Raw genomic sequence first — 109,292 nt, 5'->3', positions numbered from 1 at the left:
TGATTCACATCCAGTGCCGTAGACACTACCAAAATGCTTTCCAGATAGACACTCTATTACACCACGGAGGGGGTCCACAGCGTTTGCTGTTTGTTTGTTTGTTTGTTTGTTGTTTAACGCCACACAGAGCAATATTCCAGCTATATGACGGCAGTCTGAAAGTAAACGAGTCTGGACCAGACAATCCAGTGATCAATAATGTGAGCAATGTTCAACACCATCGAGGTCTGACAGCCAGATCCATTGGATCCCCTCTGATGACCGTTGTCGGGGTCCTACTCTACCCCAGACTCCCTACGGAGGGCTTGGGCTCGAGTCATGAGGTTTAACAGTAATATATAAATAGGAGATTATTAACAAAATCAATCAGTGATTCATCATTTAATTCCTCGTCAATATACACAGGTCATACGGAAGTATATACATACAATATCACAATCACCGTTCATAAAGACACAGTGGGTAAACACAGATCAATCAAACAAGTTTGATATTATTCATCTAAAAACTCTTTATATCATCACACTTCATTCTGAGGTAACACAAGATTACAGAATCATTTCATTCTAGGTGAATTTCAGTGACATCTACTTACAATAAAAACTTAAGTTTTGAGAAAATGAAAAAATGGGACCATTTTTCTGAAAACAGAAATGACTACTTGTATCAAGTATCACCACTGAAAGAAAAGATTCAAACAAGAGTCACATAAAACGTAACAATTCTTAACAATTTCCTTGAGGCTTAAGAAAATAAAAGAATTGGTTCTCAGGCAATGTTTTTTTAAAGTATAGTTCGTGCAGGCGGGGTCTTTTTTTCAGTTGTTCAAATTAGTATGTAACCAAATAAACAATTGTGTACAATAATCCCAGGAAACGACCTCCCTACTTAAATGTATTCCTTGATGAGTAAAATACTGGAATACAGTATTTGACTACCATTTGGACTTGAAATACTTAAGGTTTTGGTTTTTTTAAAATGGAAATAAAAACAAAACGTGCGATGAATTTTATGATTATTCGGGCAGTGCCTGAGAACCAAGACCATTATTTTTTTAGCCTAAGACACATACTTAGAACTACGCCATCACTAAGAGCTTGTACCACCCAACATTATTTACACTATCTCATGATGGATACACTCTCTATTGACAATAATATTTGTGTAGCTTCCATGAGAAAAATCATCACCGGTTGAGGTAGTAAATTCCAACATGATTAAAATCACATTTTCTACTCCAATTTGATACCTCTCTGTGTCCAGAAGTAGACAGCATCCATATAAGGTGTGACCTCATTAATTAAACATATTGATGAAACTAATGGCCACATCAGAGTTTGTATTGGCACTATTGTCTGATAGTGACTTTATTTGTAATATGCCTCTGCTCGCCTTGCTGTGAGTGGGTACCCAGTAGGATGAGATTGTAATGTGACTGTTAACCTTCTATCACCTCACTGTTAACTTGGGTTGTAAGCTCCCCAGGGAGCTGAGAATGAAAATCGACTGCAAACTCATCCACTGACCAGGGTAATAATAATGTAGAGCCATGAGCCCTAGCAAACAGAAAGATCAAACTATTTTTTATGATCCTAAATAGATTATGTGTATCATAAATATAACAAAAACAAAGATAATATCAAAGTGCACATAAATAACAGGATGTATATATATGCAGTCTATTGAGGCTGAGTTTCATCATCTTCCCAAGGCAAGAGAGTTAACTGACTGAAAGTCCAGTTTCCACCCTTGCCGAACTAGGCTGGCATTATGGAGTTACAGTTTGGCTGGACAAACGAGTCTATGCATAGTCCAATCAAAATCCCGCACCGAAATCGAAATCCGGTTCATAAACTGTCGTGCAGATTTCAGTCGATTGCAGGATTTGCAAAGCATGTGCACCGCCAACACGTTGTCAGCAGATATTTACCAAATCTTTTCATGTTTTTAATCAAGGTGCTAACGTGATTTGATGCCTTTTGCAATGTAAGACCCGTTTTATCACAATATAGATCTTGATCATCGATCAGATCGTCCTGATCAGATCGTGCCACCATTTTGTGTGAAGCAAACGCAAGTGATACGAGAGGTGGAATCTGATTGGTCCATAGGAGAGGCTTAGAAGGGACATAACTGGTAATAACCACTGGTGGCGCTACTATCGAGCCGAGTAATTCCAACCTGGTTCGGCAAGGGTTGAAACTGGACTTTATAGTCAGTTAACTCCCTTGCCTCGGGAAGATGGATGTCGAAGGTTACAAAATGCCAAATGTTAAGTTAAATGAAATACAAGAAGTTTAATCTCTGAATGCATACAGAAACACTCAAAACTTGAAATCAGAAAAGATGTGTTTCTGTGCTTCAGCCCATCTCCAAACACATCTAATGATTAAGAATGCAGAAACAGGTCGGACAACTGCCAATTATCATAGCAGACTCTTTATTAAACATGTTAAAGTGTCACACACACTTGAACATATATATGCACAAATTTATGTACAAATCAAGTGTGTAGAGCCCCATGTTGGCTAATGAGAACTAAAAATCAGAATGTACAAGATAAGATGCATGAAAAGTGTGACTTTAAATAATATTTTACAAATTTTTAACAAGAAAAAAAGGAATATCATGGAATATGTGTCACCTCAGTTGCTGTCTTTTAAACATCTTAAAACAGGTGATGCTAAGATTTGTTTGTTTGTTTGTTTTTTTGTTTGTTGTTTAACGCTGCACTCAGCAATATTCCAGCTATATGACGGCGGTCTGTTAATAATCGAGTCTGGACCAGACAATCCAGTGATTGACATCATGAGCATTGATCCCCGCAATTGGGATACGATGACATGCATCAACAAAGTCAGTGATCCTATGATGCTAAGAGATTTTGAAGTGTACCATCATTCATAAGATATTAAAAATGATCTATCAATGGCCAAGTTTCTATACACCAACAACTAGGGGTCCCTTTGAGTGCTGCTTCAGTGATCCTGACCTTGAGCCTTGATAACTGGCCTTGAACTTTAACCTGTGTCAATATACATCAACACTCCCAAGAATGACGATATCAGTTTATTGTCTCACGGCAGAGAAAGCGAAATCTCACTGACAATAACATGATAAATTGAATATAATAAATCATTACACTACCAATATTTGGTAAGATCGCTGTCTTTGTGTGCTGGCGATTAGGTGCCTCACTCCGGCGGTGTGGGTTCAAATCCCGGACAGGACTCAACCCAAAAAAGTACGAGAATCTGTACTTTACTAAGAAAGTGTTATCCCAAATATAACATTTGTTACATTTGACCACTTTCTAAATGGCATTGTGTGTTCATAGCTTTCAGCCATGGGAGCCGTGCCAATTTACACTTGTTAGAGGGGTATACAAAGTACGTGATCTAGACAATCAGTTGTCGGACATTCATTTTGTGGAAGCCTCGGTGGCTGAGTGGGTTAGATTGCTGACTTTGTGTGCTGGCGATTAGGTGCCTCACTCTGGCGGTTTGGGTTTGAATCCTGGACGGGCCTGAACCCCCAAAAGTATGAGAATCTGTACTTTACTAAGAAAGTGTTATCCCAAACATAACATTTGTTACATTTGACCACCTTCTAAATGGCATTGTGTGTTCATAAGTTTGGGGAATATCTCCATTCCTCTCCCATTCCTCTCCCATTGCTGTGTCACAGAGATACATCACTGTGAGGTGACAATACTACAGTGTTGAGGCATCAGTTATTCTTGCGCTGCCATTGTATGTCTGTCAGTCATCAAGACAGGAGTTCATGAGACAGCCTCTTCCTCTTGGCTCTGTTTTCCTCTGGAAGTACAGAAGGTGACAATATAACACGCTTGAATATACATGTCAATATACAGAACAGGACCCACTTGCACAACACGATCTTAGTGCTAAGATGATCGTAACTCCCATAGGCTTACAATAGTCTTAGTGCTAAGATCGCTTTGTGCTAGTGGGCCCAGAAAAAGCTGCAGGGTACTGGGGACAAGCCTTCATATACCCTGTGGCCCTGACAAGGCTAGGGTCAACATGCTGTTGTCTTGTGCTGCTGTGCTGCTGTGCCACTGTGGCTTACCTGCTGACTTCCTGGAGCTGCTCCTCACGGTTCGGCTGTTGTTCAGCTCCTCCAGGTTGTCTGGGTAGACCACCTGGCTCCACACCTCGATTTCATCTGAAACACACACATCCTAACATCAGACCACCTGGCTCCACACCTCGATCTCATCTGAAACACACACACCCTACATAAGACCACCTGGCTCCACACCTCGATTTCATCTGAAACAGGCACACCCAAACATAAGATCACCTGGCTCCACACCTCGATTTCATCTGAAACAGGCACACCCAAACATAAGACCACCTGGCTCCACACCTCGATTTCATCTGTAACACACACATCCTACATAAGACAACCTGACTCCACACCTCGATTTCATCTGAAACACACACACCCTACATAAGACCACCTGGCTCCACACCTCGATTTCATCTGAAACACACACACCCAACATAAGATCACCTGGCTCCACACCTCGATTTCATCTGAAACAGGCACATCCTAACATAAGACCACTTGGCTCCACACCTCGATTTCATCTGAAACACACACATCCTAACATCAGACCACCTGGCTCCACACCTCGATTTCATCTGAAACACACACATCCTACATAAGACAACCTGGCTCCACACCTCGATTTCATCTGAAACACACACATCCTAACATAAGACAACCTGGCTCCACACCTCGATCTCATCTGAAACACACACACCCTACATAAGACCACCTGGCTCCACACCTCGATTTCATCTGAAACACACACATCCTACATAAGACCACCTGGCTCCACACCTCGATTTCATCTGAAACACACACACCCTAACATAACACCAACTGGCTCCACACCTCGATCTCATCTGAAACACACACACCCTACATAAGACAACCTGGCTCCACACCTCGATTTCATCTGAAACACACACATCCTAACATAAGACAACCTGGCTCCACACCTCGATTTCATCTGAAACACACACATCCTAACATCAGACCACCTGGCTCCACACCTCGATTTCATCTGAAACACACACATCCTAACATCAGATCACCTGGCTCCACACCTCGATTTCATCTGAAACACACACATCCTACATAAGACAACCTGGCTCCACACCTCGATTTCATCTGAAACACACACATCCTAACATAAGACAACCTGGCTCCACACCTCGATCTCATCTGAAACACACACACCCTACATAAGACCACCTGGCTCCACACCTCGATTTCATCTGAAACACACACATCCTACATAAGACCACCTGGCTCCACACCTCGATTTCATCTGAAACACACACACCCTAACATAACACCAACTGGCTCCACACCTCGATTTCATCTGAAACACACACATCCTACATAAGACCACCTGGCTCCACACCTCGATTTCATCTGAAACACACACATCCTAACATAAGACAACCTGGCTCCACACCTCGATCTCATCTGAAACACACACATCCTACATAAGACCACCTGGCTCCACACCTCGATTTCATCTGAAACACACACACCCTAACATAACACCAACTGGCTCCACACCTTGATCTCATCTGAAACACATACATCCTAACATAAGACCACCTGGCTCCACACCTCGATTTCATCTGAAACACACACATCCTAACATAAGACCACCTGGCTCCACACCTCGATCTCATCTGAAACACACACATCCTAACATCAGACCACCTGGCTCCACCTGGAACTGGTTCACTAGAGTGCTATACTAGACACACAAAGCTTCTTACCAGAGTCCTCCTCTGCAAGCAGTGGAACTGGTTTACTAGAGTGCTATACTAGACACACAAAGCTTCTTACCAAAGTCCTCCTCTGCAAGCAGTGGAACTGCTCTACTAGAGTGCTATACTAGACAAACAAAGCTTCTTACCAAAGTCCTCCTCTGCCAGCAGTGGAACTGGTCTACTAGAGTGCTATACTAGACAAACAAAGCTTCTTACCAAAGTCCTCCTCTGCAAGCAGTGGAACTGGTTTACTAGAGTGCTATACTAGACACAGAAAGCTTCTTACCAAAGTCCTCCTCTGCCAGCAGTGGAACTGCTCTACTAGAGTGCTATACTAGACAAACAAAGCTTCTTACCAAAGTCCTCCTCTGCAAGCAGTGGAACTGCTCTACTAGAGTGCTATACTAGACAAACAAAGCTTCTTACCAAAGTCCTCCTCTGCCAGCAGTGGAACTGGTCTACTAGAGTGCTATACTAGACAAACAAAGCTTCTTACCAAAGTCCTCCTCTGCAAGCAGTGGAACTGCTCTACTAGAGTGCTATACTAGACAAACAAAGCTTCTTACCAAAGTCCTCCTCTGCCAGCAGTGGAACTGGTTCACTAGAGTGCTATACTAGACACACAAAGCTTCTTACCAAAGTCCTCCTCTGCCAGCAGTGGAACTGGTTCACTAGAGTGCTATACTAGACACACAAGCTTCTTACCAAAGTCCTCCTCTGCCAGCAGTGGAACTGGTTCACTAGAGTTCTATACTAGACACACAAAGCTTCCTACCAAAGTCCTCCTCTGCAAGCAGTGGAACTGCTCTACTAAAGTGCTATACTAGACACACAAAGCTTCTTACCAAAGTCCTCCTCTGCCAGCAGTGGAACTGGTTCACTAGAGTGCTATACTAGACACACAAAGCTTCTTACCAAAGTCCTCCTCTGCCAGCAGTGGAACTGGTCTACGAGAGTGCTATACTGGACACACAAGCTTCTTACCAAAGTCCTCCTCTGCCAGCAGTGGAACTGGTCTACTAGAGTGCTATACTAGACACACAAGCTTCTTACCGAAATCCTCCTCTGCAAGCAGTGGAACTGCTCTACTAGAGTGCTATACTAGACACACAAAGCTTCTTACCAAAGTCCTCCTCTGCCAGCAGTGGAACTGGTTCACTAGAGTGCTATACTAGACACACAAAGCTTCCTACCGAAGTCCTCCTCTGCCAGCAGTGGAACTGGTCTACTAGAGTGCTATACTAGACACACAAGCTTCTTACCAAAATCCTCCTCTGCCAGCAGTGGAACTGGTTCACTAGAGTGCTATACTAGACACACAAAGCTTCCTACAGAAGTCCTCCTCTGCCAGCAGTGGAACTGGTCTACTAGAGTGCTATACTAGACACACAAACTTCTTACCGAAATCCTCCTCTGCCAGCAGTGGAACTGCTCTACTAGAGTGCTATACTAGACATACGAGCTTCTTACCAAAGTCCTCCTCTGCCAGCAGTGGAACTGGTCTACTAGAGTGCTATACTAGACACACAAAGCTTCCTACCAGAGTCCTCCTCTGCAAGCAGTGGGACTGGTTTACTAGAGTGCTATACTAGACACACAAAGCTTCTTACCAAAGTCCTCCTCTGCCAGCAGTGGAACTGGTCTACTAGAGTGCTATACTAGACAAACAAAGCTTCTTACCAAAGTCCTCCTCTGCCAGCAGTTGAACTGCTCTACTAGAGTGCTATACTAGACAAACAAAGCTTCTTACCAAAGTCCTCCTCTGCCAGCAGTGGAACTGGTTCACTAGAGTGCTATACTAGACACACAAAGCTTCCTACCGAAGTCCTCCTCTGCCAGCAGTGGAACTGGTTCACTAGAGTGCTATACTAGACACACAAGCTTCTTACCAAAGTCCTCCTCTGCAAGCAGTGGGACTGGTTTACTTGAGTGCTATACTAGACACACAAAGCTTCTTACCAAAGTCCTCCTCTGCAAGCAGTGGAACTGCTCTACTAAAGTGCTATACTAGACACACAAAGCTTCTTACCAAGGTCCTCCTCTGCCAGCAGTGGAACTGGTTCACTAGACTGCTATACTAGACACACAAAGCTTCCTACCGAAGTCCTCCTCTGCCAGCAGTGGAACTGGTCTACTAGAGTGCTATACTAGACACACAAGCTTCTTACCAAAATCCTCCTCTGCCAGCAGTGGAACTGGTTCACTAGACTGCTATACTAGACACACAAAGCTTCCTACAGAAGTCCTCCTCTGCCAGCAGTGGAACTGGTCTACTAGAGTGCTATACTAGACACACAAACTTCTTACCGAAATCCTCCTCTGCCAGCAGTGGAACTGCTCTACTAGAGTGCTATACTAGACATACGAGCTTCTTACCAAAGTCCTCCTCTGCCAGCAGTGGAACTGGTCTACTAGAGTGCTATACTAGACACACAAAGCTTCCTACCAGAGTCCTCCTCTGCAAGCAGTGGGACTGGTTTACTAGAGTGCTATACTAGACACACAAAGCTTCTTACCAAAGTCCTCCTCTGCCAGCAGTGGAACTGGTCTACTAGAGTGCTATACTAGACAAACAAAGCTTCTTACCAAAGTCCTCCTCTGCAAGCAGTTGAACTGCTCTACTAGAGTGCTATACTAGACAAACAAAGCTTCTTACCAAAGTCCTCCTCTGCCAGCAGTGGAACTGGTTCACTAGAGTGCTATACTAGACACACAAAGCTTCCTACCGAAGTCCTCCTCTGCCAGCAGTGGAACTGGTTCACTAGAGTGCTATACTAGACACACAAGCTTCTTACCAAAGTCCTCCTCTGCAAGCAGTGGGACTGGTTTACTTGAGTGCTATACTAGACACACAAAGCTTCTTACCAAAGTCCTCCTCTGCAAGCAGTGGAACTGCTCTACTAAAGTGCTATACTAGACACACAAAGCTTCTTACCAAGGTCCTCCTCTGCCAGCAGTGGAACTGGTTCACTAGACTGCTATACTAGACACACAAAGCTTCCTACCGAAGTCCTCCTCTGCCAGCAGTGGAACTGGTCTACTAGAGTGCTATACTAGACACACAAGCTTCTTACCAAAATCCTCCTCTGCCAGCAGTGGAACTGGTTCACTAGACTGCTATACTAGACACACAAAGCTTCCTACAGAAGTCCTCCTCTGCCAGCAGTGGAACTGGTCTACTAGAGTGCTATACTAGACACACAAACTTCTTACCGAAATCCTCCTCTGCCAGCAGTGGAACTGCTCTACTAGAGTGCTATACTAGACATACGAGCTTCTTACCAAAGTCCTCCTCTGCCAGCAGTGGAACTGGTCCAGTTTGCTGGTTGTGCTGTAGACCCTCATTCTCCGCAGACTTGCGGGACTTGACAGAAGGTGCCGGTGTGGATGTTGCTACTGGTGGACCGAGGCTTGGGGATGCTGCGGCTGTTGTCACCTTGGATGCACGTCTGGTTCGGGGACTTGTGGCTGTGAGGGTGAAGAGATAAGAGATGTCAAGCATTAGTAGCACTTTCTATATAGAGACTTATGATTAATGAAAATATCAAAACAATTATTCTTTTGTCAAAGACTGTTGATAACTAGGTTTCAGATGGCAGACATATTTTAGAGACAAAAAAACAATATTAAGGCATTACAAATCTCATTTTTGGCTGAAGACAATATTTCAGCACAAAAATCAATTTTTTACCTTGAATCAGATATAAATGATTAACATGTTCTATCAATGCCAAAACCATATTTTTGTCACTAAACATTTTGTTATTTGCATATCTGTTTCTATACCCCTAAGAGACTCTTCTATTGTGAATTCTTACGACCAATGTCCAGGAAATCTGACAGTGGACAAATCTGTATAAGGTCTCAGCTGAAGTTTTCCTAAAGACATGAAACATTTATAGATATCAACTTCTTAGTTGTTGGTAAGGAGGTTGTTAGTCCCTATGTTCTTCTGGACGAAGCTTTTGAATTGATTGATGTCCTTCTGGACGAAGCTTTTGAACTGATTGATGTTCCTCTGGACGAAGCTTTTGAACTGATTGATGTCCTTCTGGACGAAGCTTTTGAACTGATTGATGTCCCTCTGGACGAAGCTTTTGAACTGATTGATGTTCCTCTTGACGAAGCTTTTGAACTGATTGATGTCCTTCTGGACAAAGCTTTTGAACTGATTGATGTCCTTCTGGACGAAGCTTTTGAACTGATTGATGTTCCTCTGGACGAAGCTTTTGAACTGATTGATGTTCCTCTGGACGAAGCTTTTGAACTGATAGACTGCCTCATCTCCATGTTGATGTCTAATCAAGTCTTTGACAGGTACTTAGAAGTTGTAAGAAGTTGTTATACATAAAAATGTCATGTCTTCATATCTTCCAAATGCCTATCAAAGACCAAGTTTTCCTATCTCGATCTTACCGTTTTCCTTCTGTCCTCCGGAGTGTTTGTGCTTGAGCCTGGCCTGAAACTCCTGCTGCTTCAGCTTCTGGCGAAGGATGCGCTCCTGCCGCGCTCGCTCCTCTTCATTCTTGAAGTTCCTGCAACATGCCAAGCATGTTACTCCCTCTTAAAGGTAAGGGCTATCTTCATACATCATACTTATTTACCTTTGAAACCACAAGGCCTTTTACAAAAATGTCAAATGTTATACTCGGGAATACACTTTCTTAGTAAAGTACAAATTCTAGTATTTTCTTGGGTTGAGTCCCATCCTTGATTCTCTCAGTGTGAGGCACCTTATTGCCTGCACACAAAGTCACCTATCTAACCGGGTTACACTCAGCTACCGAGGTTTCCACATAGTCCGACAACTGGTAGTCCAGATTACATACTTTGTGTACCCCTCTGACAAGAGTAAATTGGCACGGCTCCCACTTAGCGGTGCACACTTGGTTGATGCATGTCATCGCATCCCAATTACGTAGATCAATGCTTGTGATGTTAATCACAGTATTGTCTGATCTAGACTTCATTATTTTCATGCCCGCCAAATATAGCTGGTATAACACTGTGTGCATCATTTAGTAGGTAAACAAAGAACCAACCCTCTTGAACAGTATTAAGTTATATTAAGGAGTGACAGCTTCATGTGGGAGGAAAGTCGGAAGTAATGAAGATGTTTGGTTAAACCCATGAGCACAAGTATGGAGCTGACAAACCTAGAAACATAACCCGGCCTTACCAGGATTCGAACTCAAGATCATAGGTTTATGGCATGTCTAAGGGATGCAACTCTGCACAGTCAATTGCAGTGTCTTAGACGAAAGTGCCACAGACACCGTAATTGTGAAAACAGACCAAAACCACCAGACAAACTGATCGGTACCAAAATTACAAAATGCAAAACAAAAACGATTTTGTTCTACTCACATTTGCATTATTTATATACTCACCCTTTGGCTAGCATTTGTTCCACTAGGACAGAAGTGCTGACATATGTTCCATCCCCTCTGCTCTCAGTTTCCATGGTAACCATCTCCAATTCACTCTTGACCTTGTTCTGTTCATCCTCACTGACCTGGCCAGCACCTTCAGCCTCGACATTCTCGCCCTCCATGACAGCACAGGCTGCTGCAACATCCTCATCATCCAAGTTGAATGATGTATGAACCTCATCTTTCCCCGTCCCTGGCCTTGTGTTGGGCACCATCCTGACTGGGGGCTCACTGGAAGGGTGAGGTCTGGAGATCTTCGCTGTGCTGGGCACCACCCCAGCCGGCAACTCACTGGAAGGGTCAGGTCTGGAGATCTTCGCTGTGCTGGGCACAACCCCAGCCGGTCTCTCACTGGAAGGGTCAGGTCTGGGGGCCTTTGCTGAGTTGGGCACCACTCCAGCCGACGGCTCATTACCAGGGTCAAGTCTGGGGGTCTTTGCTGAGTTGGGTGCCACACTGAACGGAGGCTCACTGGAAGGGTCAGGTCTGGGGGCCTTTGCAACACTGGGCCCTGCCCTGTTCACTCCATATGCATATGGGCGGGGAAATGTTGACCTCTTGCGTGACTTTGCAATGGAGTTGTCAATTGTCTGATGCTTCATATCTTCCACCTTGTAAGCTTCTGGGGGCTGAAAGTAGCATGTAAGTGTATATTATGCTAAACAACACAAACACATATACACATAAAGTGTTTAGAGGCTGGACTGATACACCTGCAGGTTTAGGGGTTGGACTGATACACTTACAGGTTAGGGGCTGGACTGATACACCTCCAGGTTTAGGGGTTGGACTGATACACCTGCAGGTTAAGGGGCTGGATTGATACACTTACAGGTAATGGGCTTGTCTGATACACCTCCAGATTTAGGGGCTGGACTGATACACCTCCAGGTTTAGGGGCTGGTCTGATACACCTCCAGGTTTAGGGGCTGGACTGATATACCTCCAGGTTTAGGGGCTGGATTGATACACCTCCAGGTTTAGGGGATGGACTGATACACCTCCAGGTTTAGGGGCTGGACTGATACACCTCCAGGTTTAGGGGCTGGACTGATACACTTACAGGTTTAGGGGCTGTTCTGATACACTTACAAGTTTAGGGGCTGGACTTATACATTTATGTACAGGTTTAGGGGCTGGACTGATACACCTTCAGGTTGAGGGTTTGGACTGATATACTTACAGGTTTGGGGGTTCGACTGATACACTTCAGGTACTCCTTGTCTCCGAGACAGTTGCCCATACAGTTTCCAAAACTCCTGCAGAGAGAAACTTCAACATGAATTAACATGACAATACTGTTAAACATGACTCTCAAATATCACACCTTATTGTTTGAAGTAGTCTTTATTCAGCTAGGGCTGGGGTGGATGCATGTTCATTACCTGAGTATCTGACGTGTGTCAGACATTAGTGTCTACCTTTATTACCTTGTACATGTTATAAAGTAGACACAGTGGACGTACTTCATGCAAGTTTGATGATTGCAGTGAGTCAAGAATCAGTTTGTTTGTATATTTGTTTGTTTGTTTAACACCTCACTCAGTAACATTCCAGCAATATGATGGCAGTCTGTAAATAATCTAGTCTGGACCAGACAATCCTATGATTGACATCATAAGCATCAATCCATTGGATACGATGACATGCATCAACCAAGTCAGCGAGCCTGACCACCAGATCTCGTTAGTCGCCTCTTACGGCAAGCATAGTCGCCTTTTATAGCAAAAATGGGTTGCTGAAGACCTATTCTTATCCAGATCTTCATGGGTGCAAGAATCAGTTATGATTCATGTTGAACAGTGGCTCTAACAAGCAGAATATTTGGATGGATTTTTTTTGCAAATTAATCAAACATCACATCTTTAGAGAACAATATTTACAAGCCTGAATGAATGTTCTTCTTGTCATAATGTTATCTCAACAAACACAATTCCATAGATGACATAGATGACAGTCAACAAAATCATGTGATGTTAGATCCAGGTGCTTAAAATTCAACATGGACAGTAAATTCTGTAACCTGTGCTACCAAATGGCTCTATTCACTCATAGTCTTCAAGGGGCGGTCGGGTAGCCTAGTGGTTAAAGCGTTCGCTCGTCACGCCGAAGACCCGGGTTCGATTCCCGACATGGGTACAATGTGTGAAGCCCATTTCTGGTGTCCCCCGCCGTGATATTGCTGGAATATTGCTAAAAGCGGCGTAAAACCATACTCACTCACTCAAGGTCTTCAAATTAAGTTATAACTCAGGATATAGGCTGCATAAAAAATGGTTCTTGGGCATATTTTTCTCAAAAGTGAGAAGGGCTGTGGGACTTTACTTATATATTTTTTTTTATTGAAAACAAATGTGATGCAGGAGGAACACTTCTTTCCCACCAGAATACCAACAAACACAACTAACACAAATTGTTCTCGGCCCTTTAGGAAAATGGCAGTTGTCAAGTATTTAATTTAATGGATAAGAGAGTATGCTTGGTATCACATGGGAAAATATTTTTTAATGGCAATAAAAATGGCTTACGTTTAAGAATTAATGTGACTCACCATGTCCAATCACCATTTCCTTCTTTGTTTTGCCTTACAAGTGTGGGCGTAATTACCACACAGACAGGTCAAATATAAATCTCACATGTTACCTATGCATCATATCTGTAATGAAGTGAGTTAGTGATGACAGACAAGTACTCAACATGCTCAACAATGTTATAGAATGCTACTGACTTGAGAGCTCTCTTGAGTCCATCAGTGACAGCCTCCTTCCTCGCCTTCTCGATAGACAAAGCCTTAGACCGGAGTCCCTCACTCACTCCATACCCGATGTCCTCATGGTACACTCCATCCTTGACACACGTAATACACAGGGTTAGAACAGGCTGTCCTTAGACCGCAGTCCCTCACTCACTCCATCCTTGACACACATAATACACAGGGTTAGAACAGGCTGGCCTTAGACCGCAGTCCCTCACTCACTCCATCCTTGACACACATAATACACAGGGTTAGAACAGGCTGGCCTTAGACCGCAGTCCCTCACTCACTCCATCCTTGACACACATAATACACAGGGTTAGAACAGGCTGGCCTTAGACCGCAGTCCCTCACTCACTCCATCCTTGACACACATAATACACAGGGTTAGAACAGACTGGCCTTAGACCGCAGTCCCTCACTCACTCCATCCTCCACACACATAATACACAGGGTTAGAACAGGCTGGCCTTAGACCGGAGTCCCTCACTCACTCCATCCTTGACACACATAATACACAGGGTTAGAACAGGCTGGCCTTAGACCGCAGTCCCTCACTCACTCCATCCTTGACACACATAATACACAGGGTTAGAACAGACTGTCCTTAGACCGCAGTCCCTCACTCACTCTATCCTTGACACACATAATACACAGGGTTAGGACAGGCTGGCCTTAGACCGCAGTCCCTCACTCACTCCATCCTTGACACACATAATACACAGGGTTAGAACAGGCTGGCCTTAGACCGCAGTCCCTCACTCACTCTATCCTTGACACACATAATACACAGGGTTAGAACAGACTGGCCTTAGACCGCAGTCCCTCACTCACTCCATCCTTGACACACATAATACACAGGGTTAGAACAGGCTGTCCTTAGACCGCAGTCCCTCACTCACTCTATCCTTGACACACATAATACACAGGGTTAGAACAGGCTGGCCTTAGACCGCAGTCCCTCACTCACTCTATCCTTGACACACATAATACACAGGGTTAGAACAGGCTGGCCTTAGACCGGAGTCCCTCACTCACTCCATACCCGATGTCCTCATGGTACACTCCATCCTTGACACACATAATACACAGGGTTAGAACAGGCTGGCCTTAGACCGCAGTCCCTCACTCACTCCATCCTTGACACACATAATACACAGGGTTAGAACAGACTGGCCTTAGACCGCAGTCCCTCACTCACTCCATCCTTGACACACATAATACACAGGGTTAGAACAGGCTGGCCTTAGACCGCAGTCCCTCACTCACTCCATCCTTGACACACATAATACACAGGGTTAGAACAGGCTGGCCTTAGACCGCAGTCCCTCACTCACTCCATCCTTGACACACATAATACACAGGGTTAGAACAGGCTGGCCTTAGACCGCAGTCCCTCACTCACTCTATCCTTGACACACATAATACACAGGGTTAGAACAGGCTGTCCTTAGACCGCAGTCCCTCACTCACTCCATCCTTGACACACATAATACACAGGGTTAGAACAGGCTGGCCTTAGACCGCAGTTCCTCACTCACTCCATCCTTGACACACATAATACACAGGGTTAGAACAGGCTGGCCTTAGACCGCAGTCCCTCACTCACTCCATCCTTGACACACATAATACACAGGGTTAGAACAGACTGGCCTTAGACCGCAGTCCCTCACTCACTCCATCCTCCACACACATAATACACAGGGTTAGAACAGGCTGGCCTTAGACCGGAGTCCCTCACTCACTCCATCCTTGACACACATAATACACAGGGTTAGAACAGGCTGGCCTTAGACCGCAGTCCCTCACTCACTCCATCCTTGACACACATAATACACAGGGTTAGAACAGACTGTCCTTAGACCGCAGTCCCTCACTCACTCTATCCTTGACACACATAATACACAGGGTTAGGACAGGCTGGCCTTAGACCGCAGTTCCTCACTCACTCCATCCTTGACACACATAATACACAGGGTTAGAACAGGCTGGCCTTAGACCGCAGTCCCTCACTCACTCTATCCTTGACACACATAATACACAGGGTTAGAACAGACTGGCCTTAGACCGCAGTCCCTCACTCACTCCATCCTTGACACACATAATACACAGGGTTAGAACAGGCTGTCCTTAGACCGCAGTCCCTCACTCACTCTATCCTTGACACACATAATACACAGGGTTAGAACAGGCTGGCCTTAGACCGCAGTCCCTCACTCACTCTATCCTTGACACACATAATACACAGGGTTAGAACAGGCTGGCCTTAGACCGGAGTCCCTCACTCACTCCATACCCGATGTCCTCATGGTACACTCCATCCTTGACACACATAATACACAGGGTTAGAACAGGCTGGCCTTAGACCGCAGTCCCTCACTCACTCCATCCTTGACACACATAATACACAGGGTTAGAACAGACTGGCCTTAGACCGCAGTCCCTCACTCACTCCATCCTTGACACACATAATACACAGGGTTAGAACAGGCTGGCCTTAGACCGCAGTCCCTCACTCACTCCATCCTTGACACACATAATACACAGGGTTAGAACAGGCTGGCCTTAGACCGCAGTCCCTCACTCACTCCATCCTTGACACACATAATACACAGGGTTAGAACAGGCTGGCCTTAGACCGCAGTCCCTCACTCACTCTATCCTTGACACACATAATACACAGGGTTAGAACAGGCTGGCCTTAGACCGCAGTCCCTCACTCACTCTATCCTTGACACACATAATACACAGGGTTAGAACAGGCTGTCCTTAGACCGGAGTCCCTCACTCACTCCATCCTTGACACACATAAAGAGGACACGGATGGCCCAGTCGTTTTAGGCGCCACAATTCTCTGTGCAGAGTTATGTCCCCTGAGCACGCCAGAAACCTATCACTGTGGGTTCGAACCCTGGTTCGCCCCGATTATGTTTCTATGTTTGTCAGTACCATACCCGTGCTCGTGGGTTTCACCAAAGTGGTAAACGTCTAAGACCTGCATCACTTCAGGCTTTCCTCCCACATGAAGCTGACACGCCAGGATATAACTGGAATACTGTTAAAAGGGGCGTTAAACCAAACTCACTCACTCATCCACACTCACACACATAATACACAGGTTTAGAACAAGCTGGCCTTAGACCAGAGTCCCTCACTCACTCACTCACTCACTCTATACCTGATGTCTGCATGGTACACTCCATCTTGACACACATGATACACAAGTGAATGAGTCTTGTTTTTCACCCTTGTCAGCAATATTTCACACAGATAACAGAGACAGAGATAAGAGAGACCATAAACAATCAAATGGGCGAGCACTACAAAACCGGCTTTTGTCCAGACAAGTTCAAGCAGCCACACACATGTGCATGCACATTGTCAGACCTTCACGCAGAAGGGGGGCGGTCGGGTAGCCTAGTGGTTAAAGCGTTTGCTCGTCACGCCGAAGACCCAGGTTCGATTCCCGACATGGGTACAATGTGTGAAGCCCATTTCTGGTGTCCCCCGCCGTGATATTGCTGCAATATTGCTAAAAGCGGCGTAAAACAATACTCACTCACTTACGCAGAAGGTATTGTACTGAGATTGGTTTGGGCTGCCCCTGCCCTTTACCATGATTCTTGATGTTTCCTCACCTTCAGCTGAACTTTGACCAGAGCACTGACACCAACATAAAAGCGGCCATTGTTATGATCAACAAAATCTGAAAAAATAATTTGAATTCCTTGAACATTATTTCCTCCTAAAGGAATTATACAAAAATTCAATCTCTATTGCAAACTCCATACAAGTTGTCTCAGCCATGTAAGCAATAAGAATAATCTCACTCAACAAACTAAGAACCAGTCACAAATCATGACAGGGATTCACAACAGCCAATTAAACAGGCGAACCAATCCACATTCTAGAGCCACTACATTGTCCGATATTAGAAATACCTAGAGTTGTTTTTGACAAACCGCTAGTTGTTATCGATATTTTGGAGTGACATTGAGTGAGACAGTGTGAGACACAGGGTGAGACACAGAGTGAGATACAGAGTGAGTGTGCAAAACAGAGTGAGACACTGAATGAGACACAGAGTGAGACACGAGTGAGGCATGGAGTGAGAGTGTGAGAAATAGAGTGAGACACAGCGAGAGAAATAGAGTGAGACACAGAGTGAGAAATAGAGCGAGACACAGTGTGAGAAATAGAATGAGACACAGCGTGAGAAATAGAGTGAGACACAGCATGAGAAATAGAGTGAGACACAGAATGAGAAATAGAGTGGGACACAGAATGAGAAATAGAGTGAGACACAGAGTGAGACACAGTGTGAGAAATAGTGAGACACAGCGTGAGAAACAGAGTGAGACACAGCGTGAGAAATAAAGTGAGACACAGTGAGAAATAGATTGAGACACAGAGTGAGAAATAGAGTGAGACACAGTGTGAGAAATAGAGTGAGACACAGAGTGAGACACAGTGTGAGAAATAGTGAGACACAGAGTGAGAAATAGAGTGAGACACAGCATGAGAAATAGAGTGAGACACAGAGTGAGACACAGTGTGAGAAATAGTGAGACACAGCGTGAGAAACAGAGTGAGACACAGCGTGAGAAATAAAGTGAGACACAGTGAGAAATAGATTGAGACACAGAGTGAGAAATAGAGTGAGACACAGTGTGAGAAATAGAGTGAGACACAACATGAGAAATAGAGTGAGACACAGAATGAGAAATAGAGTGAGACAGCATGAGAAATAGAGTAAGACACAGAGTGAGACACAGTGTGAGACATAGAGTGAGACACAGCGTGAGAAATAGAGTGAGACACAGAGTGTGACACAGTGTGAGAAATAGAGTGAGACACAGCGTGAGAAATAGAGTGAGACACAGTGTGAGAAATAGAGTGAGACACAACATGAGAAATAGAGTGAGACACAGTGTGAGAAATAGAGTGAGACACAGCGTGAGAAATAGAGTGAGACACAGAGTGAGAAATAGAGTGAGACACAGAGTGAGAAATAGAGTGAGACACAGTGTTAGAAATAGATTGAGACACAGAGTGAGAAATAGAATGAGACACAGTGTGACACACGGAGTGAGACACAGAGAGAGACAACATAAGGATGACTCCCTACACTGCTACATCAGCTTACCCACAGTCTGGTGAGACACAGAGTGCGACCAACCATTGAAGCCAAACGTCTCATTAGCGAGATTGATCAGTCGCCATCCCTCGATGTAGGCCAGCTGAAACATAACATGTAATTCCTGATTCTTTAATCATCCTTATTATACCTTCAATATTCAAAGTTCTATCATAAAATCTACTACAGTGAAATCTCATTCACTCAAACTGCATCAAGCTAAAATATTTCAAGTTAAAGGCTTTTGATAATGACAGCATAATGCAGTATGAAGTTGGATATGTAATCTTCATGAAACAAACAGAACTAAACCCACCTGTCGACTGTATATTGTGTTGGACATATTAACAACATGTTCAGTATCTGTCATCTGCATATTGTGTTGGACATAATAATAGCATTAAACATGATTAATAGCAGAATCTGCCGTCTTTTTATTGTTCCATAAATACAAGCTTTGCAAAAAAAATAGAATCAGTCAACTGCTTAGTGTACCAGGTATAATATTTATTATTAGTACTGAAACCTACATGTTGTCTACTTAAAGATGCACAAACAAGCTTCATCCGGAGAAGTTTATGACAGATGAATATTTTCAAAGAGAGGGAACATTTCATTCAGTAGAATGATTTCTTTATGTTTAAAATTATAAATTTAAATAATTTTCTTGAATGACTAAAGGCATAAAGACATATTAGCCAGTATTGATGTTTATGGATCACAGAACAATCCACTCACCAAAATATACTGAACAACAAAAGTTCCTGTGACATTGAATAAGATAAGTTATGTTTTTTACCAAATCTAAAACAATTTAGGTTTGCAACAGATAAAAGACTCCTGTAAGTGTTCAAATGGTTTAATTTGCCATAATGACTTGAAAATGAAAATGCGTGATTTCATAAAAAACATGAACATGCCAAAATGTCAATTTACAAATCAATAGCGTGTGTGTCCACCACTGGTTTGCGTTTCAAGCAACACATCTTCGTCTCATGGAATGGACCAGGCGTCGCACAAAGTCCTGTGGAATATCTGTCCATATCTGCTGGAGCATGTTTCGAAGTTCCTGGAGTGTCTGTGCAACACGTGGTTGACGTTGAAGGCGCCGATCCATCTCATCCCACATGTGCTCAATTGGTGAGAGATCAGGGGAGCAAGCCGGCCAGGTGATGACATTCACGTTGTTTTGTTGAAGAGAATCCTGAACAAGTCGAGCAATATGAGGCCGGGCATTGTCATGTTGAAAGGTAATGCCTGGGCCATGATGATGCAAAAACGGTAGAACAACAGGGCTGATGATCTCATCGTGGTACCGCAGCCATTGAGATTTCCCTCTACCACTATCAAACGGGTCCTCTGTCTTGCTGTAATCTCACCCCATACCATAATGCTGCCGCCCCCGAACCGATCTTCTTCCATGACACAATGATTGACATAATGTTCACCTCGACTTCAGTACACTCGAATCCGTCCATCGCTGTGGCTGAGGTGAAAACGAGACTCGTCAGTGAATAGAACTTGTCCCCACTTCATGGCCGTCCAGCGTAGATGCTGTCTGCACCACGGTGGTTTCCTGTCAAAATGGGACATCTGGTGGATCTTCTGGCGACAATCCCTGCACATCTGAGGCGACGACGTACGGTTTGTGAAGATATTCGTTGAAGGCCAAGGATGCTTCTTGCAGTCACTGTTGCTGGCTGGAATCGATTTCGTAGGTGTGTTGTTCGAATGCAGTTGTCAAGTTGATTATTGGTTACGCGTGGCCTGCCTTTCCGAGGATGGTGTCTGACTGCATTCGTCTGTTGCCAATGTCGATAAACACCAAACGGTGTTTCTGTGGACGTTGAATTGTCTTGCAACATCACGTTGACTCGATACTGCTTCAAGCATACCAATGGCTCGCAGACGCTAATTTTCAGACAGGCGTGGCATTTCGTTACGTTGAATAATTGCGTAATTTTGTTGTTTTTCTGAGTGGTTGTTGTCAGCACGATGCTAAACAATGCATATGAAATCCCGTTAATGCACATGTTTTTATACCCATTCTTGGGTAGTGAAACGCATGGGGCTTGCATAAAAGTAAACTTTTGCATAGAATGCATGCTTTTCTGTAGCAGTTGCATTTTTGTGACTTGATTCCATACATGTACTACAATATTGAAAACCAAACTTTACTTGTTTGAAAAATACACAAAAATATTGGTGTCACAGGAACTTTTGTTGTTGAGCATATACTTTTGAGGGAACGCTTGATAATTTCTATGCATAAAGGTCTAGCACTGACAGATCATCGTGACAACAAAAAGGCCATGGTTGTGTCAGGAGATCAGGGGGAAAGGTGGAAGCGCTGCAACTTGCACACTCACCAACTCCAACCATTGCTTCAACTGAGGACATCCCACTACGGGTCACGTCAGACCGACCTTGCGCGAACTTTGACCGACCAATGGAATGACCAATCAGGAGGCAGCTTTCTCATGCTTTACGGCACTAATTTCAAATTGGCGACTACGCTTCGAAGCATATTTTGACAAATTCTCGATTACAAATTTGAAACCTGAACAAAAGAACATTCTCCAATGGCTAATATATGGTCTAGATTGTATAGAGTAGGTCGTTAAGCCGGTAAATATCGCTCGGAATACCCCATGTTAAAGTTTTCGCGGTTGCATGATTAGAAATTACATTCCGACTGTCACTTTCTTAATCTGGCAAGCGATGCTCTGATTGGTTGGATGAAAGGTCGTTCTGACATGACCCCTAATGGGATGTCCTCAGATCTTTGTTTAGCGGTAGCGAGAACTGAGGTCTGATTTAAATGAGATTGTAACTATCCCATCTAACATCACATGTCTCACTCAAGTAGGTTAGTTATCAGAGACACAGCCAGGAGCAGGCTGTTATAGCGTCTGGTTGCAGATACGTCAACGTTGGGTGTGTCAAAAGAAGACATGGACCACAGACTACATTGCTCTGAGTGTCCACTTCGCATGCACTCCCTGACCCCGTCCGCTGAGGAAGTCAGCACTGACTGACACACAGATGGTAGTATTAGAACAATACAGATGATAGTCAACAGTCGACTCAGTCCCTGCATGGAGACAGGAAATGTACGACAATACCACAACAGCATGCACACAAAATCCTCCCACCGCCTGACAACGGCAGAGAGCAGACTTTGCGAGCAGGTGATTGGAGCTCCATTAAATGTGAGCCAGTATTAAAGAGAGGTAGACACCTGGTGGTCCATGACACCACGTGGCAGCATCCGAAGATGGCTGTTCCAGGTGTCCTCTCCCCCTCTGTGGTGCATAGTATAGTATTGGGTCATTGATAGAATGAGTTAGGATGACTACTATCATTGGAGGCAAGTATAAGTAATATAAAAAAACATGAACAAGAAAATGAAGAAAAACAATCTTAAAAAAAGCATGGCATAGACCTTGGCATGTGGCGATTTAATGACAATTCATGTCCGTAAAATCTGAGAACTTAATTGCAATTGCGATTAAAATGATTGTCAATAGGACACAGATCACCACATCTTCCCGAGGCAAGGGAGTTAACTGACTTTAAAAGTCCAGTTGCCACATTGTCGAACTAGGCTGGAATTCCTGGGCTCAACAGTAGCGCCATCAGTGGTTATTACGAGTTATGTCCCTTCTAAGCCTCTCATATTTACCAACCAGATTCCAACTCTCGTATCACTTGCATTTGTTTAAAAAAAAAATGTCTGCGCCCAGTCAATACGATCTGATCTATATTGTGATAAAACGGGTCTTACATAGCGAAGTGCATCAAAGCATGTGAACACCTTGATTAAATACATGAAAAGACTTGGAAAATATCAAGTTGGCGGTGCACATGCTTTGCAAATCCTGCAATCGACAGAAATCTGCATGTCATTTTATGAACCGGATTTAGATTTATGTGCGCGATTTTGATTGGACTGTGCATAGACTCATTAGTCCAGCCAAAATGTAACTCCATAATACCAGCCTAGTTCAGCAAGTTTGGAAACTGGACTTTCATAGTCTGTTAACTCACTTGCCTCAGGAAGATGAGATCACTATGAAGTGAGAGCGTGAATGAGGTTTAAACTGTAATCAAGAATACAACCATGATTACACATGAAACAATAAACGGATGTTAAAAAGAACAACATCCAGGGATATATCTTGGATTCCACCCTAAGTGCCCTTGCAATTGGGAAAAAGCTGTGAGATTGTTCAAAATTGGATTTTTTACTGTTCTTATTTTCGTAAATTCTGAGGTATTGGGACATTTCTAATTCAAATTGGGAATTGTTTCTGTCATTTGCTGCAGACTTGGGGCCAAATATCCACCTCTGAACAGGTCTAGATAAATCCCTGAATATCAAAGGTTTTTTTGTTTTTTTTTTGTAAGGATTGTTTGATCCTGTGAGCTGCTGGAGGAGTCTCGACATGGTGACACATGGAGTCAATGTGTGTGGAAATAGCAAGACTGCACGTTTTGCCTGCTCACCTTGAGTCCTGCAGCGCCCGTTCTCTGGCTGATGAACTCTGGGCCGAGTCGCTGGCGGAGAGCATTCTGGATGGCACTGTGTTCCTCATCGGAGAACTCAGCCTACAGTAAATACACACATGTACACATCAGCCTACAGTAAATACACATATGTACACATCAGCCTACAGTAAATACACACATGTACACATCAGCCTACAGTAAATACACATATGTACACATCAGCCTACAGTAAATACACATGTGTACACATCAGCCTACAGTAAATACACACATGTACACATCAGCCTACAGTAAATACACATATGTACACATCAGCCTACAGTAAATACACACATGTACACATCAGCCTACAGTAAATACACATTTGTACACATCAGCCTACAGTAAATACACACATGTACACATCAGCCTACAGTAAATACACATATGTACACATCAGCCTACAGTAAATACACACATGTACGCATCAGCTTACACTAAATACACACATGTACTCATCAGCCTACAGTAAAAACACATATGTAAGCATCAGCTTACACTAAATACACACATGTACTCATCAGCCTACAGTAAATACACACATGTACACATCAGCCTACAGTAAATACACATGTGTACACATCAGCCTACAGTAAATACACACATGTACTCATCAGCCTACACTAAATACACATATGTACACATCAGCCTACACTAAATACACATATGTACACATCAGCCTACAGTAAATACACACATGTACACATCAGCCTACAGTAAATACACATATGTACTCATCAGCCTACAGTAAATACACACATGTACACATCAGCCTACAGTAAATACACATATGTACACATCAGCCTACAGTAAATACACACATGTACACATCAGCCTACACTAAATACACATATGTACTCATCAGCCTACAGTAAATACACATATGTACACATCAGCCTACAGTAAATACACATATGTACTCATCAGCCTACAGTAAATACACATATGTACACATCAGCCTACAGTAAATACACATATGTACACATCAGCCTACAGTAAATACACATATGTACACATCAGCCTACAGTAAATACACATATGTACACATCAGCCTACACTAAATATACATATGTACACATCAGCCTACACTAAATACACATATGTACACATCAGCCTATACTAAATACACACGTGTACACATCAGCCTACACTAAATACATATATGTACACATCAGCCTACAGTAAATACACATATGTACACATCAGCCTACACTAAATACACATATGTACACATCAGCCTACACTAAATACACATATGTACTCATCAGCCTACAGTAAAAACACACATGTACACATCAGCCTACAGTAAATACACATATGTACTCATCAGCCTACAGTAAATACACATATGTACACATCAGCCTACAGTAAATACACATATGTACACATCAGCCTACACTAAATACACATATGTACACATCAGCCTACAGTAAATACACATATGTACACATCAGCCTACAGTAAATACACTTATGTACACATCAGCCTACACTAAATACACATATGTACACATCAGCCTACAGTAAATACACTTATGTACACATCAGCCTACACTAAATACACATATGTACACATCAGCCTACAGTAAATACACTTATGTACACATCAGCCTACACTAAATACACATATGTACACATCAGCCTACACTAAATACACATATGTACACATCAGCCTACACTAAATACACACATGTACACATCAGCCTACACTAAATACACATATGTACACATCAGCCTACACTAAATACACACATGTACACATCAGCCTACAGTAAATACACATATGTACACATCAGCCTACACTAAATACACACATGTACTCATCAGCCTACAGTAAATACACATATGTACACATCAGCCTACACTAAATACACATATGTACACATCAGCCTACACTAAATACACATATGTACTCATCAGCCTACACTAAATACACATATGTACACATCAGCCTACAGTAAATACACATATGTACACATCAGCCTGCACTAAATACACATATGTACACATCAGCCTACACTAAATACACATATGTACACATCAGCCTACACTAAATATACATATGTACACATCAGCCTACACTAAATACACATATGTACACATCAGCCTATACTAAATACACACGTGTACACATCAGCCTACACTAAATACATATATGTACACATCAGCCTACACTAAATGCACACATGTACACATCAGCCTACAGTAAATACACATATGTACTCATCAGCCTACACTAAATACACATATGTACACATCAGCCAACAGTAAATACACATATGTACTCATCAGCCTACAGTAAATACACATATATACTCATCAGCCTACAGTAAATACACATATGTACACATCAGCCTACACTAAATACACATATGTACTCATCAGCCTACACTAAATACACACATGTACTCATCAGCCTACAATAAATACACATATGTACTCATCAGCCTACAGTAAATACACATATGTACTCATCAGCCTACAGTAAATACACATATGTACACATCAGCCTACACTAAATACACATATGTACTCATCAGCCTACACTAAATACACACATGTACTCATCAGCCTACACTAAATACACACATGTACACATCAGGCTACAGTAAATACACACATGTACACATCAACTCAATATTCTGCTGCCAATTTGATTAAATTCTGCAGCCAAATATGTACATTTCTGCACACAAATCTGAAAAGTTTTAAGCTTAGTTTTCATGAATTTCATAGTTTTGCAACTGTTTCACGCATGGCAAGCATTTTTATGATAAACTTATCCATGACTAGAACAGCTTATTAAAGTAAATCTGGAGATCACTTGTGTGACCATACAGACATGCACTCTCTCAAACTGCAGGTTTACTTTGTGAATCATGCTGTGAATTAAGCGAGTAGCTTATGTTCATTTCTTCAGAGCTCCAGATAAGTTTGTGAGCAATTGAGTTTTTACTCTAGGGTTTCTATTTTATTTGGGTTATTACATTTTTCATTGGGTAACCAATATTTTTTCATTGATCTATTCATCACTCTATTGGGTTTTTCCCAAAATTAGGGAACATTTTAAGATTTAAAATAAATGAAATAATGTTTTAGATGTATATAAATGTTTTAAATATATAGGCTTGACTCGGAAAGAAAATTAGCTTGTTATTGCGTTTCGGAAATTAGCTCCTTTGAACGCATGCTGAAAAAGCTTCATTCTATATTTATGAGAGCTTTTTTTATACATTTGAATTTTTCATTCAATGCATGCGTTTCTGTACGCAAGTTAATTGAAAGTAATTGGGTTTTGAATATTTTTTTCTATTTTACGCAAATACGCTGCTTATCTGTAGCTCTGTTTCTCACTGGCTTCAAATAATAAAGATTGTCAAAAGTTATTTATATTTTGTGTATGTAGCCTAGGTGTGTACTTTAAGCAATGTGGCATTACGGTTTTAACCATACCATCGCCACTCAAATACCAGAGGCATCAGAATGACACATCCCACCGGCCCCCACAATAACAAAAGGCAACAATTCAGACCCTGGTTAATACATGTACCATGTTTGGATGAAAAGTTTTTCATGGTTTTCAAGTTATGCTCTGGAAATGAAATACGGACAGACAGACCAGATGGTGACCATTTCCGCATACAGTATACGCAGGGGGGTGATACAAGGAATTCATGATGCTTGATGCCCTATGAATCAGAAAAGTCACACACTGTAACCATCTGATGCCCAGCTAAGTTGGCGTTTACATCACACGTTGGTTGGTTGGTTTGTTATTTAACGCCGCACTCAGCAATATTCCAGCTATATGACGGTGGTCAGGAAATAATCAAGGCTGGACCAGACAATCCAGTGATAAATATCATGAGCATCGATCCATGCTTTTGTTTTTTTATTGTTTGTTGTTTAACGCCGCATTCAGCAATATTCCAGCTATGTGACGGCGGTCTGTAAAATAATCAAGTCTGGACCAGACAATCCAGTGATTGACATCATGAGCATCGATCCACGCAATTGGGATCGATGACATGTATCAACAAAGTCAGCGAGCCCAACCACCCGATCCCATTAGTCGCCTTTTTCGACAAGCATAGTCGCCTTTTACGGCAAGTATGGGTTGCTGACGACCTATTCTATCCCTGAATCTTCATGGGTCTCGATCCATGCACATGGGATTGATGAGATGCATCAACCAAGTCAGTGAGTCTGACCACCCGATTCTGTTAATTGCCTTTTACGACAAGCATAGTCGCCTTTTACAGCAAGCATACGTTGATAAAGACCTATTCTTCCCCAGATCTTCACGGATCACATCACACATATGTACAGGGGATTTATTCTGTTACCATACGTTCATTAACCAGTGTTAACCATCATCATTAAAGCCACACATTACTCATATCAAACAAAAAGTTATGTTACTACAGAATAATACCACATCAAATCAGAACCCATCCGCAGACATACGGAGCAGTGACACCAGTACACATTGTCTTCAGAGTCCTTTTATGCATGCTTCAGTGACTCTACTCAACAACACGAAAAGCCAGGTCCTGTAGTTGGAATTGAAAATTCACAATTTCATGAGTGAGTGAGTTGGATTTAACGCCGCTTTTAACAGTATTCCAGTTATATCATGGCGTGTCAGCTTAATGTGGGAGGAAAGCCCGAAGTGATGCAGGTCTAAGACGTTTACCACTTCGGTGAAACCCACGAGCACGGGTATGGTGCTGACAAACCTAGAAACATAATCCGGGCGAACCGGGATTCGAACCCACAACCATAGGTTTCTGGCATGCCCAAGGGACGCAACTCTGCACAGCGAATCGCGGCGCCTTAGACGACTGGGCCACCCATGCCCCCCCCACAATTTCATGAGGCCACCTTGACGCCGTGATATAATTGGAATACTGTTAAAAGCGGTGTTAAACCCATCTCACTCACTCACTCACTTATGTTAATACTGCTCCATGACACATAATGCATGGTACAATTAAAGGGACAGGATGTTGATCATTCTGAAGCTTTGTTTGTGAACAATAGCCGAAACCCCCAAGCTTACTCGGCTCTGCTTGCCTTATTCTGCAAGAGAAGTTTCTGCTCCAGTGACCACACTGCGGGTGTAGGCTTATCATGTGACCAGACTTTTCTCTTGTTTGTAAACAAATGCACTTATTCTGAAATAAGAACAGACGGGCCTAATGCAAGCCTTTCGGTGCACTCGGTGCTGTTTTGTTTAATTATATAGACATGCCACTACAACTGCAACAGTGAGGTGCATGACAAAATAGCTTTACTCTTCAAAGTGATCATATCCCTAGCTTTCCGTTGGGCTTCAATGACAGCATGTGGAGGATGAATGCGCAAATGGGAATAGTTTGTCATGTTTTAGGATATTTTTTTATTAAGTTGTGTTCATCTTAATGTGAAAACTCATCTAAAATGAAAAATGTAAAATGTAGGTAGTCTGCTAGGCTGGCCGCAAGGACCTCTGGTTAAGAGGGTTATTGGCTTCACACAGCCGAGGCATTTATATTGTAATCTAGGTGTTGGTAATCACTGGCTTCTAATCTAATGAAATTGACAATTAGTATTTTGTAACTCATCCGTTATGGACGTGATGTCACACCCGGAAATTATTTCATGCATGATTTAAAAATACACAGAACTGTCGACATACTGTCCCTTTGATACAACAATGAAGGTCGAATGTAACCAATGAATTATACATGCCAAGTTTTATATATGTATATATACGTGCAGATTCTATTAATCAACACTGGAACATCTCTACATTTTGGAAGTCATAAGCTAAGCTTACCAAACTGGACAACATTTGGCACAGGGTCATCAAAAATTCATAAATCCACCTCTGATTGAATCATGTTTTGAGGCATAAATATTGATCATCTAGAAAAAAAAAGAGGCAACAATGCAGTTTACCGGGCACAGCCCCAGCTCTACCATCCAGTCAATTACCGCGCTATAGTGCTACCACTGTCTCGCTATACCGTTACTGTGCCTCACACTCCGGTGAATCTCGCTTCACGATCTGACACCCGTTTTCGGTCTCAGGGAAACTTACACGTCTTTACGATCCAACACCCGTTTTTGGTCTTAGGGAAACTTACACGCCTTTACGACCCAACACCCCTTTTCGGTATTTGGGAAACTTACACGTCTTTACAATCCAACACCCCTTTTAGGTTCTTAGGGTTGGTTAGCTTGCTTTGGGCAAGGGTTAGCCATAGTTTCTTACCTTTCCAAGCATTAATCCAGTAAATCCGATTGGTCGGTCATGTTGACATAAACAATGGCGGGTGTGGTTTCAAGAAAAGATTAATGGGAGAGCAGATGGTGACGTCACACGCAAGCGCAATTCATTGTTTCCTGAATTACGCATGCTTGTTAATGGGGTGCTAATGACCCGTTAAACGAGCACTGATTACGTGTAAAAGCGCTCGTGGTCCAGTTGTAGAGTGTCGGCTAATTAACGCATTAATTAACGCATTAATTAGCCAAGCTGGTGAGCCGGGGAAGCACTTTCGAGCCCCCGCAGCGCTAACTGGATCTGAAAAAGTGCGCCCGGTAAAGTGCACTTCTCCCCTCCAAAAAAACTTCAGAATCCTGTACGTTACAATGACGTCTAGAATACTATGGTGCGCATATGAAACGAAGATAATTATTGTCACTGTCTAAGTCGAGTTGTAGCCTAATATGTCGTGGGAGTATGTGAGTATGCACTGCGAAGTTTCAGATGCCAAACTCACCAAGTCAATAGATTCAAATCGAGACATGAGAGAATATTTTACCTGTCCAAAACACGCGGGCTTGGGCTCCATTAGAATCTTCCTTATGTCTCTCGTTGATCGGTACTCATATCAAATTTAAATTTACCGCCATGGCACGGTAGATTTGACATTTTGAATCCCGCAAATTCAACAAGCCACTACAACATTTCAGACGAATACATTTGTATCGTCATTTCGTTCTTTTGTCCTTAATTGTACCCTGCTTTTAACAGACTTGTGACAAGCAGTGTCGTTATTTCAATACACTGAAATATCTCAGAAAACTCGATAAAAAATAACATCAACAATAACAAATTTTCAGAAACCGGAAACGGAACAAGTTCATGCACCATGGTTGGGATGCAAGATCCGGACCAAACCGTAAAATATCCTAACATTAAACCGGAGAGTACACACACTGAAAAGATTCGATACATTTATATGAACTGGTTCCTAGAAAACACATTTAAAAAATATTTTTTCCCTATGACATAACAAAAACTCTGTATACTGTGGTGAGGTGAATTCATGAAACGGGGTTTCAACAGATCATATATTGCGCTCATATATAGCCACATGTCTGTGATTGTACTTGTCCGGACTAATGCTGGTTTTATCCTCAAAGAGGTTGTACAAAATGTTGTTATCTTGTAGACGAAAAAAACGACAAGTGGTCACTGTTTATCGTGCCAAAAAACAACACTGCAGGGAGAAAAAAAACCTCTCGGGGTTGCGCGCCTAATTGTTTATTCTCCCGGAAGTGTGATATTAGGAAATAAACAACGACCACGAGTCGATTATTTATTATATGAGATATCAATATTATGTACAGCCTCTTTAAGGATGTTACTAATATGTACAAGCTTTTTAAATATTTACCCGTATGTAAATAATGATCACTCCCTGGATAGAATCCGACCTTGGCAATGTCGGACAAGTCCATTTTACGAACAGGGTGGGTTAAGTTTGGTATTTTCCGCATATTCACAGGTCGATTATCTGTACCTTTCCTCCTAATACCGATTGTCATATCTCTGCCTCTTTTGGATGCGGTCGTTCGGCCACTGCGATTATCTGTGTAACCCACCTACATTTGTGGGGAACAACTTACCAGACACTTCTCTCTAAAAATTAATATCGTCCAATAATGACGTCATCAAGTTGTTAGAGCGTATTCGAATCTCCAGAAATGACGTCATGACAGAACAATGTCTTGTCGTGAAATATAAGATAGCTTCGCTATAAATCGCAAAGATCAATGTAGAACGAAGCGTGGTTTATTTCACGATAAATCATTGTTCTATCATGGCGTCATTTATGGAGATTCGAACATGCGCTCGCAACCCGATGACGTAAATTGGACGACGTTATTGTTGAGAGGGACGTGTCGAGTGAGTTGTTCTCATGTATCTGGACAACCTAGATAAACGCAATGCCCGAACGAACGCTTCCAAACGTGGGAGAGATAAAGCCATCGGCATTAGGAGAAAAGGTACAGATAATCGACGTGAGGTTTGGGAGAATATGCAGGAAAGACCAAATTTAACTCCCCTGTTCCTAAAATGGACTTATCGGATTCTATTCAGGGAGTCATCATTATTTAAATAGGGTAAATATTTTTTTAAAAACTGGTACTTTTCACTAACATCCTTAAAGAGGCTGTATGTAATGTTGATATTTCATATAAGAAATATAGACTCGTGGTCGTTGGTTATCGTACAATAAAGCACTACAGGGAGAATAAACTTTTAAATTATAAAAAAAACTTACGTTTACATTTCTTGCTTAGTGTATAAAGGCGCAACTAAGGATTTCGATTTTTATTAGAACAACTTATCTGAGTTGTACATGGGAATAATTATTTCAAAACAATACACCTCATTATATATAGACACACCACACACGCACTCAAGAGATATGGATGTATGGACCTTGGGAAGATTATATGCGCACACACAAACTCCAGGGTTGTTTTCGTGCATACAGAAACTAGTCTGGAGTGTTATATAAGCGTTACTTTAAACCTCCTTAGCGGTCATCACAACTTAGCGTGAACACGAAGTATTTGTTTATCAGAATATGCCATGGATGAAATAAACAAATGTCATTCCTTCTGCAAATCTTATCTTGTACGTTTGATTCACATTTCATTCATAGTATGTGCAGTTTCATTGACGGCAGGGAGACGACTTTCCAACATGACCTTTAAGAAGCAGAAATATGCAACATTATCTAAGAGTGCCTTCCCTGAATGTTGTAGATCTTCGGTAATTACTGGAGCTGGAATATTGCTGAGCTGGCGTTAACAATATTTACAGGGGTGCTGCCATGGTTGTCCAGTGATCGTTTTGCTAAGTTCATCCCTTTAATCTCTTATGGTCTGCTGAACGTGTGTTCGAATCCCAGATTCGCTCCGATTATGATCCATGGTACAACAGTATACACTATCTGAGGAGAATACCTGTCCCAACTGCAAGCTTTCATGCAGTTTGGTCTTTCTTCCCATCATTGTGACACAACTATTGTTCAAAGCAGCGTATTATAAATGATCTGCGTTTGTGTGTTTGTTTAACGCCGCACTCAGCAATATTCCAGCTATATGACGGCGGTCTGTAAATATTCGAGATTGACATCATGAGCATCGATCCACGCAATTGGGATACGATGACATGCATCAAAAAAGTCAGCGAGCCTGACCACCCGATCCTGTTAGTCGCCTCTTACGACAAGCACAGTCGCCTTTCACAGCAAGCATGGGTTGCTAAAGACCCATTCTACTCCGGATCTTTACGAGTACAAATGATCAACGACACATTATATATCAGAAAAATATGACATACATGGTGGTACATGTTGGGAACTTCATCAGTTACATGCTAGTTATGCCGAGAATCTTTGTCTTGACAATTAAGGTTCATCTTCAGCAAATGAGCAGGCTTTTATTAAGTTATACCCGTTTTCTCTGCCAGCAAGGAACTGGATGATAATAAGAGCTATGAAAGATGCGTTTAATCTCATTAAAAACAGATATTAGTTCTCGCTGCCACAAAACACAAGTACGGTAGCCAGCACTAAGATATGATTAAATGAGATTGAGATGCATGAGGTATATCTTCTGATTATCGGCGAATGGGCGACTCTATCGGAAGACAAAAGAGACCTCAGGTGTAGTTAATATATAAGTGAGGGATTGGTCATTTATCACCGGGAGGACGGGAACTGAGACTGGTCTTGAGACTGGGTTCGGTCAAATGGGGCATACATGATGCTTTTGCATCAAGACCAGGTCTATCAATATACAACATCCATTTCCATAGATTTGTGACGGGAGCCACCGGTGGGGTGGGGGTGGGGGTGGGAAACGCTCATGCACCTTTTCGCGAACACCTGGTATCATCACTATTTCATAGTGATTCATAAACACATGCTTATCATATAGTCGGAATTGTACAGTCGACTCTGCTTTATGCAGATATTTCTAATGGAAATGGAAGGGGTTTTGTGGCTTTATTTCAACTAAGCATCACAACTGTATATTGTATGTGGATCCGGGTCGGATTATAAGTCCCCAGTGTCCCGTCTGCGTGGCGTGTAGTCAGAGCCCACTAAATGTGGGTCCGGGTGGTCATGTATAGACTGTGACGTGGCTGACTAACACGATACGCTGTTCCCGCTCTCAACCACTGGTTTGCCTGGCCCCTACTCCATTATTGCGTTTTGAAGCATTCCAGAGATTTATACATCCGTACTTTATATGTGATCTGGCATACTAAATTAAACTTGTGACAATACCACGTCCAATCCTTTTGGCGGTATGTTCAACACAATTACACGATTACTGAATGCGAAATGCCAAATCACAAAATACATCCGTCCTTTTCCAATAAGCGGTATCCGGGCTTGTAATCTATATCAAAACATGTAATCTATTGAATGAATTGCCACTTGTGTAAAATATCTTGCCTAGATTATGCTAATGTTTACACAACATATATCGCATACAGACTATACCACAATTAGCCACTTGACAATTGGTACAATAATTGTACCATAGCGTTTACACAACATACATACATCTACGTAATGACCCAAATACCACAAATTAACGAGAAGAAAATCCTACCACGATCGTACTAACGTTTACACAGCATATACATCCATGTAATGATTGGAATACAACAAATTAACTAGAAAATCCTACCACGATCGTACTGGCGTTCACACAACATATACATCTACATGTAACGACTAGAATACAACAAATTAACTAGAAAATCCTACCACGATCGTACTGGCATTCACACAACATCTACATCTACATGTAACGACTAGAATACCACAAATTAACGAGATGAAAATCCTACCACGATCGTATACTAACGTTTACACAGCATATACATCTATGTAACGAATGGAATACCACACTTGAACGAAGTGACAATTCGAAGCAATTTTTACATCGGGACTCTCCCACCAAACGGCGCATCCGACACTCGTGTGTGTGTATATTTACGTTGGCGATTTAACGGTCGCTTATTCTAAAGGGGGAGGTGTGTTTTAGTTGTGTACACTTGCATGAAGGAAGAAGGGAGGCATACACAGTTACAATTGTTCGCGGGGTAAGGGGGCAGATAACGAGGATTGGTGGACGGGGATTATGCAGATGTCAGTGATGACACGACCTTAACTTCTGTGGCTATTGTATTTTCAATTACTATAGCTATTGTATTCTTACGTTACTGTGATATGTTTAACAATGGACTAATTGACAGGGAAGAACGGGTGTCCATATACCAGTAACTGGTAGGAGTCAATTTTGCCAAGAAACTTTCTACGAAGATTCATTAAACAAACATGACAGATAAAAAGGTGTAAACAATTACAAACACATCAAATATACCTTGTAAATATACTATACACAGAAAACACTTTGAAATCATAAATTGTTTTTCCAACGAAATTGAAAATATTTTTCAACTCTTGATTTCATTAACAGGTTAAGTCTGTTTAAAAAGATAATGAGAAAACCTAAACAAAGAATCAGTTCCTTTTTTTTCATAATCTGAGATGTCACCGAAATATATATCGATTATTTGAGAGCATCCTGTGGCGTCTGCAATGTGGTGCTTTTGTCCGGATTTTAAAACTGATGTCCTACGCGGTACTATTTCCATTACAACTTACTCACATGCATCATTACCCGCACACGAAACCAGTGTAAGCAAAAAACAATCTAGCTCTTAAAGAACACAAAATGTATAGAATAAACAAAGAAGAATGTGTTATATGAGCGTATGACTGTTTGAGTTAAATATTTTAATCATGTTTGATAATTTTTAACTTTGACTTTAAAATATATGATTAAAGCCATTAATTTTCTTATGTTTTTTCTTATCCATGAATATGTCACCTGCAGGTCTATCTGCACGGGATTGCGTAGCTGTACACATACAGAAATAATATATCGACCCATGTATCCTGTGGGTCAATAAAATATTTCTTGTTTGTACAGCTACGTACACCTGTGATATAAGTTACATAATGCTGTATTTCAGTAAACATCAAACCTGTTGATAAATATGTGAGACAGCCATAAAATGAGTATATTTAATATAACGCCACACCAACTGACTACATGGAATATATATATGACCTTGAGTTTGCGGACAATACACAGAGGTGCCATCTGCATATTGAGACCTAACTGTCGATATCTCCGCTATTCGCTGCCGCAAGAGATTTCAGCCATAGGAAGAAAGTAAATAATACCAGGTGGGGCTGTAAACTTTCTAAAGCCCTCAACCGTCAAGCGATAATGAGAGAGACATAATTCTCAGTGTTGTGTTGCAATTAAAATGATTTTGTTTATCAGCAAAGCCAGAACGCATTGAAAGAAATAGAGGCTTACATCACGCGTTAACGCATGGTAGAATAAACACTCCTTATAATCGACGCAAAGTTGTTTTTTAACCAGATAAGAAATGCAATATCTAGATATAGAGCAAAAGTCAAATTTGTTCGGTCAACAAAAACAATTTATGGTGTATCTTCAGTCATACTATTTGGATACATAAATCAGAAGGAAAGATATAATTTTCATTTAAAAGGCGCGTTATATCAAGTGAGTCTATAAACTTGATATGTGACTTAAAAAAAACTTCCTTTTATTTATATTTTATTTTGAAGACGAATAAATAACTTGCCCATCCCTTCTCACTAGACCCAATGTTTCTATTGACTCCTTTCTCGGCCAAGGAACGCGTTCATCAGACGCCTGTAGAAATCTATAATAGTAAGTCATACAGATAGTAGTACAAACAGGATGCTGCCATTTTGGGAGGGAGGAAAGAAGATGGTCGCGGAGCGAGCGATGGGCTAAGTGTCAAATCTAACAAAATGCGATGTGATGTGACAGTGTAACAGCATGGAAATTATTCATTTTCGGAATTACTACATATGGAATAATCTGAGGTTTGAATAAGCCTATACATCGCGGATCGCTCATTTCGTGTTGTTTACACCAAAAATGGCATGAATAATGGAATCGGTGCCAGGCATGGCGATGCAGCCTCAAAGTCGGGCAGTGCATTGAGTCATTAATGATAATAAGATCATTGGACTTGTCAATTTCGATATGATCACATCATATTTGCTTTGAAAATCTCTCTGAAGTACATTCACAGCAATATAATGTCAGTTTAAAGATGATACAAAGCATTCTGAAGCGATGATGATCCCAGACAAAACTGGAGAATGACAGGAAGTTGGGTAATGAATTCCAAAATTCTTCCTTTTTGACGAGACCATAACTTTAACTCAAAAACCATGTTCAGCCAAGGCTCAAGTCGGCCTTCGAGCAAGCAAAGCAAGTTTGACCAAGCTCTGAATCTCAGCATGGGTCGACCGAGTGGAGGTCAGCGCGACCTAAATATGGACAAAAGTCCTGGCAACATTGGGCAAAGGAGTGCATCTCTCGGGCGTGTCCGGGGCAGGACATCCTCCGAGGGTTCGGGATCAGGGGCACTGGGATACCAGCCGGGATCAAGCCGAACCAGCCCCCTCAGTCTTCCCATGGATAACTACAGTTCCCTCTATGGATCAACCAACCAGGGATACATCATTGAAAATCTTGGCATCGCTGGGATGTCCCTGTCAGGCAAAAGTCCCATGGAGCCAAGCAGTCCAGGTTCATCTATGCATAGCAGCAGGACTAATAGTTTAACTAACGTGAGGGACAGATCACTAGATCGTCTGGACAGAGAACACATTTTGATGGGTGAACGTTCTTTAGATAGGCACATTGACCGCATGCAACTGTCAACCCCTAACATGTCATTTAAGGAAAGTTCATTGGAAAGGGAAAAGCGAACATATAATCGTGATCGATCGCTGGATCGTGATCGAGAGTACCCTCATATGGGAGCACGATCTTTGGAACGTAGTGAGCATTCTATGGGAAGATCTCGATCCAATGAAAGAAATGGGGACTATATTCCCCCAATGGGTCCATACTTATCCCCAAGCCCAACATCACAATCAGAATATAGAAACTCCCTCATTTTTGAACTCCAAGTGCAGGTTTCAGAATACCACAAAGAGTGTGCCAAATTACAGAAAGAACTGGAAACTGCCAAGGAGAAATTAGGCTCTAGTATGAACAGCATTAAGACTTTTTGGAGCCCAGAGCTTAAGAAGTTACGAGCCTTGAAGAAAGAAGAAACTGCTAAATGCAACCTTTTGAACGAACAGTTAAAAGTAGCTCAAGCTGAATTAAAGGTAAGAAGGAAAGAAAATTGTATGATTTTCAAGAATTTGTATTCTGCATAATTTGCTATCCATTCATGTTGAGGGAATGCCACAGATGAATCTCTTCATGCTTTTGGAGATGAATAAATACAGATGATATCTGGCTGCATGAAGAATCTTATAGCTGTTTCATCTATGTTGGGGTCCTGGGGCCAAGGTGCCGGATGAAGTTATTTTAGTTTGTGTCTTCTGTTGATGACCATCATCAACTATCCGATGTTCATTTCTCCCTTTGTACTTCCTAACTGAGCAGAAATGTAGATACATAATTATATGTTCATTGTCTGTCAAGCCTAGACTTACATCTAGTCTCTAAAATGAAACTATTTTACAGAAAAAACAGTTGCTTTAAGTGGCCTTTACAAGTTGTATGATGAACAAAGGAGATGTTCCTATGGATATGCACCTTCTTTATTACAATGAATGCAACGTTTTGGTGTAGATACTAACACTGTTATCAAGCCTGGTATATCACTATCTCCCGTCAGAAATTATAACAGTTGTTAAATTATCGTAATAAAATATAATAAGGGAGCCCGAGACTCTTCATTTTCAGAAGTAATCTAGACTTGCCAACTATAATAGACTTGCATGGGCTGTATTGGCTATAAAGTAAACTGCTGTTATAACGAACTCAGAGGGACCACTAATTTTAGTTTGTTATTAACATAATTCGTTATAAGCATATATATATAATGTGTATACAGTATAAATACAGCAAATGGCCGGGAATAATAAAAACAGTTTGTTATATTCGCCTGTTCGTTATACATGTTATAAGCGTGTTTGTTATAAATGTAGTTTACTGTACTTGTGTCAGGGTCTGTTGACAGAAAATGTCAAGCCTGGTCCTTCTTTAAGATGTGTTCCTTTGTTGTATTGTATGGCTTTCCTGTCAGGTTCATATATAGGGAGCAGGCAGGTTGCCGCAACACATTCTGATACTGCAATTCAATGGGAGATGGCAGTGATTGAGGATAATTGAGTCGCTGACTTTTGACGATGCAGATTACAGTGTTTGACATTTCGCATTTGGGTTAAATTTGTATGCCAGCAAAATGAGTGATCCTAAATACATTGGTTTTGAAAGTTTTGTGAGATGCAGGCAGCTTTGGCTAAATTGTCAGCTTGTGAACCTGCAGTGTGTGAATCTGTGATGTGAAAACAGTTCTAATGATGTACCTAAGCCCTGACACGATAACCCTCGTGGGGATTCAAGGAAAGGAGGGCGGTGGGGTAGCCTAGTGGTTGAAGTGTTCGATCGGCCTGGGTTCGATTCCCCACATGGGTACAATGTGTAAAGCCCATTTCTGGTGTCCCCTGCCGTGATATTGCTAGAATATTGCTAAAAGCGGTGTAAAACCTCACTCACTCACTCACTCCGGGGAAGGATGGGCCCTATGCTTGTTGCAAGGGACTGTCCATTTGGTATTCTTGGTGGAAGGTGATGGGGTGTGTTTGGCTGCAACTAATCTGCAAATTCCACATACACAGCAAAATATTAAAATGGTAGGTCTGACAGAAGCAACTATCACCATGGGACTGCCTCTGAGGTGTAGTGGATAGAGAGTGTCTGCCTGGAGCACACGCATGGTTCAGTCCCCAGCTGTGTTGTGGCAAAAGACATGAAAAGATGGTACTTGTTGTTATCCTGCCTGGTGCTCGGCATCAACGGGATAAAACAAGGACTGGTTGGCTCAGTCAGCATGAGTGGGGTATTTATGTTAAGCTGAGGCATGGTACTGCAGATAATGAACACTGTAAAACCAGCAGTAGTCCAGGCTAAGTACAAGCAGATAAACACCGATGTGCAGGCTCTTTACCGTATAAGTGCAGTAATCTTGAATGCAATGTGAAACCCCATTTGACCCCATCTATGAGCACTGGGTTGTGAGGGTCCATGACTTGGCTGATCGAGGGTCATTTTTTAAGACTGAACGTGCCAAGTGACATTTTATGCACAGGTGTTTGCTGCCCTCAGTGCCATGTTGCATGTTTCTCGGTCAATACTCCACTCCTGAAATGTCAGGTCAAACTAAGAGTTCAGAACAGTTGTATGTACCCGTCATAGGCAACAATCTAAGAAATAGCGTCAAAACATTTACTATGAGACTTATGAAATATTTCAAAATTGTACTCATTTGTGTTGACAGTTTAATCTGGCTTAGCTTTAATACAGCATTCCCGGGATTTGTCTAGACCTGTGGCTTTCCCAAAGGGAAGTCTGCAGCAAATGTCAGTGGAAATTCGCAAATTGGTATGAAAGCATTTCATGTGAATATGGTTATACCTAATCATGCTGATTTTATGGCTTTGAAGAAATAACCTGCATTTCAGCACTAACAGGACCAAACCATGACCTGAATTTAAGAAAAATCCCAATATTGAACATGATGTTATATTTTTCATAATTTGCCTGTCAAGATGGCCAAGGGCACTTAGTTTTGAACCTTTACAAATCCTTGCAGTCACTACTATTACCTGTAATAGTCATTTCCAGCAAGAATTTCACCCTTGGGCATGTTTGACAATAGTTTTGTTCTCAAAACAACAGCAACTTGTGCATGATAAGCCTGTTATTTATCAACTAGACAAAACAAATTTGGACCAAAGTCAGGTTTTGGACAAGTGGATAAACTTTGGGACCATAATGTCTGTCAATCATCATGCTAAGGCCACACATTATTTTTCATTTCAGGGACCCACTGCCCCTATTGAAAAGCAGCTTGAAAAGTTATAAATTAAACACAAAAAGATTTATTTACATTGTGTCTCCCACTAGTATTATAGACCCTCTTATACAATATAAAATGTTATATATAAATTCCATGTCTACATCACTATCAGTGATTCTAGAAGCCAGCTGCAGGTTTAACTCCACAGCAGAATGACTTTCTTATAAATAAATGATTGATGAAGCCATTTATTTTTATTTTGACCGACATTGTGTGGAAAAGCTGGAATAAATCCATATTGTGTAAAACTAAAAAAGTATGGCCTAACATACTTGTACCTTGTTTCAACCCTGTAGGGCGTGAGTGACCCGATCATCTAAGGTGCTGCAATTCACTGTGGGGAGAGTTAAGTCCCTTAGGCATGCCAGAGTCCTTTGATCATGTGTTCGAATCCTGGTTCACTCTGATTATGTTTCAAGGTTTGCCAGCACCATATCCATTCTTGTGAGGTTCATCAACGTGGTTAATGTCTTGCATCACCTGAGCTGTCCACAACACTTGAACAAGAAGCTGACTTGTCAGGATATAACTGCAGTACTGTTCAATGTGACATTAAGCCAACATCACTCACTCGCTCACTGTTTCAACCTTGTATGCAGTGTCTAAAGGTTTCTTACTACATGTATCTAAGCAAAATTCAGGCTTACTAATGAGTCTGATATATGTCCACCTAATTTACTTCATGATGTAAAAGCAGTGTTTGAAATTATGAGGGTCCTAGAGGTGAGATAACTTGAAAACTGTACAAAAAGGCGTGAAACCTCACTCGCTCGTTTGCCGGATCCCGTCCGCTCACTCACTCACTCACTTACTCACAGGTTCCTGTGGTCCGTAAGACATCCCCTAAATCTGTAATACACATACCGTATTCGACGTAATAAGCGCCCAGAGCGCTCTCAAAATTAGAAATAGGCGGCTCTTATTAAAATATTATTTTGGTGAAAAAAAGTTGAAAGATAAATTTCGTGTTCATGTACGACAGATATATTTTTCCAGAATTTAATTGCCCATAATTAAGGTTGCATACATTTCTGGTGTCCCCCGCCGTGATATTGCTGGAATATTGCTAAAAGCGTCGTAAAACCACACTCACTCACTCACTCACTCACTCACTATGGTTGCATATTTATAACACACGAGTGCGTATCATACGCGAATAAATAAGTCTTGTGAACATTGATCGATCGGAAGGGGTGCTAATTGGGATTGTTCACTAGCCAATATATTCGCAAATATCGCTGTGGGTGCTTATTAGAGCGGGGCGCTTATTACGTCGAATACGAATTGCTTCAAATACGATACAAAAAGAAACTGTGTCATTTCACCACCACTAGGTATGTTTACTTCATATGGCTGTATACCCTTCACTGTGTTACTGCATCATCAAAAGTGTATTGGGGCTTCAAAGAGTCCAGCATCACCGTCATTGTCAACTGGGCAGACACACAGCCGGCTGATCTACTTAACAGCATGCGGGATGTGTTTAGTCTGTCAACCAAGAAATCCAGATTAAAGAGCTTCACTTACACAGTCACTTGGCCATTTGTCCCACAAATTAAGTAGGGCTTGCAGAGCTTAAGATTGGTCTGTACTTTAGGCCACTGATATCATGGATATAGAATTTTAAAATTGTCCAAAGAATGTTTTCTTAATTTCTAATTAATGTTAAAGAAGATAGTATTGATCATGTTGAAATTATATCCAATTATTGAAATGTCTATATCACAGTCTCTGCCAAGACCTTTTGAGCCTACTAGCAAGTACTTGGCCCTTAGCAATATTTTCAATTGATTTTACTGTCATCATTGTTATATGGCATCGGGAATTTATCATGGCCTACCCCGAGGCTGATATTCGGATATGTCAGTAAAAATTCCCAAATTGGAATTATGATTTCCATTTTATGTTATTTAGTTAGAACCAATGTCATAGCTTTGTAGGGGCGCCTTGTATTTCCCTGATAACGGAACCAATAAACAGGAAAAGGCTTTTATGCTTCCTTTCACATTATTGCAATGTTCAAAGACCTGAATTTAGGGAAAAAGTAACTTTGAAAAATCCCATTTTTGAACAAAATTTGGATTTTTTTCGCCATATTGTCCTGCCAAGGGCACGAAGTTGAGAACCTTAGATAAATCCTTTGGCATGTTTTAGCTGACTTTGCAAGACAAAACAGAATTTTACAAGACTGATATCATGTATATATATATGCCGTTTGTCTCTTGAAAAATCTCTGCGCATGTAACATATCTAACATTATTATTGTCGCACCATGTCTGGTTTTGGATACAATATGTGAAGCCCATTTCTGGTTATATTTCATGTTATATTTTTAAAAACTGTGACTTCAACAAGTTGCCAGATTAACCTGTGATTTATAGATGAATTCGTTTTGAACAATGGTATCCTTGTGAGTCGGCCCAGTGTTAAGATTTGTTAGGACCTGTTTACATATAAAAACATCCGGCAGTTTTGTGTGAGATTTTAATGACGCATGCACCTGGCCCGGCCTGTCAGAAGTGACAGAATGTTGCCTTGTTACATGCTCAGTGCAGTGTGAAAATAGTGTTAGGGTACGGTGCAGTTCTCTTCACCACCTTGTCGTCCAGGTTTTGTTTTATCTGGGTCAGGGCCATGATAATATTAGTTCGTTAGTATCAGTCTGGGACATCAGGACATTGATTGATGGGCCCCAAATAGCCATTTGCCCACTGTCCACACTGTGTAATACTGACCAGTTGGTGTGGTGGCATTGACTTGAAATGAGATTTGTTTGTTTGTTGGTTGGTTAACGCCGCACTCATCAATATTCCAGCTATATGACGGCGAGACTGACCACCTGATCTCGTTAGTCGCCTTTTACGACAAGAAAAGTCGCCTTTTACAGCAAGCATGGGTTGCTGAAGACCTATTTTACCCCGGATCTTCACGGGTCGATTTGAAATGTGAAAACTTCACCATGATTGGTCTTTACCAAAGGTATTTCTCCCTACAACATGGATAGACTACCAGGGTTTTACCTTGACTCACAAAAGTGGAGGCCCAATAATTTAATTGAAGGGTCCTTGCAACCAGTATGAGTGTCCTGTAAAGTAATGAAATCATGTATTTTTCTGTATGTTTGGATAATTACTTCGGAGCTGAGAACGAATCAATGATCATGTGGACAGTGGTCATGATTGATGGATGAAATGACAGACACCCATAACAGCTCTTGATGTGCTGTAGGTTCATTGAATATTATTGTGCGTCCCTTGGGACCCAGTATATACTTTTTCAGTGCCCAATCTCAACATTTGTGCATCACGTAAATCCCTGGAGTTGAACAGCAATGCATGTGAGCATTGTTTGCAACAGATTTTATGTTTTATATTAATTACTAAAATAATAAAAGTTGAAAATGACTGAAGGGGTTGGGTAGCCTTGTGGTTTAAAGCATCCGCTCATCACACCAAAGGATCACACCACAAAGCTACAATGTGTGAAGCCCATTTCTGGTGTCCCCCGTTGGGATATTGCGTGAATATTGCAAAAACCTTACTCACTCACTCACTCCCTCAACAAGTTCTCAGGGGTCCAGATGTTTTCTGCAAAAGTATTTTTTGTCAATATATGCCCTATATCATCTAGTTATGACATTAGAATTATGAGTTATGACAAGGACCCCTTGACTTTACTTCTTGATTTCAAACACAGTGAGGTATGTTTTTTTGCTATTTTATTGCCAGCTCTATTGGCAGTCTCTACATTGCCCGGAGAAAGGCACTGAGTCTAATGTTATGAAAGTGGTTCATGTTCTTTGGACAAACAACATGGACTGAAGACATGGCTATTGCATTGATAAAAAACTGTCTCATTGTTTTGAGAGAAAATCAAATTTCAGGTTATGCATGTAATGTCTCAAATAATTTTTACTCCAAACTATACAGACAGGCTGGGGACTCAAAAATGTAATTAGCCTGTCTTGAAAGTTGCACGCCTGCTTTTGTAACTATATGCTTGGACAGATAATTATTTTTCTCAGATTTCTTTACTCTGTGTTTTAAACATTTATAACTTTATAATCACAAAGATAGCTCTTGTTCTCCGGTAAGCGAGTCACAAGTCAATGCCATGTTCAAAATTGTCAGTGTCAATGGCAAGGAAATTTTCGACTGACAGTCAGGCAGGTTTGAATAAATTACGCCTACCCCGACAGAAATGTTACCACCCACGGAATAGCAGGATACTTCAGGCATTGTGTACATGTTTTAACATGTATCTGGGCATAGTTGTAACTTTTATTTAAAGGGTTTTCAATAACGGCAGAGTAGGGTAATCCTAACCACAGTGTTTGGTCACCAGATGTTCTAGTAGACGTCACTATGGACACAGTGAGAGATAACATCATGCTATCATCACTGTGGATGGGCTGATGATGATGAACCCTTTGATCCATAAAAAGTCGGAGTACCACAGTGTTAGTCAAATGTTGGCCCAGTACATAGAGTGAAACCTCTGAAGAGGATCTCTCCAAGCCTGTTTCTCATTATGCTTAGCGGCAGACACTACACACAGATAGCACCACAGTCATCCTTTCGCCACACTTGCTTATCAAAGGATATTGTCCTATCTTCCATCAACACTGGTACCAGTGTGAGGATAACATCCTGGTCAAGACTCCGCAGCCATGGTTGGGGGTAGCCATGTGGGGTCCAGGAGTGTATGTGGCTTTATCTGCGATCACAGCAATCATGCTCCTCACACATTTGTCTTGTACTGAGCTGGTAGTAACGTAAGGGCCCCCATAGGGATTGTAGGTTAGAATAGGTTCCCAGCAACCTGTGCTGTTCAGAGGAGACGACTTGATGGATTTGGTGGTCAGACTCACTGACTTGGAGGATGGCAGATGTCATCCTTCCCTGACATTGTGGATCATTGCTCGCAATATCAATCACCGGACTGTCTGGTTCAGACTTGATAATTTACAGGTTGCCGTCATATAGCTGGAATATTGCTGAGTATGGCATCAAATAACAAAGGCACACACACAGAGAGTAACATAAGGAGTACGGTCACTTTATCATGTTTATAGTTTATTGATATCAGAGAGGAAGAGAGTTATTTTGCTTACAACATGTTAAAAAACAAATTGGATCTGATCAAAATGTAGTGAAATCCAAGGTTCAAAATTTCATGTGTAAGAGTGCCAATGACACTGTTAAAATGGCAGTGGCATGACTGAATATGTTCCTGTTGCTTGAAGTGCACACGTAGAGATCTTTTTTTTATACATTGTGATGAGGTTCATTATGAAGCCCATGATAAATGTACTGTCACACCAGTCAACTGGACAAACACATGGAAATTGAACATAGGAACATGCACAGTATCATACACATATTAAACCTGGGGATCAGAAATTGAAAAGAAATCCAAAGAAATACTCTTTGTTACTTATTTTCACTACATATGGAACATTGAGGTCAGATCACAAGAGGTATTGTTCAAGGTTTGTGTCACAATTGACCGTGTATCATTAACATGCAGTCTGGTTTTCTGCTGTACAATTTGAATCAAAGGATGCTCCAAACCTTTTAAACATAATGAGGATTAGGGCAGTGGACAAGGTCCATTGACACTCATTGATCTTTTGAGTCATCCTTCACTGAAACGGGCAAGTTAATTACATCAATTAGTTTAATGATTTTAGATAATAATCATCATTGACATGTTTCAACATGTTCAATTATAATGCAATGTTAACTTCATTGAGTGTGTACATCACTTCTTGTGTATTGATTCAGCAAGCCAAGTAGCAACCATGTTGGACAGGATGGCAATCAATGACTGAAGACACGCATGCATGGTGCAGAGTGGGTCACTGCCTGATTAGGTCCAGGGGGCATCGGTGGACCAGTCGAATAATTTGTGGAGTTGTGTCCCTTGGGCGTACCAGAATCCTATGATTGTTGGCTAGAAACCCAGATTATGATTCTTGGTTTGTCAGCACCTTGCGTTCACCAAAGTGATATCTATGACCTCTAGTCATGGGACAGTACACCGATGCAACAGTGCATCGCGATTTTTTACTCCCCATCACACTTGCACACTAAGTAAAAATATCAATTCTTACATTCAGTGTTTGCTTTAATAACTGTGACACTTTGAAGTGAAAAAATATGTATTTTCATCCATACCATACTTGACACTGCCAACTGTATATCGTCATGTGCCAGGTATTTGGCCTTAGGGGAGCACACATTAAAGCACATGCAAGTATCATGATCTGTATCGGATCGTGAGCAATGTATCGTGATACTTATCGGAATTAGTGTATTGTCCACGCTTTACTAATGGATTCACTGTGGTCATTTTATGAGATATGTGAGTGAGTGAATGAGTTGGGTTTAATGCTGCCTTAAATTAACAGCATTCCAGTTATATCGGGGCGTGTCAGCTTGAAATGATGCAGGTCTCAGATGTTCATCACTTTGGTGAAACCCACAAGCACGGGTTTGGTGACAAACCTTGAAACATAATCATAGTGAACAGGGATTCCAACCCACAATCAAGGTTTCTGGTGTGCACAGGGGACACAGCTAATTGCAGCACCGTAGACAACTGGCCACCCATGCCCCTACACTAGATATGGCCCTGATATATGGACAGTAGTGTATACTATGTTAAAATACAGGGGATCCTGGGGTCCAAAGGTTTGTTGCTATGGTATTTAAATCTAAGGACCCCCATGATTTTCCATCTCTAACGTTAGAAGATTAACAAGTCTTAGGGAGGATTACATCACGTCAGAAAAAATAATTGGCTGGTGTCATGTAAATATTTAGACCCATGGTTGTGAAATTGTTGAGTTTATTTCTTATCAGATGTCACCTCTGTTTAATGTGACATTCAAAACATGGAAAAAATGTAGTAACCATGGTAACATATCTTTAATTCCAAGCATGTCCTGTCAGTGACACCTTCAGTTTTATACACTTTCGCTGAATTGTGTTTACTCAGTTGGAGGTGAAAAGGCAATATGAACTATATGTTTTATAAAAGAAAATTTGTATGTTTTTCATGGGATGATTATGATCATATTCATGTGCACAAAATGCTTTTAACCCGGTGGAGTTTCTGGGTTAAATTTTTAGATGGATCTGGTGGTCAGGTTCAGTGATGGTGATGGATATGTCATACCCTGGTGACGTGAGTCAATCACTGGTTTGTCTGGCCAAGGCTGTATTTACAGGCAAGCCGTCATATAGCTGGAATATTGCAGACTATAGTGTTAAAAAAACACAAAATTATTGCTTCTCAGGGTCACTATGGAATAGTGGTGTAGATGACATCATTCCCTGTACAGAGTTATGTCCCATGGCTCTATCAGGATCTGCTTATGATGGTTTTTAAGTTTCCTTCCAAGCAGCATTAACACATGCAGCTCTGGCCCTCACATTTGTTTTTTGATGTTTTGTGTGTGAAGGAGGTACTGAAAAAATATTGCTTTTTTTTTACCAGAAGGCGTTGAAAGGCATGTGAGTGTTCCACCAGCCATCCTACAGCCAGCATATTTTGAGTGGAATGCTAAGCTCTAATTATAGGCCACAGCTCTATTGATTTCATGCTTTTCACTTTACATCCATAGGATCTGCAGGTTATACACAATTTCCTATGAAAATAAAAGAGCAATTGTGCTGTGATAATGATGTTAAGTAGAAACCTTAGCCTTCCTTGAAACCTGAAGCTACATTGGCGTACTTGGTGACATATGTATTTTCCCTGCCAACAGAGTGGTAGCGAGGAAATAGTGTGACAATATGACGTTTTAATGCATGCAGTGCATGTTAATGTAACAATGACTTTGGTTGCTCTGTGCTCTGTTGAAGTATGTATGAGCCTAGCAGAACAACTAATCTCAATGTGGATTGAATTTTTGCAAGGCTTCTGCAAACCTACTGCAGTCAAGTCTCCCTGGCTGCGAGCAAGGGCAGAATGGAAACATGATTTGTTCATATGTGTTTGGACTGATCCATAAAAAAAAAAATATCCAGATTCAAATGATATTTTTTGACTGTCTTGTCAACTTTTTAGATATGCATTTATATCAGTGTTAATGTTTTGCATAAATAATGAATTTGCCACTTATAAGTTATAGTGTGAATCATTAATATGCTTTTGTACTTTGTACCTTGAGTCATACAGAATGTAGATAAATATATTCCAAACTTAATTGTAATATTGGCCTCAAATATTGAAAATAGAACTCAGTCTGTCTGTTTTGCATAGTCTTTGGTGATTGAACAATTATATGCCTACCTACCCAAATCTGAATTGGAGATGCATTCAACATCACACTGGGACTAGATCCTCTCCACAAAGCTGTGTTAGTGACACAACTATTGTAAGTCTATGCTAATATTTAGAAGTAAGGGAGTTGCGATTGTCTTTGTGCTTATATGGCTTTGTGGAACAGGGCTGTTGATCAAACAGGGATTCCAGGGGCAGACAGTTCCCAGTTTCGTATGCATGTTGTTACAGCTGACTAACGAGGATCAGAGGGTAATATTAGGGAATCTCACCTGAGTGTCTTTGGATGTCAAATATATCAACATGAGTTGATAAAATTTTTAGACTCTCAGGCTTGTTGACTCATGTTAATGTGTTTGTTATCAAAAGACACAAGGACGAGATTCTATTGATCTTCCCAGATAATTCTTGTATTCTGAGAGTGGATGGTTGGTGGTTCAATCCCCAGCTGTGTCCTTCCAAAAGGCGTTAACAGATTGCACTTGTTGTTACCCTGCCTTGGCATAAAACAAGGACTGGAGCCAGTGTAATGTGTGAGTGGGGTTTCCATGTTTAACTGTGGCATGGTATCTCAGTGGGCTAATATAATAAAACCGGCATTTCAAGCAGTCATACACATATACATACAATAACTGTCACTATGTAAGTGCAATAGTCTAAAACGTGACCTTCAACCCCATTTCACTTCCCCTCACCTCCAACCATGGAGAATGTGTATAGGTACCTAGCAACCTGTGCTGGTCATAACATGCGACTGCATGAATCATGTGGTCAGGCTTTGTGACTTGGTTGATTTGCATGTCACTGGATTGTCAGGTCCAGATGTAATTTTTTTGCTTGTCGTAAAAGGTGACTATGCTTGTCGTAAAAGGCGACTAACCGGATCGGGTGATCAGGCTCGCTGACTTGGTTGATGCATGTCATCGATCCCAATTGCGTGGATAGATGCTCATGACATTAATCACTGGATCGTCTGGTCCAGACTTGATTATTTACAGACTGCCATCATATAGCTGGAATATTGCTGAGTGCGGCTTTAAACAACAAACCAACCAACCAACCAACCAACCAACCAACCAACCAACCAGATGTAATTATTTGTAGACTGTCGTCATGAAGCTGGAATACTGCTTTGTGCGGTGTTAAACAACAAACGAACAGTATTGGTGTTGTCATAAATACTTGAATATCTTCCATAAAATGACTTCGAAGGCACAGTCCTAGAGACAGAACAGATGCACATCTGAACATGCTGAAGTGCAGGCTTTCCAAGAGTTCAGGCTTCTGCCCCCTCTGTGGCAGGTGAAGAAGCTCTACAATGATTACAGCACCATTTCTTCCAATGAATGTTTTATAGTAATACTAGTCAGACAGTGTTTCTGGTGTGGGATACTTCATCAGAACCCACCGATCAATTTCTTCTTCATAAGATTGGTAGACATGCGTTTTCACAGTTAAATTTTTAAAACACATTGTTCTGACATTGTCTGAATTAGCACATATATTGTTTTAGTCTGATAGTGTTGTCAAATATCATATACTCAAAGCTGTTTGAAATTGAAGTGTAGCTATTCATCATTTCTGTATACTTGACGACCCCATATCAATACTAGCTATATTATGTACATACTGGTATTACATAAGAAACACACACCATACATCATGAAGAGCTAGGACCAGTCATTTCATATACCGTAATGGAGATACAACCTTGTCGATAATCCTGTGTATTAATTCTCCATTCTGTGATGATAAATACCCTGGACTCATTCTCCACCATAGCTTTGCTTCGAGTCTGGTTTGAATGACATGATGCTATAAATAGACATCCAATCTAATTATAGTGGTCTGTCGTGATTAAATCAAAGACAATACCACAAGACCTTTACATTCTGTCTCAATTGTAATACTTCCCATGCCGGTCTCATTACTAACAAGATCAAAGTTCAGTTACAATAAATATGTCACTTGGTCTTACATGGCTGTGATCTGGAATATACATTTATTGCAAACTCACCTTCAGAAGAGGTTTATTTCATGTACTTTCATCACTGTGCTATTATGATTTTACAGTGCCCATTGGCACTCTGGTACAAGGACCCTGTCAACTGTACAAGAATGGTCCAACCAGAGGTTCCGGATACACTAACTAGTCTGCCAGCTGTAGGCTAGTGTTGATCTCTAATTCTGAGTTACAAGTCGATGATTTCATGTACAAGAACGGTCCAACCAGAGATTCCGGATACACTAACTAGTCTGCCAGCTGTAGGCTAGTGTTGATCTCTAATTCTGAGTTACAAGTCGATGATTTCATGTACAAGAACGGTCCAACCAGAGGTTCCGGATACACTAACTAGTCTGCCAGCTGTAGGCTAGTGTTGATCTCTAATTCTGACTTACAAGTCGATGATTTCATGATCCTCATTAAGCTGCTTCATATCACATCATGGCTCAATGGCTGAGTCCCTCTTGGCAATTTGTTCCCTCGCCTTGAAAATGAGGGCAGTGGGTTAGGCTATCACTTGTCACACCACTAACTTTTGTGTGTTTGATTCCTAAATGTGTACACTATGTGAAGCCATCCTGTGTTGCCCAGTGTGATATTGCTGGAATATTGCTAAAAAGCAGTTTTTAACCACACTCACTCTCAACAATCCATTCTTTTAAGATTTTGACGTCTGTCTTGACAACCAATCTTGGAAATGGTTAAGTTCCAGTAGGACTGGCAGGGTTTTATGCAGAAATGTGTGTCCAGTACGACACATGTATGGAATGGACGCAGAAATAAATATATTTTGCATCCTGAAGGACGCACAAAAATATTCATTGAACCACATTCGTGACAAGTATTAAAGTAATGGTTAAATCTTACAGTGCAGTATACTATGGTTAAATCTTACAGTGCAGTACACTGTACCATTTCATTTCTTTACAGGACCCTCATATTTTCTGAAAGGGACCCGTGAAGATCAGGGGTAGAATAGGTCTTCAACAACCCATACTTACCGTAAAAGGCGACTATGCTTGTCGTAAAAGGCGACTAACGGGATCGGCTGATCAGACTCTCTGACTTGGTTGATGCATGTCATCGTATCCCAATTGCGTGGATCGATGGTCATGATGTCAATCACTGGATTGTCTGGTCCAGACTCGATTATTTACAGACCGCCGTCATACAGCTGGAATATTGCTGAGTGCGGCGTTAAACAACAAACAACAACAACAACAACTGAAAGGACCCTTGAAACGAGTAATTGGAGGCCTCTGGGCCCTTAGTTTTGTATGTCAAGGTAAAATCCTGTATTAGTATTGCCATGCTTGTATTTTGTAGTTTAATTTTTGTCTTGGAAAAAATATAAGATAGTTGATTCTAGCTGCTTGTATTACTCTGAGTTTCTCAGCAAGACCAGACTCTTCACCCTCTACTTCTTTCATGCTGGTCAGCCTTAAGCCCGGGAACTGAGAGACCACACAACGGGATCACATCTCCATCAACTCCTTGTAAACTGTTGCCGGCCTGCGTCACCGATGGGGCTTTGCTGTAAACTAGAAAATGTTCGGTAGACATATTGGAGATTGCTTCTTTCTTCCTACAAGGCTGTGGAAGTTGCTGTTCAATTAGATTAGTTGCTTATGGTCTTTGAAGTTCTGCCAGGTATTTGTGTGTCTGTGGTGAACACCGTTCCCACACAGACCAACAATGATAACGACTTTATTGCCTTGATTGCTGGCGTTGTGTTACTGGCGGGCCGTCAGGAGTCAGAGGGGGCTTGAAGATTCACTTGGTTAACATGGTTAGGTTATGTTGGTATTGCGCTGGTTTCTTGACTGACCACCAGAAAACTGACATTGATCGTGCTTCAGATATCCCCAAAACATGCAGTGTCTGCCAAAATCTTTTCCAGCAGATTTTAGTGTTAAAACATAGAGAATACCTGAACAAATTGCCTTAACATGCTTAAGGGACATAGAGAATATGGAACAAATTGCTAAGAGGGACTCAGCCATTGAGCCTAGACTAACATCTAGTCTCTGAAATGAACATATCGTACATAAAAAAACAGTTGTTCAGTTATCTTAATAAAAATATAATAAAAAGGAGCCAAGTGACTCTCTTCATTTTCAGATACTGCAGTGATCTAGACTTGCCAAACATTATAGACTTGCATGGGCTGTATTTGATATATATTTGTATCAGGGTCTGTAAGACAGACTACCATTGAGCCATGAAGTAATATGAAGCAGCTTAATGAGGATCATGAAATCATCGACTTGTAACTCAGAATTAGACATCAACACTAGCCTACAGCTGGAAGACTAGTTAGTGTATCCGGAATCTCTGGTTGATTCTTGTTCAGTTGACAAGGTTCGAAGTTCCTTGTTCTGGAGTGCCTGTGGGAATGGTAAAAATCATAATGGCACAATTAAAATATGGCCCCCAATGCTTGAAGGGCATACGAGAAACCTCCCAAACATGATCCTTCCATCTCATAACAATAGACTTCGTATGCCAGGGCTGTAATTTTTACTGGTAATGGGTGAAGTTAAGCTGTGATTGATTTTACACGGTTCACCTATATAGTTTTGAACCTTCTTGTAGAGCTATGGGGTCACCTAGTGGTTAATGTCATGAATAAGACCAGAGTGCTGTTCCCAATATGGTTAGGATGTGTCAAGCTAGTTATTAGTGTGACATGGTGTCAGTATCGTAGTATTGTAAAACGTAGGAAATAAATCGCAATTCACAATAAATCTCAATTCACAAGCCCAATCTTCCTCTTGATTTCAGGTGAGAGTAGGTTCATGCTTGTAATAGCTGACTGAAATGCAGAAAGACTTAGCTGATTGTGTGTCATCATACCCCGATTGCATTGCTGATTGTTCATGCTTTCAGACATTGGTTTATTTGTGGATGGGATTTAGCTGGAATAATGCTTATGGCGCTAAGTTGTGTTTCAATCTTCTCAGAATTTAAGGCGGAGTAGACTCCCACATATGCTTTGTATGTTTGTTGGTTTTTTAAATTCCAGCTATACGGTGGTGGTCTGAAGAATAATCGAGTCTGGACCAGACATTCCTGTGATTGACATCATGAGCATCGATCCACTCAATTGGAATGCAATGGCATGCATCAACCAAGTCAGCGAGCCTGACCACCCAATCCCGTTAGTCCCCTCTTACGACAAGTATAGTTACCGTTCACGGCAAGCATGGGTTGCTGAAGACCTATTCTACCCTGGATCTTCGTGGGTCTCCCACATGTGCTTAGCAAGTCCCACATATGCTTGGCGCTTAGGGCAGACAAACTATATGAATTACTTACCAATTTGTCCCAAACAGTCTGCCCCGTATGACATGGTATGAAAGGTATCCTTCAGGTGAAACATATTGCTTTGATAGGTTGCCTATTACTTGTGTTCAATATCTGGGTAGTCTTAAGGAAAGTAGCTTGTGTTTACTACATTGAGTCATGTTCAGGATGGTGTACCATCATGTTGTTGAGGTAAAATCTGTCAAGCTAAGTCAATGTTGCCGTTCGGTTATAAATTAACCAGTTCATTAGACAGGCAGCACTTAAAAATATGATATTCAGTACTTTGCTGGTCCTATAACTTAACCAGCAAGGTTAGGAACGTCCCAGCCTCTTGCCATAACAAACACACTAAGACATCATTCTGTTTTTGACAGTATTTATTCATAAATGTAGATGGAGGTTTGGTCAAGATTGCTATTGTAAGACAATAATGTCATACTTGCTGCTGATCCAGTAGACAAAGAGGGTTAAGTTTTGTAAATTACCAGCAATTACCATTACACTGAAACAGTGAAAGTTCATTTGTGAAAACTATTTAAGATTGTCTCTTTGTTACCATTGTTTTGAGGAATAGGTAAAATTTCTGATCGGCTAGGAAACAGGCATGGTAAATTTTAATTTTTTCACAAAAAAATAATTTTTCCTTGTCAGCAGTCAGACTGGCTTTGATTTTACATGTTTTAGGTCTCTAAACTGTATACTTCTGGGTTCGGTTTCCATGGTGTTCAGAGAGCTGAATGTATTGATGATTGTGGTTTTTGAAAAATATCTAGTATACTCAGGTGGTCTGTACTTGATGTCTGTGACAGATTTATTTCACATGTTGGAAAAATATTCACTTGGAACAGATCAATTTCTGGCATGAAATCAGTGATGTTCTGGAAGCTGAAATATTGATACGTTAGTTTGTGTATGAGCAGAATACTGGATGTTGTCAAGGACAAGAATTATAATCCTCTGTGCCCTCGAGATTTCCCAGTTATCAAGTTATCTGAAACAGAAAATTTTACCAAGTCAAATGAAATGGATACAACAAAAGTTGAATGCCATCAGCTATAAATCATAGCTGTCTGTGACGAACGCCACAAATCCATATTTTTTCTGGTAAAGTTTCTTGAAATCTAGAAGGCTTAGCTATTAATGCTCATCGATTCTCATGATGTCAATCACTGGATTGTCTGATCCAGACTTGATTATTTACAGACTGCTGTCATACAGCTGGAATATTGCTGAGTGCAGTGATATACAAAAACAGACATTGTTTTAAGACTGAGCTCTGCTGAAAATGACCCTAAACTAGTTTCACCAATTGGTCCCAAATGTGATTGGCAGTACCTGCTAAAAGAGAGACAACTGGTATTCAGCCTGGTTGATGCTTCCCTGCCTCATCCTACCAGGGTTACCTGTTGGCAGACCACTGCAGTATGATTCAGTACTAGGATTCACCATTGTTTCAGGGACACTGAAGTGTCATTCACTTTGTCCAGACTCCAATCAGCAGGTCAAATTCGAAGTTAATGAGAAAGTTGGTGATTCAGGACCTCTGGTCTCCAGGTTTCTGAGAGTACAAATCAAACTGTTCATCATTTTATTAGGGCGCTGTCACCTGCAGCAATCTCATACACATCCTCAGACTGGCCAGATAGTCCTACACTCCCTACACTGAACAAAGTGTAAATCACTAGCAGCATCTCCCATCATCCTGTAATTATTGCACTGGGAGTAGGACACTTGTAATAAGGGTTAATCACATAGATGTCCAACCCCTGGAGTGCTGATGATAGCGTCAGTGGTGGACATCAGACCTACTCCTTGACAAGGTCCTGCCATCAAGGTTGTCTGTATGCAGCTCTCATCTTAAGATCTTCAGTTAGAATCATGTTTGATATCGCCGTGGCCACAAGACTTGGATTAGGAAGTAATCAGAAATATGGCAGTGTGCTGTAGGATTCGGTGATTGAGAAGGTTGGCTGGCTCAGACGGCTGCGCTGTTTGCTTTATTTAGGGAAGCTAAGCCACATTAAGAAGGCTAATATGGTGATGTTTGGATACGGATGGCAATATGAGTTGTAAGAAGTGATTTAGTTCTGTAAAATGGATTAGTTGACTGTTATTAGTGAAACAAAATATCTTCTGTGGCTGAGATTGTCTGTATGCTAGGGAAATCTGTGCCATGTTGGAATAATCCGCACGTGTATGTGGGACACACTTTGATAGGTGGTGAAAGAGATGCACTAACAAAAATTAATTTTTGATGTTTTCAAAATATAGAGCTAATGGCACGATGTACATCCCACCATCATGGTTCATTCCTGGACAATAACTTCCACAAATGTCAAATTATCGATAGCCCCTTAAGAAAACAGGGCAAGTTTGATATTAACCAGAGAAATTGCTAAATGTTGAGTAGGTTAAAGGTCCAGGGATAATTCTAGTATGGGGCCTTGTGCTTTTAGCCCCTAAATTTAAAAAAAGACCCTCATTTTCAAATACAATGGGGCATTTTAACATTGTGCTGTATGGGTTTACCTCTGATATTTCATCATGTCAGAATATTCCTGGATTGAACCCTGAAGGTCACATGACCAGTCTAGAATTATTGATCGACTGATTATTATGAGAGTTATCAATTGAATACAGGTCAGTTATATGATAAGGACAATGGTCAATATCAACATACCGTATTCAACGTAATAAGCGCCCAGGGCGCTCTCAAAATTAGAAATAGGGGGCGCTTATTAGAATATTATTTTGAGTTGAAAGATCGTAAATTTTGTGGTTTATGCTAACAGCCTGAAATGTTTACATACGACAGATATATTTTTCAAGAATTTAATTGCCCATAATTAAGGGTGATATAACACACGAGTGTGTATTATTCACGAATAAATAAGTCTTGTGTACATGGATCAATCGGAAGGGGTGCTGATTGGGATTGTTCACTAGCCAATATATTAGCAAATATCGCTGTGGGCGCTTATTAGAGCGGGGCGCTTATTACGTCGAATACGGTATATTGCTTTTTGGTGGATTAACCAAATCTAATTTATTGTGATAAAATTGGGAGAATTTGAGGTTATTTTATGTAGATCAGACACATGAGAAAATTACCAAAGGATTTCTGGTTACATGCATGAGGTTGGAATGAGAGCCACATGATGGCTACAGGAGGTCCATCATTCTGGTAATCTTGATATGGCTCTTGTAAATTGAATGTAAATGCAACTGTATCACATAACATTTCGCCCTTGCCGACCAAGTCACTGGGCAGTTGGCCTCCAGCTTGTAGTGTTATTGGCAGCAGCTGTGTTATGCAGGTGAAGCTGAAAGCAAATAAGTTTTACAAGGTTTTCAGTTATTAGGTTGGATCTCACTCAGCTCATGGTGTGAAGGCCAGATGGTGAATAGAATAGAATAGAATAGAATTTTATTGTACTGAACACCCTCATAGGGCAGGGTACAGACTATCTACATATGAACATGTATATAATTATAGATATGACAGGTATATGTATATGATGTACATTATGTATAGAGGCATTATTTCATTTACATCATATAAACATTTATGTATATTAGGTTATTGCTGGCAGCGTACACTTAATTGGATTGAATATAATAGAATTTTCTTATGGCCTCAGCTTGAACATGTGGTATATAGTCCGGGCAACAAGACTTGACCATTCTTTTGGTGGATTCATAAAGTGTTTTAAGAGGCAGGCCACAAAGTTGCGACTAAATTGGTCGCCATGGCGATCTAGTTTTGTATTTTGCGACTGGTATTTTCATGTCAGTCGCCAATTGGCTCCTTGTCTTTAATTAAGTTTGGCGACTAAATATCTCTTGTCATTAGATATTAAAAAAGATCGTTTTTAATATAAGTGCGGTAACTTCAGTGAAAAAAATCGATATCAGAACATAATAACATCGACTAGATCACTGCTAGGCCATGTGTACTGTTTTCGCTTTCGATATGAAGCTCCATACCTGGAATGAAGGAAGCACTTTCCGTTATTAAGTAATGCACTAACGATATTAAGAGTTTAGTACCCACGCATGCCCTGTACGACATCCGCCCAGGTGACAGCTGTGGCGGTCGTTTCGCCATTCAAAAACACGAAGAATTTTTCCATATTTGCGCAAGTCAAAACAACAACAAATCATTGTCAATCGGCAAATGATGTATACCATATTTTCTTAAGTATAGTGCGCACCCCTCTCTAGCGGATTCATAGATAGATCTTTCAAGCGCAGAAAAAAAATTACACCGTAGATATATCTACCCCTTTAGCGAAGTCCGGCAAACGAACGGGTGATGAGAAACTTTGTCAGTACAAATTCGAGATTTTAGAGAGAAAATCACCAGACATGTTGATTTACCGTTTAAATTGTATTTTTTGTTCTGCTAGGCATTGATTTATATCCAGGGATTAAGATTACCATGTGTATCTTCTTGTAAACTAAGCCGGACACAGCAATCAGCTGTACACACATTTTCTTGGAATTTACCGGTGATTCAGTCAAGACACACCCAATGATATAACTTTACAGGGTTTTAATGCAAGGATCGGCAATAATTGTATCTGAAACTATTTTTTTATCAGGAATAATATATTCCAATATCTTGTTAATTTAGATGCAGCTTTTACTAAACATATTTGAAATAATAATAACCCTAAGCGAAGCAGCTGATTGCTATTACCGGGTATTACATGGTTTTACATGGAACCAGTCTGACCAGTCACCGTCAAGGCTCCCGCGCACGTGATCGCGAGAATTACGTGTTGACATGGAATCGTCCAACAAAAACAAATATGACTTTTAACGAGTCAAAGTATGGCATTTATGACATATGTATCCATTCTCTGTCAACTAAAGTTCGTTTCAAGGCGTCAATAGCTGTAATCTGACCGTGGTTTCTGTCAATAACGGTTAGTTGTGCGATCTTCCGATCGCTTCACACACGATTTCGCCGAAATTAATTAAAACAATATTAAAAGTAATTTTGAATAAAATTAATGAAATAAGTTACAAACATAAGTCCAGATATACAAAGAACACTTTGTATAGTCAGACAGTGTAATTACATGATTAATTTGCGTACTTCAGTATGGATTTGTTGACATGGTATTTCCGGTGTTACGTGCTCACGGTAATGTCTTTCCATGGGGGAAAAACATCAAAACTCATTAATTCGTGTATAATGCGCACCCCCTTCTACACAGCTGTGGTTTTTTTTGGAAGATAATGCGCAGTATACTCAAGAAAATACGGAATGCTTTGAATGGCGAAGCTGACACGGAAGTTTCATCGTCTGTCGACACGTTCGATGAACCAAAACCTGCAACTGGCACCGTTAAACTGTCAGATGATGTTACTGACACAATGTTCTAAAGCTTGTTTGTCTGAAAAACTCAAAAGCTTCAACAACAGTTGTTGTTCATGATATAAAACTGATTATTCAAACTAATGGATTTTTGTGTGTTTTGTTATGCAGAAGCTCAGTTAAATTACAAGTCATTACTTTTGGCTCCTTACATTTTGCCTTGGCTCCTTGAAATTCTATTTGGCTCCTTGAAAAAAAGATTTAGGAGCCAAGTGGCTCCTTTGAATTTTTTAAAACTTTGTGGCCCGTATATAGTGGGCATGAAAGCAGGAAGTGTTCTTCATCCTCCACGGAATGGCAGTCACAGTGCGGACAGAACCTATTTTCAACTGGGGTGTTGGAGTATCTCCCCCTCTCAATTTCCAGGCTGTGAAGACTCAGTCGGAGCTTGGTAAGGGCCCTTCTGTAACTTGTATTCTTTACAGTTGTGAGGTAATCTTTTAATCCATATTTGTCATTTATCTGCCCCAGATGTCGCAGCTTATATGGTTTACACCGGTTGGAATCTGGTCAGTTTCAATGAGATAAAAATCTTCAAACTTTGATATCAGGCTTTTGGAAAATTGCTGAGTGGTGGTATTGTTTCGATGGGGACCTTCAGATATCACACTTTGGAGAAGACACTCGATGTGTGAAAACCAGGAATTAGTTAGTTTCTTGTCCTCCTGAAAAGCTGCATAGAGCAGTCTACCACGATCCATGTTACCAAGACGTATATAGTACTTGAACATGTTGATATAGATTTGGAGAGATAATGGGTAGATACCTAACTCACTAAGGGAACCAATGTTGCTGCTTCTTTTTGGAATGCTGAGGAGACCCTTCGCGACTTTGATGGAGGTACTGTTACATTGTTGTCTGTGCCAGTTTATCAGTGGATCAGAAGTAGATTTAAACAGCTGACAGACCCAGATTTCAGAACCGTAGGTTGCTATTGGAACCACTAGGGCATGGTAGAGTCGTAGTAAGACTTCTATGGATAAATGGGTATTTGTTGTCAGGCTGTGTTGAATTTTGAACCAAGCCCGCATAGCCTTTCCTTTCAAGGTTGAGATTGCACTCTTGAAAGAACCGTTTTGATGAAATATTACCCCAAGGTAGGTGTATGATTCACCGATTTCTAGTGACGCTGTCCCTAACTTAAAATGAAGTTTCTGGTCACTCTTGGAACCGCCAAATATAATTATTTTTGTTTTTGATATATTAACTTTTAATTTCCAGTCCTCTGTAAATCTGCATAAAGTATTTATGCTGGTCTGGAGACATTTTGCTGACTGTGACAGCAGTAGCAGGTCATCAGCAAATAGTAAGTGTGTTAAAGGGACGCCGTCTAGCGATGGGGCAGCAGTATCATTAGTTGACAAGTAGTCCTTTAGGTCATTAATGTAGATATTGAATAGGTTTGGGCTACAGACACAACCTTGCTTGACACCAATGTTGGATTTGACAGGACGAGTGACGCCATCCTGGGTCTTGATGATGTAGGAGACGTTTGAATACATGCTGTTTAAAACATTCAGGATATTTCCTGTGATGCCATATTTTATCAGTTTATAGTGGAGTCCCTCCCGCCACACCGAGTCAAATGCCTTGCTAAAATCCACAAAGCAAGTATATAGTTTTTTCTTGGACTGCCTGTACTTCTGTATGATTGTTCTAAGTATAAACATATTGTCAGTTGTTCTGTGGTTGCTCCTGAATCCTGCCTGGCTTGTGTCATAGTGTTTCTTCAAGTCCATATGTTTGGTAATTCTTGTATTAAGTATTGATAAAAACAGTTTTGAGAGACAGCTACCGAGAGCTATGCCTCTGTAGTTGTTAACATCATTAAGATCCCCTTTCTTGTGGACAGGTACGATGTATGACGATCTCCATTGTGAGGGGAAAGTGCCAGCATCTAAGATGGTGTTGAAGAGTTTAAGGTAGTGATCTATAAGAATAGAGGAGGAACACAGGATCATTTCGTTAAGCACCAGGTCAGGGCCCCCAGATTTTCCCTTCTTCAGTTTCCGGATAGCCTGGCATAATTCATCTGCTGCAATAGGTTTGTTGAGATGGAAATTAGATGATATAGTGCTATTTCCACAGTCTGATACTGATTTTGTCACATATTTGTGGAATCCTGTACTGTCACGGACCTCAGTATTTAGTTGAGTGAAATGGTTCTCCCATTCTTCTTTGGGTATATTGTCATGATTCTCTTCCCTTTTCCCTGTGAGCTTGGGAATCAGTTGTGGAAAGGTGATCCAGTTTTTCTAGTAGGGTCTCATGGTACTTCTTAGTTGCCCAATTCCTTCCTTTCTTATATTTCTTCCTGGCCTCATAGAATTTCTTTTGTAACGCTCTATTAAGTGGGAACTGTTTGTGATCCATCCACGCTGAGAGCATAGCCTGTTTTAGTGCTTTACAACTTGAGTTAAACCATTTATTTTTCCTTTTTGTCTTCCGTTTCACTTGAACAAGCTTCACTGTACCTTTCGTTGCATTTAACAAAATATTTGTGAGGTCTGCTGTTGCTGAGTCCACATCACTTTTGGGGGACATGAGGAAGTAGTCGGCCAGTGAACGGGAGTGTGATGAACGAAGTTTTTCCATGGCTCCTGTCTCTGACTTCCATACAAGTTTGAAGATTCTCTCTGCTTTTATCTTAGAAGGATGAGGTCTTGAATTCTTCTCTTCTGATATTAAGGGACAGCTAATGTTGACCAGTATTGAACAGTGATCCGACATGTGGGTGAGTGGATGGACCTTCAGCCTGTTGAACATGGTGTAATCCTCACACTTTGTAATAACATAGTCCACAGTACTACATCCGTTATATTGGTAGGATGTGTAATGGCCAAATATGTCACCAATGATTCTACCGTTAAGAATACAAGTGTTTGTGTTGATACATGTTTGTACTAATTCCCTGCCAAACTTGTTGACAATACAATCGGTGTTGTTCCTGATGAGGGGCAAGTTTGGCGTATCCATTGTAGGTGGTAAGGGAGATTTGTCTTCTTCATGATTAGGCAGCAGGTCACCCAGGCTCCCAGTCCTGGCATTGAAGTCACCTCCCACCACTAGAAAGCCTTTTGAGCCATACAGTGCAAGCTTCTGTTCCAGAACAACAAATGGATCATATTGTTTACTTCTCCATATAGTGGAGTTCTCTGGTGGGATATAGATGATACCTATGTAGATATCGTTGGCAAGATTTGATTTTTTTCCCATTGATCTTTATCCACAGCATGTCTCCGTCTTCCCGATCGAGGACTTCTAATGAAGATTCAAATGTTTTCTTGTACATTAGGGCTGTGCCACCTCTAGTTCTGTCATATCTACTATGGGAGCTTTTTAACCTCGGGTTGCATATCATATTATAGTCTTTAAAGCTATTGCTAAATATTTCAGCTTCTACCTCTTTCTGTCGAAACCAACATTCAGTGAGACCTATGAAGTCAGGGTATTCAAGGGACTGCAGAAAATCACTAGACTGCTTAGTACCACTAATACCTTGTATATTCCAAAAACCAAAAGATATTAGTTGTGACATATTTCAGGAAAGGGGCACTATGCATAAATCAAGTAAACACACTTGGGCAAGCACATGTAGCTACATAGATACACTATATACAACAAATAAAGTGGTAATAATAATGGATTATATACATGTCACTGCTAATGTTACATACCTTAGAAAGTGACCTAGGCTCTACACTGTTTACAACATCTAACAGTGTTTATATTTCACATAACATTAATGTCATATCACAATACTATAGGCACCTGATGCCCTTAATATGAAGAACCTCCATGGGGTACCCAGGGATTCCACATAAATGGTGATCCAGCCAAGGCTCTGGTCATGTGAGTCATTAAGGGATTAAACATCCAATATGGTGGTACTGGTAGTCTTTGGGGGTATCCCGGTGGTGGGGGTGGCACCGTGCTATGCCAGGGTGGTTGTGCCCATGGCATGGGTTGGGTGGGATGGCTCGTTGGGGTCGGAGATGCTGGTGCTGTATTTTGCTGTGGAAATTTCTGTAGATTGGTGTCCACATTTGGGGCTGATAATGATGAACCTGGTTGGCCATACCTGCCCACAGATTGACTTGTGGGTTCTGCAGGGGTGGGGGTCTGATCACAGACTGTAGAAATCTTACTTTGAAGTGACCTGAGTTGTGGTGACTTCTTCTGGCACACTCTGATTCTGTTTGTAGATGAACAATTTCATTGATCTACCAATGACAGCAGATCCAATTTTGTTGGGGTGGACACTATCTACATATAAGTATGTCTTGATACAGTTATTTTTATCACAGAAATGGAAGTCAACCGGAATGTATTCAATTTTGAATCTGGTACACAAACTCTCTATAAGATCATTTAAGTTCCAGATGTGTTTGTTGTACTTGAGGCCCTGTTCATTTAGCCTTGGAGGGATGCCGCAGATAGCAAGTCTTGCGTTGGGGAACTTGTCCTTAAGGATTGAGTGTAGGGATTCCATTGTCTGATTCATATTCCGTTTCTTGTCACAGTCACATGTCTGTTCTGGCCAGTTGTCTAAATCCGATGACGCTGTTCCACAAGGCGGTCTATTTGTCAAGTCTTGAAGTGGAGAGTGGAGTAGCCTAGTGGTTAAGGCTCTGGTTGATTATGACGAGGTCTTGGGTTTGCTTTCCTACACAGGTACAATGAGCAAAGCCAAAGTCTGATATCTCTTTCATTATGTGGTTGGAATATTGCTTAGAGTGAGGTGAAATTCAATTGACTCACTCACTCACCCTATAGAGCAAAGATTGCTTTATGGAACAGAACCCTGCCCAACTCCCTGTGCAGAAAGTTTAAATTAAACCTGTTTAATCAGTGTAATTTATTAGTGATATAGGACTCTGGTCTTATACTATGTCTGTGGATTGTCCATTAGTTTATTAGCAAGCAGTGCACTGAAATCTTCACTGTGGCATACCTGGACAGTATGGTCCAGCAGAACGTGTACATAATGTAACAAACTTATAGTTGACAGTACATATGTCATGCCAAACTCTTCTTTCCTGTGCTCATTGGAGAGTGTTGTGAAATTGTCTGGGTAGGTGTAGACACTTCTATGAAACATTGAGATGTTTAGCATCAAAGGTTTATCATGTTCAGTGTTACATATTCTAAGGTTATTAGCTCTGCTATTTGTAAAATTCAATCTTATGTCATTGCATGTTTTAGATATTTGGTTTGTTGTGTCGTAAATACAGGTTTGAGAGTTTAAGTTGAAAGTTTTAAAACACAAAAAACAAGCGTGCCTCTGCAATTGTGGCATTCCAGTTTCGACAGTGTCTTCATGAGAGGATGACAGAACTAAACGGAAAGACGCTTCTTACTCTGACACTGCATTCTGACCAATGAAACCAGACAGTTTTGGATAGGTTTATGGATGATAATTTCAAAAGATATTGACAGACCAAATTCTGTAAATAGCTCTTTTGAAACCACAGATCCAAATCCATAGCAAGGTACATCAGTCAATACTGCCATCAAAGGCTATTTGACCACTAGCCATGCTGAACTTGGAAATGTTTACAAAGAAACATGCCAACAAATAATGGTTCTGTTGTATCACCAACTAATGGGTACAAGCAGATCGAATGAACTTTGAGATGAAGACCATTTCATCTCTCATCTGCAAGGATATCTAGAAACATCCAATGATCCATGTTTTGCTTGACCAAACTAATAAGATGTTACATGATGTTCAGTTTTGGTTATTAATATGAACAGTCTGTCTTTGACCATTGTGCCCAAACACCATTCTAGTGATATATTTGCCCCGCTGGTTTATTTTGCTAATATTGGCGCTTTGGGAAGTGAGTATTGTCTTGTCAAAAGTATTGTATATGACTAGTTTAGGACCATTCCACAAAGGGACCTTAGCGCTAAGATGATCGTAACTCCCCTACTTTAACATTTGACTTTTGAAAGTTGTTGCACTAAGGTTGCTTTGTGGAACTGTGCCCAGGGCCCTGTTCCACAAAGCCATTGTAGCACTAAGATGATCGTAACTCCCATACTTTCACAAAGATTTACTGCGGTCTTACTCTTAGCGCTAATATTTTTTGTGAAACGGTGGGTGCCAAGGTCCTTCTTCCATAATATGGTCTTTACACTACTGCTGTTGTCACTCTCAGACTTAAAGGTATTTAAAACAGCAGTGCTAACATCCTGTTAAAGTTGCCCTTACCAATGGAGGGGAAAGTGATTCCTAGCTTGTACAATAAGAACTGAACTTCTGAGGGATGCCAACTAATAGATGAAGATGGCAAAACAATGCCAGGAACTTTTTAAAGACCTGCATGTGCAAGTAATAAACAAGTAGACAACATGTTTTGCCGGATGTCGACTCTTGTAGAACAAGCTTGAGTCCCTGCCTGCCTCTCCATGCCCCCACAGATGCTAACTGTATATCATGTGTATGTAGTATGTATGGCGTGTGAGGTACACATAGCACTTCTGCCAGCAGGCGTAGTTGAGAGGAAGTGGAAGCACATTCATCCCTCCCTGCTTGAAACTCTGACATTTGTAGTGTCTGGTCCAGCTGCCCTACCTGCAACCTGTAGAGCCCTCGGACATCCCACACCAGTCCGGCATGCTTGTACCCTATCGTATTCCCTTGCATCTACACACACACATCCTGAAAACATAATCTTATGATTAGGTTGGATGTCTACATGTGCCTTGAAAACCCATTCTTGTGCATAAATAGGTCAGCTTTGGATATATATATACCATCGTTTGTATGGTTCGGACTTCCTCTTGTGGATAATTTTGAAACAACTCAGACCGATGAAGTGACAGATCCGTGTCCCAGTGTTTTCTTTGTTTGTTTAATGCCTCGCTTAGCAATATTCCAGCTATGTGACGTCGGTCTGTAAATACTCGTCTTGACCAGACAATCCAATGAGTGACGTCAAGGGCATCGATCTACACAATTGGGATATGATGACATGCATCAGCAAGCTTGACCAACTGATTCTGTTCGTCACCTCTTGCGACCAACATAGGTTGCTGAAGACAATCATAATCCGGATCTTCATGGAGCTGTGTGGTTCCGACTACCTGAAGCTCTAGAAGAAGTTGAAAGAGATGATGGGATAGATAAGTGTCCAACTCCCAGTCTTGTAAATGTTGTGAGTCGTCATACCCCAGAATGTGATGCCCAAATGTTGGTAAAATGAAGTACCAAAGCTGCCTTTGTGTTACATGCTAGTTAGGGCTGTTACGATTCCCTCGCGTATTCGGTGAATCGAACCATATCTCTTCATGAATTGAATTTGTTATTAGTGATCACTATTGCTAGTATTCCTGCAATCCAAAAGTTGTCATCTCGCTGTACAAATTATATGAATTGATTTGCCAAAGGACCGTTATTAATATTTCAGTGTAGAGTCTTATGCTTCACTACACTAAGTACTCCCAATGTTGAAAGCCAGGCCTCATTTCTTCAATCAACAATTGAAAATTCCCTGAACTTTGAAAGCATTTTATTCAAAGAATGCAAATGGTGAAGAGCTCTCTTTTCTCACCAGAATCTTTGTTTCAGTTTCTGAAGACAACACATGGCATAGAATCTAGATGTTTAAATGCACATTTTGCACAGATGCACCGAGACTGGTATGTGTGGACATTAGTGGAAGAGGACAACTTACAAATATTGGAGGGACCATGTACTATAGTAATTTGACTTCCAAGACAATTTCTTCATTTACAGCCTTATGATATCGGAATGGAAATAATGAACATTAAGCATTAAATACATTTTTGTGCATATATCAATCTGTGCAAAAAAAACAAATGTCATTTGATGTCATTTTTTCAGTTTATTTTTGTGTTAATGTATGTACCCTATTTGACTGTTCACTGGACCAAAAGGAATTTTACTAGACCTGGACTTTGGACTGTTGATATACTACAAATCAAAGATATGAGACACATGAGGATTGATTTGTTTGTTTTTTTCAGCGCATCTTATAAACTTAAAAAAGCAGTTTTGCTTTCTGTTATTTTCCCACTTTTCCTTCACTCAAGCTTAAACAAAGCGACACTAGTCTTATCGACTTGAAGACCATAGTTCCTTCTATTAAATCACATGTAACTTAATCAGCAGTGGAGGGACAAGGCACTAAGACATCATGATACAAACGGCCCCCTTTGCCTCGATACATACTCAAACATTTCCAGAATAACTCACTTGCATGGCCGACTTCTTACAGCCATTTTGCATGTAGCTAGACTTCAATTCAGCAACTTACTTAATTCACATGTTGCATCAAAAGAATTAGATGCAGAAAAGCAAGCAACATTAAGTGTACATTGAAACTAATTGAATCCCTCACCATCAGTATGACTCCACACGTTCCCCAGCTAGTTTCAAAGGTCCACTGCTCCTTGTGTTTATACTTGTGAATTGGCCATGTGGATGTGATTAATCTGCTTTGAATAAGTGATAAGTTAAATTACCTTTGTACACGAAACTTGTTCAAGCCTAAATCAGAACCAGTATCTTAAAACTGAGCTGTTCCAAGTCTATATACTAGCAGAGGTTCCTATTAATGTATTAACTAGCCAGATGATACCTCTTATGTTATCATAATAAGCAAAAAGGGCAGGAAAAAATATCCTGCTGTTCTGTGTAAATAATGAAGGCTTCCGAGAAGCAGCCCGTCCCAGCTGCCCCAGAATATGAAGAGTCTTGCCTCTCCTGTCTGCTTCTTTACATTATGACAGATGTTTTCAGGAAGAAAATGATTATTTTTTTCTGCTGTTCCTTCAGTATAGAGCTCTAGATCAGCTGCTTCTTTCCATATATTTATTTACTGATTGGATGTAGGCATTCCACATTCATGAACTTTACTGCTGTTAATAATGCACGAAAAGGGCACTATGTTTTGCTTATTGTTAATTAGACATGTATATTACTATCACAAGTTTATGCAACACGTGACACACTTGGCAGCACATTGACAGATAGATTTTAATTAGAAGTCACCTGAAGCAGTATTTAAAGCAGAATTATTTTTTTAGAAACTGTCTACTCATTGATGTGGAAATACAAAATAGATTGCACCAAGGGAGTAAACATATTTTGAATGCTCCAAAACACTATCAAGACCCAATGTAAATGAGAACCGGTGGGTAAATACTCATAGGTGGGACAAAGGTATTTGGAGCCCTGGCAGTAGTGATGAGTCTACCAAATCTGCCCAAACTATTAGCCTACAGCCCTCATTCCTGGCCACATACTCACAATGCACATGGGATGTCCATCTGTCTGCTACACATTCCTGACCCCAAGTGGCCAGATGGCCAGTTTAGGATGGCCAGTCTGAGGTCAATCAGTGACCAGGGCTGGTAACTGGGTAGTGACCATGGAGATAGTATGGAGTAGGTGCACAGTAAACACTCTCTTGGGTTTCCACACCAGACATGATTAGGAGCACTACTTGTGTGTTGACAGATGGAGCCTCTTTTGTCAAGCTCAATTACTTTGGTCATCAATATTTTTGAATGCAAAGATGTGTTGGGTGTTTGTTTGACATTCTTCCATCATTGGAATGGCTTCTCTGGGATGATCAGTGCATCATGTTCTTTGGCCTCTTTTAGATTTTTTTAAAAAGAACATTGAATTAGTAGACCTTTTTTCTCTTATTTACTTTGGAAAAGAAATGGCGCTCGTGTCAGCATGTTGAAATATATTTTTAAGGATGATGTTATGACATGTGAAAGGTTTATTTTGTTTCATAATGACCTAATGTAAAGCTTGTTTATTAGTGATATTATTTAAGAGACTTTGCTGTGCAGAGTTGCATCCCTTGGGCAGGCCAGAAACCTTGATCGTGGGTTCAATTCATGTCAGCACCATACCCGTGCTCGTGGGTTTCACCAAAGTGGTAAACGTCTGAGACCTTCATCTCTTGGGAATTTCATCCCACATTAGGCATACCTTCAGTGATATAACTGGAATACTGTTGAAAGCGGCATTCAACTCGACTCACTCACTCATTTATGTCAGAATTTAGCTTTCTCTAGACTGCACGTTTTATTTGTGTTCAGGGTAAGCCATTTTGATTTTGATCTTTTGGATGTCAATTACTGAAAAAGTTTAAAATATGAATTAAAAATTAGACTGCTACAAGTATGACAGCTGTAATATGATGTAGCAACCAAGAGGACCAGAAGACAGGACCAAATGGTAGACGTAAAAGCAAAAATACAATTTGACAAACCGGAAACTTGTACTGATTATGAGGCATTATTATGCATGGCAGGACAGTCTAGCAGCTTCTGAAAAAAAAGTAGCATTGATAAGCAGCGCTAAAATTGTGACAGTCTTTCCATTGATTTTTATGTAATGGCAGAGGTATTCATCTGGAAATATTGCAAGCATCAGTGCAGACAACTGAAATGGTGCATGGTGCTGACATATTGAATCTGCAATTTTCTGCACATCCCCACACCATTACTGGCTACTGCTTAACCCCCAACACCCCACCCTTGTTCTCTCCCACCCCGAACACCCCACCCTTGTTCTCTCCCATCCCTAACAACCTGCCTCTGTCCTCTACCACCCCTAACAACCCAACCCACCCTTGTCTGCCACTTCTAACATCCGAACCCTTGTTTTCTCCCACCCCCAACACCCCACCCTTGTTCTCTCCCACCCCTAACACCCCACCCTTGTTCTCTCCCACCCCCAACATCCCACCCTTGTCCTCTCCCACCCCTAACACCCCACCTCTGTCCTCTCCCACACCTAACAACCCAACCCACCCTTGTCCGCCACCCTTAACATCCCACCCTTGTTCTCTCCCACCCCTAACATCCCAACCCTGTCCTCTCCCACCCCTAACATCCCAACCCTGTCCTCTCCCACCCCTAACATCCCACCCTTGTTCTCTCCCACTCCTATCAACCCACCTCTGTCCTCTTCCACCCCTAACATCCCAACCCTGTCCTCTTCCACCCCTAACAACCCACCTCTGTCCTCTCCCATTCCTAACATCCCACCTCTGTCCTCTCTCACCCCTAACATCCCAACCCTGTCCTCTCCCACCCCTAACATCCCAACCCTGTCCTCTCCCACCCCTAACATCCCACCCTTGTTCTCTCCCACCCCTATCAACCCACCTCTGTCCTCTTCCACCCCTAACATCCCAACCCTGTCCTCTTCCACCCCTAACATCCCACCCTGTCCTCTCCCACCCCTAACATCCCAACCCTGTCCTCTCCCACCCCTAACATCCCACCCTTGTTCTCTCCCACCCCTATCAACCCACCTCTGTCCTCTCCCACCCCTAACATCCCAACCCTGTCCTCTTCCACCCCTAACATCCCACCACTGACCTCTCCTTCCCCTAACACCCCACCTGTGTCCTCTCCCACCCCTATCAACCCACCTCTGTCCTCTTCCACCCCTAACATCCCAACCCTGTCCTCTTCCACCCCTAACAACCCACCTCTGTCCTCTCCCATTCCTAACATCCCACCTCTGTCCTCTCTCACCCCTAACATCCCAACCCTGTCCTCTCCCACCCCTAACATCCCAACCCTGTCCTCTCCCACCCCTAACATCCCACCCTTGTTCTCTCCCACCCCTATCAACCCACCTCTGTCCTCTCCCACCCCTAACATCCCAACCCTGTCCTCTTCCACCCCTAACAACCCACCTCTGTCCTCTCCCATTCCTAACATCCCACCTCTGTCCTCTCTCACCCCTAACATCCCAACCCTGTCCTCTCCCACCCCTAACATCCCAACCCTGTCCTCTCCCACCCCTAACATCCCAACCCTGTCCTCTTCCACCCCTAACATCCCACCACTGACCTCTCCTTCCCCTAACACCCCACCTGTGTCCTCTCCCACCCCTATCAACCCACCTCTGTCCTCTTCCACCCCTAACATCCCAACCCTGTCCTCTTCCACCCCTAACAACCCACCTCTGTCCTCTCCCATTCCTAACATCCCACCTCTGTCCTCTCTCACCCCTAACATCCCAACCCTGTCCTCTCCCACCCCTAACATCCCAACCCTGTCCTCTCCGACCCCTAACATCCCACCCTTGTTCTCTCCCACCCCTATCAACCCACCTCTGTCCTCTCCCACCCCTAACATCCCAACCCTGTCCTCTTCCATCCCTAACAACCCACCTCTGTCCTCTCCCATTCCTAACATCCCACCTCTGTCCTCTCTCACCCCTAACATCCCAACCCTGTCCTCTCCCACCCCTAACATCCCAACCCTGTCCTCTCCCACCCCTAACATCCCAACCCTGTCCTCTCCCATTCCTAACATCCCACCTCTGTCCTCTCTCACCCCTAACATCCCAACCCTGTCCTCTCCCACTCCTAACATCCCACCACTGACCTCTCCTACCCCTAACACCCCACCTGTGTCCTCTACCACCCCAAACACCCCACCTCTGTCCTCTCACCCCTAACATCTTGCCTCTGTCCTCCCCCACCCCCAGCCTGCTCCCACCCCTGCCTGCTCCTACCCCTAACCCTACTTGTGGATCAGTCCACACAGCACTCAACAGCTGCAATACATCCTACATGCAATTTAGCTTAAGTGGTTAAGTGTAAAATGTAATTTGGAATGTGTAGGACTGTTCCTGTTATGAAGTGTTTTGTTTGGTTGAGAGATTTAATAAATGTCACTGTTCACTGAGGTGATCAATCTGAAGTACATTCATGTTAAGTCAGTTATTTCACGCACATTCCAGAACAAATACGAAATGGCCTTTGTCATTTGTATAAGTGATCGATAATTTAAGGTTTCAGCAGGTAGGATATTTGATGTTCACCCAAGGCAATGAAGGTAGTTTGAAACATCTTCTCATTGATAGTTCATCTGTCTATCAATGTTCATACTGGCTTGAAAAGGCCTTGAATTTTAGTGTCATTCAGCTACGTTCATACAGCTTTTTTAGTCTTACAACTAATACAGTTAAGTCTTGTTAATCCGACACTCGGCTTTATCCGACACTAATGATGGGAACCGATTATTCAGTGCTATTTAGACCCGTTAATCCGACAGTCCCGCACTCCGACTCCGATGCACTTAAATTGCAACAAATTGCTGAAATCACTTATTAATCAGTCTCGTTAATCTGAAACAGTGATCATCTGCCCCCGAGTACACAGCCCCTTGTTTTGATGAGAGACGAGTCGGCATATTTCAACGGCTGCAGAGATTAACTTGCTTACCAATAAAAAATTACTGCTTAAATTAAACAAAACAGGATTATTCACATGCCTGGATTACCTCAATCTCATTAAAATTGGATACAATTTCTCATAACTGCTGAGGACATCCCATTACAGGTCACGTCAGAACGACCTTTCGTGAACTTTGACCGACCAATAATATTACTAACAGGAAGTTGACATTAGCCACTAAGAAACCAGGTTTCCTTAACATTGTGGCACTAGTTTGAAATTGGTGACTTCCATTCCAGACGATGCTTTAAAATGTAATTTGAATCAGTCATACAGTTCGTAACAGTAGTTTTGTGTTAAACTTTATAGGTGCATGATAAGAAAACATATTCGGATTAACGGGACTTGACTGTATATGGTATGCTGGATTTAAACAAAAATGTATTGACATACTAAAGCTTATAAATAATCCAACTGGACTAGTTTAGTGTTCCATATCTGTAAGAACCATATCTATATCATTTGTCGTTAGAGTGAGGCAAAAATATAGAGACTTTGTTGGAGTGATAAGATTTAATTTTGTTGTTGTTGACTAAACTGAACAGTGAAGTGGCTCTTACAAACAGTTTCATCAAATATTTCTTCCATATATATTATGCCAGCATCTGTCAGAGTAAGACCAACCAATGCTTTGGGAGCATCAATCGCTACTGTCCAGCAGAAGTCCTAGGTAGGTAAACATAGATAGAAGTCCTAGGTAGGTAAAAAGCTCCTAGATAGAAGTCCTAGGTAGGTAAACAGGTCCTAGATAGAAGTCCTAGGTAGGTAAACAGGTCCTAGATAGAAGTCCTAGGTAGGTAAACAGGTCTGTGCTAAGGTAAGCAGGTGCTAGATAGAAGTTGGTTGGTTTGTTGTTTAACGCCGCACTCAGCAATATTCCAGCTATATGATGGTGGTCTGTAAATAATAGTCTGGACCAGACAATCCAGTGATTGATATCATGAGCATCGATCCACGCAATTGGGATCGATGACATGCATCAACCAAGTCAGAGAGCCTGACCACCCGATCCCGTTAGTTGCCTCTTACGGCAAGCATAGTTGCCTTTTACGGCAAGCATGGGTTGCTGAAGACCTATTCACGGGATCTTCACGGGTCCCTAGATAGATAGAAGTCCAAGGTAGGTAACTAGAAGTCCCAGGTAGTAGGTAGGACAACTGGTCTTCAGCAGAGGTCTAGTTAGGAGACAGGTGTTTGGTAGGGCAACATTACTGCAGAATCTTCCTCCCATGACCAGTGATAAATTGACAGCCCCATCCCAACCAAAGCAAGGGGTGCAAGAGGTGACAGGGATAAATTGTAGCTTGGAATCCCAAAGGTCCAAAGGTGTCTCAACCATAGTGAAGTAGACATACAGTGAAACCTTGTTACTTATGAGCACTTTAATCAGGAAGCCCCACCTACCACACAATTACTGCCTGGAACGCTTGCATTCATACAAAGTGACATTACTTTGTTACCCTTAATTTTTAATCCAGAAACTTGTTATTCCGCAGCCTGCGACTGCAGCCGCTAGCCCGAAGCCAAAGTCTGGTACAATTCTGTTCGGTCTAGTCAACTAAGCTAATAATAATTCATATTGTAACAGTAAAATCAGAAAAATGATGCCAAGAGTGAGCTAGAAGCCAAGAGTGAGCTAGAAGACTCAAAGGTTTTGGGCACAGACTGATTCCAGATGACTTTGTTGTAAAAGCTAATGTCCAGACTAACAGGGTTTACTTCATAAAAACAGTTTAAGGTCATGACGCTACAGGTAAGTTTGACTTGCCAAGCTTTGAGTGAAGGATTAGGATGCTCATTGTAGTCTATGTAACACTGTAGAACGGATTGGTTGACGGATCTTTTGAACACTGTGCAGATTTACTATTAACTTCAAGGTCACTAATCAATTTTGTTCCAAAACAGGAAATTAAGGTCTTATTTTTATTACAAGGAAAGGAGTCAATCAGAAAATTTAGATTCAGTGCACTTTTTGGACAAATTGGCCACAGAACGCAGTGGTAGTAATTGAAGTATCTGTGGGCATCTGGAAGACTGACAGATTATACTCTGTCAGGGAGACAAAACAACAGATATACTGACAAGGCTACTGCTATACCAGTTACATGTAGCGATTCTTTATGGGCCCTCTGGCCAAAACAGCATCAGCCAGAATGCCAAGATGATTGTCTGGCCTCAGATGAATGTCAGCTAGACCCTTGTAGACAGTTGAATCTTGGGTGAATCTCCATGGCCAGTGATTCATATTTTATGTATCTGAAGATCTCATTGCCCTGTAGAGTGTCTGCCCTCAGAGCGGAAGGTCGGTGGTTCGATCCCCGGCCGCGTCATACCAAAAGGTGTTGAGAGATGGTACTGCTGGTTACCCTGCTTGGTATTGGTATTTAGGGGATATAATAAGAACTGGTCGGCTCAGAGTCAGTATGATGTATCTGTATATGGGGTATCCATGTTAAACTGCGGCATGTTTTCTCAGTAGGCTAGTCCCATAACTAGTGTATAGACACAGACAGACAGACAGACACACACACACACACACACACACACACACACACACACACACACACACACACACACACACTGACACACACACGCACTGACACACACACACACTGACACTCACAGACACTCACAGACACTCAAGTCGCAGTATGATATATAAGTGCAATCATGAATGTTAAACCCCATTTCACCTCACCTCACCTCACCTCACCTCACCTCAACTCAACTCAACTCAACTCAACTCAACTCAACTCAACTCAACTCAACTCAACTCAACTCAACTCAACTCAACTCAACTCAACTCAACTCAACTCAACTCAACTCAACTCAACTCAACTCAACTCAACTTGCCCTGTGTGACATTAACATGATTAAAGCTTGGTTGTTGGATGTCCATCTCTTCCCTACATGGGGTTGGTCGGGTAGCCTAGTGGTTAAAGCGTTAGCTCGTCACGCCGAAGACCCGGGTTCGATTCCCAACATGGGTACACTGTGTGAAGCCCATTTCTGGTGTCCCCCGCCGTGATATTGCTGGAATATTGCTAAAAGCGGCGTAAAACCATACTCACTCACTCACTCACTCTTCCCTACATGTGTTGACTTTCATGGTGTTAAATTCTGGTGATGTGGGCTGTGCGTTTTGTTTTGTGAGATTAGGCATCAACGGTCAAGATCAATAGAAAGGGCACTTTCTTGGATCCAACTGCAAACTTTTCAATATATATTCATCAAGCTTGGTAAGGATGTTATTGATTCTGTGTTGTGAGCATTCACCGTTTTCAGTTTCAATATTGTCAGGTTGTTGACACTGTTCTGTATTGCAATGAGGATGCTGCAGAGATCAAAATTATTTCATTAGCTCAAGCAGGCTTCACTTGAAGGGTGTAAATATAGTGGAAGGTCCATTGATCATGCTGATCTATGTAATCCTTTTCTTGTTAAACTGCCTTGGGCAGTATTGACATTGTGAGAAGAAGGAAGGTTTGTTTCTATTCCCAGCTGATATGTCACTATTCTTAGACTTGTGCCTACTGACGTAAAAATCTGTTCCTGTTAGGATATTCATTTGTGTGTGTATGTGTGCGTGTGTGGGGGTTGGGGGGTGGGGGGGGATCCCATGAAAAATAATGAAAGTAAAGTAAAATGAGATTATCTTTTTCTCATATGTATTTTTAATACCGAGCCTAATGGTAAGAAGTTAAAATGAAATACCAGTCGTACAGGTTTGTATTGAAAAGAGGATTCAATTATAAGAGTTATGGCCCTTTGGTATGGTATGTCCGGTTGTGCAGTTATTTCGGTAGGAAAATGGCGATATTCATGTGCCTCATATGTGCGGTCGAGGGGCATAAATTCAGGAAATTCAGACATGTTCGTTTCAAGACAATTCTGTTTTTTCGACCACTAGATTATATGGTATCACCGATTGCTGTTTCCAGCTTAGTTTATGAGAAAATACACAAGGTAATCTTAATCCCTGGATGTAAAACAATGCTTAGAAGAACAAAAAATACAATTTAAACGGTAAATCAACATGTCGGGTGATTTTTTTATCTCTAATTTCAAATTTGTACTGACCAAGTTTCTCATCACCCGTTTGTTTACCGGAATTAGCTGAAGGGGTACGGTGTAATTTTTTTCTGCACATAATATTCAATTATTTTTTTTCCAAAATACTGAATCCGCTAGAGGGGGGTGCACATTATACTCAGGTGTGCACTATACACAAGAAAATACGGTAGTCGACAATATTCCACCAGCTCCAGCCTTTGGTCTCTCCATTTCACGGGGGCGCGGGTGGCCCAGTCATCAAAGGCGCTGTGATTCGCTGTGCAGAGTTGCGTCCCTTGGGCACGCCAGAAACCTATGATTACGGGTTCGAATCCCGGTTCGCCCCAATTATGTTTCTAGGTTTGTCAGCACCATACCTGTGCTCGTGGGATTCACTGAAGTGGTAAACGTCTCAGACCTGCATCACTTTGTGCGGTCCTCCCACATTAAGCTGACACGCCGTGATATAACTGGAATAATGTTAAAAGCGGTGTTAAACACAACTCACTCACTCACTCACTCTCCATTTCACAGCTTTGAGGTACAATTGAGCATGCCCCTTCTACAAAAATTTCAGATTCATATGATTCCTGCCCAAAAGTTGTTTGATCAAGGTTTCAATTGACTTGCCTTTGCATGTGTTTGTGATGGGCAGAATAGACTTACCTTTTTTTACAAACACATGGTATCCTCACTATTTGATAGTGATTCATAAGCCTATACTTATGATTTTGTCAGAATGGTACAATTACAGAGATCTAGCAGAGATGTATTACAATGTAAATGGTTTTGTCACTTTTATGAGATTATGTTGTAGCAGTGGTTGCACTGACCATGGTCTACTGTCTGTTACAGAAACATGTAGGGGTGCTGCACGACCTGGAAGTGAGTAGTTCCGGCAAGGAGCAAAGCCTGGTGGATGTGGGGGAGTTCGACACCATGAAGAAGGACAAGGCCCGCATGAAGAAGGAAATTGTTATACTGCGTAGAACCATAGACGAGATGGAACTCAGGATAGACACACAAAAACAGACTCTGTCTGCTAGAGATGAAAGTATTAAGAAACTTTTAGAAATGTTACAAAGCAAAGGTCTTGCAACTGGGAAAATGGAGGAAGACCGTAAAGAACTAGAGACATTAAAGTCACATATAGTCGAAGAAGAAAGAAAACGACAGAGGGCGGAAGAAAGAGTAGGAGACAAAATGAAAGAAATCATGAGGTTAAAGGATGTAAGTACACACAGTTGATTCCATGACAACATCACAAGGGATAGGTCTTTATCTCAGTGGTGAGTCAGGGGGCACGGGTGGCCCAGTCGTCTAAGGCGCGGGGTTTGCTGTGCAGAGTTGCGTCCCTTGGGCACGCCAGAATCCTATGATTGTGGGTTTGAATCCCAATTCGCCCCGATTATGTTTCTAGGTTTGTCAGCACCATACCCGTGCTCGTGGGTTTCACCGAAGTGGTAAACGTCTGAGACCTGCATCACTTCAGGCTTTCCTCCCACATTAATCTGACACGCCGTGATATAACTGGAATACTGTTAAAAGCGGCGTTAAACCCAACTCACTCACTCACTCACTCACTCACTCACTCAGTCAGTGGTGAGTCAATGGGATGAATAGCAATGTTTGAAGTTAAGGATGAGTGTTAGGTTTTTTGTCATAACCTAAATGATAAAAGATTAAGATTTAGAGGGAACCTAGATTTAAAAACAGGGTTTTACCTGCGACCTACACCATTGTGAAAAGTTTGATTTCGATGTGTGGATTTTCCAAGAAAATATTGTGTTTTTCATGTTTTGGGGAGGGTCAGAAATTAGTTAGGTAAACACCAGGGGAGGAAACAATTAGGTTAGTATGAAAGTATTTGGGGAGGGCGCCAATGTATGCATTTGCATGGATTATTAGCAGAAAGTACATGTCAATTACGTCTTTTCAAGGCCTTTAACATGCTTCATTTTTAGTCTTCTTTCTTTGATTGTTAGTATATGACTGAATTATAACAACATTGTTTTTATATGCAGTACAGTTGTTTCTTTGTGTTGTCCATCAATCTGTAGGAAATGATGAGAATGAAGGATGATGTCAGTGAAGCTCAGTTACAGCTCAAACAGCAGCCTGCCAGTAGTCACACTATGCAAGCATTACTAGAGTCCAAGGTAAGCACATTATGCAAGCATTACTAGAGTCCAAGGTAAGCACTCTATGCAAGCACTACAAGAGTCCAAGGTAAGCACACTATGCAAGCATTACTAGAGTCCAAGGTAAGTACACTATGCAAGCATTACTGGAGTCCAAGGTAAGTACACTATGCAAGCATTACTAGAGTCCAAGGTAAGTACACTATGCAAGCATTACTGGAGTCCAAGGTAAGCACACTATGCAAGCATTACTGGTGTCCAAGGTAAGTACACCATGCAAGCATTACTGGAGTCCAAGGTAAGCATACTTTGCAAGCATTACTAGAGTCCAAGGTAACCTCTCTAATCAAGCACTACAAGAGTCCAAGGTAAGCACACTATGCAAGCATTACTAGAGTCCTAGAGTCCAAGGTAAACACCATGCAAGCATTACTGGGGTCTAAGGTATGCACACTATGCAAGCATTACTAGAGTCCAAGGTAGGCACACTATGCAAGCATTACTAGAGTCCAAGGTAACCTCTCTAATCAAGCATTACTAGAGTCCAAGGTAGGCATACTATGCAAGCATTACTAGAGTTCAAGGTAACCACTCCAATCAAGCACTACTAGAGTCCACGTTAAGCACACTATGCAAGCATTACTAGAGTCCTAGAGTCCAAGGTAAACACCATGCAAGCATTACTGGGGTCTAAGGTATGCAGACTATGCAAGCATTACTAGAGTCCAAGGTAAGCACACTTTGCAAGCATTACTGGGGTCTAAGGTATGCACACTATGCAAGCATTACTAGAGTCCAAGGTAAGCACACTATGCAAGCATTACTAGAGTCCAAGGTAACCTCTCTAATCAAGCATTACTAGAGTCCAAGGTAGGCACACTATGCAAGCATTACTAGAGTTCAAGGTAACCACTCCAATCAAGCACTACTAGAGTCCACGTTAAGCACACTATGCAAGCATTACTAAAGTCCTAGAGTCCAAGGTAAACACCATGCAAGCATTACTGGGGTCTAAGGTATGCAGACTATGCAAGCATTACTAGAGTCCAAGGTAAGCACACTTTGCAAGCATTACTAGAGTCCAAGGTAACCTCTCTAATCAAGCATTACTAGAGTCCAAGGTAGGCACACTATGCAAGCATTACTAGAGTTCAAGGTAACCACTCCAATCAAGCACTACTAGAGTCCACGTTAAGCACACTATGCAAGCATTCCTAGAGTCCAAGGTAAACACCATGCAAGCATTACTGGGGTCTAAGGTATGCAGACTATGCAAGCATTACTAGTGTCCAAGGTAAGCACACTTTGCAAGCATTACTGGGGTCTAAGGTATGCACACCATGCAAGCATTACTAGAGTCCAAGGTAAGCACACTAAGCAAGCATTACTAGAGTCCAAGGTAGGCACACTATGCAAGCATTACTAGAGTCCAAGGTATGCACACTATGCAAGCATTACTGGGGTCCTAGGTAAGCACACCATGCAAGCATTACTAGAGTCCAAGGTATGCACACTATGCAAGCATTACTAGAGTCCAAGGTAGGCACACTATGCAAGCATTACTAGAGTCCTAGAGTCCAAGGTAAACACCATGCAAGCATTACTGGGGTCTAAGGTATGCAGACTATGCAAGCATTACTAGAGTCCAAGGTAAGCACACTTTGCAAGCATTACTGGGGTCTAAGGTATGCACACTATGCAAGCATTACTAGAGTCCAAGGTAAGCACACTATGCAAGCATTACTAGAGTCCAAGGTAGGCACACTATGCAAGCATTACTAGAGTCCAAGGTATGCACACTATGCAAGAATTACTGGGGTCCTAGGTAGGCACACCATGCAAGCATTACTAGAGTCCAAGGTAAGCAAACTATGCAAGCATTACTAGAGTTCAAGGTAACCACTCCAATCAAGCACTACTAGAGTCCACATTAAGCACACTATGCAAGCATTACTAGAGTCCAAGGTATGCACACTATGCAAGCTTTACTGGGGTCCTAGGTAAGCACACCATGCAAGCATGACTAAAGGTCCAAGGTAAGCACACTATGCAAGCATTACTAGAGTCCAAGGTATGCACACTATGCAAGCATTACTAGAGTCCAAGGTAGGCACACTATGCAAGCATTACTAGAGTCCAAGGTATGCACACCATGCAAGCATTACTAGAGTCCAAGGTAGGGACACTTTGCAAGCATTACTAGAGTCCAAGGTATGCACACTATGCAAGCATCACTGGGGTCCTAGGTAAGCACACCATGCAAGCATTACTAGAGTCGAAGGTAAGCACACTATGCAAGCATTACTAGAGTCCAAGGTAGGCACACTATGCAAGCATTACTAGAGTCCAAGGTAACCTCTCTAATCAAGCACTACAAGAGTTCAAGGTAAGTACACTATGTAAGCATTACTAGAGTCCAAGGTAGGCACACTATGCAAGCATTACTAGAGTCCAAGGTAACCTCTCTAATCAAGCACTACAAGAGTTCAAGGTAAGTACACTATGTAAGCATTACTAGAGTCCAAGGTAGGCACACTATGCAAGCATTACTAGAGTCCAAGGTAACCTCTCTAATCAAGCACTACAAGAGTTCAAGGTAAGTACACTATGTTACTAGAGTCCAAGGTAGGCACACCATGCAAGCATTACTAGAGTCCAAGGTAAGCACTCTATGCAAGCACTACAAGAGTCCAAGGTAAGTACACTATGTAAGCATTACTAGAGTCCAAGGTAAGCACACTTTGCAAGCATTACTAGAGTCCTAGGTAAGCACACTTTGCAAGCATTACTAGAGTCCAAGGTAAGCACACTTTGCAAGCATTACTAGAGTCCAAGGTAAAGACCATGCAAGCATTACTGGGGTCCAAGGTATGCACACTATGCAAGCATTACTGGGGTCCAAGGTAAGCACACTATGCAAGCATTACTGGGGTCCAAGGTATGCACACTATGCAAGCATTCCTAGAGTCCAAGGTAAACACCATGCAAGCATTACTGGGGTCCAAGGTATGCACACTATGCAAGCATTACTAGAGTCCAAGGTAAACACCATGCAAGCATTACTGGGGTCCAAGGTATGCACACTATGCAAGCATTACTGGGGTCCAAGGTAAGCACACTATGCAAGCATTACTGGAGTCCAAGGTATGCACACTATGCAAGCATTCCTAGAGTCCAAGGTAAGTACACTATGCAAGCATTACTGGAGTCTAAGGTAAGCACACCATGCAAGCATTACTGGAGTCCAAGGTAAGCACACTATATAAGCATTAGTGGAGTTTAAGGTAAGCCAACCAAATGTCAAACTTTGCAAACATTTCTATAGACCAAAGTAAGCTCTCTATGCAAGCATAATTTGAAAGTGAGTGAGTTGATATTTAACTACCCATCAGCATATCTCAACCATGAACCGACATTTTGTGAAAGACTCCCACGTTCAAGACGTCCTTGTTCCAAGGTGTAATGAGAGCTACAAGCCTTCTGGTCTCAATCAGTCATGTGTGTGTCTGGAGGTGATAGTGGTTCCTCCGAAGCCAGAGTCTGATAACTTGGGTCAGCTCAGGTTGCATCCCATGTGACAGGGCACCATCTGACCTCCATTCACAGCCCTCACAATAAATAAGATACGGCCAACAGGGATGTGCTATTTGTTTAACGATTTACGTTGAGGAATAAGATTTCTTTGTATTTTTATTTCCCAATGTTGAAGGATTGCATTGCCTTGATGCCTAGGACATAAGGCCATGACGTAACTGTCATCTCTGATTTGTTTGACTATGTGATTTGTTTATGAGACAGAGGTACCATTTTGTGCAGCCATCCCTGGTTATAATGAGTTTGAAACAGATTTGGCTATAATGTACCCAATTATCATCTCCCAGGAAGGGTCATAAGCATGATATTCTGTTGAGGTGAAATAGTCTAGATGTAACAAAGAGATTTTGAGGCTCCCTCAACTTCATTATCCAGTTGACAATTGAAAAAAAAAGCCAAAACATTTGTAGATATATAATTTTCCAAGTTAGGGGGCACAGGTGGCCCAGTCGTCTAATGCGCCGCGATTCGCTGGCAGAGTTGCGTCCCTTTGGCACACCAGAAACCTATGATTGTGGGTTCGAATCCCGGTTCGAGCCGATTATTTTTCTAGGTTTGTCAGCACCATAACCGTGCTCGTGGGTTTCACCAGTGTTCGAAATACCTGCCTGCCCGACCGTCCGAGACGGGTTGATTTCAACTCGGGCTGCCAGATTTTCAAATCCCCCTGCCCGACGGTCGGGTTACATTTCATATGTGACAATATTCTAAATATTCCCTGATGATAATCATTAATTTACATGTAAAGATGAATGATAAAATGTAACCAAAAAGAAATCCCGTTAGCTTACCCTGAGAAACATATGATTATAGTGGGCAGGCAGGTTTTGGTCAGGTCTGGCAAGTATTTCAGCTAGACAGTCCTGTGGTCTGGCTGAAATTTTGGGGAGTTTCATACCCTGGTTTCACCGAGGTGGTAAACGTCTGAGACCTGCATCACTTCGGGCTTTCCTCCCACATTAAGCTGACACGCCGTGATATAACTGGAATACTGTTAAAAGCTGCGTTAAACCCAACTCACTCACTCACTCACTCACTCACTCACTCACTCCAAACAAGTTAAAGGACACCCACTTTTGGAAGTTTCTGTGTTGCATGTGAAAAAAATGGTGTTCTTTATCTTCTTTTGAGTAGTTTACTTTACTTCAAACAAATGGGGTGTTGGGATGGCCTTGTTTTTTACAGTGGCTTCTCATGTATAACGCCCATGTTTGATTCTATATTTGGTGCCATGTGTGCCTATTCCTGATGATCCTGCCGTGATTTTGTGGGAATAGTGTTATAACTACGTTGTAAAACCAACTCACTCACACACTACACACACTTGGTAGCATTTGGCATATTTTCAAAAAAATTACTCACAGCTTACATAGGAATGAACTGTATGGCTGTATCTTGCTCCTACTTGTGCCAAATGTATCAACTGGTGATGTAAGAGGGCCATGGTTGCTGTGATTTGACTGTATCGACTGTTGCTGAGGTCTGACTGCTTCCTGTTGCTGAGATTTAACTGTATTGACTGTTACTGAGATCTGACTGTTTCCTGTTGCTGAGATTTGACTGTATTGACTGTTGCTGAGATCTGACTGTTGACTGTTGCTGAGATCTGACTGTTGACTGTTGCTGAGATCTGACTGTGTTGACTGTTGCTGAGATCTGACTGTTTACTATTGTAGAGATCTGACTGTTGACTGTTGCTGAGATCTGGCTGTTGCTAAGATCTGACTGTGTTGCCTGTTTCTGAGATCTGACTCTGTTGCCTGTTTCTGAGATCTGACTGTGTTGACTGTTGCTGAGATCTGACTGTTTACTATTGTAGAGATCTGACTGTTGACTGTTGCTGAGATCTGGCTGTTGCTAAGATCTGACTGTGTTGCCTGTTTCTGAGATCTGACTCTGTTGCCTGTTTCTGAGATCTGACTGTGTTGCCTGTTGCTGAGATCTGACTGTTGACCATTGCTAAGATCTGACTGTGTTGACCAGGACTCCCGGATCTCTGCCCTGGAGAAGGAGGTGAAGGAGCTGGAGGACCAGATCTCCAGGATATGTGAGGACGCTGGGGACCGGGAACGCCGTGATGGATCTCTCAAAAACAGTCCTAGTGCCAAGGATAAAGTCCTCAAAAAAGAGGTGTGTTTTGGTTTCCTTGACTTGATGGGTATAAAATAAATAAATAATGCCCAGTTCATTATTGGTCTACACTGATATGCATGGAGTAGGACCATTAGCCCAAAAGATTGTAAGTTGTCAGAGTTATCTGACCTTTGTTTGTATATGGTTATAACTGCCTTTGTATTGTTATCCTTTGTCATTCATTTGTTGTCAAAGATGAGGACCTGGTGTGGAGGCACATGTTTTGTGTTTGTAGATCGAACACTTGATGTGGATACACATGTTTTGTGTTTGTAGATCGAGGACCTGATGTGGATGAACATGTTTTGTGTTTGTAGATCGAGGACCTTATGTGGAGGCACATTTTTCGTGTCTGTAGATCGAGGACCTGATGTGGAGGCACATGTTTTGTGTTTGTAGATTGAGGACCTGATGTGGAGGCACATGTTTTGTGTTTGTAGATCGAGGACCTGATGTGGAGTCACATGTTTTGTGTTTGTAGATTGAGGACCTGATGTGGAGGCACATGTTTTGTGTTTGTAGATCGAGGACCTGATGTGGAGGCACATGTTTTGTGTTTGTAGATTGAGGACCTGATGTGGAGGCACATGTTTTGTGTTTGTAGATTGAGGACCTGATGTGGAGGCACATGTTTTGTGTTTGTAGATTGAGGACCTGATGTGGAGGCACATGTTTTATGTTTGTAGATCGAGGACCTGAAAGCCCATCTGAGTAAGAAGGACACGACGCTGACGGGTGTGAAGATGAAGGTGGAGACACTGGAGAGGCAACACATGGAACAGAAGCAGTACATCGCGGTGTTGAAGGAGCAGATCGCAGCCAAGGAACTACACACTGGCATGCTGCAGACTGATGTAAGGCAAACTCTGGCTATGTGGCTAGTTTGAATGTATACTTCTCAACTTGTGACAGGGATAATCAGATAGGTCAGATATATTTATATATACACTTGGCATATCATGAGAATCATTTTTTTGTATCATGGACAGATAAAAATATCCCCAAGAGGAGACTATGTTTGGGTTACCTCCTTTAGCAAGATAAGTAAATGTTGATAAAGTTTCATGATATTTGCAGTGAAATTACACAGAACCCAGTTGATTGTTTTGCTTCAAATTAAAAGAACCTCGTAAAAGATCATGGATTTTAGACAAATTATGATTTTTTCAAGTGACACTTAATGTAGGTCAAGTGAACTATTTTTTAAAGTTTTCTCCTCCTGTAAGGAATAAAAGTCTTCAATATTCCTCCATCTGACTTTTACTGACGCACCAGTCTGTTTGTGTATCCTGCACTGTTTGTCCCACTTTCAGATAGAGGACTTGCAGGACAGAATGAAGGAGAAGGAGTTTGCCATAGACAAGAAGAGTCGGCAGGCCCAGTCAGCCCAGGCCGAGAAACGACGCATGGAGCTGGAAATGTCAGAAATCCGAGACCACCTGGACATCAAAGACAGGAGAGTCAATGTCCTTCAGAGAAAGGTGAGTTGTCATGTCTATTTGGATCACCATCTTCCTCAACAATTCAGTTTTGGTCCCAATCTGGCTCAACACTTTTATCTAAGCCAAGATCTGGCTCTAATCTTCCATCCTGGCCCGAATCTGGGCCATGATCTGGCTCAAAACGTAGTCTGGGCCATGATCTGGCTCAACACTTCAGTTTAAGTGTTGCGCCAGACAAAGTGTTGATCCAGGGTAGCATGACACACAGCAGGGTAGCATGACACACAGCAGGGTAGCATGACACACAGCAGGGTACGATGACACACAGCAGGGAAGCATGACACACAGCAGAGTACCATGACACACAGCAGGGAAGCATGACACACAGCAGGGAAGCATGACACACAGCAGAGTACCATGACACACAGCAGGAAAGCATGACACACAGTAGGGTACCATGATCCACATCAGGGTACTATGACACACAGCAGGGTAGCATGACACACAGCAGGGTAGCATGACACACAGCAGGGTACCATGACACACATCAGGGTACCATGACACACAGCAGGGTACCATGACACACAGCAGTGTACCATGACACACAGCAGGGTAGCATGGCACACAGCAGGGTACCATGATACACATCAGGGTACCATGACACACAGCAGGGAAGCATGACACACAGCAGGGTAGCATGACACACAACAGGGAAGCATGACACACAGCAGAGTACCATGACACACAGCAGGGTACCATGACACACAGCAGGGTACCATGACACACAGCAGGGTACCATAACACACAGCAGAGTACCATGTCACACAGCAGGGTACCATGACAATGGGCCAGTCAGCTCACCTGTTGCAAGCCCCTGTTACTCAGTGTCAATTGTTATTGATGACAGGCTCAAGGCATAGGGAACTTATCCACCCCAGATTCCCCACAAGGCTACAGTGTAAACATTTGTTTTCTTTCTCAGATTGAAAGTTTAGACGAGTTAGTGAAAGAGAAGGATGATCAGCTCAGCCAGGCCAAGATGCGTCTGTCGACGACCTTCACCGACTCCAGTGATAGTGCCATATCTAGTCTGGAGGAGTCACTCAATGAAAGAGAAAAACAGATAGAAAGGTAATGTGTTACAGCTCAGTAGATTAGATAAGTTGTAAGAAACAACTGTCACTGTGGTATTTGTAATTACATTTCCCACTTCCCTACATGGCTGCCCCGTCACCTCGCCATCACACTAGCAGTCTGCCTCCTCCTCCAGTCCTTGTGTCCACACATTTTGGTCACACATTCATTTGTGCAATTGATGATTTTGGTCGATGTGATAAGTAGATAAGTTACCAGGGCATAATAGGAGTTAAAACATGTGTTGCCTTGTCTGAAATAGGCTGCATGAGTCTGAAGTGTGTAATAGTACAATGTACCAAAGAGCAGCCCTTTCTAGATGGTATTATCCCAATGAGGGCCGACTTTGGACTTTGGACTTGTTTATGTGCCTGCCGAGTTTTATCATGGTGATTGTGACATGATACATTATTTTAGAAAAAAAGAATTCCTAACACTCAGACAGTTTCCTTCACATGCATATTCTAAAATAATCCGCTTCTGCACTTTTTTCATCTTTTATTATTATTATTATTATTATTAAAAACAACAACAACACTTGCCTTGCACAACCTCCAGAAATAGTATACTCCGCGTGCATTCTATGATGTTGTTGGTGACTGTAGCATTAAATGACCGACCATTGCTGTAGCCTTGGATATTTTACAGTCATAACTTTTGGGACAATATTTATTTCTCGGGGAGGACCTGAACAAAGAAATCACCACAGTTTTTTGCCAAGGCGTTCAACATGCCCAACAGAACACTTACTGACTGGATCCATGTTGCAGGTTACGTGAGCAGCGCGAGCGAGTCGACAGGGAGCACCAGGATGAAGTGAGCACTTACCTCAAAGACACCCAGGAAATGAAGGCAAAGATAGATCAGCTGGAACAACAGCTGAACGACAAACAGGTCAGTCAGTGCACGCACGCAGGCACTGTTTAGCTGCCTGAAGATGGCGTATGTAAGGTGATGTGGAAAGGTATGCTTAGATGGCTAGGTTAAGTGGTCACATAGAGGGGTGTTGGATTGTAATGAAGACGGATTTGGTATGCATGGTTATGTTGGCTGGGACGACTTTCATGAATATAGTTGCTATAAGCCTATAACAGGACATCAACCAAGTCTGCAGAGGACAAGGCAGGATAAGGACATGGGCCTACTGGATCTGCATCAGTTAAGAAATGACGAAAACTGTCATAGTTTGTCCGATGTGTTGGAATGACCAAAGAAAACTTCAGAAATTAGTCAAAGTTGGCTGGAAGATGTGCGGTAGTGCACTGTAAAGCACATATTATATAAAAAAAAAATGTTGTTTGGTTGATAGAAGAAGATGCAAAGACATTGAATTGACAAATGTATTTAGAGCATTTCATAGCAAATAACCTGAAACTTTGAAACCTACTTTTGCCAAATTATGGAGTTGAATTTCTAAATGCTTAAATTCCATCCAACACAGCCACAGTCATATCATACTGAATACCACTCAGAATAGTTGGTCCAAATCAATATTGCTTCACTTGTCTCTGCTTCCCATTATGTTCTATGATCTATTTCATGCTTCAATGATGGTTGTATGGTTTTATGCAAGTATTGAATTTTCGGAATGAAAGTTCTGTATGGTCCACCAAGCTGGAACATAAGCTAGCTGCATGACAGAATTGATTGTACAAGAAGCAAAATTGTGCAAAATGTCCTTCAGGGATTCCCATTAAAGTTTCCCCATGATCTTGTGTCATCCTTATGAAGCCTGGGGGGAATCCGAGTGGAAGAAGATCCCCCATCAACCTATGCTGGTCATAAGAGGAGACAGATTGAGTGGTCAGGCTCAGTGACGTGGTTGATTGCATGTCATCATACCCCACAACGTGGATTGTTGTTGACAATATCAATCACTGGATAGTCTGGTCCAGACTTGATTATTTACATGCTCCCTTCATGTAGCTGGAATATTGCTGAGTGCGGTGTTCAGCAAAAGACAAACAAAATGTTTTGCTTAGGATATTCATGAGACCAGGTGTATGTTTTTAATTTTAAGTTCAAACGTGATTATGTGCATGATGAAAGATACTGTCCTAACAAGCATGTATTACCCCGCCGGTGTTCGTATCTCAGACCGAGCTGGTTGAGCTGAGAGCCGAGGCAGCAGAGTTGAGGTCCGAGCGCTTCAAGCTGGACTCCAAGATGCGGCAGCTCGAGTCTCAGCTGGAACAGAAGAAGTCGGACCTGGAGAGTCTCCGCTCGGAGGTAGAGCTGATGAAGGTGAGGAGGGCTACCGACAACCACTGTGACCTTATCTCTGGGTGGTATTTTAAAAACTGTTGTATCAATGAAGACAGGATGATGTTGTGGGAGACAAATGGCCTGAGGACGTTTTCATGGTTTGAGCAGATACTGATAGGACACTCTTTTATACCATTACCAAAGATTGAAAAATATCTTCAGGACATTTTGGATGACAATAAATGACTCTGAAGTTGACTTTCAACTTCCGTATTCTTTCAGCAAAACATTTTAGTACTGATGCTAGTACCTTTATCAATCAAGCAACTTGCTTGGTAAGTGTACTAGCGTTTGCATGCTTGATAAAAGTCCTAACATTGATACTGAAACATTGCTTTGAGGGAGCAAAGATGTTGAGATCCGCATCCTCATTAACTTTGGTCTCCAAAGCTCACCTGCATGTCAATAGTGTGAGGTTTTGTTGAGGGTACTTCACTGTCCATCTGGCTGTTGTTTTTTTACAGTATTGGACGTGTCATTATCTGAGGTTTATGTGGGTGGTAGGGGTAACTGCAATTTAATTGGATCTTTAGCAGATTATTTCAAAATTTTCTTAACATCCACCTCCTCTTCTTATCTTCTTTAACAATGTTTGATAAATTAAGATCTCCTTTTGAAACAAAGCGGAATGACTAGCAGTACTCATCAATTGGGAAGTAGAAATGTTTATTTATTGAATGAAGCTCTCATAATATATTTGTTTATTTATGGTTTATCATTTATAGATGCATGTTTATAGGGACCGGTTATTTATTACAGATAGGGAAGGGTCAGTTAAAGCTTTGTAAGAATCAGAATTGAATTGAATGTTACATGACTTTGTAGCAAAATAGTGTAGTGATTTTATCCTAGAAATTCAAGGTAACTTAGTGACTAGAACAAAATAGAACAAAGGAGTTTCTCCAAATCATCATGCCAAGTTATTGAGTCTACTCGAACTGTAATATTGCTGACTTCAGCATAAACCACCATTCACTCACTGTTAATCATGGCAGTCGACCTGTTAACAATTCAAAATAATTCAGAAGGTGAAGTTAGAACACCTGCTGACTCTGTATGTAACTTGTCTAGACAAGTCGTGAGAATGGCATCGACTCACCCAAGCTGGGAGGGACTCTGGAGCGGCGGATGTCGGACCAGACGGTGAAGCTGACCCACACGCAGGACGACCTGAAGCGGGCCCATGCGGAGGTGGACAGGCTGCTGGAGGTGATGAAGGAGGCAGAGAATGAGAAGACGGAGAAGGACAACCAGATGAAGGAGATGCAGGAGTGAGTGATGCCAGGGTGAAATGATGCATCGCTGCATCATGAATTATCTCGCCATGATATAATACATGATACGCTTTTTTCTGTATCTGTACACAAGACGATAGACTTGCTAAAATAGATTACAGCCAACCCAAAACCCAACACATTTGGCATTTTTGGCAATCGGTGTAATTTAAAATGGCCACTACTCTGATGTGTCTACAGCTAGCTTTTCATTTGGAACCTGCTGTGAAATGTTTATATTCAAGAAATGTCCATGTGATTTGAAGTACATATGCATATCCTGATACCTATCTTATCGTGACCTTTGCTGGATTGTTTTACCCCTAAGGGATACAGAGCAACAAGTTTCAACATTCAACTAAAATTACTTGTCATTTGTTTGCTAAAGAAAAGGATATTCTTAATGTTATTACTCCACAGACAAGATATTTTCTACACAATCACATGATCCTACAGCAGTGTCGGAAATTAAGGGGGTCCTGGGGTCCTTAGGTCTTCTATGGTATTTGGATCAAGGGACCCCCTAAATCTTTAACTTTTCACATAAGGATTCAAGGTGGTCAGGTGGTCTGGAAGTCTTGTTTTGGGTATTTAATACTCAGAAGCTTTAAGGAAATCCCAGTGAGGGGCCTGCTTCTGTTTTTGCAAGTTCCTGCAAACACCTCCAGTTAAACTCTGCCATCATTATCATTATGTTGTCATATCAAGACTATGGGTTTCAATCAGTTTGATCATACTGGTCATTTGTCAATTTACAAGCCAAACCTTAGCATGAAATATAGTACCATTAAACTCAATTTTATGAAGTTTGAATTTCCAGGTCACCATGTCATGTTCGTGCTGTAACTGCTTGCTTCCAGGATCATCAAGGAGTACAAGGAGAAGATGGGGACACTGAAGCGGAACCAGCAGAGAGAGAAGAAGAAGAATGCAGAGCTCCTGGAGGTGGCCAGGAAGAGTGAGAAGAACATGACAGAAGATGCAACTCAGCTTCAGGTAGTGTGGAGATGAAAATAGCCACTGCAAGAATAAACTATTATAAAATTCATATTTATTTTCAGACAAAAGCAAGAAGAAACAGTATGACACCTTAGTCAGTACTGACATCCAGCTTGTTTATCCGTCTACCTCATACAAGGATTGTATCATGAGTTGTGTCCCTTTATTTTCTATATGGATCATGTGTGCAAATCCAAGATTCGTTTCATTAATGGTCTGTCAGCTCATGATCAGTACATCGACAACAGAACCACTTAAGACTTTCCTTTAGCATCAACCAATGCCATAACATTGCTGAAATACTGCAACAAGTGCCTTGGACCCAAGTGAAGATCCAGGGTAGAATAGGTCTTCAGCAACCCACTCTTGCGTAAAAGGCGACTATGCTTGTCGTAAGAGGCGACTAACAGGCTCGCTGACTTAGTTGATGCATGTCATCTCATCTCAATTACGTGGATTGATGCTCATGATGTCAATCACTGGATTATTAACAGACTGCCGTCATATAGCTGGAATATTGCTGAGTGTGGCGTTAAACAACAATTAAACAAACAAAGCCATTAATCCCTTCTCACTTGTATACATTAACAATAAAACTGAAGTTTTAGGTTTAAGTTGACATTCTAAAATTGTGTGGTAGTGCTGGTATGGATCAGACGCCAATGCCATCGTATCGAGACAATAATCAAGAAATATTGATTGGAGAATGTTGTGAGAAATATTTTGGATTGAGGTATGACAGTAATCAAGAAAAATATTTTGGGCCCAGATGGGGTGCTTAGAGTGAAACGTTGCCTGGAGTCTGATTTGTGTTACCTGGTTTATATGAATAATGAAAGTATAAGGAAGTCTCCCCATGGTTGCAGACTGACATGAGGATGAAGGGCGAGCGTATCGAGGAGCTGGAGGAGGCCTTGAGGGAGAGCGTGAGGATCACGGCACAGCGGGAGATGGACATGGCGGAACAGAACAACCTGGTGGAGGAGTACAAGAATGAGGTCAGTACACCCTGTGGGTACACTGTCAGTACACCCTGTGGGTACACTGTGTCAGTACATCACTGTGAGTACACTCTGTCAGTACACACTCTGTCAGTACACCCTGTGGGTACACTGTGTCAGTACACCCTGTGGGTACACTGTGTCAGTACACCCTGTGGGTACACTGTCAGTACACCCTGTGGGTACACTGTGTCAGTACATCACTGTAAGTACACTGTGTCAGTACACCCTGTGGGTACACTGTTTCAGTACACCCTGTGGGTACACTGTGTCAGTACACCCTGTGGGTACACTGTGTCAGTACACCCTGTGGGTACACTGTGTCAGTACACCCTGTGGGTACACTGTTTCAGTACACCCTGTGGGTACACTGTGTCAGTACACCCTGTGGGTACACCGTGTCAGTACACCCTGTGGGTACACCGTGTCAGTACATCCTGTGGGTACACTGTCAGTACACCCTGTGGGTACACTGTGTCAGTACACCCTGTGGGTACACTGTCAGTACACCCTGTGGGTACACTGTGTCAGTACACCCTGTGGGTACACTGTGTCAGTACACCCTGTGGGTACACTGTCAGTACACCCTGTGGGTACACTGTGTCAGTACATCACTGTGAGTACACTCTGTCAGTACACCCTGTGGGTACACTGTCAGTACACCCTGTGGGTACACTGTGTCAGTACACCCTGTGGGTACACCGTGTCAGTACACCCTGTGGGTACACCGTGTCAGTACACCCTGTGGGTACACCGTGTCAGTACACCCTGTGGGTAAACCGTGTCAGTACATCCTGTGGGTACACCGTGTCAGTACACCCTGTGGGTACACCGTGTCAGTACACCCTGTGGGTACACTGTCAGTACACCCTGTGGGTACACTGTGTCAGTACACCCTGTGGGTACACTGTGTCAGTACACCCTGTGGGTACAATGTGTCAGTACACCCTGTGGGTACACTGTGTCAGTACACCCTGTGGGTACACTGTGTCAGTACACCCTGTGGGTACACCGTGTCAGTACACCCTGTGGGTACACCGTGTCAGTACATCCTGTGGGTACACTCTGTCAGTACACCCTGTGGGTACACTGTGTCAGTACACCCTGTGGGTACACTGTCAGTACACCCTGTGGGTACACTGTGTCAGTACACCCTGTGGGTACACTGTGTCAGTACACCCTGTGGGTACACTGTGTCAGTACACCCTGTGGGTACACTCTGTCAGTACGTCACTGTGAGTACACCCTGTTGGTACACTATCATGTCACTGTCAGTACATCACTGTCAGTACACTGTGTCAGTACACCAACTTCAACTGCTCAACTTCTTGTTACACTGACTTATAGTTAGCATCTGTTTGTTTATCAAAGCAGCATTACACCCAACTCACTCACTTCTAGTGTATCTGGAGCATGCAAGGCCATGACAGATCATCTGTTTGTGTTTGTGCGTAAATGTCATCCCTCAAACAGTTGTCATGTTGTCTGTTTATGAATAGAGATAAGGGAGGTAACTCAATTACCTGATATTGTGCACAATGAAACAAACTTGTGGTTTTTCTGATAATGAATTAAGACAAGGGAGATAACTCAATTGATCCTGCTTATCTGAGAATTTGTTCATAGGTGAATAAGGTTTCTTTAAGATGATAGCCAAATCAAATATAGAAATAGTGATGTTAAAAAAATTGCAACAAGTCTTTTGCCTACTGAATAGTCCCTGCTCTGTTTCGGCATTCCACTATCGCAGAATATTTTGCAGAATTGTATTCTTGATGCAGAAATGTACCTATATTGTAGAAAAACACTTTTTGTGCAGAACATACGTAGAATTTAGCATGTTTCTGCAGTGGAATCTGTCAACTACACTGCAGACATTTACAAGTGTGAATTGAAAGTGGGTTCTCAAAACATAAAAGTTGCAGATCAACATGTGAATTAATTGTTTTTGTATTAATTTCTGTGTTAATGCAAATAATTGTTTACAATTTTTGAAAATTTGTGTCAGATTTAGAATAATACCATATATTCCTGTAAATTTCATAATTATGAAAGTGTTAAATTAATAGTCAGGTTATGTTTCTAAGTGAATCCACCTTTTCTATCGAGATTCCTTGAAGAATGTCTTAAAGTTGACAAGTCATGGATTAATATGTAAAAAAAAGCCTTTAATTTATACAAAATAGCTTAAGAGTTTGCAAAACTTAGTTCAAAACTCATGCAAATTGATTCAGAGTTAATCAAAATTTACTGTGTGATAATTATTTTTCGTTGTGGAATTCAGCAGGGACTGACAAGCCTGATTTGCTGGTATATTGGATGATGTGAGGCTGTGTTTAAGGATGCTAGTGATGGTTGTTAATTTATTACATTTGTCACCTAACTAACTGACATTTGTTGCCCTGTTGCCCACTCCAGTGTGAGGAGTATTAATGCTGAGGAAATCACGACATGGCAACATAGGGTACTGTGTACAAGATAAACAGTGCCATCAGAATACTGGGTGAAAAGTGAAAAAGTATCACGACACATCACGAAGTTGATGCAGTGCAAATACAACTAGAAACTTGTGTATAAGACTTTGAATTAGACCTACTACTGTGAAATTAGACCCACTCGTGTGAAATAAGACATCCTTGTGTGCAATTGTACATACGTGTGTACAATTTGACATTCTCGTGTACAATTAGACATATTCGTGTGATTGAGCTGGAAGACGTCTGTGTGTGTGTTTCAGATCGACATCCTGAAGAGTGACCAGGCATCTTTGCAGCACACAAAGGCAGACTTGACTGCCAAAGTGTCTGGGATGACCAAACAACTGGAGGAGAAGGAAGCTCGTCTCCGCCGTCTGCAGTCTGAGCGACACAAACACCTGGAAGAAGTGTTTGAGATGAAGTGAGTACACAAGGCTTTTCATGCAGTACACAGCGGTTGTGTGCGTAGCCTAGTGGTGGAAGTGTTGCCCGCTAAGCCTGGGTTTCTGGTAGTGGTGCACCATTTAATCATGATTGGTTTGCTGATTGTGTAGATGCCAAAATATGTTTATTGATCAATAGATCAATTTCTGCTACACTTGTCATCTAGTGCTCTATACCTGTCACAGGGTATTTGATTCTATTTGCAGGGGTGTTCAAATACCAATATTTCCTAATTGCCCAAGGGGAAGTAAACTTGAAATTTCAACGTGCCCTGCTAAGTTAGAGAAAAGAAGAAAATTATAATTTTAACAACAAAACTTTATAAACTGAAGCAACAGCTAATGGTATATGTGTAGAATAGAACAATGATTAGTAACTAGTAGTCAGGTACTTTATCTGCAGTTGACAAACCACACAATGCATCTCCTAAGTTTCAAAGTAAATACTTTGCCTGAGGTTAGCTGTATCATATATTCCCACTACATATGTTTACTGCACAAGTCTTAGAAGCATGCAGTGCAAGTATATATAGTCCAGATAGCTTAGCATACTTTGGCGTGAATACCAGATTCACAAATGCATTTCAAAAGCATTTCATTCTGGCTGAAACTACAGAAATATGTTTCATTGTGTGTGTGCTCCTGCATCATTGTCACAAGCATTGACTGAGATTCATGATGAACTGAATAATCAAAAGCACTTTGGTGTGGCTACTCATAAAGACATCTACATGATCAATATATCCTCTATTGATACTTTTAGTCCGATAAATACAAACCAAGTAAGTGAACAATTATTATCCTTTTGAAAATATCTATTTAATTACAAATCTCTGATGCAAAAGCAAATCAAGTAAGGTAACTGGTCAAAGTTGATTGGTCAGTTCCTGCAAGGTGATGTCCTGTATATACATGATTGGGTATCCTTTTCCTTTGACGCACTGCAATTTGCTGTGCAGAGTGGTAAACGACTTAAGACCAGCTGTGTGGCCCAGTCGTCTAAGGCGCCGCGATTCGCTGTGCAGAGTTGCGTCCCTTGGGCACGCCACCATACTCGTGTTCGTGGGTTTCACTGAAGTGATAAACGTCTGAGACCTGCTTTCCTCCCACATTAAGCTGACACGCCACGATATGACTGGAATACTGTTAAAAGCGGCTTTAAAACCAACTCACTCACTGACATGCCTTGGTGTTTCAGACAAGAGGCAATCCAGGCAGCAATATGTGAGAAGGATGCGAATATAGCTCTGTTGGAGATGACCAGCACCAAGAAGCAGAAGAACACAGAGGAGATGGACCGACTGACCAAAGAGAAGGAGAAGCTCGCTCAGCAGCTGAAGGAGTTGGTAGGTGGAGCCCTTGTACTGTATGTGTCCCCACCCACCATTAGCTGAAGGAGTTGGTAGGTGGAGCCCTTGTACTGTATGTGTCCCCACCCACCATTAGCTGAAGGAGTTGGTAGGTGGAGCACTTGTACTGTATTTGTCCCCACCCACCATTAGCTGAAGGAGTTAGTAGGTGGAGCTCTTGTACTGTATGTGTCCCCACCCACCATTAGCTGAGGGAGTTGGTAGGTGGAGCCCTTGTACTGTTGTGTCCCCACCCACCATTAGCTGAGGAAGTTGGGAGGTGGAGCCCTTGTACTGTATGTCTCCCTGTTATTGGCTGAAGGAGTTGGTAGGTGGAGCCCTTGTACTGTATGTGTCCCCACCCACCATTAGCTGAAGGAGTTGGTAGGTGGAGCCCTTGTACTGTTGTGTCCCCACCCACCATTAGCTGAAGGAGTTAGTAGGTGGAGCCCTCGTACTGTATGTGTCCCCACCCACCATTAGCTGAGGGAGTTGGGAGGTGGAGCCCTTGTACTGTATGTCTCCCTGTTATTGGCTGAAGGAGTTGGTAGGTGGAGCCCTTGTACTGTATGTGTCCCCACCCACCATTGGCTGAGGGAGTTGGTAGGTGGAGCCCTGTACTGTACCTCTCCCTGTTATTGGCTGAAGGAGTTGGTAGGTGGAGCCCTTGTACTGTATGTGTCCCCACCCACCATTAGCTGAGGGAGTTGGTAGGTGGAGCCCTTGTACTGTATGTCTCCCTGTTATTGGCTGAAGGAGTTGGTAGGTGGAGCCCTTGTACTGTATGTGTCCCCACCCACCATTAGCTGAAGGAGTTGGTAGGTGGAGCCCTTGTACTGTATGTGTCCCCACCCACCATTAGCTGAGGGAGTTGGTAGGTGGAGCCCTTGTACTGTATGTGTCCCCACCCACCATTGGCTGAAGGAGTTGGTAGGTGGAGCCCTTGTACTGTATGTCTCCCTGTTATTGGCTGAAGGAGTTGGTAGGTGGAGCCCTTGTACTGTATGTCTCCCTGTTATTGGCTGAAGGAGTTGGTAGGTGGAGCCCTTGTACTGTATGTCTCCCTGTTATTAGCTGATGGAGTTGGTAGGTGGAGCTCTTGTACTGTATGTCTACCTGTTATTGGCTGAAGGAGTTGGTAGGTGGAGCCCTTGTACTGTATGTGTCCCCACCCACCATTAGCTGAGGGAGTTGGTAGGTGGAGCTCTTGTACTGTATGTCTCCCTGTTATTGGCTGAAGGAGTTGGTAGGTGGAGCCCTTGTACTGTATGTGTCCCCAACCACCATTAGCTGAGGGAGTTGGTAGGTGGAGCCTTTGTACTGTATGTCTCCCTGTTATTGGCTGAAGGAGTTGGTAGGTGGAGCCCTTGTACTGTATGTGTCCCCAACCACCATTAGCTGAGGGAGTTGGTAGGTGGAGCCTTTGTACTGTATGTCTCCCTGTTATTGGCTGAAGGAGTTGGTAGGTGGAGCCCTTGTACTGTATGTGTCCCCAACCACCATTAGCTGAGGGAGTTGGTAGGTGGTGCCTTTGTACTGTATGTCTCCCTGTTATTAGCTGATGGAGTTGGTAGGTGGAGCCCTCGTACTGTATGTGTCCCCACCCACCATTAGCTGAAGGAGTTGGTAGGTGGAGCCCTTGTACTGTTGTGTCCCCACCCACCATTAGCTGAGGGAGTTGGTAGGTGGAGCCCTCGTACTGTATGTGTCCCCACCCACCATTAGCTGAGGGAGTTGGTAGGTGGAGCCCTCGTACTGTATGTGTCCCCACCCACCATTAGCTGAGGGAGTTGGTAGGTGGAGCCCTTGTACTGTATGTCTACCTGTTATTGGCTGATGGAGTTGGTAGGTGGAGCCCTTGTACTGTATGTCTCCCTGTTATTGGCTGAAGGAGTTGGTAGGTGGAGCCCTTGTACTGTATGTGTCCCCACCCACCATTAGCTGAGGGAGTTGGTAGGTGGAGCCCTCGTACTGTATGTGTCCCCACCCACCATTAGCTGAGGGAGTTGGTAGGTGGAGCCCTTGTACTGTATGTCTACCTGTTATTGGCTGATGGAGTTGGTAGGTGGAGCCCTTGTACTGTATGTCTCCCTGTTATTAGCTGAGGGAGTTGGTAGGTGGAGCCCTTGTACTGTTGTGTCCCCACCCACCATTAGCTGATGGAGTTGGTAGGTGGAGCCCTCGTACTGTATGTGTCCCCACCCACCATTAGCTGAGGGAGTTGGTAGGTGGAGCCCTTGCACTGTATGTCTCCACCATTGGCTGGCCTTTGAGGAGAAAAAAACATGTTTTTGTTCCTAATATATGATATTTACGATAAGGAGACATGTGAGAGTAATAATTTCTTTTTCATTTTCTTAAAATGATCAGTTTAATAAGTTAAAGACATGTTTTCATTCACTGAGGTAACTTGTAGGAATAAGATGCCTTTGTGAACTATCGTTTATATATGTATTGTGAGCCAATTTATTTGCAGCCATGTTTGTTTACGTGAGCACTTGTGTATCGGAAAACCTCTTTTAAAACAGCTATGCAAACACTGAAACAGTATTCATTAGTTTTGTGTTTTTTTGTTTGTTTCTTTGTTTGTTGTTTAACGCCGCACTCAGCAATATTCCAGCTATATGACAGCGGTCTGTAAATAATCGGGTCTTGACCAGACAATCCAGTGATTAATATCATGAGCATCGGTCCACTCAATTGGGATCGATGACATGCACCAACCAAGTGAGCGAGCCTGACCACCCGATCCCTTTAGTCGTCCCTTACGACAAGAATAATCACCTTTTACGGCAAGCAGGGGTTGCTGAAGAGCTATTCTATCCTGGATCTTCATGGGTCCAATAGTTTTGTGAATGAGTGGGTATCACATTGTTGTATAGAGATTTTAAAAGTAGTTTCTCCTGGGTTACCTCATTTGTGTGTTCTCGGATTGTAATAGCACGTTAATTGGGTGGGTGTACTGCATCAATGACACCATCCATTGTTTGATAAACTATTGTAATATTACCTTGATTACAGTCTAATTACTGTAAATCTTGAAATGAACGCGATCGTGAATTAAATGCGAAAAATGCGAATTGTCTTTGTTCGCTAATATAAATAAAACTTCCCATTTATATCTCAAAAATGACTTTCAACAATAAGATGGCCTCACTGCACACTTTGCGGAAATACCAACTTGAATATTCTACCTATATTCTACCCACATTTACTGTTTGATTGGATTAATGTAAGGATATGTATCATTCCACTGGGGATGGGGTGCTGGGAGTTGCATTGATTTTGAGTCGCATTTTTTCCTAGGGGTCGGCAGTCATATTAATTTGGAGACGCATTAATTTCAAGATTTACAGTATTCAGACTAACAATTTGCACTGTGTTCTTGCAAGCCCTTTAACAAATTGATTCTGTGTTGCAGACCCAGAACCGAATGCGGTTGATCCACAAGGAGCACCATAGTAGAGAAGAGAAGAAGAAGTCAAAGAAATCTGCTGCCCAGAGATTACGCTCAGCCACCCCGGAACAGGTAGACCCCTATGTTCTCACCGCCCCCGATGCCTCTCTCATGGACCCCTAGGGATACCTGGCATACTACTTACCTTACAACTCTCATTACTCTCCAGGCTCCCACTGGGGCCCTCCAGACAGATCTGCATAGCATTACATCTGTTCCTTGCACACACAAATCCTTGGTAGACATTACTTGCTCCATTAAATTCCTCCTGAAATTTGTAATATGAGTGAATGTGTGCATGATCTCTCAAAATATGGAGTTGATAGCTCAACCAGCTCGCAAATATTGATCAGTGATAAGATCTGTCCGCAACCTCTGTAGGAAACAACCAGTTGATTTAAAACAGAGTAAAAAACATATTTATTGCTTTACTTAAATCTACGACAAAGGGCATTTTTAAATATTGTGATATCATATACAAAGAAAATGCAACTTGTATTTGTATGGCTGCAAATCTAAGTTAGATCTTAGTCTTTCCTTTTATTAAATCTTGTTCCTTTCTTGCATGTCTAGCAGAAAGTGATTTTATTATTGTACGATAATATGAGCTACATGCATAATCAGCCTTCATCTATGTTCACTGTTCATGTATACATAACTGATTGTTTTAGAAAAAAAACATGTGGGCTGGGCCCAGTTTGTATAGCCGACATTGACAAATTCCTGCATTGTGTTTACACACGTCTCGAGATTGTTGTCGCAGGAATTTCATTTCATTTCTTCACCACTTGCATCTATCAGTTCTTGAAAGAGTCATGTCTCCATTCTGTTCGGCTTCTCATGTCTGCATTTCAACACTGCCTACATGTATTGACTTAGTTACATGGTTTACCCTCTAAAAGTCCCGTGATTGTCCCGCCGTGGTTTGCCAGTAGGGATCATTATTCATTCCATGATTTGCATTGACTGAATGACATTAAATTGTTTGAAAGGTGTTATAAATGCAATTGTTGTTACTGTTAATCCTCTACTGTTAATCCTCCACCTACTATATATATTCTGTACTAAGTCCCTCATTCAGTCTTGCTTGACAACGGTATAAGGTTCTATACCGAAACGTCGCTTTTTACAGTATTAAAGAAGTTGTTATCCAAAAAATTGTGTCTACCTTGAATGACATTAATAAAAACAAATGTAAAATAAAACGAAATCTGTTGAAACAGACCCATTTTGAAATATCGGTTTTGAAAATTAAAAAAAAATCTTTCTAGAGTAATAACTATTTTCCTATTTGACTCCAATACCACATGTACACGTCGAAAGAGGTTACTTGGCTCTGGATTTCGACAAGTGGCAAAAGTAGAAGACTGTTTAGCTTTCCCAACCAAACGATTTAAACATTATCCACAGAGTCAAAAATGAGGCTCTGTTGTCCGTGGGTATTGCCTCATTTATAGTACTATAAAAAAGTTAAGGAGCACTCAGTTCTTTCATATTACTATAGTTAATCTGTCTTTAGTCATATGAAAACATCAGGTTTTCTTTGACTTCTTTTGAGTAGTATATTTTAATCCAAGGAATGTTCGGCTGTCCCGCTTATTTCAAACACAGTCATGTGAAACAAGGAATCAGTAATGATGCCTCCGAGTGTCCACTGCCCACCTATCACCATGGCAACAGTATCGACACCCTGCTTGTCTGTCACAATGATTGCATGTGTTCTGGAGGACAGGGTAGATAACTCTTCCCACTTGAATAACCACTCAACTGATAAATCCGGAGCATTCAAAATACTATAGTTCTGTAGATTTTCAAATGGCATATATGACTGGCATTAAGAATGATTTAGTCAACACAAAATTTATATATTGCTATAAAATCAAAGTTTAGCAACTATACATATATATCAAACGTTTTTCATTCCAGATAGCAAATGTTATCTGCTTGTAGGGCCTGACGCATATATATTCCCAAGCATCTTGTCTTTCTGCCATTGCTGTATAGAAATAGAAGCTCTTACGGTGATTCATACATCCAAGTTATTCATAATGCTTTAAGCCCTAGCTTACAAATGTGCTGCATTTATTATTCAGTTTAGCATGACTGTTTTAGCTTAAACTGAGTTCCCATGTTGTATTTTGTTCTCGTGTTGATTATCAATGGTGCTGAAGTTTGTATGTGTGTGTATCTGCTGTAGACTGCTAGGCCAGTGAGTGCTGTGTGTTAGTGGTAATCTCAACTATGTTTAGTTATACCGTTCTTTGCTCACTATGTGTTCAAGTCTTGAGCATGTGTAGACAGTTGGAGGCTGCATGTGTTGCAGCTTCGGCTCAGTTCATATTGATAAGCCCTTTCCAAAAAATAATCTTAGCACTCTGACCGTATAAACAGCCTTTGAAATTCATGCAAGTTCATTAGCCTGAGACTACTCTATTGTGTTGAAGGCTTGTAATAATCCAATGATGGTAGTCCTCATAGACTAGTAGCATTTGAGGGCTATAATTCTGAACCAATTCTCAATGCTTCAGTTTTGCTTCAAGTTGGAACTGAGTAAAACTGACTGAAAATCTAAACATAGTTAACATCTTTTTCTCATTCAAGCCATCTTCCCGAGGCAAGAGAGTTAACTGACTTTAAAAGTCCAGTTTCCACCCTTGCCAAACTAGTCTAGAATTCCTGGGCTCTATCGTAGCGCCACCAGTGGCTATTACGAGTTATGTCCCTTCTAAGCCTCTCCTTTAGACCAATCAGATTCCACGTCTCGTATCACTTGCATTTGCTTCAAACAAAACAGTGGCGCCCAGTCAAGACGATCTGATCGATAATCAAGGTCTATGTTGTGATAAAACGGGTCTTCCATCGCGCAATGCGTGAGCACCTTGATAAAAAACATGAAGAGATTTGGAAAATATCTGCTGACAACGAGTTGGCGGTGCACATGCTTTGCAAATCCTGCAATTTAGAACCGGATTTCGATTTCGTTGCACGATTTTGATTGGACTATGCATAGACTCGTTAGTCCAGCCAAAATGTAACTCCATAATACCAGCCTAGTTTGGCAAGGGTGGAAACTGGACTTTTATAGTCAGTTAACTCACTTGCCTTAGGAAGATGCATTCAAGCAGGACAAACAACCAACTCGGTAATATGGTTTACAATAGTCCTCTGGACTAGTCTTATAAAAATGAATGTCTTAGGCTGCATAAGTATAAAAGAGGGACTGTGCTCCATGATCTGAAGCCAATTTTCATTTAAGGTCTAGACACTGTAATCAGAAGCATGTTCGGACATTGTCTCTAGGTATTGGGGAAAACATAAACTGCTGGCCTGACACACATCATACATTAGAGTTGACAGATATATTTATATATTAAGTGATATATTTGAACAACTGTAATCAAGTTTGCTTGGACTTTTGATTTCTCTGAGTCTTGTCCCCGTTTAATGGGCTACACTGCTGCATGGCCTCTAGCTCTCTTGACATTGTAATTAATGATATGTATCTCTGTGTAATAATGGAACTGCGAGAGTGATATGCATCATAAAATTTGAGTTGACAGATAAATGTTTGTTTTGAGTTACATGAATCCAACTTCCTAGGCTGTTACTTGACCTGAGCCACCCCCCACCCCCACCTCCACCCCACCCCACCCCACCCCCCACACACACCCAACCCCTTTGTATATGCTACTCAAAAATAGTTGAGGACCACCCGTCTTTCAATTACCATAGTTATGACAGATTAACTATAGTAATTAGAAAGAATTAGGTGTTCTTAATAGTTTTTGAGTACTATATATGAGATTGGATTGTCTTAGTGCTAAGATTTATTCTTGGAACAGGCTTATAGAACTAGGGCTGTAACTAATGATTGTACTGATGACACCTATGTATCGTATCATGATGTCTTGTCATACAGATAATATCTACAGGGTTCCAGATAATTTGGTGGTTAATTTAGTATTTACACATGTTATCATTCACATTGGGTATTGATAGTTTTCATTGGGTATTCAATATATTTTATTCCCTTTGGTCCAGTCGTTTGGGTATTTATAAACCAATGAATCGACATTTTGAAAAAAATGTTGTTTCAGGTAAAGTCTTATTTTCCTCTGTTCACGTTCTGCCCCAAATGTGTCAGATGTCAGATAAGCTCACAACAGTGATAAACATGCGTCGGTTGCCATAAGCGATATGTAGCATTATTCACTGCAGTGGAGTTGATACATTTGATCAGTATATAAAGATGAGGAATAATATTCAGGTACGCAAGCTGAAAAGGCTGCATTGGGTACTTACACACAGTTTTGTTTATTGGGTTCTGAAATTGTTCATGCCTATATTTATACAAAGAACACAACATTAGTGAATTATTTTGTGTATTTTACCCAAATATGCACTTTATCTGGAGCTCTGTAACTATTAAAGGACATGCTTCCAGTGGCATATAGTTGAATGATAAAAAAACATTTTCTCAGGGTGTTTTCATGAAATTACCAGGAAAATGGACAAAGGTCTCGAATCTTTCCACTGGTGTACAACTTCATGGCATCATATTTTGTATCATGTATCATGCGAACGTACCATCATGATACGTATCATAAAGTGACCTCCTGTGGTATTGTACCCCGACAGCCCAACTCTCCCGAAGCAGAAAATCCTACTTAATACTTACATTGCCAAATCGATACGTTCAGCTTTAACAGCAGAATTTGGCTTCAATGTCCTGACAGCTATCTGTGATGATACTAAGTGTTCTTAATCCAGGAATCCCATCCTAGTTCATTTTAGATGGTACATAGACATTGTTTTAGACTGTTTATTTACCAGTTGTGATTGTAAATGAGTTTCTGTGAGGACAAGTGTAAGCTATGTCCTTATGAGTTAAGAGTGGTAATCGTAGGATAGAGATAGTGTCAAGGAAAGTATTTTAAAATTTGATATCTAAATTGTCCACACATGTATAAAATCAAACAATATTACCGCTGTATCAAACAGTAATACCAGTTGCTTAAACATCCAATTTGAGTTGTTTTATTAATCAAGATTTTTGAGGCCCTGTAAGGGTTGGAAGAACGCTGTTGTATATTATGTCTGACGTAAAGAGACCCTGACTTGTAAATTGTTGTTCTACATTGCCAGTCAATTACCAGTTCGATATATGTATATACAAAGGTATATTTAATGTTAAATTGCAATTATTGTGATGATCTGTGTGTATACTGACATGTGCAATCGTAGATGATATATATATATATCTTAGCAACTAGTGTGATTGACTGTAGTAAGTACAAGCCCCTTATGTCAAATGCTCAGACAACTCAGATTGAGTATCACCATGGTTACGTCAGTTTGGTTGGTGTGTCACCATGTTTCCATGGTTACAACAACTAGGAATAAGAACAACCATGTGTCTTAGTAAATCAGCTTGGTTGGTGTATAACCATGTTTCCATGGTTACTACAACTTTGAATGAGAACCATCATGTTTCTATGGTTACTGCAGCTGGTTGGAATCCCACCATGTTTCCACAGTTAGTAGACAGTTTGTTGTTGGGGACTAGTCTCCACGTATTGGAATGTATTTAATAACCTGACCTAACATAAAAAAAAACCCATTGATGTAACAGTTAGATTGTGACTGAATAAAAACTGTTAAGACTGTGATGTCCCAAATTGTCAAAACTGTCAACTTTTATGGCTGGATTCTGTTCTTTATCCTAGACACTGTTCTCGGTTCAGTTTGCTAACTTTAAAAAATGTCGCCTTTCAAACATTTTGCCTTATTAATCTTAATTCAAAAATAGCATTTGTGATTATATGCAGTTACTTACAGTAACAACACATATTAATATGTGTTATCTGTGTCATTGTAACCAGTGGCTCGTGTTCCCATTCAGGGGAGAGCACTCTGTCATGATGTAGTCGTATCATGTAACCAAATGAACAAGGACTGATGTGATATTTATAGCAAGGCTAGAATCAAAACACTGCTGGTTTCTCTGTAGGATATCCTGATAGAAGGATATCATAATGACCTGTAGGATATCCTAATGATGACTGCCTGGTGTTATCATTTCATGGAATAATTCAGTTATCGTGGTCGTCATTATCACCAACCATGTTGTAAATGTTAAAACATATTTTTTGTCCGTTTAAGAAATTGTTCAATCCTGATTTGTAGGCAGCACTCTGTGTGTATTCCTGTGTGCATTAAGATCACACTGTAGACCTAGCCCACCATATCGGCTATTGCTGACCAGGCACTAATTATAGTCACATTTGGATTCATATAAAACATACCACTTTTACCATTCTGGATGGATTAATTTTTCATGAAAGTTAATGAAGATGTAGAGTGTGAGCAACATTTGAACACTGAATCCCTTCTCACTTTACCATAAGCAGTCATTGAAATAAAAAATTCTTTACCAGACAATAGGTCTGATAAAATTGTTTTTAATAAGACCTCAAGAAGATTTATCCACCCCAATTTGTTTATACATTCAGTGGCTAGTTTCTATTATCGGACATGGGGGCTGTTAAATTTCTATATTCTTTTTCAGACATTCACAAATTTTACTAGGTCCTGTCGGACATAATTTAATTGACTGCATAAGGGATAGGTTCTTGTATACAAATAACACAGAGCATACATGAAGTATGTGATAAGAGGTCCTGGTTAAAATAGGTAGTGCGGACATTACTGAAATGATTCCCCCAGCAGCCATGCGGTCCTACATGTACAATGCATTATACTGAGTGTACTAGCTATGTGACAACAGATGACAGATTTTGTACAGCTCTTGATGTATTGTTTATGCATGCAATGAGCACTGTTACGTCAATAAAAATACTGAAATACCACTGTGCTTTTCCTGTTGTTTGTTTTGTTCCATCTCTTTTTGTTGACATTTTGACACAGGATGGGTGTTGTACTCTCCTTCTGTTGCCGATCTTTTCTTCAGTTGATCATCAGTTTTAAGGGCTGCAGCATATTCATCTCACTATCTGGACATATATTTGTGATCCAGGGTCCCCACAAAGCGATCTTCCTGCTATAATTGTTGTAAGTCTGAGTTATGATCGTTTTAGCGCTAAGGTCGATGTGTGGAACGTGGCCTAGGGGGATTATTAAATCAATACAGAAACAAGTTGATTGTGTGTAGTACAAAACTTTTGTCGCATTATTCAAGAAAAAATACCAGCAGGTGAATATTCTGATGAAAAGGTAGCAACAGGTGGTTGGTTAGGCTGCATGTTTAACCACAGGAATCTGAAAGTATCAGTTACACATTACACTGTATATGTTTTTGAGGTCACTATGTAATGGATTCTTGGACAAGGCAAAAAATGTATGAGTATCTCAAAGTCAAGACATATTGAGTGAGTGAGTGAGTGAGTGAATATGGTTTTACACCCCTTTTAGCAATATTCCAGCAATATCATGGTGGGGGACACCAGAAATGGTCTTAACACATTGTACCTATGTGGGAAAATGAACCTGGGTCTTCAGCATGAGGGGGCACGAGCCCAACTCACTCACTCTTCGGCTTGACAAGCGAACGCTTTAACCACTAGACTACCCCACTGCCCCAAGACATATTGAAGGTAGAGATTGGGTTGAGTGTAGAGATTGCAAAGTGAAATACAAAACTGTGTAAATGTATAAGTGATGGTTGCATTTCTTTCATTGAAATATGACAAGATACATGCGAGATGATCATAACTTCCATACTTTAACATAGGAATACAATAGTCATAGCGCTAAGATTGCTTTGTGTAAGTGGGCCCTGGTGTATATATTTGTAGTGAGGGGTGTTTGTTTGTAAAAAGTGATATAATTTCAATATTTAGTGAAAAGTTCAGATTCCTGTGGTTGCACTGGTTCACCTGGTCTAACGATTTAGGACTTCATGCTACAGTAGAGAGAGTTTCACTGATTCAAGTGGAGAGAACAGAACAGTACAGTACACAAACTAGGACGTGGAATATTATTACGATTGAGATTGGTTGGGTAAGATGGTTGTAGGGGAAAGCCATGATAGGTGGATGACATACTAAGAAGATGACCTCATGGTTGTTGACTGGTCATAATAGTGCTGCTATACCAGACTCCGGCCATGGAACAATACACAACCAGTCACTGGTTTGCTGGCCCCTAACACCTAGATACTGACCATTTGATCTTCTGGGGGGTTGATCTGGATTTTAAAAATATATATTTCGCTGAACATGCTGTAATGGTTGGCTCA

At 41.6% G+C, this 109,292-nt stretch overlaps 2 protein-coding genes and 1 long non-coding RNA gene across 3 annotated transcripts; 1 reads left to right on the top strand and 2 right to left on the bottom strand.

The window, feature by feature from the left end:
- Positions 1-3,509: 3,509 nt before the first annotated feature.
- LOC124136324 (DNA repair and recombination protein radC-like) lies at positions 3,510-30,825 on the bottom strand. Its single transcript, XM_046502228.2, has 11 exons — positions 30,512-30,825; positions 23,659-23,760; positions 19,159-19,252; positions 17,651-17,718; positions 13,986-14,104; positions 12,441-12,516; positions 11,216-11,886; positions 10,242-10,360; positions 9,108-9,293; positions 4,093-4,188; positions 3,510-3,818 (listed from the first exon to the last, which is right to left on the bottom strand). The coding sequence occupies exons 1-11, from the start codon at positions 30,539-30,541 to the stop codon at positions 3,769-3,771; spliced, it is 1,611 nt and encodes a 536-aa protein (XP_046358184.2). The 5' UTR covers positions 30,542-30,825; the 3' UTR covers positions 3,510-3,768.
- Positions 30,826-36,821: 5,996 nt separating this feature from the next.
- Positions 36,822-103,759, top strand: LOC124136294 (ERC protein 2-like). The gene is made up of 15 exons (XM_048396899.1): positions 36,822-38,266; positions 78,182-78,556; positions 79,387-79,485; positions 85,045-85,191; positions 85,881-86,048; positions 86,508-86,675; positions 87,619-87,767; positions 88,541-88,664; positions 89,868-90,014; positions 91,107-91,306; positions 92,170-92,305; positions 93,175-93,306; positions 96,047-96,207; positions 97,428-97,575; positions 101,000-103,759. Exons 1-15 carry the CDS (start codon positions 37,316-37,318, stop codon positions 101,156-101,158), a joined length of 3,264 nt encoding a protein of 1,087 aa, XP_048252856.1. The 5' UTR covers positions 36,822-37,315; the 3' UTR covers positions 101,159-103,759.
- LOC125381001 lies at positions 55,612-69,345 on the bottom strand. Its single transcript, XR_007221586.1, has 3 exons — positions 69,304-69,345; positions 57,749-57,960; positions 55,612-55,628 (listed from the first exon to the last, which is right to left on the bottom strand). It is a non-coding gene; the product is annotated as an uncharacterized LOC125381001 (long non-coding RNA).
- Positions 103,760-109,292: the final 5,533 nt, after the last annotated feature.

The sequence above is a fragment of the Haliotis rufescens genome, unplaced genomic scaffold (genome assembly GCF_023055435.1).
Source record: "Haliotis rufescens isolate VD_foot unplaced genomic scaffold, xgHalRufe1.0.p SCAF_16, whole genome shotgun sequence".
Lineage (NCBI taxonomy): Eukaryota > Metazoa > Mollusca > Gastropoda > Lepetellida > Haliotidae > Haliotis > Haliotis rufescens.
Note: the sequence above shows the minus strand (reverse complement) of the source record. Positions and strands in the feature narration are given on the sequence as shown.

Coding starts and splice junctions, on each gene's coding strand:
- LOC124136294 (XM_048396899.1), top strand. CDS start 37,316: ATGTTCAGCCAAGGCTCAAGTCGGCCTTCGAGCAAGCAAAGCAAGTTT. Junction 86,676..87,618: donor TCAATGTCCTTCAGAGAAAG/GTGAGTTGTCAT, acceptor TTTCTTTCTCAG/ATTGAAAGTTTAGACGAGTT. Junction 97,576..100,999: donor CTCAGCAGCTGAAGGAGTTG/GTAGGTGGAGCC, acceptor TCTGTGTTGCAG/ACCCAGAACCGAATGCGGTT.
- LOC124136324 (XM_046502228.2), bottom strand. CDS start 30,541: ATGGAGCCCAAGCCCGCGTGTTTTGGACAG. Junction 4,189..9,107: donor GCTGGCAGAGGAGGACTTTG/GTAAGAAGCTCG, acceptor TGTGTGTTTCAG/ATGAAATCGAGGTGTGGAGC. Junction 3,819..4,092: donor CAGCTCCAGGAAGTCAGCAG/GTAAGCCACAGT, acceptor CTGTACTTCCAG/AGGAAAACAGAGCCAAGAGG.